General features: G+C 44.5%; 1 protein-coding gene across 4 annotated transcripts; it reads left to right on the top strand.

The window, feature by feature from the left end:
• The first annotated feature begins 26,783 nt into the window (after positions 1 to 26,783).
• LOC109643480 (thyroid hormone receptor alpha-B-like) lies at positions 26,784 to 137,404 on the top strand. 4 transcript variants are annotated; one of them, XM_069517408.1, is made up of 12 exons: positions 26,784 to 27,128; positions 42,932 to 43,013; positions 73,639 to 73,717; positions 84,194 to 84,305; positions 111,329 to 111,705; positions 119,863 to 119,924; positions 123,898 to 123,998; positions 124,951 to 125,098; positions 125,494 to 125,699; positions 133,215 to 133,361; positions 135,059 to 135,317; positions 136,025 to 137,404. In XM_069517408.1, exons 5-12 carry the CDS (start codon positions 111,650 to 111,652, stop codon positions 136,273 to 136,275), a joined length of 1,230 nt encoding a protein of 409 aa, XP_069373509.1. In that variant the 5' UTR covers positions 26,784 to 27,128; positions 42,932 to 43,013; positions 73,639 to 73,717; positions 84,194 to 84,305; positions 111,329 to 111,649; the 3' UTR covers positions 136,276 to 137,404. The 4 variants fall into 4 exon arrangements, with proteins under 4 accessions (XP_069373509.1, XP_069373508.1, XP_019964173.2 ...); XM_069517407.1 differs by having other exon boundaries at positions 26,988 to 27,128; positions 135,056 to 135,317; positions 136,025 to 136,412; XM_020108614.2 differs by lacking the exons at positions 26,784 to 27,128; positions 42,932 to 43,013; positions 73,639 to 73,717; positions 84,194 to 84,305; positions 111,329 to 111,705 and adding an exon at positions 116,456 to 116,814 and having other exon boundaries at positions 136,025 to 136,412.
• The last annotated feature ends 6,775 nt before the right edge of the window (positions 137,405 to 144,179 follow it).

Below are 144,179 nucleotides of genomic sequence, written 5' to 3'. Positions count from 1 at the left end.
GTCTGAGCAACTTTCTCCGAGCAGGAGATCGTTTTGATTATTCGTCGTCTCGTTTATCTCCCTCTGATCTTTTCCTTCGAACCCTGATCGTCAATTCAAAAATCCTTAAACCTGGAATTTGGGACTTTCATATTTAAGTGAACTTCCACTCAATTTAAAGTTCTCGCCAAACAAGTTCGCACGATTAAATTCGGCATATTGTTTGCGTTGCTGTGGAGTCGACGTGCTGGTGTGTAGCTAATGATGCATCAGACAGCACTGACTGGTTTACCAGAGTCCATGTCCCATCTGCTAACATGGAGGAGGCAGAGACCAGAGGACAATCAAGACGTTTTTTTAAATACGTCCTGTTTGATTTCCTGCTCACTCAAAGATGGACGATGTTGTAGAAACTAAAGAGTTTGATAATCACTGTAGGTTATATTTATTCCCTACACGTTAAGATCACCTTCAGGTAAACATCGTATTTATGATAAATGATAAATCTCTATTCACGCAGAGTAAAACGTTCCCGCTGCTAACAAGAACAAACCATCGGTTAGTTTGTCTGACTTCTGTTTCAGCCGTTGCTTTTATTTTATTAATTCAGTTTATATATATTGACCAGCGTGATGATGAATCACGACTTAAATATGACTTGGTCACTGGATGAACAATTCACCGGGCCGCAGTGGCTTATGGGAAACTCGAGGGCTCCGAAGGACGAGGTGTCCAAAGTTTTTTTTTTTTTTTCCCCGCTGCATTAAGTCGAGCATTTGCAGTGAGACTGGCCTTGTGCTGCTGCGATGGTGTGTTGGGTCTTAAAACGCAGACACGGAGCTCATCTGTGCTGCTGCACCAACAGCTGTTCACCCGTTCATTCAAAGAACACACATTTTAAACAGGTCATTTCATTTGATTCTGTATTTCACACAGTGTAATATTTGCTCCTTCCGTCATCTCAGAGATATGAAGATGAAGATCAGAGTTGTACCCATTGTCCTCCCCTTCACGTCCCCGGGGAAATGTGCTTTCACTGGGAACATTTGTTCCAGGAAAAGATTTTGTTACTTAAATAATTAAGTTGAATTTTTTTTGCCTCGCTCTGTGGAGCTGGTATTTAAATAGAAAATCTTGAATAGCGGCCGCCAAGTTACGATCAATACATCTTCAGTCAGATAATTATTTGAATTAGTGTAATTATACATGGCTGCAATTACCTCCAGGTTCTAAATGTCCTCTTGCTCAGTTTAATGCCCTGCTTCAGAAATACAGAGGCTTAAGTAAAACCGTGACAGCTCGTCAATACACTTCAGTTTCCTCTTATAATAATATCTTTGGGTCTAATGGAAAAAAAAAGAAGGAGCCGCAGTAAATCTGTGATCCAGATATCAGATTTTCACAGGTTTCTTGAGGACAGGAGAATTTTATTTTCTTTATAATGCCATTAACTTAAAGATTCTTTAATTTGGTTTATTCTGCTTTTTGCCTCTTTTTTTCTTGGCTTCTCTCCGGAGCCGTGGAGCTTCCCTCCACCAGTTTCCGTGGTTTTTCCATCCATTCGTTTTTTTGCGTAAACTTGCTTACAAACAATCAAATATATACGAAACTCTGTTTTCGACTCGTCGACCAAATGATGCCACTTCCTGTATCTGTCATTACAAATTAAAAGCCGTGCAGCTCTTGCAGCCTCAGGGTTGTAATCGTCTCTTGTACACTGTGTCCCTCATCCACGGATCCACCAACTAAAGTCTTTGCTGAGTCCATCCACTAGTTTTTGATCATCCAGAAACAAATGCAGTTTAATAAAAGGTGTAAATCGGTTTAGAAGAACATTGAAGTTCATCACGATGTGAATTAGCAGACGATGTTTCTCACTTTGTGTTTTTTTTTTTTTTCTACGTAAACACATCGTACCGTCGCGATGATTCGCAAATTATTGATGATCGTTGGCGAACAATAAAAATTCCACCTCATGTTTGTTCTGTCGGAGCCATTATCAGTGACCTTCAGCGGGTCTCAGCCTGAGTGGGCGGACATAAATGATGCACCACATAAGTACAGAGCCGCCGTCTAATCGATGCTCGCTCAGAATGCTGCACACATTGTTTGGCCGGAGGCTGCGGTTGTAAAACTGTTGAGGGATTTCCTTCACTTTAATGTGATGTAAGAAATGCATGAGAAGCGGATGCAGCGCATTTTGCCTCATTTAAATCAGTTGCCGTCAGAGGGATTCAAAAACAGCAGGTGAATCTACGACACTCTGTGATTTTTAGAATAATTCTCAAAGGTTAGAATTCTGCTTTGTTGTGAGTTAATCAAACGAGACTTTTCTTTAATGACGGAATCACATCGATCAGATATCGACTTCGAGATCTTTCGTCCAGTCCTTTAAGTTGTTTGCATTTTTATTGAAAATAACGTTGATGGATGTTTAATATTTAATATGAAGAAGAAGGAGGAGGGGGGGGGTAATGTAGCCGCCGGCCCCCGGAGACGGACCTTCCTTTCCTCTTCCTGTGCTGTGCTGAGTTTGCAGGATGTCCTCTTGCCACTTAGCCACTCAGTTACCACTAAACAGCTGTGAGGGCTCATTTCTTCAAACAGGACACATGCAAACACAGCGGTCAGCTCAGACACATGAACGTGGACGGACGGGAATTCAGAGGAGACACACTTTGAATTCAGCCACTTCAGGTTTGTTCTGCTCATCACGGGACAAAAAGCGTTAATGTTGCATTTAGAGCAGCAGACGAAAGTGAGACTGACGGCAAAGAAAGACGTCACGACTCACGCATCGCTCGTCAGGGACCTGCCTCCTCCTTGGGTTTTTTTTTTAGCGAAGCTTTAGTATTTATTCGTTATTATAGACCCCCCCCCCTATGTTTGGTTTATAGGCTCATAAAGAAGCATGTGAGTGGAAAGAAGTGAGAACAATAATAATAATGATACTGTGATATAAAAATAGACCTAAATTAATTTATTCCATGTGTCTTCTCGGAAGAATTCTGGCAAATGTAGTTTATGACTTCTGATCTGAAGCAAACTGTCGGAGTGATGGAGAAACATGTTCCGAGAAACGAGGTTGATTTTAATCAAAACTGAAAACCATGACTTTTATGGTTATTTTAACCACATTGGTGTTTTTTTTTTTTTAAATGCTCTGCTTCTTTCTGTTTTTTTCCCCCTGAGATCCGTCCTCTCGACACACACACACACACACACACACACACACACACACTGAATACCTGTAGACAGAAGCTGACCCTGATTTCTGACAGGGGGCACTTTGTGATATTGGGCAATAAAAAAAACGAGGCTTCTGTGTGGAACTGTGGATCAGCGGAGCTTTGATTTTCTCTCGTTGCCCTCTCTGGAATCATCTGTGGAGCCTGTAGTGCCAACAAAACCAATAAAAACCCGCTGGAAATACCAGCGTGGGCTTTGATCAGGAGAGAGGAGATATTGAAGACGGAGGACGAGGAGAATAACACCGGTTATAATGAATCGTCTTTCTTTTGGAGAGGAAGCTCTGGAGCTTAGGTGTGAAATGTCTTTGATTTTGGACCAGCTGGCATTTTCAGTTTTATAGATTTTTAGTTGGACGACATAACGAGGGAGATATTAATCAAGGATTCGTGGCCTTTCTGAAGACGCTTATTGTCTTTGTTTACTAAATGGCAGCAAAGACGTTTGGCACCAACACAAAGGAGGAAGAAGTTGTTTTGATCAGTGATGTGATGCAGGAGGAAACTTAAAACTCTGGAGGTGGTGAAGGACTTTTAATTAGAGGAATCGTGTTTCAGGTTTTTACATCCGCCCCGTTCTCATCTCATCTCATCTCATCTTCAGCTACAGAAACTACATGTGAGTGAAAAGACTCAAGGATGAAGTGTTTAGACTTCGGAGGTCAAACTTCAAAGGTGAAGGTCACTGTGACCTTGCAAATCCCTTTTCTGCCTCGTTAACTACTTAACTTCTTAAGAACACCTCGAGGAACTCCTTTCAAATGTTCTCTCACAGATCTGCTGTATGTAGAATGAAACCGCTCCGGTTGGTGCAGGCAAACAACTTCAGGATTGTAATTCTAGTTTTATCCTATTTTACTCTACGTCTCTTCTCTTCTTCGGACTTTTCTTTTACTCCTGTTAATAATCCTTTTGTTCTAGTTACAACGCTCTGTTACCTGACCGATATTCTTCTTCTAGTGCGCCACAGTCGTGGATTCTCTTTGAACGTGATTCCATTATTTCAGATTCAAAAAGCTGTGAACACTCTTTTTTTGAGCCCCGTTGCTTTTCAGACTTGCACAACACACGTGTCGAACGCAGCCAGCATCTGGTCTCATTTCGCTGTGTTTCATGCAAATCAGATGGACTGCGTTCAGGCTCATTTGCATGTAAAATATTCATAAATGTGCAACTAAATTGACAGTAATTTCCAGAAAATGTCTCTAATGAGAGAATCCTCTCATCCCTTCACCGTGCTCCTTTTTGTCTAACCTCCCTCTCGTCCTGTTTCTCTGTCTCTCTTACTCTGTGTCCTTTTAAGATGGTTTACACTTTGCGTTCATTAGCCACAGGCGTGTTCTCAGTCCTCCCTCTAATCACTTGCTGGACCTGCTCCAGAGCAATAGGCCTTCATGCTACCAACCTTTGAAAACGTCTGCATTGCAGGAGAGCCAGAGAGCTGCTGAGGGATAGAAATGTGTGTGTGTGTGGGGGGGGGGGGGGGGGGAGGGAGGGAGGTGCATTTACAGTATGTGTGAGCAGAGAAGAAAATCTCTTTTTTCCCTTTGGCAGACTGACATTTCATCGGTGTGATTGGAGAGAGGTGCATTGGCAAAGGTTAGGGCTGCACGCCAAGAATGGCCGCTTAGACGCTGTCGCTGTGCCAAGAGTCTGCAGTTGTGCCGGTAAAAGACACATCAGAGGCAGATGCAGCAAACTGTGTATGGTATATATATCAAACAGTATATAAGAAACAGTGAGACGTCCCCACTGAGGGTTCAGGCTTGAGCCCTAAATTGTAAAACATCTGCTCGGTTTTCAAAAGTCTTTCGAACATCATCAATCACCTCAGTGTTTTTGAGCAGGACGGCTTCATTAGGTTTAAATCATCTATTTGCATTAATGCGATGCCAAATAAATCACATTACACAAGTTGTATCCACCTCTACATAAGATTATCATCCAACAAAAATGTCAATATAAAGTTTCTATAGCCTTTCACAAATGCATGACATCAACTCAAGGGCTACAAATTATATCTGTCTATAGATAAATAGATAGATAGATTTTATGTGTCAGGCATGAAGGAGAATCTTTGACAGAGACACATAATCAGCACCTTCATGTGGATAAAAAGTGGATTCATGTTATTAAGGCAGAGACAGTTTAAATGTCACATCTCTTGAAGAACACAGTGGACGTCTGAAAGATCAATTAGAGTTAGTGAACGTTCAGGTGAAGGAAACAGGAGAGGGAGCTGTGTGTTGTGGATCAGTGGGTAAAAAGAGAGCAACGCTTCAGTGGGCATAAGGGGGTTAGATGTGCACAACAGGGTCCGACTGTATATCGCACTGTGCACAGATATGACCCGTTCACACACTGGGCCCTCTATCCGCTCTGAACTGCTGATCTCTTTCTTTTCTTGGGGTTGTGCACACCGAGGAAAGTCTTCAGGGGACAATCCAGTGTCAGCACATCTGAAAAACCGCACTGAACTATATATATATATAAATACATATATATATATATACACACATATACTGTGCTGTATGGATTGTCCTCAATTTCTAAGCAGGTTTTTACAAACCATACAAACTGTGATTTTATCAGAGCGGCAGCAATCCCATCTCCCGTCTGCTCCCTGCGGCTTCTTTCCTAACCTAAACACAACACTGTGCCAAGTGAGAGGTGAGAATCCTGAGCAGCTTCACGTTCAGTCGGGTCGGAGCCGCGTCGTCTCTCCGGGGGTCGAGTACATTTTGCGTTCGCCCGACTGCGAGCTTGTTTTTACCAGAAACGTTCGTCGGATGGTATATTTGATGATAATTAATGAAATCTCTGCTGGAAATCTCTGAGAGCTAAACAAGCGAACACTTCCCAAAAACAAAGACATTTGGTTTGGCAGCGGCACACATGACAAATGAGATCTCACATTCTTCCTGCTCGCATACCTCCATGGCTTCTCCTCCTCTGCTTTCAGAGTCTTGTTTTCTCAGGCTTGTGCAGGAATAAGAGACATCTGGGCAGAAGTGGGCGCGCGGCAAATCCAGCGCTGGAGCGGCAGAGGCCGTGTTTGTTTTGGCTTCAGGTTGTCGATGAGGTTTATGACAGCTGTGCTTCCAGTCATGCGACATGATAAGGCATCTTATGCGTTTAAGGCAACATCAATGGCAGACGACTTCACGACGGTGAGGAGGAGGAGGAGGAGGAGGAGGAGGAGGATGAATGGGCATGGTTCACTTTCACGCTCCGTCCTGAGTTTGAAGTGAGATTGCAGCTGTCATTGCATCACACTCCCCCCCCCCCCCTCACACCCAAGTTATCTTTTAATGCATTTTTACATTTATTTGACACAGATGGGAAATGGAGGAAGAAAGGGAAATGACATGAGATAACATTTCCCTGCCAGACTCCAGCCAGGGACACCGACACACGGACGAGTCCATCGTTTTTTGTCACTGTGCATCGTGCGATTTAAAACAGCACAAATAAACACGAGAGAAACATGTGAAAGTGAAAAAGCAGGAAATGAAAGGATTGAGTGAAATATACCAGTTTTTTTTTTTAACACCTGGGTGAATGCAAATACACATTTATAAATTCTCAACACATTATGCAGTACCTTTCACAAAGCATTGTGGGAAATAATAAGTGCACTATATAGGGTAAATAACATTTCACTAGACATTTGGGCAACACACATATCTAGTGATTAGTGAGTGAGTTTGAACAGAGCCTTGGTCACCCGCCATGTTTCTACAGTAGCCCGGAGCAGAAAACTCTCGCACCATATATCGTTATGGTAACTGACGTTGCGGATAATGTGCCGTGCCATGAACCATGCTGTTTCCACAAAGAGCTGTTCACCTGTTTATTTTAAAAGGTCAGTGAAGCTCGACTCACAGAACCTGAACTGGAGAATCAGTTCTCGTCAAAGACGTCACTTAACGTTGATGAGTCCCAGCCGCAGCCGCCGCAGAGCGCGATAAACACCGAGCTTCCTCGGGCCCTTGACAGAAGACGAGTGTGGAAGTGAGAAGATGAACGGTTCTTCAGATATGTGAGCCACAGACAGACGGAGATCTCTGGCATTAAATATGAGAACAAGTTTCCTTTCTTTAGAGCGAGGTCAGTTCATCCGAGTGGAATCGTGACAGTCATAGTGTGACTGCACCTGAAGAGCTGTTTTATCAGCTTCACATGTTTTATTAGCTGCTCAGTCAGGAGATGAGGGTTTATCACGTCCATCGTGAATGCACAGGTGTGACTCACATCCTCGTCTTCAGGACGATCTGCGGCTGAAACTGTTCCACGGAAAATAAGAGAGAAGTGTGCAGGTGGTCGGCCTCATTTATTAAGCCGTTAAAATTAAAACAAATCAAACGTGTGAATCATATCACACATCGATTGTCTGGCTTCACGTCTGTCTCGCCACTCTTCCAAAATGTTCGTCACGTTCTCCCGTGAAGTTTGTTTTTTATAAATCCCAACGTTTGTGTGAGAGGTGGCGTAAAAACGAACAAAATGGGTTCTGAAAGATGTGCAGGGTTATAAATGGGGCCCCAGGTGTAGGACCGGGGAAAACTCCTCGCCAGTGGTCAGCACTGATAGGTGCATAACAGCGGCGAGCACTGCTTTCAGCTCCAGAAAACACTTTTCAATCAAAGCCACTCCAGAATAAACGAACCCATCTCCCATCTCCTGGGCTCTTTTATGTCCGACTCTCAGGCCCCTCGGCAATCACCACGCCGGCGGATTTTCCATTTTCTCCAACACAAAGGCTCATTGAGGTCTCGATGTGAGTGATGGCCATCATGTGACACAGCAGCTTCATCATTTGTTCGAGGGAATCGAACCTTCTATATGAGAAAAGGGGTGTTTATGTCGTAGTGTTCATGTAACGGTGTTTACCTGTCTGTTTGTGGAGGGAGAGATAAAAAAAAAAAAAAAAAAAGAGATGCTGAGAGGACACAGCAGATGTTTCTGGAAGATTTCTGTTCTTCCCTCTGGTTAGATGATCATTTCATGGAAAGTAGTGGTGCGGGGGCTGAAGTGCGGGCTGCCCGTTAATCGCGAGGTTGGTTGAAGTGTCCTCGAGAAAACCGCTGAACCCGAAATAGCTCCCAGTGAATGTTTATGTGAAAATTGCGCGTCATTTGGATGAAAGCATCTTCTTGCACAAATGCAGCGTGATGTACCAGGATGGGGTTGGTTCCTCGTTCTGCGCGGCTCCTCGCTCCAGCACTCCGACCATGATGAGAGTCGATAACAAACGGGAATCAAGACAAAGCGTCCAGCAGCGTCACACTGACACTCAGCTGTCACTCAAATGTTTCATCCTGTTTTTATAACAAACTGAAACCAAACTGAACTTTAACAAAATGTATTCTCAGAACGCTTTTACTCAAACTATTTATCCATTGAATGAACCGACAACCTAACACTTAGTCAAGTACAGTAACGAGTGCAGGCCGAGCCGTCGTTTATGACCAGAAGTTCTTCAACGACTTTGCATAATGAGATCTTAAAGACAAACATCTTAAGATTACAAACGTCTTCCGCGCCGCAGCGAGCCCACCGGCCTGCGGAGCGTGAGCACGAGCGTCGGTGCAGCTTAGGACGAGAACCGGAGGATTTTTCTGATTCATTTCCCAGCTGCTGTGTACATGGAGGCAGGAAGTCTCTTTCTGAGGTCGTGCGCTCATATGCTTCTGCCTCGGCCATGAATATCGAGCAGGACTTAGGAGCCTCCTCGCTGCGGTAAATCCTCTGCACCTGCAGCGTCGGCCTCCACCCGGCTCCGATGAAGCAGCACTTTGATCCTCTGAGCCGTCAAATCAACGCAGCCGGCGCCCGGGTTTGTTTTTGTGCGTGTACCGGTGCGAGTACAACGATAATACAATCACATTTACTGCGGTCAACACTCAGCTCAGAGAGGTGTGGGATTACACACGTGTCGCAGAGCGCTGGGTTTATATACGAGGGTTTTAGTTTTGTGTGTTTATGGAGAAATCATAAGCTGGTGTGTTTCATGATTGTGACAAGTTTTTGTTCTTGACGTAAACTGGTGATAAAGACAACGTGACATCAAACTGAAGTGCACGGCAAATAACATTGTACAAGTTAAGGATAATATTTTCATGGAATTACAAGAATAAAGAAGTTGAATAATCTGCCTCGCGTGGGAACAACAAACAGACGAGTACGTTTGCACTCTCAGGTTTTTGGCCGCCATGATTTATTCAGATCGAATAACGATGTGGATAAAATGAACAGATTTTGACGAGTGATGTTCATTGAGCCAAATCAAAGTGAAGAAGATGTGACAGCTCCGATCTCGCTCCGGGGTTCAGGCTCAGTGTGATGGAAGCGTCGCGTCAACTGTGTCTAAAAAACTCTGAGCAGCTTCAGAGACGATACGAGGGAGGAGACGGATCCCGAAGAGAATTGTGCATGACGTCAAATTGTATTTGTGTGTTTTCGTCTGATTGTTTGTCGTGATTACACAAAAGTGATATCGGTCATTAAATTTGGATGTAGGTCGTTATCAGGGGGCGGATTCAGGAATTATTCATGTCCTTTTACAAGTACATGTTTTTACCTATTTCCCAGGAAACATTTCATGGATCTCCTGTGTCTTTTTTGAAACACGTGGTTTTTGTTTCCTCGTTGACCATTGAAAAAGCTGTTGCGTCTTCTTCCCATTGATTTAGCTCAGAGCCTTGTCATCATTAAATATCCGCCTGGGGGGGTTGGGTTGCCAAGATGGCTGCGGAGTGGTGAGGTTCGACTGTAACGACTTGGACTCAGTCAGTTGTCTCTGTCCGTTAATGTGTTCCAGCTCTCTGGCTCAGGACCAAACACCTGCAGAACTAATGACGCTCTCACCAAACTCAGCTGTTGTTTGCGTGCAGCGCTAATAAGCAAATGTTAGCGAGCTAATTTTTAATGGAGAACATGGGAAACATTACGCCTGTTAACCATGTTAGCACTGTTACTGTGAGACGCTCACTCACATGCTCGGTATTAGAAAGACTGAAAGAAAACGTTTGATGGTTTTATGTCAAACCACAATATTGTTAAAAAAGAGTCAATTGCAAGAAAAAGAGGAGGGTTCATGACAAGCAACTAGAAGTAGAGCGCAAACGTCCCCTCATGAAGCCACAATCTATATTCACTGGATCTGGAATATAATTTGGATCTGCACCAAAGTTCACACGCTCATATAAATCAGTCCCCCGAAACATACCTGATCTTTATTTCAAAACACATCCTGCATCGTTCCACCGAGGTTCCTGGGAATCTGTCGAGTAGTTTATTCCTGCAAAAAACAGACAAGACAGAAGTTTCTAAATCTCTGCATCAGTGTGGACAGGGTGGAAAACATGAACTCTAATCACGACAAAAGTCAAAATTGTAAATTCTGTGTTGCTCCTCGGAGCGTGGCTGTAAATGAATTTACTTTCTTTAGTACGTTCAGCACAGATAGTCTCAAGAAATCTCATTGTTGCCGTCTCTGTTCTCTGTTTCACACACACACACACACACACACTGGCATGATCCAAAAATATTCCGATTCAGCCTCACATCCATGCTCCGGGGCAGTATAGCTGGCATGTGTCAGAGGCAGGTTTTTTTTTTTTAAGACATACAGGCCTTGCAAGCGCTGCCAGGAGCCGGGGATTCAATGTGGGATCCTGACGCATTGCAGAGGGAAACCAACACATGCACACGGTGTAGATGCACGCAAATTACAAAGACACGCATCGTCCTGAATGTCTGTTATCATGCTCTATCCCCACACGTCACTCAAACGCGCGTGCGCTCAGCCCATGCATTAAATGGCGCCCTGCTTGGCAGAGGAAGAAAGGCGATAGCAGTGGGAATCTGGAGGCTGTACGTTCTATCAAACGGTAACATTAGTATGCAGAGGAGCCCAGAAGCCAAAACACAGGCACTCAAGACGCTTCTATAGCTGCTTGAAAAGGGATGAGGGCCACTCCAAGGTATGACGCCATGCAACCCCTCAGTGTCCTCCGGGCTAAAGAGGCAGTTCAGCACAGCTACGTGTTGTATTTTAAACATTTGAGGCGTTTTTATTTGTCGCAGTAACAAAGATTAAGCAGATTTACATTCTTAGCTTTAGTTCCATCTCGGCCTGTGGATACATCTGTTTGGGGTTTTTATTGACTTTAGGTGAAGAAAAATAATTTCTGCTGTCGAAAAACACTCGAGGCTCATTCACGCTCCACGTTGGATAAACGGAAACAGCCCGAGTCTTTACTCTGCGTCCGCTTCGTCTGAGCAAGTCTGCTGAAGGTTTACGGACGTAAGGATACGAAGAATGATTTTCAACAATGGCCTGCCCTCTAGTGGATGTGTTGCTTAACAATGGAAGTACGTGGGCAATATTTTTATATATTGAAAAGTATTTATTACAACAAAGATTGTAAAAACTTAATTTGTGTCAAAAATGTTTAATCCAATGCAGGGAAATCGAGCACAGTTCATCCCATTAAAACAATTATTTGATAATTAATGTGAAAACCTTTTTGGGTGAGACTGTCAGGGGGGTTACAAATGTTTTTAAAGCATAGAAATCAATTTGAAAAAGATTTGATTTCACCACTACTTTGTCGGGAAGGACAAGTCCCTGTAGAGACGTTTGACGTTAAGACCCGCGGATTGTTCAGAGTAACAGAGACTCTGTTTGTAGAAAAATACATTTTTCTTTTTAGTCATTCAACTCTTGTTTCTCGATATTTTGCACAGCACAAATCAAATTCCATTATCCTGCTGTGTGAAGCACAGGTTTCTGCAGCAGATAAAACCAAAACTATACATGCACGGTCAGACACAACATTTTCTTTGTACGTGTGATATTGGACGAACCGACCCTTGAAGCTGCAGCCACGTCTGCACGGTGAGACAGAGCGGAGGGATTTTGTTTCTGTGTATTTGTAACATTGCATGAACTGACGCTGTAAATCAGACGGCTAACACTCACAGACACACGGTGAGAAAATTGAACTGCGCTGACAATAAATAAAAACTACCTTCACAGTGGTTTTCCATTGAGGAGCAGAGACAAACTGTTGATGCCGTGGCTCTCACTCACACACACAATGACTCTGTTTTGCTTCAGTGTGGTTTTCCATGTTATTTTCTGTCTTCTGATCCCAAACACAAAAACACGGCCTGCAGTGTCTGTGATTGTGTTGTCGCTGTGTTCCCCCGCGATCTCTGCTGCCATGGACACATAAGCACATTGTGCACGGACACTGATGAGCACTATGGATGCCCCCTCACAGTATATGGCTCTCTCCTACAGAGACTGTGATTACAGCGGGCTGGAGGTGCAGCGTGCAGCGACATGTTCAGAGCTGGATCGCTAGATCCGCTGATTACAAAGCTCTGGTTCAAACAGGCTTTCTAATAGAAGAGAACTGAAATATTTGAACATTTAATTACCTCGGCAATACCAACAATCCAATACGAGATAGCAGTTTCAGTGCAACACGGGATCCCGGTGCTTCATTAAGTTTCTTGTGTTCCTTGTTTTCACACTTTTACCCGATGTCGGAATCATCTCAGGTGAAATACAGCAACACCTCTGACCGTCTTAATTTAGGCGTTATGTTGTTGAGTCAACTCCAGTCTGAGGTAGTTACTTCTTAAATGTAGGCCGAGGTTACGAGCTGCCAGACTGTGTTGCTACCAAAGTTAAGTGTAACGTTGTGGGCAGTTATTTCCGTACAGAGCTCAGGCACGTGTCTGTTTGTTTATTTGTTTGGAGGCAGGATTATGCAAAAATTACTGGAGAGATTTCCTCGCTGCTCGATGATATTTGATGCCTCTCGTGGGGCCGTTTTATTTGTGGGGAAAACAAGGTGTCTGCAACCGCAAAATACTCTTTGTGTATTCCTCAAATACTCTGTATCCACAGTCTCAGTCAACAGAGGAGAAGTCGTGTGGATCTCAACAGAGCGACAATCCATCAGAATCACTCAGCTCTCTGTGCCCACTCAGACATCAACTTTCACAAATAGACTTTCACACAACTTCTCCCTCTGTTCTTCCAATCTGTACTTTCTCACTCAGGTTACTTCGAACCCTTCCTTTATCCACTTTGTATGGAAGGATTCATTCTTCACCGTCTCTGCAGCTACTGCAAACAAAACTGCAAAAAGAAGGGTCATGCTATTATTCTGAAGTGTTTACTGTAACTCCAGCGTCGAACAAAAGGCTTCAGACCTTCTCCCGGCAGAACAGCTACATGTTCCCATTGTTATGTGTAAAGGTATTATCCAGTGATTACACTCTGAAACTCCGTCTTTGTGTGTCCGTGTGTTTGGACTCGCTCCTCAGTGGAATGAGGATAAATGATGGCTCAGCTATTACGGCTGTTATTTGTATGCATAGCTTCATGTGACTGCATCACTAAACGACGGGAGCCACCGATGCAGCAAAACAGAAATCAGAGCACAAAGTGTCCTGCTGGATTCTTGAAATTGTTGTTTCAGCCGTTCAATCAATGTGTCATTTCTCCTCTGTTAGACGGGGGATCTCGATTATAGACAAACCTGCTGAAATATTCTCTCCAGAGCTGCAATTCTATGCTACTGTTCAATTATGGTTCCATTACCAGCCTCGTATCATCACAGGAATTACTGTAACTGCACTCTCCGAGGTTATACAACCACGCTGCAGGAAACCTCAAACACTTTCCCTTTTGTCAAGTCTAATGCGGTGTAACTAGTGTGTGTTTTCTCTGGCAGTGTCACAGTCGAGGTGTTGAATAGTTTGCAAACAGAGTTATCACACTTAAAAATCGTTCGCCACAATAACAGGTTAGCGGTGAAACATTTTCTTATGTGAGTCGGTCGGGGTGGCACGGTCTGAAGTTACATTCAGAACGAACTTGAGCACAGATGGTAAATGAATCTACATATTATGGTAAATTCTGTTTCCTTCTCTTCATTGTCTGCAGACGTTGTTTTTCAAACGAAGCAGTGCACTCACATTTTCCAGAGGATTCGGAGGCTGAGGATGACGAAGCCTTGTGCAGTTTCCAACGGGGCGAGAATATACATGTGCGACAGATTTGCCTGAAGGGTCTCGTGCCGTTTAGGGAGAGAATGATGGAAAAACAGGTTATTTTCCGTATAGAACTCCTCACTTACAGTTGCTGCAATTTAGCTTCACATGCACGCTATCATATATCTATCAGACTAGCCTCTCACTCAGTCACTCGTTGAATCGGTGTGTGACCAAACATCAGTGTGTTTTATGTAAGATTTATATAAGTTTGACATCAAGGGATCTGTGCAAGAAGAATTCAGACATTAACTAACTGAATAATGTCTGGAAATCTGGGTGCAGACATTTTCCGAATTTTCGAACTGAACAAGAAATGTTCTGGGTCGGTCGTGTTCAGGTGAACGGTGGCGTCACAACAGCAGAAGAGAGGACATGACCTATAACTGCTGCTGCTTCCTCAGACCTTATCACCAAGAGTTCTCGAATCTCGTCGTCTTTCCAAGTTGACGTCTTCGTCAGCGTCCTCTATGCTTTTGTTTAAACAAATCAGTTCAAGCGTATACATCATAAGCTATTCCAAAGGTATTATTTTCTCTATATAAACTGTATACAGTCCACATCCCACTTCCTGCTCACATCGCCAGTTCCCTTCAGATTTCCCCTCGTCTCTCCACAGTAATGTAAAACACTGTGGGGGATATAACAGTAATCAGTATTCATGGAAACTGTTTGTGGACACTTTGGAAATGCTCTCACCACAGGAACTCCTAAAGATGCTGTAAATACGGCCGTTAACAATCCACTTACAGGAAGGATGAACGCACATTATTGCATCGCTTGTTTCCAGACGGAAACCTGAAGAACAGCACTCGACTCGCAGTGACATCAGGTCACAGGTGCACACACTAAAATACACATCACCTGGTTTCCTACGTGCAAATAATGTAGGAACTGAAAATTCACAAACGTAAACTAATTATATTTAATAATTGAGAGACTCTCTCCAGATATTCTCTCTTTTAATTGGTTATTTAAACCTGTAAGACATAATTGAAATCGAACACTGAAAACCTAAAGGTCAATGAGGAAATACATTATGCTAATGAGGGTCCTCACCCAGCGAGAAGTACAAGGTTTGCCAATTATATGTTAGAGATGTAGATGTGAAATTGAAGTGGTGCAAAGTCCTTTTCATTTTATTTTTATATTGTGCCAAATAACACCTTGGAATATAATAAAGAGAGTCCAAATAATAATAAACCAGATGGTGAACAGTGAAGAGACATAACTTTAGATTTAATATCATTTTAATCTGCATCAAGGTAGATATGGTCTTGACGTTGTGCGATTGACGATCGCTCTGTCTATCGTCGATCACTGACAGTCGTCGTCCGTCAACTCTTACACAGATGCAGGATTATGTTCGATGCCGAGAGCATTTTTATTTCCTCACCAGGCTCCTCCACTTTGTGTCTGCTCTTGTTTCACTCTGTATCCCCCGATGCTTCCCTCCTTACGTGTGTTGTCTCTTGTGCAGACACGTGACCTCGCCTCCGTGTGTTGACGCTGCTAACTGAAAACCTCTCTCTGAGCCTCCGTGCAAATCAGCCTGCCACTCAGAACCAAGTGGGTCAATCAAGGCTGAGACTGAGACCAGAGCCGAGTGTAAGAATCCATCGAATGTAAACATCGTGTGTGTGTGTGAGATGGAGAGACATCACATAGACTTGCATTCATTTCCTGGAGACTTACCCTAATCCTCAGTCTAACCTTAAACACTGATCCGAAAATCAGATTTCTCCCAAATGGGGGACACAGCTTTTTGACAAGCTGTCCCCAATTAACTGGTCCTCTGTCTGAATCCGTCTCCATACATGGTGTAGGACAGACATTCACACACTTTCTAAGATGGAGAAAGACAGAGAGCACATCAGTGGATATTCCTGCAGCGAGAGAATTCAGAGCGGAGCTGGCAGAAGTGTTTAAGAACCCATTACGTGGCAGCCATTAGAGCTCGGCTTCACATTTTTTAGACACAGCGAAGACGAGGTCTCCCCCATCAACCCTCACCCGCACCGTTCTCTCACCGTTAAACTGGCAAGCGCTGAATAAATGTTTACTCTCTCTACTGTACGTCTCCGGACCAGCTCCACCCAAACCGACAGCTTGACCACATCTCTAAATCCTGCGGTCCGACCGCTCTCGCATGTTTCCATATGTTCCCTGTACAAAATGGTGGAAAGGTAAACTCAATGGTCGAGCATGTTTCCCGGCCGCTGGGTGAACGTAAACACAAAGAACAACAGCAGACATGTGAGAACGAACTGATATTTTCATGTCACAGACGGATCCCACACGAGGAGACAAGGTTTCTCTGTAATCATCTGACACATGCTGTGAGGTTGCTGCTGCTGTGAGATGCAGGTGGATTGTTATTGTCCTCTGGTGAATGAAGCAGCTACAATAATGAGGATCGCACCTCAGAACTCATCACCCGCTGTTCTAATCACAAACGGTACCGCCGGGATTCCTCTTAAGCTTCACTTAGATATCGAAGCTAAGACTTTTCTCTGCAGAGCAACTTTCACTCGGGAGCTGAGGTCGAGCCTGTTGCTATGGGTGACATCATGTCTCGTGAATGACGTTATGTCCACACTGACCCTGATTGTTAAATCCTTCTATAATGCAAGTAATCTCCATATGTATTTTGTAATGTGCCTATTTCCAACTTATCCCATTTAGTTGAAACTTGGCAGGTTTGTTGCTGTGGGAAGTGCAGATATATGAATTTTGTGCTATTTGGAAATGTTGAATATTTTTTATCTTTTGCATAAACACGGCGAGGGCTGCGACTCATCTACGTAAAGCCGTGATTATGACAGCGGTGACGACAACTGATTTTCCAGTTCAGGAGAGTGCACTCAGAGAGCATGTCCCTCCGTCAAGGCTGACGCCGCTATCTCACCATGTTTCTGCCCCAAAGTTTAATGGGTTCCTCATTTGATCGTGCCCCAGCCCTCCAAAAGATTTCATGTTAATCGGTTCAGTAGTTTTTACGTAATCCCGCTGACAAACAAACAAACTCCGATCAAAACTACCATGGCGGAGGCAGCGTCAGGGCTCTGCAGACTGAAGCTACATCCAAACTACTTCTTATAAAATGCATCGCCGTTGCAAAGTTAACGGCCATCGTCCATTTCAGGTCTCCGAGGAAATGTAGCCTGAGTGTGACGTGTTCCCTCCGAGTCCTCAGCCGGTCGTTACGTGTAGAAGCTTGATAACTGCTGCTGAAGAAAACACATTTTCAAACCTTCGTATACAGAACTAGCACTTGACTAATTCAAATATTTATAAACGGAAAGGTGGAATAATAGATTACTTTAGATGGATTGAAATAGTAACCGTGTCTTGTTTCACACTGAAAATACAGAATGTTCACTTTCAGTTGACAAAGAAATGTCACCTTGAGATTCATTTAATTTCTCCTCTGTCGCTCTCTGATGTCTTTGTCAACGGCTGCTTCCGAGGTCAAGAGCAAACTCTCACACTCGAATTAAAAAAGACAACATGAGAGAAACATTTGATCTGATCTCGTGAAACCTCCTGAAAAGCCACTAAAACTCCGCATTGATCCGAGACTGTTTAATGAATCTCTAATCAAACTCATTCTGCAGGTTTGACGCGCATGAGTTGATTCTATTTATAGAAACACTTTTACTGGGTAATCCAGTGAGGGCCATTAAAGCATCATTCCCTTATTTTCTTCTTGCGGTCGGTGATTTGACTCATTGAAGTGTTGAGTGGGTCTGAAGAGGCCATTCACAGTCTGATGAATGCTTCTGGCAGACGGCCGGGTATTTCAAGGTGGCTTTGTAAGTTTGGAAAAGCTGCTTAATTGCGTGTTGTAGCAGAGTCTCACAAACCAGCGTCTCTTCTCTTGATCGATTGTTTTGATGTGTCGTGTTATTGATCGGATCATTTTTTTTAATTTCACCAACTGTGTGATGATATTTTTGCTACATTCGTGTACCGTCTTTATTTACAGCCTACGTTTGCTCCTGAGTTTTTGGAATCCATCTGCCTGTGTTTACAGGAAACTTTGAATCAGCCCCCCTCTGACAGTGTTGGGCGCTGGAGGGAGAAGATGATCGATTGTTTATTTAGAAACAGATATGAGCAACACAAAGCTCCATAGAATGTGTTTCTGATTCATTCGTGAGGGGCAGAGTTCGCAGGTTTATTTATCGCCACAAAATCTGCCTCGTTGAGTACACATATCTATTACGTTCCTGCAATGTGAGCAGTAAACTTCCGCCCCTCTAATTATATCGTAATTCAACACTACGTCCCACTGATATTCACCCTTGTTACCATGGATACAGAGCTTGGGTTGAACTCCCGTCATCGTCATGAGAGTGAAAAGTCAAAATTAACCTTAAATCTTGCGGGTGCACGCTCTGATCCGGTTTGACGAGGCACCGGAGTCAATGATCGGTAATCAAAGCACAAGCCGCCTCCATTCCTGCTCTTGACAGAATGAATGACGCTGCTTGTGACACCATTGTGTTCGTCCCGTCGACTTAATGCCTCTGGTTTTTATGCTCGTTTGCTCCTGTGTCATCTAGATTCAGACGCTGGCAGCTTTATCTTTGAAACATACCCATTAACCATTTTCTAAACTTCGCCACTGTCCGACCGCGTCACATCCCTTTGTGCCGCACTCCTGAGGAAGCTCATTCATGTTCATCATCACAGTGGGTCATTTGCATTTCAGGCCTATTTTTCATCACATCTATTTATCCTCCTCAAAAGGAGAGGCACTTTGATGTCCTTCAAATCTCATTACGGTCGGGGCTCAGCACCGGCAAATGCTGATTTCCTCTGGTTTTGCAGTGGCAGGAAGGAAATGAGGGAGGCAAAATCCCTGTGGAGCAAAATCCAAATGGATATGGCCGGTCATGAGAGGAACCCTTTGAAACGCACAGCGCCAAGTGTCTCATTCCATCATGGAGGCCGAGCTTGTTTTGAGCTGATTAGCAACACCCAGTGTGAGATGGAAATGTGGACGTTACCTAAAATCATCTACATGACACACGCAAACTCTGACGGACACACAAGAAGCATAATCTTCACATAATATCCCTGTTTCCTAGAGGAGGGAGCACCAAGCTGTGCAGCTGTGTAAACTGGACTCAATACTTCAACGTAGATAAAATAAATACTTTTGAGTTAACAATGAATCGGGTGACGGAGTGTGATGTGACGGGGTCGCTGGACGTAATACAAACCTAGTAATATCTAGAAAGCTGCTCTGAGGTCAAATGCAGTACATCCGTCAAGGCTAACTGTGTTAAAGCAGTGTTTCCCATCAATTATCTAGACTGTGGCGGGCCACTTCCTTCTAATTTGTCTCGCCATCGTTTCATAATGACCCAGAAAATGTTGACAATGCTACCATCCATAAGGTTTTTACCATCCATGCAGATAAAACACAGCATCCTTCCAGGTTTCGTGGTAATCCGTCCAGCAGTTTTAGCATAACCAGCTCCCAACGTAAGGTAATTACGTAAGCCACAAATAAATATTAGAAATAAATGTGAGGACACAAACTGTAGTATGTCCTATCCACTAACATGGAGGACTCAAGGTTTATTACCTGTACTGCAGCCAGCCACCAGGGGGCAATCAAGATGATTTAGCTTCACTTTTGTGGAGCCGTTATGTAGTTGATCTTTATTTAAAGTCTATGATACGAACTAACACGGAACATGTAGCTTTACACGTCATTCATCTTTGAGAGGGAGCGTTTCTGTCGGTGGTGATTTCCCATCATCCTTAATAAACAGCGAATAATGAATTCATGCAAAGTTACCTGGTGACGAGTCACATGACGGATGATACAAAACCAAAATAAAAATGCGTTGACATTTCACAAACCCTCACCTCATTTTGCATCTTCACCTGTTCGCACTGTGAGATCGCTGTCGAATTTTCACAAACCGGAGTGGCGTTGGAAAAGATTGCATCTGTGTGGGAGGAATGGGTCATTTCCACGCTGCGCTTTGAATGAAGCGCTACCTCTAAGTGTTATTAAGAGCAGAGCTTTTATAGGAACATTAGAGAGCGTTGGTGCCAGAAAAGATTGCTGGAAAATGGTCAATGTGGATGCAGAGGATCATACATTTGAGTTTGGCCTCTTATTTAAAGTAGGTTACTCAACCGAGCTGGTTAACAAAAGGCCATCGGGGCTGCAGGAGTTGCAGATATACTCAAGTCAAGGCTGCCTGATTCATAGCGCATTCGTTTAAAGTTTGAGTTTAAAAAGTTATCTGTCATCTGATCAAATCGTCACAAACAGAAACCTCAGCTCTTTTGCTTTTATTACTCTATTGAGGATGATTGTTAGATCCTCTCACTTATTGGAAAAGAGAAAAAACGGTACGTATGTTAAACCAAACATGGGGCAATGAAACGGTCTCATCGCGTCGAGCTGACCCAATCATGGAAATCCTATGTTGACCAGCTCGTCTCACTTCGGTTCGGCCTCCGCAGTCTGAGCGGTCCTCACAGGATGCTTAGATATAAATTGTATACCGCGTCTTCTGAAGCACACACACAAGTGCTCAAACGACTCTCGGGTACGTCTTTGACCTACGGGGAAAATGCAGCAAATCAATGTGTCATCGTGATTGACACACAAGCGGTGGTATTTATTTTGAAATGTACGACAATTTCAGATGAAAAACACTGACTTGGTCTGCAAAGACCTCTAGTGTGGAAACTGACAGACAGTCCTGGAGACGATGGGGAGCACTGGCGTGGAGAAAAGTGCCGAGGGATTGAGAAGAGAGTCTGAGGAAATACTGCCCGGAGCCTCCAGACGGGTCTGAAGAGGGGGTTGGGGTCAAATCTTTTTACACAACTAGTCTCAGTAAACTTTCTTTTTCTTTTCCCTCTGAGCCGTCGGTCGCTTGTCGAGAAGAAAGAATGTTCAGAATTTCTTTTCGACGTCAAAACATGAAACACTACAATGATAAAGGGAGAGCAGAGAAATAATAACTGATTCTTATCAGCGAGATGAAAATCCCACGGGGGCTGGTCAAAACAAACATTTCAGCAGAAAACGGCGCGGACGACAAAACGGTAATATTGTACAACTGAATGATGTTGGTGATACATTTATTACATAGCGACGTGCTGCACGAGGGACGACAGCGATATCTGCATGTAAGAGAAGGCGCGGAGGACGATTAAAGAAAAACAGCAATTGAAAATGAAAAGAAGGAAGAAGATGGACGTGTATAATGAGGATTTCTGGCCCTCCAGAGCTTGTCAGCAGCTTGTTGTGACTGGCACGGACGATAAATGCAGTTTTCCACTTAACAGCAGAGCAGAGTCGAGATTACAGGTGAAACCTTTTTATGAAACATCCCAAAATGAGAAGAAACAATGCACTTAAATAAAAATGCCGATAACTTGGATTATTAAACTAATTAGAGTGAATTGAATCGATAATTCTCAAAACACGAGATAAGCAGAAACAACAATTTCCCGAATCCCAGTTAGTTTGGCGGTCCATTAATAATGCATTGCCACGTAACCTTTAGCACAGTGATGTCTGTGCAAACCAGAGAGCAACACGTTAGCTTCAATCAACAGAGAACTTCATCACCGGCCAGGTTAGGTACTGGTGCCATTAAAGCGGAGGACAAGCTGCAGATGGAGTGATCCATTATTCAGAGCAGAGCCTCTCCACTATCAGGCCCTGACAGCCATTTGTTAGATTAACTCTCACTCGTTTGCATTTGAACAAAGGATGATTCATGCTGGAAAACCTATGGGCTAATTGGAAAGAGTTACATCTCAACCTATGCACGCAGAAGTCTTTAGGAGATTTAGGTAAAATGGCGTCTGCCGCGATGTTTATATTCAGAGAGGTTTAGCCTCTGCAGTGGGAGGATCCACTGGTAAATGTCACAGGTGCAGTCTGCCATTAAAATCAGGTTTCATTGTTGCACCAACATAAACAGCGCAAGGGTCAAGAACACAAGTGCGAATGAGCAGGAACTAAAGTCACATTGAGGGAAGAGGCTTTGTTTCTAATGGCTCCTCTGAAACACTTCTCTCAAAGGAAATCTCTCCTCGGAAAAAGAGGATTTGAGATTCAAGTACGTTTCTGTTTTCAAACATCTTGATGCTTTTCTTCATTTATATGTTTGGACTTCAGCATGAATATAAACCACAAGAGCCTTTTGAGTCTATTTACTCACTGAATTAATATTAGATTATTAAATTTAACTAAAGAAATGTAATAATAAACTAAGATGCAATGATAAACTAATATTTGATAGTTTGCCTGTGTTTAGCGTAATATTTGTGTAATCTTGGCAGAGATATGCTCTCTTCGAGTTGTTGCACATTTGTTCTGGGAAAATACTCGTCCCTGTTATTTACATTTTTATCTCATAAGCAATGAAACAGATGTTGTGTTTTCCCATTTTAAGACCAGAGCATTAGGAACTGCAAAAAAACCAAACTAATTTAGTATTTGCTTGATTAATAAATGTTACCACGCAAATACTTACAATTATTTTAAATGAACATAACTTCAGATATATTCACTCAGAGAACCTGCTCTGACACATCAGTTTCTTTACATTTACTCCAAGTGATGAACACTAGTCCTTAAATAATGAATAACTGCACTCTGGCATGTTGCTCTATTACATGCTCACTCGTGTGCATTAAAAGGATGCACATGGACTAATGAAAAATAAGTATAATCCCAGCTAATGATGCACGCCGCTGTGGATAAATGTACAAGAGTCTGTGTGCTAACAGGAGAACACGGGGCACTACAGTGCTATTATAGGATCAGAGCGGAGGGAAATCTGAGGGTTGATCCAGTTCATCACACACACACACAGACTGTTTCACTGTTTTTAATCCAATTCAAAAGTCCTGCTACCGAAGTGAAGCAAATCCTTTATGGCACTCGTAGTGTAAAGTACAAAAACATTGAAAAAAAGGAGGGTTAAAGCTGCAAATGCCAACGTTACCTTTCAATGTGGATACATAAGCAAAGACTGTGTTCAGGACATTTTGTAAACAGTGGACTTTGATTTTAAAGCGTCGCATTCGTGTGTGTGTGTGTGAGTCGGCCCCATGAATCCCACAGTCGCTGTTTTATTACCCGAGCAATACAAAGAGTTTATTTAAATGCATTTCTTCCTGAGGCTCATACATTACGAGTTACAGAAAAGTAAAGACCACGATGAGAGTTTACACATGCACACAGTTCAACGAGCACAAAGAGTTACAGCAATTTAATGCAAATAAATACTCCATGGTCACGAGGCTGAAAAACATATTCGCCGCATTATTTAATCGTCGCCGCTGCTTTAGTTCTAATCCCCTCTAACCTAGACTAAACCTTTTAACCAAATCAACAATTTGTGGCTTCACTGAATTGTGAACCCAAATCAAACCCTCAACAGCCCCTCAAGCTTGTCCATAATTTTCTGCAGTCTGTGGCGGGAATAGATTCATAAAGAAAGGCTATTATCCATCTGTCCATCCTTGCACTCGTTCACATATTCATCTATTCATTCTCTCGACCAGATGTCCTGTTCCACGGCAACTTCCTCCAGCTCCTTCACAGCCCGGTCTCTCTGCAGGGATAATGTTCACTTGGACGATGCGGCAGTTTACGACTTGAATCCAGTGCCAGCGATCGGAGCCAGCGTGGGAAGCAGAGCTACGTTTCTAAAAACGCAGCCAACAGTAAGGTTGGGTTGGTGGATGGGCGTGTAATTAATGATTGATTGGACACTGGAGCTTGGAGTTGGAACGATCTGTGTTTTTTTTCTTGGTGATATGCAACCTTGAAAATTATCTTGTCCCAACCATAAACTATAGGTTTGGATTTTGCGCCACGCAGCGGGGGAGGGGGGGGGGGCAGCAACGTCAGTGGGTTAGTTCACCACTTTGGTCCAGACTGAAATATTGCAACACGTATATTTGTATTGGCACAAAATTCTTTAAAGGTTTCCAGATGATGTATCCCTGTGACGTGGGCGGCACACGAAATATCTCAACAACCACAGGATGGATTAATTTGAAATTTGGTGCAAACATTCATGTTCCCCGTAGGTTGAATTGAAATAGTGTAAGAGAATCCCTGACGTGTGCAGTGGTTAGCACTGTCGCCTCACAGCCACATGGTTGTGGGTTCGATGGCTGAGTTTGCATGTTCTCCTGTGTCCACGTGGGTCTCCACCAGAAACTCCATTTGCCAAGACCAACATTGTGACCCAAAGAAGTCCAGTGTCGAATTCAGGTATATGAATAACGGCCTCTGCACGAGTTGTACGAGCAATCGACAAACTCAAAGTTTTCTCTTCGTTCTGTCGGCTACGTCCCTCTTGCCTGAATCCGTCCTGAAGTCTCCTCTGAAGATCTCTAATGTGTTCTTGCAGTCTGAAAAGCTGTAGGGAATCTGTCACTGGCATCGCTCAGACTCGTCACAGCAAACTGAGCCGGATGACATTTGCGCTCCAGACGCAATCCTGGAAATCACACTGGCGTGCAACAGGGACAGACACTAGCACGATCAAATGCAGTTATCTCATTAGCACGGGACGTCTCTGGATTTGTTTCTGATCAGGCTGTCGGCGAGCGGGGCTTCGTTCGGATGCTCTGTTACTTGAGGACGTCCTGGAAATGGAAGTGGAAATGAAACGACACCGGCGTGTAAACAACCATCAACTTCTCCAAGCCCCGAGCTGACGTGTGGACAAAAACACACACACTCCCGCAGACATCGATAATGATTTCAGAGAATCTTTCTTGTGTTTGCCACAGAGCACTTAAAATAAACCTTTATTCTGTTCCTCAGGCTCATCCACAGCTGCATTTGAAAAAACCCCAAAATGTAAATGTAACACACGCTGGGCGTTCAGGACTCGCACAGCGGGCGACTTCCTGCATATTTGTCTGCGGGATGAGTCGGACAGAAACATCTAGACAACAGTTGGGAGGCTGCAGTCGCCACTCGTTCACTCAGCGTTCCTCCCATCGAACTTTACTTCATTAAACCTGCAGTTTGTATCTGAAGTTGGACAATACTCGGATGTGAAGAGTGTGAATTTATGAAATAAAAACTTTGTTGACTTCGACACATGCTGACAGGTTGCGCGGCCACGCTGACGTCAGGTTCCTCGACGTGTTTGAAGCCGATGTCAGTTTGATCAAAGTGAATGGAACGTATTATGTCTCAGCCTTAAGAGAAACGTAAATATGATGATAAGGAAGAAAATCATCCACCATAGACGTGTTGGCAGCCATTAAAGAAGCAATGACGCACAGTAGAACAGGAAAACTCCAGAAAAGCTTATTCAAAATCAAACTATAGGATAAGTGGCACATATTTAATATAAAATATAAACTACCTAAATATCTTCGACTTCATTTTGAACAGAATAGTTTGTGGTTCTTAATATTCGGACACCAGCTAATGATTATTCTCATTCTCAATCTACAAGATGTCAGAAAACAGTGAATTTATAAATGTCTTCATAATGTTGAGTTCATTAAATAAGGAACAAACCAGGATCGTTTTCAGTGTCTAACTCATAAACTAATATATAGAAAGTAATTGACATGTTAAATGATATTGAATACAATTGTTAGTTGTACTTTGTGAGACCCCAGAAGTCTTTTTGTGGAGGTCAGTGTAAAACAAACGACCCTGAGTGAATTCACTGTGCGATCTTTTATGTGCAATGCTCTTCAGGAGGGCGATGAAGAGGAGGGTGTTGCTGGGCTCAGTGACGATGAAGATAAATAAGCACAGCAGAGGATGAAGATGAGGAAGGAGGAGAATGAGGAGGTGGAAGGAGAAGGATGAGGTTGATGAGAGGGAGGATGAAGATGAGGAGGGTGTTTCTGGGCTTGGTGATGATGAAGATAAATCAGGAAAGCAGAGGATGAGGAGGAAGGAGGTGGAAGAGGATGAGGAGGGTGTTGCTCGGCTCAGTGATGATGAAGATAAATCAGGACTGGGAGGATGAGGAGGAAGGAGGTGGAAGAAGATGAGGAGGAGGAAGAGGATGAGGAGGATGTTGCCCTGCTCAGTGATGAAGATCAATAGGACAGAAGAGGAGTATGAGGTTGATGAGGAGGAGGATGACGAGCAGGAGGTGGAGGAAGGAGGAGGAGGATGACGAAGAGGAGGAGGAGTTGCAGGGAGGATGAGGAACATGAGGAGGAGTTGGAGGGAGGGTGAGGAGGACCAGTGTGCAGCTCAGCCCCAGTGATAAGGACAAATAGGGACAGCAGAGGAGGAGTATGAGGAAGGATAAGGAGGTGATGAAGACGGGGACAGCATGGTGCTCCTCCTCACGCATGTGTGTGTACAGTGCTGTACAGTGGAGCTCCTGTAGAGAGCAGTAGATGGTTTGATTCCGTGTTACTGTACCGGAGGGAGGAGCGACCGTGTAGTATTTCTCTCCTGCTCCTTTCCCCCCTCGTCGGTGCAGCCCATACAAACGCCCGTGGACGGCAGCGAAACGGGGGAAAAAACAACCCGCTCGTCAGCCGCTTCGTCGGACGCAGGACGGAGGAGCCGAGCCGAGGAGGCAGCTGGTTTTTGTCGCTACGAGGCGCAGCAGCAGCTCGGCAGAGGACCGGGGAGGACAAGAGGACGCGGAGCCGCATCCAGCGCCGCTGCTGCCCGCTCCACTCGGGCAGGAACCGGCGGAGCCCCCCTCTGACTTTTCCACCCGCTTCCCCTCCGCCCGATGCCCCGACACCCCCCACGCCCCCCCACCCCCCACGACCCCGACTGGTGTCCGGCCGCGTGGGTGGGGAACCCCGTCGGTAAGTGCGTCTCTCCGGCTCCTCGGGAGCGTGGTGTGCGTGCAGTAGTTTGGCGGAGCCAGGCTCCAGTTGCCCGGGCTGGTTTGACAGATCAGCCGCGCCGCAACTATCCTGGAGCTCCCCGGGGGGGCTGATCGAGCCCCTGTGGCCGGTTGTGCCGCTGTGCCTGCTGGTGCGTGCCCGCTAACTCATCCGGATGTCAGCGTGCAGCAGTAATGGAGGCTTTTCCTTTTGATTTGCTGTGTTATGCTGGTGGTCCTACGAGCTGCACACAGGCCCACTACTTGGATGCATGCCTGCTGCACTCATGCATGCCCTCGTGCACGCACGCACACACACACATACGCACACACACACACACACACACACTGATAGGTAATCGATACGGATCATTGGATATAAAACACTCGTAATATTCCAGTAGGGAGCTCTGAGTGTGTGTGGCTCTGATGGTTGACTCACTTACTTAACCTTAATTCACCTTTCTCCTTTTTCCCCCTGCAAACACTGTAGAAGTGACTTAAATATGCACAAATATCCATTTTGCAATCACATTTTTTCTCATGCAAACAACATATATGAATATATATATATAAATATATATATCGAAGCATTAAGGTAAAGCTGTAGTGAAAAGTCCTCATAAACAACCTTGTAAACAAAATGCACATGCTCTTTTAGGCTCATTCATGCATCTCTGCAAATATCGAGGATCTGTGATGTGCACGTTATAGTTCATCTTTGTGATATATCGTGGCACGACCACTGTTTCTGACGTGATCGGAAAACTGCCAATATCACACCAGGCTGCGAATCCTCAAAGCTCAGGGAGGTGCCTTAGCATGAGTGTGTAGGGATTATAAAGGAAACAGCAATGTTGCCAAGGAACGGTTAAATAATCCAGGGCGTCGTGTCCCACAGACCCGAGCGACTGCTGAGAGGCAGCACTGACACTTTATCATTCACTCAGACCCGGAGAAGATCCCTGGGGGAAATAATCTCAGTGGATAATTGAGGCCGGCAGATCATGAATATAATACAGTGGCAGTTTGCTCAGTGCACTTGCAGCTGGTTTGTGTGTGTGAAAGCCTTCATCGCCACATTACTCTGCTGTAATAATGAAATCACTCATTGAGGCCACTCTGCTCTGAGCCTTTTCAGGGTCCTTTCTTTTTTTAAAGTCACGTTCATTTTCACACTAGTATCTTTGACCGCTGCTGATACAGAGTGACAGTCTAAGAGCTGGGTGCTCTTACAGTGGAATCCATCACGCTGGCAACAGAAGAATTTCCTCTGGCACACTGAAGCTTTTCCCATCAAGAGAAACTTTTCAACAGTTTGGACTTTTACACGTCTAAATAATTATCCTCTGGGTGTCGTTGTAAACTTTGCAAAGGTCACAGTGTCGCCACGTTATTTACAGTTATGATAAATATCTTTTTCTGTCCTCCTCACGTGGCTTCTAATAGAAATTGATCTTGAGTTTTAAAATGTGGTGGGATTTCTGTTTAGACTCAGAATATACATTTCACCTCTCAGGGCCTCTGCACGTTTGCATTAACTGGTGTTAATAAATGCTTCTGTCATTGTTATGCACGTCCATGTGCTGCTAAAACACACGACACAGTCTCGGCTAAGAAGCAGATTAATGTCAGGGCGGTGGGTGTAGCCCCAGATGCCCACCGTCATTAATCATTATCCATCAGTTTAAGTTGCAGCGTTCTCTCCCCGGGTTGATTATTAGCCTTGGAAAAATCCACAGTTCTCGTCTAAACATTTTCCTCTAAGGATGCAGCTAGAAACACACAGAGTGACGAGGCTTGACCCCCGCTGTGATGAGTCGTCCATCACAAACAACCATCGAACCGTGAGGCTTTGATCTGCTTTTGTTTTTCTTTAATTGTAAATAATTGTCTCGTTTATAGAATGAAAGCAAATAGGAAATATGAGCTTCGCTTCAGACGACGTGATGAAGTAGATTTGTGCATGAGAACACAGAAGTTGGATGAGTGTAGCCCCATATGACCTGGTTCTTCTCTTCTTCTCCTCTCTTGTCTCTTCTCTCCTCCTCTCTCCTCCTCTCCTCTCTCCCTGGGTTGGGGCTCCTTTAGGGGGCCAGAGGTGACCTTCTTCAGTCTCTCCCCTCAGTGAGCGGCCCCAGAGGGCCTCTCTTTTTGTGACCCTGTTTCTGTCTGTCTTTCTTCCTGGCCTCCTTGCTTGGCCCCACTACTCCCTCACCCCCTCGCCCCCTCACCCCCTCGCCCCCTCACCCCCTCACCCCCTCGCTCCCACCACCTCCCGTTCCCCGTGGTGGGGCAGCATGGCTGAATGCTTAGAAACATGGTGTTTCTACTTATATAACCTCGGCTGTGCAGCTGATGTCCTGGTCTGTATCTGCTGTATAATGATGTCAGAGCTGTCTAGAGAAGCAGAAGGCATGCTGGGTAGGCCAATATGTCAAGTGCTATTCCTGAACCGAGTGCGGTGAGCCCCAGATTTGCCTGCTACTTCCCTTGTTTTGTTTGGAATGAGACGATGGAAAACACGCTTTCTTTTTCTGTGTCAGTTGTAAAATGTGTAATTGATGCATCGCACTGTGAGGAGCAGTTAATGACCTGAGGAGGCAGCTTCGCAGTTCGTCCCAGTGTCAGTCTGAATACCTCACGACATCGCAGCCGTAATGCACTTGCGTGACTTCGGAGGCCGTTACAACCAGAGGTCAGCGAAGGTGGCGTGCAGTATTTGTAGCGTTAACATCTTTTTTCCTCCGTAGATGATGACAACAGGAGGACATGCGTGTTATTCCCCCCCCCCCTCGCCTTTACGTTCTGTTTGACCTCAGTTGACTGTTGCTCATCCTTTAGAAGTTGGGCCCCAAGGCGCTTCACCACGTTGTCTGTGTTTTCGTCTATGACTAATTAGATTATAGCACCCATATGCTATAGACTTGTAGGTTGGTTCATGGGATCTATTCAACCAGGGCGAGTGCAGCCAACCAGAAAATGTCATCACATCATCACGGGTTTGTGCTCTAGAACTAGGCTGATGGATTGTTTTAACCAACATACTGTATTTGGATGCATTATGTCAACAACGCCATCTTTTATCAAAAGAGCCCTTTCATGCAAATGTTTGAGATTTGAGCAAACACATCGTTGCCTCCACGCATGACGAGATCGCTCAGATGACTAACGAAACATCAGGCATCTTTGTGTGTGTGTGTGTGTGCCCGTACATCAGTGTGCGGGTGTCTAAGCACGCATGAAATCACCTGCTGATTTGCATGATCTGTGGATGAGCTGACTGTTGTCTGACTCTTGTTGCAGCGAAACTCTCCTGTAACGTGACACAGATGACATGCGCGGCCTCTTCCGCTGCCCCCGGTGCCGCGGCCCGTACTTGAACCGACACAGTCTCGCAGTGTATAAACCTATTAACAGGACATGGCCGACGTGTCCGGCTTAATCTGTCACAGACACTTCAACAGCCGTGTCAGCGACAGCCTATGTAAGCTTATCGTAGATATATATACGTGTCTGTGTCGGCACGGAGAAGTCAAACTGAGGAGCAACTACATTTTTACACTTTTTGAAAAAGGTCCTGCTTCGAGTGAATCTGTGTAACAAGTCTAAAAGCTCTCAAGAGTTGAAATCAACATTTTCATTTATTTCAACTTTACGATGGTGAATGTATATGTAAAGTTTTTACACTACTACTACACTCGGCCTGTAGTGTGACATACAACAGGACAAATATGTACATGTTCATTTAACACCTCTGGTTGCTCAACGTTTTTTTTTTAAGCGAGTCTGTCAAAAATGTTGTCAATTAATTTCTTATCTTTTTTCCCGCTGTAATTCAAAGCAGAGCTCAGACCACATGTGCGCTCACATGAAATCTATAGAGCTCAAGTTATTAGCGTCCTCAAATGTGGGCCAAGTCTGCTGATATATATCAGTAACAATAAAAAGTAATGTGGCTCCTCTGTCTTCTCCGCCATAAAGGAAATTCCTCACAGTTTCCTGCTGTAATATCTGGCACGCAGAGCGATTCAGACCTCATTAGCTGAGAGGAACTTTGCAGCGTGGCGTCGTAGCTGCAGGATCGTGTTCAGACACTCGTGAAGCTCCGCTGCTGATAAGCATGCCGTCATGGCGAACGCGACGAGAGATTATCAGCGCGCTCTCCGCCGCTCTGCACGCGGACCACTGGGGGTCCTGCAGTCTTCAAGATACTGTAACAACCCATCCCCCGACACACTCGCAGACACATGACATCAGATGTCAGGCAGCCGTTCCAAGTTTGTGGCTTTTCGTTCTTCTCACTGTTGTGTTTATTGGCCCCTCCCTCTTTCCTAATCTCTTCTATGTGTGGGCTTCATGCACATGGGTTTCAGACACACCCCTTTGTCTTGTTTTATTTCTGTGAGCTGTTGTTGCTCTCCGCTCGGCCAGCTTGTGCTTCATCCGCCTCCAAATTCGCCAGTGAAAATAATGACTTGTAAAATCGCCTTTATGGGCCAAAGAGAGTAGCGGAGATGTTTTACACAGCTGCTTTTCTCTCTTATTAACACCAGTCAGCTTGGCTCAGCCGGAGCACAACTGGAGCCACTCACAACTGGCTTTTCATCAACAGGAAGACTTGGCACCGAGGCCCGGGGAGGGTTATTTTTGCCGGGGTGAAGCGGGGCACTTTACGAGGAGGAGCCCGTTCCGACATTTGCTGGCACCGAGCTGCTCTCAGACGCTTTCTGTGAGAGTTCATGCAGTAGTATCAGAACTGAGTCACATTTGCAGACATGTTAAACAAGCACTTCCCAAAACAATAAAGTGACGCCTTTTTTTTTCTTCCTATCCTGTCGTAAACACTGAGGCGTTGTGGAGCACAGAGGGAGTCCCTTCATGTGGATCTGAGATTAAACTCCAGTTTTTGTTTCCCAGACAATCAAGTTTATAATCAGAGAGGAATTCAGGGTGTTAAAAAACAAGGGAACTGGAAAAAAACGGTTTTAAAAATAATAGCTCATTTACTCTGGCAAGTCTTGTTTTGTCAATGTGAGATTAGGACTTGTTACTGGGGTTACCTGCACTTAAAGTACATTAAAATATAACTACCGACTCGTTTATAAATATGTTGGTTTGTGGTTTTATGTATAAAATGTCATGAAGTTATAAAAAAAGTCATCATTTCCCAGAACCTCTGGCAGCATCATCACAAAAGTTCTGAACCTGTTCTGGGACGTGCTCGTTGTTCAAATTGCAACTTTATTTTAGTTCCGAAGCCGAGTTTTGGGAAATTCAGCAAAAAATGTAAGTTACACCTTTGGTGTCCCCTGGGAACATTTCTGTTGTGCGTGTGACTGGGTCTTTTTTAAAAAGTCTCAAATTCAATAATATGAAAAAAGTGTTTTTATATGTTAAACTGTTACTTAATAGATCTTAAAGTTTTTGTTTTGTTGCTCGTGCTGTGAACTCTCGGAGACACCGTGTAGGTGTAAATAATAAGAATAAAACCTCATGATAGAATTTTGGCCCAAGCCCAAGTCCCGCTCTATCTACTCCGCTCTACCAACAACTCTGTATATAGGTCAGCATTCCATTACTGTAGGAAAATAAGCCATGAGTACAGAATAGTTTGACCTGCTTTAATATCCCATAATGCCTTTCCTGTGCTGTTGCTGTAAATAAAACTAGGATTCATTTTTTTCCCTCCGCTGTTTGAATTAGAGGCCGGACAAATGTCTGGCTTAGTGAAAGAGAGACTGAAGTTTTATGGCTCACCGTTTTGTTATCTGTCACGCTTGAGGTAATTCGGATGGATCAGTTCCAACGCCTGACGGTTTGGCAAGCGTCTGCTAAACTCCGCCTCCTGATCAGTGCATTCTTTTTCTTATTGGGACTGAAGCTGAGGCCGCTGCTCATGCCAGACACCTCCAGTAGTTCTTCTGTGGATAATTACAAGATCAAAATAAAAGGACTTCTTGTAGCAGGAGTGGCTTTCGGAATAGAAACGTGCAGCTTTTCATTAGTGTTGAATTACAAGTGTTCGGGAGTGAATGAGACTCAGACCTCCTCTTTTAGTTGGACTCAACTTTCGGTCCGTGACACTTGTTATGTTGGTTCGGACTAAACTGAAAAGCCCAAAGTTCTGGACCAGACTTCTCATATATTCGTCCACTTTGTTCAGCTTTTAAATCTTCTATCAAACGATTTCTTTCTTCCGCAGACACACACACACACACACACACACACGTCTTTGTTGGATCCACCTGTCCTGCTGAAGTTTATTTTTACACATTTACACAAAGATCGTTAAAGCTCAGGGATTAAGCTTCAAAGTCTTGTTGTGGTTTTGATATGTTCGGTTTTGGCAAGCTGCCTCGTTCTTGCTGTTATTGCAATGCTCCTGTTAATCTAAAGCGAGCTGCTTACTCAGGTGAAGAACGCCCCGGAGCCCGGTCACATGTCTGGTCTCCACAGCGGTCAAGTCACAACCTTGTCTAATTTAGGGCAACAAGTGTGTGTGTGTGCGTGTGTGTGTGTGAGATGTTCCTCTGGCTGAAGAATTAGACTTTGGTTTATGTTATGACTGTCTGTGAGGTTAAAGGTCACTTCAGAGTTTAGTTTGGCTTCCTTCAAGTGTGACTGACAGTGACCCACTCTCCACTGGGCCCCTCCGTTCCTGCCCACCAAGCACTTTCCTGTTTGGGGAAACTTTTCTTTTTCTGACACCACATCCAAAACGCTCTGAAACTGCCGGGCATTCGCACCCCGACGACCGTTTTCCCTCCCTCCGATTATTCCTAAGTGCTCTGCAGACACTCGTGGAGTCAGGTCGGTGCAGTTGTTGAAGGACTCACACATGCAGTGCTGACGACGTCAGGTTGGTTGTCACCGTGCCATCCGAATAATGACAGCAGCGGAAATCGTCCGCCATTGTATCACAGCTGCGGGTGGGTGGGTTTGTGGAGGGGAGCAGGAAACACAAGTGAGTCACCTTTGTGAGGAATCTTCCTTTATTTCACGCCTCAGTGTGTCGCGGTTCATATCTCAAGTTCCTGCCTTTCCAGTTTTCTTGTAGTGACGGATGTAATTAAAGGATGATCTCAAAAAAAGATCAAAAAGATTACCAAGCATTGAAGATGGTGATAAACATAAATTTGAGCTTTTTAAATTGTGAATTTGAATATTTAGTTTTTATTAAGACTGTCCTGCAGCAAAATTATTGCTAAAACAGGACGATATTGATTTAAATTGATTTGATTAAAAACTGCTGCAGCGCAGAGCTCCGCCGTCTGACCTCACAGACGCACGCCCAACATTTGGGTCTCAGATGTGAGATATTGATGGTCGTCTTTATCGTATTAGACCGTTTGAGCGAATATCTTTGAAGTTTGGATCATTTGTGGAATAAAAAAGCAGTTTGAACATGTCAACTTGAAACGTCTGAAATCTTTGTGGGTGTTTTTCGGTGTTTTCTGACTTTTTATGGAAAAACTGAGCAACCGCTGAAGCAAATACTAAAAAGCTGCAACTGCAAGCATATGATAAGAACACATTTTATGGAATGTGATGGTTTTTCCAACCTTAAAGCTGCTTATTACTGAAAGAAATGTGTGTAATTCAAATGTCCATGGTTATTCTTTTCATCACACTTGTTGAAATCATTATCATTGTGGTGTCGCAGGGATACTTTAATGAGTTTCCGGGTGATTCGTGTCAAAGGTGAGTTCTTGGTTGTTGGAAAAGGAAATTTGTTCGGCTCAAGGTGTGACACTAGCAAATAATCATGTTCTGGCACTCTGCCCTTTACAGCAGAAGAAATAATCAAACATAATCAAACCCTCATTGTCCTGAAAGCTGTGGCCCAGGGGCTGTGTGCTGCTCCTGAACACTCTGTGATTAAACCTTTAAAAGTTGAAGTACTAGTTTAGGGAGCGATGTGAGACATGTAAACAGTCATTACTGTAACTCTGTACGATCACCTTATCCTGCACACGGCCCAGATATCACTGAACGCCTCATTAATCGAGGGATTTGCTCTGAAGTTTTATCTGAGCGTGCTTTTCACCTTATTTGGAAGATCTCCAGCGATGTTTTAGGAGTGCAAAGAGCGGATGATGGCAGGTGCTGCGGAGCCAGGGAGAGCGTTTCATCTCTACCTGTTAGAGCTGCGAGCCAAGCGGAGGCATGGAGCGCGACACACTGGGCGGTCCACACTGCCAACTTTATGCCAAGTGCAGTGAGGCTGTGTGTGTGTGTACGAGGATTGAAAGACTTGCTGATCTGGCAGTCGTGCATGTTCCTCATCTGAGCTCCCTCGACTGCATCTATCAACTAAACTGGCTCACAGTAGTGCACTGAAGTAAAACTTGCATGTGGTGGCATGTGGCAGAACCTGCGGCGCACGTTGATGCTGACACTGTGCCTGCACGTGTGTCCAGTGCGGAGGCCTGCTTCATGTTTCTCTCGACACATATACCTGGCTCAGATAGCTGGAAACTCAATCGGCAAAGAGTCAGAAAGGTCACTCTGCGATTTCTGTCCTGCAGAGGCTCCGGCCTGGCAGCACTGGACACTGAACTCCTGGGAGGTCACATGCAAGCTGTGCACAATTGAGTTATATGACATGCATGCATCTTACAACACGTATGTACAAACATGCAGTCACACCAGCAGAGGCGGATCTAACAGCACATTCACGGCGACGTGACTCATGCAGGCAGTTATTTTTTGTTGAGATGTTATCACTCAGACTTTCTGCAGATCACAGTGCTGTGAAGAACACATGTTGCATTAGATAGTCGTTTGTTGTGCGTTACTGTACATGGGGAGATACACAAAGGCATTTACAGTTCATTCCTCATGCAGCCGACTCCCTGTTTGTACAGCTCTGTCCAAACTGTTTAATGCGGTGCCCAACAAACACTGTGTGACTTTGTTTAATGCAAGAAGACACAGAGTGGAGGAGGAATCTACCACCGAGCCTCTATGACTTCCTGTATCATAACAATTGTTTGTTAAGTTTGTGATTCATCCCAGTAGAACGCTTTGACGTTGTTTTAATAATGATCAGCGAGCCACTGTACTTTTTGTCTGTTTCCAAATCCAAGTATTGCATTTTTTTTTGCAACGTTCTGTCAGATTCTCGAGTTCAAAGAGCTCAGGTGCAGCTGCGTATTTCTGTCAGAACACCAGGAATATGACTGTGTTTTACTGAGGTGTGGAAACGAACGGCCAAAACAACCAAATTGGCCTCTGGAGCGTTCTGGACGGACGCCCAGCGTGACTGACGAGGGTGACAAGCTGGCCGGGGCCCCGAGAAGAGGCTCCAACTGCTGCTTGTGTTCTCTCTGTCGTGTCCCTGACCCTTGTCCAGGTTGGACGGGCACCAGCTGCTCCCCGGAGAGAGCTCCCTCTACTTTCACATCTGGAGTCCACTTCTCTGCCAACGCAGGCAGCACTGACCCTGCTGACCTGGTGTGTGTGTGTGTGTGTGTGTGTGAAAGAGAGACAGAGCTATAAACAGACATTAGAGGGAGGAATTAGTATGAAGAGAGAGATGGTACAGGGATCGTGTGTTGGACTATGAGTTAATGTATTCTCTGTGTGTGCGTGGGTTCCATGTTAAAGTACAATGTTTACAGTCCACTGCTTTCCCTTGTGTGTGTGTGTGTGTGTGTGTGTTTAACGTGCTAAGCACAAGTGTGTCTGCGGACCCTTATATGACGCAGGGGGATTAGCTGACCGAAGGTGACCCCTGGACTCCTCCAGCCTCCGCCTGCAGGAGTCCTGCCTCTTGTTTTTTTCCACACATTGTCACTTAAGCCACTGTTCAACCAGACTGCAGCAGCTACTGTACATTCGTTCAAAGAACCGTACCGGATGTTTCGCATGGATTAGCCCAAATGATGTATCTTCAGCATTCCCGTTGATCAGTTCCTGAAGCGCACCATATGTTTTAGATTGATTTTCCCACCTTTTAGTTTCCTGGGTTTCCTTAAATATTCATTTTGCTATTAAAGGGCCAGCTCATCCAAAAGAAAAAACAAGATATCATGTGTTCTAGCTAATAACCTATAGTGTTGTACGTCCTTCTATAATCTAAGAGAGTCCTGATGTCAAACCTGATATTAGTCATTGCTTTTTCTCACCTGATGCACGATTAAATAAAAATGAATTAAGAGAAGAACCAGACGACCCACACCAACCAAGATGGCAGCTACTTTTGTGAGAGTCCGATCATGCAAAAGCTCATATATTGCCAAGAATTTAGTAATGAGTATGTAGTTCATACATACACGTGTTACATATGCAAGAACCACACTGAGCGCAACATATTCTTAATTAGACCGACAGAAAGCCAGATTATTAAATGAAATCAAAACAGAAATATGCAGAAGTGCTATCAGGGGAAATATCTCCTGATTAATGTACGTAATTATACATTTGTGTATCTATCATCGCGCCTTAATACGACTCGATGTGATCCTTCAGAAATGCAATGAGTCAATGTTTCTGCCTCGGTTGCGTTAAATGATTTTGTTGTCGGAGACGAGCACCAGTGTATTTCCAGCGAGTGTATAATTGATTATTGAATTGTTTCCATTGGAACACCGGCTTCTCATTATACATCCTGATGAACACATACAGTGCATGTGCCTGCCTCACATAGGGAATACACACACACACACACACACACACACACACACACGTTTCCATGAAAGCCGACAAAGAGAATACGAAGCTGCCGCCAGTTCAAGCGTGGTCTGTCTTCACGTTCCAGTTGTTGCGATGCCATACTGTGGATGAGGTTGGCATATGCGGACGTGTGTTTGAGTGTGTAGGTTTGGGGACTGGCACAGAAACGCACAACTCGCTGCAGCAGTGCCAGTGATTCTGAGTCATCGAGCTTTTTTACCGTAGATTAGAGGAAGGAAGGAAATTGGGTCAGACATCTGAGAGCCAGGCATTCCTGTTTCTGCGATGGGTGTCAAGACATTATCCAATTCTACGTCCTTTTCTACCACTTTTTTTTATTTTTTTCTTGCGTTCTCTTCCCCTCGTGCATGTTTTTTTTTAACTCCCCACTTTCGCTGGTCAAAGAGAGGAGGGAGTTATTGTGCTTGGCATGGCGGCGGAGGACGGGCTTCAATTTGGACACAGCCCAGCTGATCAATCTCCACATTGGCTCAGTTACAGCACAGAGAGTGTGTGTGTGTGTGTGCGTGTGTGTGTGTGTGTGTGTGTGTGTGTGTGTGTGTGTGTGTGTGTTTAACAGCTAAGCTTTTAAACTATGCAAACCAGCAGATTGTTATAAAAGTGAAGCACACTGGATTGATCCTGTGTGGAAATAACTTTTTCTATACACTGAGCCGTGGAGGAACAATGAATTGGATTAGAGCTGGAATGAGCATTGATGGGGAAACATGCCGCACTCATCTGCTGCAAAGTCACAATATGTGGAATTAAGTCTGTTCTCCGAGCGTCAGTCTGGACTCGAGCGTCAGCTGAACGTCTGAAATGTGGCGTCCTCCCAGCGGCACGTCTGACATGACTGTGTCCGGGTAGATAGTAAGCTGATTTGGAAAGGAGCTCTCTCTCTCTCACACACGGAGATGAACACACACATGCACTCTGATTTATATTTAAGCAACTCCGGGTGATTTGCATAATATGCAAACAGATGGATGTGATTCAGTGAGCGGTTTGGCAGAGTGTGAGCGAGCCTGCAACACTTGCTGTTGGAGGTCTGTCTCTGGCACCGAGAGCCCTCCGCTCACTTCTGTTTGGGAGTCCTGTTAGTAGCAGGCGGGGTCCCCTCACAAGTTAATCACCATTAAACCCCCCCATGGGAAAAACCATTCCTTTTATTTAGAGAGCGGGAAGAAAAGTAGAACAACCCTGGTCATGTAGACTTTTGACGTAGGGATGATTATTATTATAAATCAGTTTGGCAGCTAAATATCTAAAAATAGGAGAAAAAAAAAAACTTCCTGTGTTAAGTTCCCACAGCCCTGTGGGTTAACAATTCAAAAGTTATGGAAAAAACATATAAAAAGTAGAATTAAAGATGAGACAGTTTAAAACAGAATCAGGAAACTCGACCTCCTCGTAAATATGTGTTCCTCTCTGGGTTCAGAATGAAAGAGGATGAATGTCGAGCAGACTAACTGGCTCATATAAAAACCGTATTAGCCTGAATGAAGGCCAATCTTAGTTTTAAAGATTTAATGGCAGTAAGATAAACAGTGTTAGAGGTGAACAAGGAATTCATTTCAAGATTCCAGAGTCCCATCGTTCCAGCAAGTTTAGCGGAAATCCGTTCAGTGAGTCCTTGTGTTAACCTGCAAGCAAAAACTAAACAAATGAAATAACCCTCTCGATGCAGGAAACAGATATTTATCTTGTGTGTTTTGTTTTTTTCCCCTTGAACCTACTCGTTTCCACCAGTCATTATGCTAAGCTAGGCTAATTGCGTCACAGCTCCAGATCCACACACACACACACACACACAGTGAGAGTGTGGTCTCGATTTTGAAAAACATTGAGAAAAAGAAAATCGTGTCGTATCACGGATGGTTTGCAGGCTTCAATTAGCTTGGTTAGCAGATTGCCTCTAAAAAGGCCGTGGTAGGAAAACGGGCAGACGTTTTGATCGGTATCTTCCTCGGAACAAAACCAGTGTTGAGGTTGAGTTCCCTGAATGTTGCATGATTCCTTTAGGAAAGTTCCTCAGCGAGTCAAACAGAAGCCTCATTCAAAGAGAACATGTGTTGATGTAAGGAAGTAAAAGTCAGAACTACCTTTTCAAAAGTGCAGAAAGAGTCATTGTATGCGTGGTCAGGCGAATTCAATAATCCGTTATGAGCCTGGGATGAAACCACGTCTTGTTTTTCCCTTTGATATTCAGGATGCGGTCATGGGGTGAAGGAACAACTTATATACTTTAATGCCTATAAAAGCCACTAGTAGGACCCATACCTTAATCTGCTGCGGCCATCTGCTGAACCGTGAAATCACTGGTGGTGAGGCGGCGTGTTGTTGTGCCCTGAAGTATATCACAAGACCACAACTCGTGTGTAGGCATGTTATGTTGTCGTGGTTCAGCCTCTCTCCTCCATGGTTGTCAAGAGTGAAGAGGAGAGGGAGGATTGAGGATGGGTCATTTTTCTAATTTCACATTTTGTCTACGTATAACAAGACGACCAATCCAGCCAGGTCTCGGTTCCAAGGGGCGGGCAGTTCAACAAAATCAGTAATTATCGTAATGTGATTTTCATCAACAACGATATAACAGCATATGTTTATAGTACACATGCGTTGTGCAGGTAAACCTCAACCTTCACTCAGGTGAAGAAATGAATCTTTAAACTTGTAAGGAACAATAATATGACATTCTCCTTGAGAATTGTTTATTTTGATAAAAATAAAAAAAAAAGCTGCAGCCCTTATTCGATTCTCAGGAGGTTTCAGTTCTGGTGCTGCGGTCGTCTAATTATTGATGTTCCGAGATAGAGTAAAGAAGATAAACGTTATTTTCCAGTTTGCAGATTCTAACGTGAACCTCATTCATTCACTCTGGTGCACACGTACTGTACCGGAGCGGGTAAATGGGTTTGAGTGCTGTCAGGTTTGACCCTGCCTCTCTGGCCCCTCTTATCTGTTCAGCCTGTACTGATGCATATTTATCCCTCATTGAGTGGCTGAGAGCTGGCTTAGCATATGGATTAGCCAGAGAATCAGATGCGTGGCCACACTGAATCTCCGTTGCTGCGACTGAGAACAAGTGGGTGGGGCTGCGTGAAGAAAGATTCACCTCAGACTGGAGTTGTCGAACGGCTCAACGGCGCTCGGGAATAATTCTCCAAAATAAAGCCGTCCTTTAAGAAACCTTACAGATGATGTTACCGGAGTAGATTATAAACTATTTGTCTTAATCCTCTGACGTCTTGTGTGCGTTGTTCATATCATATTCAGTTAACAACACATACATTTGTCTTTTCTCGTCTGTACAAAGTGGGACCATGTTTTTGCAGATTTAATTTACAGCAGCAGCCTTTTTCCTTTTTTCATGATTCTTTAGTCATGTGTTGTGCAGCAGATAATAAAGCCTCTGTGAGTTTGGGGTTTGCTTTGAGCACTCAACTGTACTTTAGTGGCTTTTTCATCCGTAGACTCTCCCCACACTGTTCGGCATCACTGCTGCGTAGGTGGCGAAAGAGGTTGGTGGTGTTTTGAGCCTCTTCTGGGCACCGGGCTGCAGCTTCATTTGCAAAATACATTACTTGTAGGTTGGGGCGCCTTGTTTTGTCTGAGCACAACAGAGTTGCCCTGCTCTGCATCACATTTGTTTTTCATGCAGATCCCCTGCAGCAATGTTAAAATAATAAAACATATACAGTGTAATTATGCTGTAGTTAGAAACATCTGTCTCTTCTGTGTGTTTCTCCAAAAGAACTGGGAAGAAGAAGAATAATAATAGAGACATAGCACAAGTCTAAGGTGAACTGCATTTAGCAGCTTTAAAGGTACTCTCTTAAAAACCTTAGATGGTATTTAAGACTTCAGAGTCTTATAAATGCCAAGAACTTTAGTGTAAAATTCTGACAATGCACTGACCTGCACGGCTCCTATCTTCGTGGCTTTGATTGTGAGACGCCGGCAGTTGTGAGACAAAATCTGATAGCGAAAGGCCACCGATTCTGTTTCATGCTTCTTTTTGATAACGCCGCCAACAGCAAGCCGTCGCGTCCGTGTGCATCCAAGAACTATTTCATTATTTTCTCAATGAACGATAGGAGTGGCCTCATGTCACGTCCTGCTGCTTCTTGGCTGAATGTCATCAGATAATTATACAACCTGTAAAAAAAGAGTGATCAAGCCTGCCAGAGACTGAAGCAATCATCCCGTAATGACAATGTGTGAGTGTGTGTTTGTCTGCCATGACCGGAGGTGTTATGTTTTCAGGTTGTCTGTTTGGCACAAACGTCCGCAAGGATGAACAGATTTATAATTTTAAGGTCAAAGGTTAAGGCCGCTCTTCTGTCACACGACACATCTTTGACCATAACTCTTGAATTTTACTCGAGTAAAATCATTAAATATCCAAAAGGTCAAATGTCAAAGGTACTGCACCATTATAAAAACACAAATACACTTTTCTGACCTGTATTGAACCCGACATGCACGACACATTCACTTCTGCTGCCAGGATCGTGCTACTTTGAGTTTAAGTGATCATGATATTTGTCTTGGCTAACCCATGTGGTTAATGTTGCCTCAAGCCTTTATTTTATGATCGTAGTAAAGAGCACGCCTGGCAGCATGGAGAGTTAAGCAGCTGAGGAGGTGATGGAGGGATTACCTGCAGCACATTCCTCAACAGATACTGGGGACGACCGGCCTTTTGAAACAGGGTTCATACTACAAACTCGCTGTGATTCCTTTGGCCAGTCTAAGCCTTAAGTTAGACACTTCATTTGGCTGAAGGATTAGACAACTAAGCCTTTTAGTGGTAAGCTGGTCACATGAAAATATAACAGCGGTTTGTATAGACAAGAAAACCTTGCACCTCCTTCGGGGGATTTTCCTCTGTTCAACTCCCAAGACTCCTCCCATGTCATCCCTGCATGCATCAGTGGCTATGTGGATTTCCTTTTGCTGGAGCTGTGGCTATCTGTAGGATTTGGGCTAACTCCCGTCTCCCAGGATCGCTCTGTAAGAGCTTTTAACTCCTGGTAGTGTTGTTCCCTTGTTGGCAGAGATATGAAGGAATCACAGATTTGTCTTTTCTGTTTGCAGAGTTCCCTCTGACCTATATGCTGGGATGAGAGCTGGGATCAAAAGTACAGAAGCACTGAAGTGAAGACACCTGACCACCAAGGTAAGACGTGTTTTCACAGCTCTGTGTGCGGAGGCTGGACGTGTGTCTCAGTATTCCTGTTTCTGCAGACACAAGCAGCATCAATGGGATGTACGAGTTACAATGATACCTCGGTAGTGTTACCATGTCAGAAGACTGGTTGGTTTTATTTTTCTGTGCTAGGACACCGTATCTCGTTTCCACAGGTGCAGATATCAGATTTTGTTTTTTTGGGAGGGGGGGGGGGTGCGGGGGCAGTATGTATAGTGAATATGAGCTGTGTGGCACATACTGTACATACAGCTCACTCTTCACTGTCAGCTTCCCACACTTTTTTTCCCTGTCAGGACTCTACAGTCAATTAGAGAATGATCAAAAAATGGATTAGCGCAGCATCCAAAGAGGCTGCAGCTTTTTTTTTTTTTAATTTTTTTTGACTTTGTTCTTGCTGAGACACAGAGCGAACCCTTTCTCCCTCTGCCGCCTGAGGGTTAGGGTGGCATGACCACGATTATCCCACGAGTCTTCAAATACAGATAATAAAATAAATCACACCTTGAATATACTGTAAATCATTTTTATCACGTTACGTGGATAAACACGGACACATCACTGCACTTTATTTGACTGAAGAAATTACTGAACGCTGACAAACAGTAAATGGACACACTGGAATTAGCTTTGGTATTGCAACGGGTTCACCGAGCCGGTTATTCTTTACGTCTACTGGCAGCGGGCCCAGTGTATGACACACAGTTTACAGACCCCCGGGTTGCACCAGTCAGCAGTCCGCTCCAGTCCATATAGGCTCAAAGTCCTTTAAGGCAAGTTCTGGCACTTGGCAGCCATCTCGGCAAAAACCCGGGGCAGTTATTTCTGGCTATCAAGACCATGCCCTCATCTAAATGACTGAGGGGGGAGCCAGAATAATGTTTAATCTCTTTACTTCTACTACACAGGTGCACGGATGTCATGGCACCAACATCTTACTTCTTCTCCATCCTCAGTCGGCCGTTCTCATCTCCGCAGAGCACGCGAACAAATCCCATGTCAGGAGATGTTGAAATCCGACTGAACAGGAACAATCTTATACTTTGATATGCTTCCTGCTTCGGCTGTTTTATTGTAGATGATCGGCGTTTTGGGAAAGAAGGGGATACACCTGCCGTCTTTATAGACTTTTCTGTTGAGGATTCTTTTAGTTTTTCTAGTGTTGAACTTGCACTTTTCCCTGTTGCTGTCTTCAGTCGAACATGCTCTTTCTGTCTGACAGGTCACACCTTCGCTTTGCACCAGTTTGTATGTTCATTGGTGACCCCCTCTCATATTGCCTTTCCATGATCCCTGTGTACACTGACATGTACATATGCTGCAGCTCAAGTTCAGCTGCATTTTCAAATATCACAACCCTTTGGAAACACAACCCTGTCATATTGCAATAACTAGAAATACTAAATTTAGCTCAACACTAATGTTAATGCTTGGAAAAGCAAATTCTTTCCTCTGCGTTTGGGCCTCTCGTTCACATGCAAACAGCCTTTTATTTAAAAACCTTGTTCCCGATGTTCTTCTCTGGTATTTGAAGTATGTATCGATAATATTCTTTCTGTGATAAGTGATGATTGTCTCGCGAGGAAAAGAAAATGGAACACTCACAGTTTACCTCTAATTGCGTTGTCAGAGTAAAACCACTATCTTGCAGGGAGACGGTTTTTATTTTGACCTCTGGTGTCTGAAGTCTCCGCACTCGCCTGTGAGCAAATGTTCGTTGGTGTTGTGTCGGAGATATGTGTAGCTTTTGTTTCTGTAAATATTTACATGTAAGCTCAACTAGTCCTAAAACTTCCTCGTACATCTCAAGCCTGCAGTAAGCTCGATCAATGGACACTTGTTTGACGCTCAGGAAAAAAAGAAAAGTCTGGAATAGGATCCAAAGTAGAACCTTGCTCCAGTTAAAGTTGCTGAACAATTAGCATTGAGCCTTTGTGAGCAAGGAGCAAGTGCTTGATGAAGTGACCATTGTCAGAGGGACGGCAGGAGAGCTGCACATATCCTGCCCTCGTGCTTCTCAGGGGGCAGAGAGAAGAAGAAGCTGAGCCCCTCCCTGCCCATCTGTCATGGCCATCAGGGGAATCACTTTCTCGCCCTGGCACACACTCTCACAAACACAGACGAGCACAATCCATCCCCCCGCCCCCACCCTGGGCAACCATTCACGACAGCGAATACAAACACGCGCACACATAATCAAATGGACAAACATGTACAAACATCCACATGCGCACAGCCGCAGATGGATACAAACACTCACTGTCTCACACGTCCAAATTTATACACAGATAATCTCCGAGCTGCGCTGACATTTATCTCCAGCCAGGGAGCACCGGGGATCTGACAAAAACAGCAGGATAGGCAAACTGTGCGGAGGCTCAGAGCCAGCAGTCAAATTACTTTTATTTTCTGACGGGTCGACTCGCCACCTGGCCGGGTAATCCCAGCGCACGCTTTTGGACAGCTCTCGTACTAAACCTCTGTTTCAATTTGAGGGAATTGAATTCCTGGTGCGGCCATTCAACCCCTGCCCGGCTCTCACTGGAAGGAGTCGGCTCTACGGCCCTTAATTCTGTGCAGAAAAGAGACACAATGACATTTAAACTGAGACCGTTATAGTCAGAGGGATGTGTGCACAAGCTGCCGCTGCATTACTGTTGTCTTCTTTTCTATTTGAGATATCCAAACAAGCGTTTTTCTGGATAAACAAAAAGCAAACTTGATAACCTGCCTTGAGGCTCTTGAATGAATAGACAGGATATAGACGTGGTAATTTGGTTTTATTCTGCAGAGAAGCCAGGGATTAATTTAGAAAGACAATTAGCAAGCGTGCTGCTAGACGATATTTCCTGGAACAGAGGAAACAATAAGTGAATAATGACGCTGACTAATGCCAGGGTGATTTAGTTTGTGTTTGTGCAGCTGAGTGTGTTGTTGTGTTATGATGCTTTACCTGGCTTCGGCCGTGGAGGCGCAATGTGAGCGTTTCTCTTTGTTATGAAAGGCGAGTGCTCACCGCCTTGTGCCGCACGCTTTGTTATTGTCGTGCAGGATAAACAAGGTGCAGCTGTAATGTTAGGTTGCAGCTTTGCAGAGATAGAGTGGGTGGTATTTTTATGAAACCGTGCGGTTTCTTGGACAGTTCTCTCATTGACTAAAAGGAAGTGGTTTCTGCCTCCTCTCTGCAAAGCACAAAATGTTCCTCTTTTGCAGCTTTCGCCTGATAGGCTTTTATTTCATTCATTCTTGTGTTATCATGTCAGCGCCTGTGTTGAGAGTGTTTGGGGTCAGACTGGAGGCCCAAGTGTAAAAGTGCAAACCACAGTCGGCAGAGAGTAGAACATGTTTGTGTTGTAATGTTGAGTAATATTGTTGCTGGTTGTGGTTGATCACCTCTCGGAGCTGGGTTTCACTTTGGCCCTCAGTCCTGCAGAGAACAAAGGTGAACCGCAGGTCTTTATGGCGGCTCCAAAGGTTGAGCATGTTAGCAATTGACTTTTTTTAAATCACATTTCTATTCCTTGTAGATTGAGGGCGGCTCAGTGGTACAGTGGGTAGCACAGCTCTGGTAATGAGGGTCCCGGTTTGGACCCCGGGGTCTTTCTGTGTAGTTGTGTTCTGTCCTTTTTCTGAGATTTGGGGGTAGATTAATTGCAGACATAGAAGTGAATGTGTGTTTAATGCTGTTCTGGTTGGCACGCCTCTCATCCAATGACAGCTGGGATTGGCTGAAGCCCCTCAGTGACCCTCGAAATATAAGCGGTGTAGATAAATTGATGGATGGATATGTAGACTGAGCCAGTCTTCCCTTAAAAGGTGCCAGTTGAGATGCTTCTGGCATTTTATCAAGTGTCCCTCTTGTGCGCCTTCTGCTGGAGGTTTTCCCGGGCATGCCCAACTGGGAGGAGACACCAGGGTAGACCCAGACCTCGCTGGATGGATTACATGTCCCATCTGGTCTGGGAACACCTCAGGTGGAGCTGGGAAGCCGAGCAAAGGAGGACAGAGATGACTGGAACGCCCTGGTTGGCCTGCTGCTGCCGGGACCCGACCCTGGATAAGTGGACTGATGGACTGATGGACATGTAGATTGATCTTTGAGCATCCACACATTACGTTGGTTATTGCCACAGATAACATGGGCTCTGCTATATTAGGGAATTCATTGGAATGGTGTAGTTGTGATGTAGGACAGCATTCCCCAACACCGCCTACTGGCGCTGTGCGTCCTGTGCCTTGTTAATGCCGTTGGGTTTGTTGGGCTACGGTAACTTCTGTTTGGGTTCATCAGCCGCCCTGTTACCAGAATCAGTTCTTCAACCCCTCCCCCAGGCAAATATATACCCCGCGGAGTTTCTCATAAACAAACAGATGTGTTTACATTCAGTGTTTCTCATCAGAACACGTTTCCTTGAGGCCTTTGGGAAGCTGATATTCAGATGTATTAAAAGCTTCTTCCTCTTCTTTGACTTTTTGCTTTTGCATAGCTTCTTTTTTTTTGGCCTGTGATCAGTTGGTTCGTGAAATAGCATGAAACTGGAGCCAGGAATGTGTATGGACATTAATCTGCCGATATTTTGTTGGTTAATCCTTTTTTTAAAAAATCTCCCTGGAATATAAAGCAGAGGGTTATATAGATCAGTTTGTCCATCCTTCCATCTGCAATCATTTTGTTTCTGAACGCAAAATCTATCATGGACATTTTTATGAAACCTCAAATTTATGTTCAACAACTAGTGAAGTGCTGTTTTATATTTAGGGTTTCATGAAATGTAATATTTGTATTTTCATTGCAACGACATATATATATATGCAGGGATTTACTTGTTTTCACTGACACTGTACACATCTCTCAGTTTAAAAGATTCACGCGTTGAACCTTCAAGCAAACCGTCGAAGGCGGACGGCCATAATACGAGAGCATGTTTTCTTTTAAGACTGACATTTATTTTAAATCTTCAGCCGCTCAAAGGACAGGCGGCACCGGCTTCACTGCCACTCTATACTGACTTTCCTCTTTGAAAGTGTATTTCTCATGCTGGGAGAGCACTCTCTTTCATCGCTCAGATGTTACTGTGGGTTTCAGGCCATGACGGAAGGGAAAGCATCAGATTTGACGTATTGATTAGAGCGTGTGTCGTGATGACAGCTTGAAATGTTTGCTTTTCCCCTGGAAATCTTTCAGGGCCCTTTGGCTCCTGCTTGGTAACCTGTGATCACAGCTCGGGCCGAAGTTTTCATCCGTGTTGCATGTCACTGAAGTTCTTCATCAGGGCTTCTGAATCTCTGGCCGCTGCAGCAGCTCCTGTCAGACGGCCAACTGCATATCATGGTGCGAAACAGATATGATTGTATCAACCGCTCTCCAGTTGCAGATTAACAAAGAACGACTTCTTTGAGGGAACCAGACTGGACGCCTTGTTCTGAGTTTACAAGTTTCACTGTGAGCACTGCAGTGACAAACACACTGACAGGAATACCAATATTTAAAGCTTTGACATTTCAATACAGTAGATCTACAACACTGTCGGTCTGTATGAAGATCCAGTGCTCAGTACGTAACACTCTTATCCTCATAGCTGTTTAGCAGAAGGTTTAAGGGACAGTTGTGACTGTAACACAAAGATGTTACCTGTCCGCTATCTGCCGCAGCACGTAGAGACTTTATTGGCAGTAAGTTTGTTGCATAACGCACCAATTTCTCATCAAACGCCATGATAAGACTTCAGATATACATGTTAATGAAACAGGTTATACAACTGCACATGGGAACGGCGTGTGTGCTAATCACATCATGACCAACTGTCATGGGCAGCGACTGCAGCTGAATACGTCAGACGAAAATCCATTTAGCTCTTCAACACTTAATGCTCATGTGCTGATATTTCTGTTTATGATAATCCAGCTAATTTTGAGTAATGGTATCAAAACAGCTCGTTACACATTTGCCACTGTTGCCTCATGTCTGTCTTAGTAATGAAATAATGAAAACTAAGGTTAAATGTTTAATTTGTAAGTACAGTAGGTAAAGTAATGAATGAACCGTTAACTTAAACCTGCAACAATGAATCAAGGACTTAATCAATCGGTGCCAACTTTATATTTAAAAAATGGCTCCAACTGGATTTGTCCTTGGGTTTACAAAACCTGTGAAGGACATTTCTTTCTATCTTTTTCTAATCATTTTATAGATGAAAAAACTTTCCACAGATTGGTCGAGTTAGTACGTACAGTATTCATCCTGCCATTGTTGTCTTATGTCTGCTGTGTTCGTGTCCATCTGTTAATCGTGCACCATACATCATGAAGCAGTTCAAGGAGTTCTCAAACATAGACAACAATCTAGGTCCTTTGACGCCGCGCTGAATCTCCAAAACAATCCATATGTTCTTTCTATGATCTGACATCAACGGGACGTCAGTGTTTTGCAAAACTCTTACGAACGACCGTGACAGTCGTGCGAGCGTTTCCTGATCTGCAGTTGAAGATTGCTGGCAAGATAGAGAACATCATGGTCTTTGTGTTTATTGAATTATTGAAAAACTATTTCAATAAATTCACCGACAAAGACATCTTGAGTTACAAAAGAGGAGGAGTCATAACAAGGCACGGTTTACTAACACTGCGCTTCGGAAAAATACACAATGCATCTTGAGATAATGAAAATTTAAACATAGAAGCAAACAGAGATAATAAAACATACCTTGTGCACAGAGATCTCTGGCGTCTTTGTCTGGCTCTGAAGTATTTCAACACGTTTTTCTGCTTGGGACGGCCTCCCTGGGTTTCTGATTATAATAATTATGGGGTTTGTGCTTCCAACAGTCACCGAGTTATTCTGACACTTTATTTCTGACTCATCTTTAGATGCTGGATTCTTAAAGGGATCAATGCGTGCGTAAGATAGAAAAGGGTCAAACAAACAAGGATGTTCTTTCTACCCTTTCCAGGATTGGAAAATCTAAACTGTTGACAGATATGGTGTGTGCTGTAGCGGGTCATTTCACTGGTCGGTCATGTGAGCCCCCCCCCCGATTAATCTCTCCTTGTCTCTGCAAGATTTAATGCTAAATGCTTTAAAGTGGTCCCACCTCAGGAAGTCACGCTGATCTGCTGTTAGGATATAAAGTGATTTGTGTTTGTTTCCCACAGCTGTCAACTCTCAACGTGCATAAGTTCGTCTAACACATACAAGGCCCCACTGTATTTTTGCCAGCATTACAATTTGCCCCTCTTTCTCTCGCCGTGTGCCTCCTCCTACCCCCCCACCCCTCTGCTTAATCTTTCCCCGAGGCGGTGTCAGTTGAGGCTCAGAACAGGTGCAGCAGGGAGTGATAAGAACACACAACGTTCCTGCTCGCACAGTTGGCCCCGCCACATTTATGTATGTAATATACAGTTCAGTCTGCCACCATTCACATGCGAAGGGAAAAAAGGTTACTCAACTCCACCAGATGCCTCTTCATAAATACTGCCCTGGCTGGTTTTGCTCTCGCCTCCTGTCAGGGTTCAGCTGTATAGGATTATAGATAAAGATAACATGTATGGAACAGACTAAGACCTCACAGTGTCTTTCACCTCGCGCTAAGGACAAAAAAAGCGGAGCGTCTGCTGGTTTGCAAGTTTAATGAGTTACACATCAGCCCGGATAAGTAGCGCTGTACAGTATAGCTTGTTTGAAGAGAAAGTGGGTCATTCGGTTGCACATGCATTGAGGGAGCACAAGTTAGGAGCAGTGTGTACGTATCTGTGGTGACAATCTGATAGTGTGAACTCTGCTGAGTGGTAATCTCGACCGAGGGGAATGGGTTTAAAGGGTCGGTGTTAATTTCAAAGCTCCCTTCTGCCCAAGAAAGGCTGTCTTTGTGGTCACGGGCACCTCGCTGAGACTCGATAACAAAAGCCAGCGTATCTGCATCCAGCATGTTTATTACATTCAATCTGCTGTAAACACAGGCACAGAGCAAGAGGATACAGAAAACATTTCCATAATCAAGACCAGACCACTTCTCCTCCTGGAGGGGGCAACGAGGAGAAACATGGGGGGAATGAACAGAAAATGTTGAGGGGGGGAGAAAGAGGGCAGGAATGGACAGAGAGTGGTGGGCAGTTTAGAGAAGGGCATTCCAGCTCTTTTGTTGTTTGGCCACAAGTATTCCAGTCTTGCCTGCTCGCTCCTACTCCTCTGCCACACAATTGAAGTGAACTTTGGAGGACTCCAATAAAGGCGGAGAGGAGTGAGGAGTATTAAATGCCTGGGGTTATAGGAAGGCTGGCTCAGTCATACACTGGACGCTCTTTCAGCTCTCCACGTGGTCTGAACCTCGGCTAATTCCGCTCAGCGCAGTCTGGTTTGAGTTTTACGCAGGCATGTGGAATAGTTTCAGGGAGTTTCTGTCCCTTTACATGCGCGCTATTAAAGACAGACGAGGGAAGAAGCGATTCATTTAAAACAGGGCTGAAGATATAAATGTGCACGCATAAACCACCTCCCCCCACTCGCACAGCTGAATGTGTGCACAAACATGTACAGTATTTTTGAACTCATTCCAGCAGGTAGAGATGGGATGGGCGCAGGAATGCATCAGTCTTCTTTTTGAACCATATTTGGATGAGATCCAGATCAGCGAGCCGTGATCTACACCTTCTCATTAAAGATGTAATTCTGTAAGCTGGTGGGCTGGTTTCAACATGCTACGACTACTTAAAGCCGTACCGGGACTTTTTTTCCTCCTTGCAGACCTGTGAGAGGTCGTGTGTTCAGCTTGGTCGCTGGATGGACGTTAATTGAGCATAAGCTTTAATCTTTGCCGGCATGAGGGATGTCATTAATAATTTCCGAGCGGTGCAGGAGGCCAGAGGTATGACTCATTTTATCTGGCATATTAGTCTCAAATAACTGGAGTGCTCTCATTCTCTTCCCAGTTTTATTTACCTCGATTACATAAATGGCCCACGTGCCTTTTGGCAAAGCACCTCGTGTGTGAAAGCTCAGCCAAGTCTGTCAAGGTGAGTTAAGCCGAAATTGTGCCAGTGTGGTTGGACACACCTCTTGTGTGTACCTGTGTGTGTGTCTGTGTGTGTGTTTTCAAGTGCTGCTAGAAACGGTGTTTGACCGTTGGTCAGAGAGGCCTGACAGACATATTTATCTTTCCCCTGAATTTCAATGCTGGTTGAACCTAATGCACTCAAACAGCTAAATATACATTAAATAAAATGACTGTAATGTTGTTATTAGCCAGAAATATAAAAGTCAATGCACATTATGCCGTGTTCTTGGAAAATCTGCAGCCTCAAACTTGACCTTTAACCCCTCTGCACGCTGCCTCAGTCTGAGCAGTGCTGCTGAGGTCATATCAAGTTCTTATGACCTCCCTCTGACAGCTCCTCGTCTTTATGCTTCCAGGAGGCGGAACAGTCGTAGTAAATAATCTAAATTTAATGTTGAAACAAATCCTGCAGCCTCTTCATACTCGTACAACACGTAATACGTAAAACACTTCAGCCTTGGATTGAAATGAAACTCCACCATTATATCCGTGGACATTGAGTGGCTCAGGTGGTAGAGTGGGTTGGCTATTTATGGTTTAAGGTTGGGTTTGAGCCCTGGCTCCTCCTGCTTGACACATTTTAAAGTGTAGTCGAGGAACCTGCAAATATGAATCCTTACATACATACACGCATGTGGGGCAATAAGGTAAGCTGCCTGGGAACCAAAGTTGTGTCTTGGCTGCAGTCAATGTTTTTTTTAAGTTAAAGAATAATGATTTTTATTTCTCATTTATTTTAGCTTGTGTTGTGGAAAATTGTCCGTGTTGTTTTTTTAAATGGTTTGTTTTGTCAAGTTAACAATATCTAATGCTGACAATGTTGACTGTCACATAGATGAACTGAAACTAGGAAATATTGACCTGGAACAAGTGAACTTGACCTAAAGAATATATCAACTCATTACTTCAACTTAAATAGTGTAGTATAATTAATCAGGGTTATAATTTATTATACTACACTATTTAAGTTGAAGTGAATTATAATTATAACCCTATATAACCCTAGTGGCTTTAAGTCTGTGCTATGTTGTTGTTTGTTTATACATTTGCTGAACGTTTTCCTTGAATATCATATAAGCAGTGATGTATTCTAACCACAAGTCTTGAAGTGAATGTTTGTGTGTCTATTTCTACCCCATCTTTATTTGTGTGGCATAAATATGTATTTGTGTCCTTGTGTGGTGTTTGTCACATCTGATTGTGTCTGTATCTGTGTCTATGCGTGCATGTCCTAGGCTGCAGGAGTCCATTTAAGTACAGTATATGTTTGTATATGTGTTGCTGCATGTCACTCCTCCCGTCTGGATGAACGCTCCCTGCCCCCCCCTGCATATGGCAGTGGGAGACGAATGCAGAGGCATGCCTGGGGATGTGGTCAGGAGAGGCCTGTGTTTTATGGAACATACTGTACTGAGCCGCGCCACTGCAGTAAAGGTGCTATAAATAGAAGGTGCTGATAAAGAGGAAGAAAAAAAAAGGGGGACTCGGTGTGAAACAGACTCACCAAGCCTCTTTAGAACACTGAATGATCACTGCAAGTCCAGGCTGAGTGAAAACCAAACACCGAGGAACATAGGAACTTAGAGCCACGGACAGAATTAATACCACAACTTCTCTCCGATTTACTTTTTGGATTTATGTGTTTACGTTGAGGGTTTGGGTTTCAGGACTCTATGTATTTATGATTTTCATTGGGGAAGTAACTCACCGTCATATAGGTTGACTGTGCTGACACCACCATGGAGGTCTGTCAGAGACTCTTGTGTGTGCAAATACGGCAGACGTTCATCATGGTGTCTAGAGGAACATGTTGAAGAATGTTTGTGTAACATGCGTTAGTGTTGAAACATGTAAAAGGGATGATGAGGTTGGGTTCTTCTTAAATCCATGTGATTGCAGCGCAGCGTAACTCTCCAGGCTTCGAGTTTGGACACGACCCGACATGGACCTTTGAAAAACCAACTCAAACCCATCAGGCATTAAAAGACAGGGCTGTTACCGAAGCAGGCTTCTGTGATCACACCTCCCCGTCGAGATCTTTTCATATCCAGATAACGAACATAAATGTTCTCCATTCTTTCGTCGTCATAAGTTTCAATGCTAGACGTTATCTTGTTCTATTTTTGCAGTGATGTGGGCTTTTGAGGGCGTTTTTAAGGGTTGGGGTTATAGAAAATATAAAGCCCTGATCTGAAGACGTTCTGACCTGTTTCAAACCGGACTGCAGATGAATTAAAACCTGATTTAAAACGTGGGTCTGACTCTGAATAGACTCAAACATCAACACCGGTAGCAGCTCCTTCAATTAACGAGCAGCAGTGCTTGAAAAGAGCGGACGTTTTCTTTTTTCTGCACTTCTCTCTTCACACCCTGACTCTCACTTCAATAATCTCTTCTGATAAATGATAGTGAATAATATGAAGCGACACACCCAGTGATTAGGACTAGATTAGTCACTGGGGCTCAACTCTGGCTCCTGCTACAAGAGACTGTCCCGATCTCTAGGAACAGAAAGGCTCATTAGGACTCATGCAATCTCAAGAACTGCCAGTTAGTTAATGCTGAACATCCATCCATCAGTTATCTAAACGACCCCAACTGGCAAAAAGAGACCCACAACCATTCACACCTATGGGCCATCAGGGAGAAGCTGACATACCTGGAGGAGACTCATGTTGACTTGAGGAGAACAAGCAACCTCCACAAAGAAAACCCAGAATCCACTTGCCGTAACAGTATTAATCACTTCAACCCCCTGTCGCCCCAAATGCAAGTTACAATACAATCCTGTATCCTGAATCGTTCAGCAGGGCTGGTGTTCTGGTGGTTGAGCATGAGAAATGAGAGGAGTCCTAACCCCGGTGGAAGGTGACTCATTCTCAGGAGGAGTTTTGTTAGTTCTCAAACAAATTGTTCGCCCTCTGAACCAATAGGTCATGATGAGGATTACACTGATGAATGAAGGCAGGGAGCCTTGTTTGCTTAGCCTAAGATAAAGGTGAAATGCATATAGATGGAAGAAAAGACTTGTATCCCTCCAGCTAGTAGCTGGTAGACCTACAGCGTCGCTATTGTTTAAGCATTAAAGAGATTTAAGTCTTCATGTCTTAAAGAAATACTTGAATGGGTGCCTACAAGGTATTAATGAATGTCTATAAAAGGTACATCAATTTGAGAAAACATGAATAAAAACAAGGTTTTTCTTCTTCGAAATATCTGATCCAGACATTTGTGCATGAAATTCTATCGTGAGCATCTTTCCCCGGTGCATCAGTCTCAGTCCCGGTTCCTCAGATTTAGTGAAGCGCCGTAGATGTTTGATTTTCCCAGAAGCTTGAAGCGGCTGAAACCTCAGCTGACACCTCGTCCTCCTAAACGACACAGTAACACACTTTATAACCTTCGGTGGTTTTTCTTTTCCGTCTCTTGACTTTCGTTTCACTCTGCTTTCACTCTCCTTGACCCTGATCTGCCCTCCTCTGTTTTTATTCTACCTTGTGTCATAGCTGCAAAAACAATCCCTCGAATACACTCGATCCCTTTATATCGACATGCAGTGATGCACACGAGCACATATGCACATGTGATTCTCTGGATATCTGTCTGGCACCCTGCACACACTGCACCCCCAATGTTCCTATTTGGAATTCCCCCATTTCCCAGAGTCTTGTTTCTCCAGCATGCCTTCGCTATTTCTCCCCTTCTCTCTCTCTTTCTCCAACACACACACACACAAAAACACACACTCGGTTATTTTATATTCACCACATTCCGCTTTTTCCTCTCTTCTCCTCCTCCTCCTCTTTTTCTTTCTTCATACACCAGTTCTGGGCTTGGTTTTATGGCCGGCCCCCTGCTTACTGTGTTCCTTCAGGAATTTTGGCCCGTGTTCAAAAATCCTAAATCAACTACAGACTGTTACAGCGCCCTGGGCCCCTTCGCTCCGCGTCTGTCACCCCACATGTTGACCCCAGGGAGTGTTTGTGTGTGTGTGCAGAAAGAGGGCTGACAGTCAGACCTCTGACAACCTGTCCCAGGACGTTTCTGCTGACTGTTGGATCGCTTTCGCCTCCTGTCTCCCCCCTCCTCCCTCTCTGTCGCTTCTTTCCTTTCTTTTGCTTCAAGTTTGCTTCATTTCATCATTACCCGATAAATTGACCAGCGGCGTTTAACTCACCTCCGTGACACACATCGCTCTCACTCTCCTTCAGGGACACCAACGTTTGCAGCCCCGAGTTTAAATGTCTTCATCTCTTGCACATATTGGGTGAGTTCATCGGTTTATCGCGAGTTACATATTTATTATCAAAACGACCCACACAAGAATATTAAAGTATAGCAATTAAATTAAAGCTTGTCCTTGACCCAATGGATACATTCAGGAAAGGAAATTAAAAAGATGAAGATTAAGGTAAAATCCTGCTGTTGTCTCTGAAACCTCAGACATATCCGTCGTCTTGCAGAAGAGGTAAAGTGTGCCAAAATTTCCCAAACTCATGAATTATCAAGCGTATTCTTTGTGTAAACTAGTTTCAGCCTCGCTGTAATTTGGGGCTATACATCATTTTGCTTTTAATCTAAGTAAGACTCTTTAATATTCAGGAGGTTGTGAGGCCTCAGAAAGAGCTCGCACAAGTTTCTTGTAGTGTTTATGTTTACACGTGCGTCACTTTGCGTTTGGCAGCCTAGTTCTAGCTTTGACTCTTTTCTAGTTTTGTCTTTTCTTCCAGAGTTTACCCCCACTCTGCTTTTCCTTTTGGAGCAAAGAAAAGAGAACAGAAAAAACCCCCCAAAAAAAACAAAGTCAAGTGGAAAAAAATTTGTTCTACAGATGTCGTCTGTCTTGGAGCCAAAGGCTTAGTTGGATCTAGGATTGCTTTCTCTTCCTATCCTTCCTGTCCTCAGCTGAGTCTGCCTCCTTCTACCTCTGCATGACCCTTCTGTCTCATTTTCCCCTCTGTTTTTTCACATCAAGTTTGTCTGGCCTGTACACGCTTATTAACAATTGGCTTTAATTGTTTTTATTGCACTGGCGTTGTGCGATGCTAAGATGTGCTCAGCCCCCTTCACTGGTCCCTGTGCTGTGCTTTTGTGTGGTTTTATTTACACAAAACTTAGCATGTGGAGAGCTGCTCAAGACGGCATTCAAGTGTTTTGGTGCATGTGTGAGCGCTCGGATGACAAGGCTGCTGCACATTAGTCCAGTGATTTACTGAGTCCGTCTGTGGCGCCATCCTTAACCCCCTTCTGCCCGGACTCGTCGAGCAGCCCACTACAGCGAGCATCTTTGGTCGTCCATTGTATTTGGTCTGGTTCAGATTTACAGTTTGGTGGCTCCTCTGAGGGCGGAGAACACATGTGCCGAGCGGATGTGTTGTCTTGCCTGTTTGCAGTCCAGCCAGCTCCCTCACATCTCGCCAGTTCTCTCTGTCATGTTCAAAACTGGAACCTGATATTATTCATGCGCGTTGCATCGCTGCAGAATGGCACCGTGCATGTTAACACTTAGTCCAATCCTGGCAAATTCTGTTCAGAGTCACGTTTCAAAACGACTCAGCAGAGCGCATACAGCCACCGACGACCAACAGTCCCCTTATGAAACCACATTTAAATTCACGAGGTTCCAGATTTTTAGGTGGATCTGCGCCGAATTCATAAATAGCAGTTCCTTAAACATGTAATATCTGGAAACTTCATTGGGTTGTGCCTCAGCCCTCGACAAAAGTTCATGGGTGTGTGTGTGTGTGTGTGTCTCTTAACAAGCTCTCTGTCAGTGCTCATCCTCTGTTACACTGATACTGGTTTCTGCTCTCAGCTGGTAAACCTGTACTAATCCATCTGTCCGTCATCTCCCTCTGTCCCCTGCTCCCAGTGGATGTAAATGAAAGTGTGTTCATTCAGTCTGAGTTTATCGGAAGCCAAACACAGTTAAACGACCTCCTCTCACTCGTTTGGAAATCAAACTTAACTATTACTTCTCATTTTTCAAACTTATCCAGAATTGTTTTATCAAACAATGAGATGAAGAGTCTAGAGTTCAGTTCCCTGAAGAGCTGCTGGTAGCTGTGTTTTGTTTGTGGGCATCACACACAAAGCTCGTCTGTTTCACATCTCCAAATTATGCAGCTATTCAAATAGCTCTGGTGTTGTGCTCATTGACGACTGTTTCCCCAGTTACAGAAACAATTGACAAATCAGAGCTTTGTAGGTGGGATTGAGAATGGCAGACATCATCGTCCTACATAACCAGCTACGTAATCTACATTGATGAAAAATGGCGACCACAGACTCAGTCAAGTGTGGATCACTCGGTACTCATATAGGGTAAAAGAAAAAATATAATTCCATCTCCCAAACAGAAAAAACCCGGATTCTTACATATCGTGCTTGATCAAACTAACAGACCCATTCATCAATCCATTCTATTTTTCATACCACTTATCCTTTCAGGGTCGCAGTGGAGCCGGAGCCAGTTTCAGCGGACCTTGGGCAAGTTGTCCGCATATTGCAGGGCCAACTTATCCGAATCACACCAAGTACCCAGAAAAAGCTTTTTTGGTAGTTTTTCCTCACTCTTGTTGAGGGTTAAGGGCAGAGGATCTCACACCTTGTTAAAGATCCATGATACAAATTGTGATTTGTGATTGATTGATTGAGTATTCGTAGGATCAGTTGGCTTTTAGCAGGCGATCAGCTAACATTGGCCTCAGATGCCTATCTACGTTCTTCAAATTAGAACCTGGCATTGAGGTAAAAATCTTAAAGAAACACGACTCAACTAAACTAGCAGCTTCAAAATGAGTTTGATGGTTCACTGACTTGGAATAAGAGAACGGTGCTGACTGATAGCTACTGACTACGCAGTCAGAGCTCCACTCAACACGTTGATAGACTGTGACTCAGTAAAAGTCACAGAGTGAAGCTTTAATACTGTTTATATGTTTGATTGCCATGAAAATCGTAGAGTTATCTCCTACTGGTGAGTAATACTGTTAAAATAATGTTGTCAATGGATTCATCACATGCTATTAATTAGCTAATGATAAATCAGGGCTAAAACAACACATAAGAAACCCCCTGACATAAAAACATGATGTCAGACTTAATGAATAATGTCAACGGCCTCTTGCACCACAGTACATGTTGTTGCATCACGCAGTTTTTCCACATCCTTACAGTTTAGCTGAAACACATTAAACCAACCCCCACACAATGTTCTCCAGGCCTGTTTGGTTGTTGACATATGTCTTTGAATAACTGGCTGTATTTTAACATGTCAGATTCTCTGGCAGATATAACAGACCTGAGTCGCTTCAGCGTTCTACAGCTGGCAGCTGCTCTGTATAGTTATTTCATATCTTCAAATGAGTAGATCAGCTCTTTGATCTGCCAGTCGACAATTTTTCATGAACCATTATCAGATGTCGATGCCACAAGCAGACTCACACACGAGCAGAGCGAAAGCAGCAGGGCTTCCTGATCTAAGTAGAAAGAAAGAAAGAAAAAAACAAAAAAACACCATCAGTCTCTCACTGTATCTGAATTTTTTCCACTTTATCACAGATTTGACGACACGTCACATGGTGTAAGTGTCACATCTCCAGTTCTCCGAGCACAAAAGACGAGCGTACAGTTACTCCATAAGGAGCTTGTCTCTGTTAGGGATACCTGATCCAGCTAAAACATCGTAGCTCATATGTTGAGCCATCAATTATGTAGCATGGCATCACATTTTCTGTAAAGGGGGTGGGGGGGGGGGGGTCCATGGTGGTTGGAGATAGTTATCACCCTGTGTGCCAGGTTAGCTGGAAGCAGCGGGTTGTTTTTACACCTTTCTAACAACACATGGGCGGATTATGGGCGGATTACTGTGGAGGGTGATTGACATTCGGAGCTGATTGGTCAAAGGTCAACAAAAATATAAGATATATTCCTCTGGAAACCGATTCCAATACCTCGACTTGGCATATCGGTCGATACAGAGTACTGATCGTCCATCAGTTATATAACAACTCATATAACGCATGAGAACTAAATCAAGAAGGAGCCTAGATGACAGATTTCACAAATCTTCTGCTGTTTCAAGAGAAGAAACTTGTCCGGAGATAGACTGAATGACAGCTCATGGGTAAATGCTTTGGTTTTGAAATTGACTTGAGGATGCTGCTTAAGTGTGAACTACACATGACGCCACACGGAATCTGTGCCACAACTGGCAGCGCCGTTGTTACTCTGGCTTTAAAAAGGAACATGGCATATGTACACAATCAGAGAATTTGGCAGAGCGGTCGGTCGGAGTGCGAGGCTGCCAGGACTGACGCTTTTTCCTGCTGCCTGTCAGACGTCGGCCTGTTCCCCCGCCAGGCCTCTACTCCAATGTCCAATGTTGTTGTGCTTATCTGGCGAGGAGAGGAGGGGAGGAAGGGAGGAGGGGAGGAGGGGAGGGAGGTGGGAATTGGCTTGAACTTATGACAAAGTCAAAGCCAGTCCAGATCAGCTGGGAAACTTTGGCTGCTGTGTGTTCATCAAGCTGCAGCTAAGCTCCTGAATGTCTGTCGGCTGACAGGGATATCGGAAGCTAGTGTACTTACTACAGTTTATTTACTGTACTGTGTTTGTTTTGATTCCTGACAACTTGTACACGAAATTAAATCGTGCCTTTTTTGGGAACGTGACAGGGAATACTTACTAATCTTAGTGATTGTGTCTCCTATTGTCAACAGCCTGTGATTCACAAAGTTCTTAAGTCGGCCTATTTCAACTTATTTATTGCACATTCCTGAGCCGCTAATTTGTTAGAACAACATATAGCGTCAGAGTTTCCCAGAGGATTAGATTCTGTCTGTGGTGGCAGCAGGGGAGGGGGGGGGTGGTGGTGGACTCAGGTCAGCTCAGGTCGGTGAGGGCTTATTATTGTGAGAGGCCAGGGAGGCCAGTTACAGCACACGCACACAGCATGTTCTCATGTGTGTACGTTCTGCCTGCCCGTCACAGAAACATCACAGCTGAGGTTTTTACCGTCCTCAGCAGGAGGGCAGAACTTGGCGTAGCAGTTTGCACTTGATGTAATTTTTGATGGTCGACCGTGCACCATATGTGGCGGGATTTCTCCTGGTGGCTAATCGGCCTATGACAAACAGGGCGAGAGAGAGGGAGAGAGAGAGAGGTAACAGAGCGAAAGACGACATGAGAGATCCAGAATAAAAAAATAACAAAAAAGATTTTGTGTATAACCAGAATAGTAGCTCACATACAGAGCAGCCCATGTTTTCTCCTCGATAGAGCGACTCTGTTCTGGAGTCTGTGTTTGTGTTGACTTGTGCAGCGTGTTGTTAGCCCCAGGAGGAGCGCTGCCCTGACCTCACCCACACATGAGGAGGTGCTGAAGGACACGGGCAAAGGTCAGCGACTGCACGCTTCAACAGGAATTATGTCACAGAGAAAACTACCCACGAAACCCGCGTCCATCCTTCCATCTCCTTTCATAGCCAGAATCATTAGTCGAAGATTTGACTGACCTCAGGTTAGACTGCATCGAGCGGCTTGCCCATCTCGCAGAATGGTTTATGGATAGACGGCGACCTCAGCACTGAAAGAGGACGGAGAATAGGAAGTCATGTGGCGTCAGGCTGGGTAATAATTTTCCTGCTGCAGCTGGCATCCATAACATCCTGCCTCCCCTTCAGACGTCCCCTCAAACACCTTGTGTCGCTCTGCACTTGGCAAGCGACTGGCTTACATTCAACAACAGGGGTGTTTGTGATTATAATCTCACATCAAAATCTGCATCTGTTCTGTTTAAACTCTAGAATATGATAATAAATCCTACCTTTCACCTTGAACCATGAAAACTGCTGAAGCTCTGAAAACTTAATTTGACACACTTGCGTTTGAAGCCTCGTATTAACGTCAGCTGAAACCCGTCACTTACACAAACAGGGTTTTTTGTGACCAGTGTGGACATAAGGTATAATTAAAGCAGTTCAGTCTTTCCGTCTCTTTTTCCTGTGATTTTCTGATGCATTAGTCGGGAGGTCAGGAGCAAAATGTTCATGGCAAGAACAGTGGGGTTCTGTCACTTTAATCATCCTTCGGAGTATCTCCTAACGCCACCTATTTCATATTGTCAGACAAATTAAAAGGTCACTGCGGCCTGTAACGCCATCTGGTCGGCTGTCAGCTCTAACATAGACCGGTGTCTGTGGCTCCGCTTGATGAAGTTCTCTCCGTGTCCGTGGTTTAGATCCACCGGTGTCACCTCTCAAACGGGGACAATGCACTCACACAGCAGAGTTCACAGACGAATAGGCAGCAAGGTCGACAGCCTTCTCCTGCGTCTGAGAGGGAGGAGAGAGCTGTTCCGTGTCTGGGGCTGTGGCAGAGTGCTGTGTCATGGCTGAGGACATAACGTTCTGCACATTATAGATTCTGTACCGTGCACTGCAGGGTAGCAATAAAGCTGGAGCCGGGGCTAAGACAAATATGGGAGTGACTGAGCTAAGTCTTGCTACAGAAATCAGCTTTTAACTTGACAATGAATTGAATCATATCATAAAGCACAGTGGTACTTTTTATAGGCCGGGGGGGGGGTGCACTGTATGAGGTGTGATATATGGAGTGGGACAGTGTTTCAACACGTATGCAGAGCGGTAACGCTCACAAGGTGGAACGACACAATTAAACAGAGATTCATTTTCTGTCCGTCTCATATAGACTCTTGGCCAATCGATACTCTGGTTTTTATGTACAGAGTTATGGGCCACAATTAATCTTTTTTATTCTCAATTATTGATTATTTACTTATTGTTGGATGTAGAAAATATCCAGAGCTCATTGTGATGTATTTAAATCGTTTGTCTTGTCCAGAAATATTAAATGGTGCAGACACAGTGACTGCAGTTGGATTGTTTTATAGGTGGCTTTGTATCTCCTTGTGTCTCCAGTGCGGACCTGCTGTTACAGCTCTGTGTCTATGTGACAGTGACTGGTGCCTGCGGCACAGCAATGAAGATACCACGTCCCAGAAGTACATTATAATGCAGCTTCTCTCTGCACCTTCAGCTCAGAGAGATGCTGTGAAACCAGATCTTCCACATGCTGCTGCAGAAATAAGGGCATCAATCAAAATCTCTTTCACACTAATGATAATGTAGACTCACTCGGTGGAGGTGTGCGCTCTGCTGAGTGCCATTCTGGTTTAGATGTAGGAGGTAAATTACTCAAACATAATTTCTGTTTTCAGAAGGCTTATATTTTAGCAGCAGAAGTAGTTTGACACTTTGGAACACATGTTTATTTGGTTTCTTTACAATATGGGTATATATATATATATATATATATATATATATAAATAGTTTGCAAGATAATGTGTATCGGCAGGACCTCGGCTCCATCCCCCGATCGTTACTTCCAGGCTCTGCCTCCAAATGACATTTTCAGCACAAAATGGCAGCATTCATATCTGAGGTCATCTGTTATGGGCGAAGAATAAATAATGATTTATGATTCACAGTTTGTCTTTTTCAGAGCAGCGTGTTAGTTATTTTCTTGCTGAAAAAAGAATATTGGTTTAATTGGGGTTTAGATTCCTAGTTCTGTCGTATCGTGTTTTTTTAAAAACTCTTAAATAATCTGTTGGAATACAAAGCTCACATCATATGCTGTGAAACGAAGTCTGTGTGAGGCTTTTCTGGCAACATGTCGATCATTGTGCACTTTTGTTGACCTTTCTGTTCGAAAGTACATGCGTGGGTATCATTTGATCGTTGATGATACAGATACTGTTGAGAGTGTAAAATAAATTTCAATTGAACAATAACACGATGTTTGAATACGAGCTTTGTTTCCGTGCAGAAGAAGCAGGTGGATGTGTTTCAAGTTGTAGTGTGTTTGTCATTGTTTATGAGAGTGCGCTGGGGTTGGGACAAATAATCAATATGGCAATATACAGTCAGTGGCTTGTTCTCCGTCCCTGTGTTCTCCTGCCACACTGAAGGTGATGTCTTCTCGTGCGAGACGCTTTCAACTCATCGCTGTTCTTTTCCCGGCAGGTAAACATTTCGCTGTTTACCGACTGTTTGTTTGGTTGTTGGTGCAGATGTGTCACTATTTCTCTGTGGGTTTTGAGTCTGTGTGTATTCTGGATTATTGTTTCATCTCAGCTGCAACGTTGTACAAGTAGGAACAATGTCGAGATCTGGTCTCGTAAGTGTAACCGGTTGCTGAGTTGACATCATTTTGCTGATTTAACGGTATGGTTCATATTTTCAGCTTCACACATACTGTACACTGCACAGGCATCTGTTGCTGTGCTGTGATTCTGTCTTGGTAGTGTTTTTATGAGGTGTCTGTTTAATCCCCTGTCATAGCAGTAGAATGCATGCCTATTTTTCCCAGGTGGAGACGACTTCACCTTGATTAGTTGTGTGACAGCCTTCACTGTCATAGCGACTGCACGTCGAGCGGTGTGTGAATCTGTGCACTTGCCTGAAGCTCTTTGTCATTTGTTTGTGCATTGTGGAGGAGGAAAGTTTTAATTTAAAAACAAAATACGAGCCTGGGTGGTAAAAACGGTTGCAGATGGGCGAGAGAGTGATGACGGATACAGTCATAGATAATCGACCCAGAGCGACATGTGGCATCATGTGGGAAGTCACATGGTTTGCTGGTTTGATGTTCCCAACCACTAACTCCTAAATGTGTCTTATTGTGCTATAAAACCTAGTTTTAATGGGGAGCAGATAAATGGGCTGAATGTGTATATGTGTGCAAAATTGGAAACTAAATTCCTCTGGTTTATTTGTGGACATGCATATGATCGCTGCAAGGATTTTTTTTTTTTCTTCCTTGTCGAGGATGATAACGCATCTATTTAAATCGTTGCGTTCTGTTTCGCAAAATTAGTTGGTAAAGTTTTAAATGTTAAAGTCATCATGTGGCATCAGACAGCTCCTTGTGTTTCACGGATCCTCGTCACATATGTTTTGAAGGCACTAACTGAGGAACGCTGCGCAGCCACGGCCCCTGCAGTGTGCTGGGTTATGTTAATAACATGGCAGCACAAAGGAACTGTCTGCTTTAATTATGGAAGAGTGTTGGCCTCATGGCTCCTGCTCCCCTTTCTGTTTCTTTGATATCCCTTCCTCTTCTTCCACCCAGTTCCTTCCCTTTTTCACTGCTTCCCTAATGTTGGCCCTTTGATTTCCCCTCCCCTGCTCTGCGAGGAGAGGTGGACTAATCCTCTGAATCAAATGTGTCACCTACTCTAAGCAGGAATGAATAGGCCCTAGATTACCACTGGACACTAATCGCATTTAGCCTCCACGATGATAGCTTCTGTTCTGGGCTGGGCTCTGCGGCCGGGGTGATTTAATGCATGTCTTGTGCTTTGGTGGGGCCCAGCTGTTGTTGTGCACCTGTTGAGCTTCTTCCTTCCTTTTCCTCCCGAGATTCTGCAAAGAGAAGCTTATTGTTGGGGCATAAACAAATGTATGATTTGCACAGATGGGAAGGAGTCTGCTTTTAAACACATATATAATGGGCCAGTGTTGCTCACTGTACTTACAACTGCAGCCTAAGAAAAGCCTATAGGTCAATGTCAATTGCACATATAGAAATGTAAAGGCCATTTAATGCAGCTGAACATCTAGGGTTCACTACTTAACACCCTCTATCTTTAATCCAAACAGAAATCAGAGAGCAGAAGCTGTAGCGGATAATGTGTCGCACTATTTCCTTGACCTTTACTTGTTAGAGTATCATGAAACTGGAAGGATGTGGTGTGAGTCAGGGAACAAGCCACTGAATTTGAGTGCAGATCTGAATTAGAGGGCGGATCCAGTAGTTTTAAATAAGATTCTTGAACATTATGGGATTTATTGACGTTTTTACCAATTTCTAAGGGAACAATTCATGGATTTAAAATGAAAACAATAAGAAATATAGTGTGTAGAATTTGTTGTGGCCAAATTTACTTGAAGACGCAATCTCCACCTCGCAGTCTCTGGCTCCCGATGACACCACCAGTGATATCTTAGCGTCATTGTAGTACAACAGAAGGAACACGAGAGACGCGTAGTCCATCTTTAGAAACAGTCTACGGTCCGACATGACGAACTGTAATGGCCCAAGCCAGTATGTGATGGTTATTAAGGTTGAGGAACAGAGGAGGAACAGATCTGCTGGAGTTTCTTGGCTGAAACATAATTAAAAATGTTTCAAAGATGATAATTACGTGGATCGACAACACATTTGGGACGTTCATTAACGTAATGGACTCATTATCTGCAGGGCCCGGTGGTCGTAAGTCCGTCTTTTGTGCCTGTCCAGCGTTCTTTATGCTTAATGAGATTTGAATGCGGATGTTCGTGGATTTTTTGACGCTGGAGTCACTTCCCAGAATGAATGAATGAATGAATGAATGAATCCTGTCCTGTTTACAGAGCATGGCTCAAGAAAGCAAAAAATGGAAACGACTGCTCATTCTCTTTAATCTAGAGAAACCCAGAATGTCTGCACTTACATTAGCAAGTTAATTTATATATATATATACGTATTACATTGATTTAATTTGTCCCAGTTGGCATCGAAAAACAAGGTAAAAAGATATAATTTACAACCTGTCTCTCTTTGTCTTATTCCCATATACACGTTTGTATTCCACAGCTTCCTCGCCCCGTCCTCGTCCTCATCCTCTCTGTTTTTCTCCTCACATTCTTCATGCAAAGTGTCTAAGAGGAAATCTATCTGCAGCTCTACCAACAGTAAATTTTCATTTTGACAAGCCCTGTTGCATTGTCTTCTCCTTGTTTGCCATGACCTTCTCACCCCCCCCCCCCCCCCTTCTTTCTGTCGCCTTGAACCATCCAGCTGTTAAGCGTCTCATCAACGGGGCCTTGTGTTCCTCGATCTCTCAGTCTCGGTGTCTGTCTGTCTTCGTCATCTCCCTCCGTACTGCTGTCCTCCCTCTCATCTTTCTTAGCTCATCTTCCTCAGAGCGCTGAGCGTTTTATGGCCGCTCATATCGTGAATCCCGTCTTTCACTCGGACGAAACGACCACCCTTGGAGTGACAGCGTGAACGTGTTGCTGCCCCACCCCCTCTCCTCTGCCTTCCCGTCACTTCTCCTTAGTAGATAGATAGAGATGGCCCCGGGACATTCGCTGTAGTTTAGTGTTTGGCCATGCACAGCCATGTATGTGTGAATAACTGGTTTTATCCACAGTTACATTCACTGCACATGTTTTAAGAATTGCTTCCTGATGTTTTGAGCTACATCTCAAGCTTTATAGGCTGGTTGAAGAATGCATTCAAACCCAGAACATGTTTTGTTTTGAGCCATGTGAAACGGCTAAAATACATCGATGTCCCTGACTCACATCACTTCCAGATGGGCAGTACAGATTTCCCGTAAGCAATGTTTACGTGCACATTGCGATGCATTTTTAGGACGATGATGATGATCCCTCTGCTGACGCACATCAGGAACCGCAGACATACGACATGATATTCATTCCAGAGGGACTCACCTCACTTGAGGTATCCCCGACTCAAACCAAGGCAGAGAGGTCCAGTTTAACCCGACACACAGGAAATTAGATTTTACACAATCAGCCTGTTTGGTAATAACTTCCCCCGACGAGGGCATATTTAGAAATTAGATCACAACGTTGCTTTTGATCTTGAGGGATCCACAGCCTCCTATTAGTTAAATGATTTGCTTGATTCTCAATTGCGATGTGGCATGTTTATGTACATTCAGTTAATTCTCATTTTCTACTCCGTGGACATAATTTGCCCTTCTAACTAAGCTCAGTCTGATCTGTAATTCATTCAGTGATTAGCTGTTAGCTGTGTTAGCTCTAGCTCAGCCGTGGTGCTGTGGTGGGCATGGTTGGGTTGTGGCAGCAGGTTTTGTTTCTTGTCTGAGAAACATCTTTGAGTGGTTTAACGCTCTGTCCACAATAATGCAGATATTTAGCCAAACAAAATTCTCGCCCGCATGCAAACTGTTTTTCAAGTCCGAGGTTTTGTTCCCGACGACTTTGTGTGTTTCCACGTGTAACAGAGCGGGAAAAGAGACCATCAGAGAAACCAGCAAGCCTTAATTTATAAGGATAAATTAAAGCGAGCCGTAACTTATCCCGGCGCTCAGTGAATGTGGCAGTTTGTCTCGTCGCTCTGATGCAGACGCTCTCTTGCCGGTTTGCACCCCCTCAGGCTGCTGCTTGTGAATTGCTGCAGTTGTTTGAAAGTGTTTTTCCTTAATGCAACTGGTTTGTTTACGCTCTTCTTCCCAAAAAAAAGAATGAGCTTCGGATATTAAATCTATTTTACTGCTTGTTTTTTAATAAGTCAGATGGATCAATGTTGAGTGTCACGGGAGGAGGCGCTAGTGTGAAGATGGTGATGAGGAGGATTAGAGATAGAAGTGCTGCTCAGGATAAGAGCCCTGTTTTCACGTGAACTCAGCAAAGCCATTGACAAGGGATCAGCTTTGGACCAGGCCACAAGAAGTTCCATGATGCAATGTGCTAATGCAAAGAAGATGCGTGGGATCTTTAAATTACAGGGGTTCCCTCCAACCAACCGCCGTAATTTGCGCCTTTGCATGTTTAAATGATGTTTTGCACCCCCACATCTATCGCTGCGGAAGACTCGCCGTGTTTAGCCTCGCATGCCTCGGTCGGCATCATCAGAAGATTGTTTCCCCCGAAGGCAGAACAGCAAGGCAGGATCTGATCTTTTCCACCCACCATCACTCATAGTCCTGACAGGCCAGTGAATTCCCCACACCCCTCCCAGCCTGAAGTTCAAAGCATCACATTTGCCACCAGAGAGGGGCCGTACTGGTGATCTTGGCGCCCATGGACAGAATTTTCCCTCAAGATGTTTTGGGACGGATGTCGCATGAAGTGGGACGACTTTATCTGCTTCTGTTTTAGGACTTGCTCAAGTGGTGAGATCTTATTGGTGATTCTCCACTCTCAGATAATGATTGTTAGTGTTGCATAGTTCAGCACATACTCTCTCCGGTGTTTAAATGACATCCCATAACTCCTGTCTATGGGAACTTCTCGTCAGACGTCGTAAAAAGTATTTGCAAGGCAGATTTTACAGTCTCCCGTTGCAACTGTAAACACATGGTGGTGATTGTCGGACTTGGAGGGCAGGACTGGTCACATCAGACAGTCAATGTTTGATGGATCTTATCAGAGTCTAGTTTAACTGGAGAACTTTCTCCTCTTCCCTTGTCTTAAGTAGAATGGTACAAACAGAGAGAGCATAACTCCTCCAAGGCCCAACAGCCCCCTTATGAAATCACTTGTAAATTCACTAGATCCTCATTTTATTTTGGTCTGCACCAAACCGCACACACTCATAAATATCAGTCCCTTCTAACATGACTGGAAACAGCAAAAATGCAAAAAGGGAGAAAAGTGTGAAAAACTTCCCGGATCTGCCTCCTGACAAATCTGCTTTGGCTCTTCCCTGACCCATGACATTAATTACGACTTATTTCCATCAGTGTGTTCTCTTGTGTGATCAGGATTTACTGACTTCACCTTGTTGACAGTTAATAGGAAGTCACCCGTGTGATCTCGGTCTGTTGTTGCTTTATTGTTGATGCGTTGGCAGATCCTGAACTTAAATGATGACGTGTTTGTTTGTTTGTTTGTTTGTTCAAGTCTGGTTTTAAAAGTCAAGATTCAGGTCGGACCAAAAAGTAAATCCATCATAGAGTTGTTTACTGCGTGTACTGTATGACCCTTGTCTCAGATTGGCATAGGTCATGTGGTTTAGACCCCGATCATATACTGGGGAACATTGCTCACATTGCAGCAGGATCAGCTTAGATACATTATATATTGTCCAGTCGGTATAAATAGTATAAGTATGTCAGCTTACTAAACACTGCATAGGTCATTTCCCATCATGCATCTTTCATTAGAGCTTATATCACATGGTATCAAATGTTTGATCCCAATAACCCCCCCCCAACTTTCCTATTAATATACAGTAATACCAGCTGATTAGAAATCTCACTCAAAGGCCGTGAGGGAGCCGCCGATCGCCGCCACGCTGTCTCCTGCCTTCGATTGTGATGATCCAATTTTAACATCTGATAGTTTGATCAGTGCATGAAATCTAATTGTGAAACATCTTAATATATATTTAAATTAACAGCAGTGAGCTCATGCATCAAATAGATATACAAGTATAATTGTTATAAATTAGTATAGTGAGTATAGTATTACCTCATTTGCCACTCGACCCGTACATCACTGGATTGTTGCAATAGTTTTCTGAAGCTGAGAAGATATTAACAGGTTTTTCTTCTCGCTCAAAGTGAAACGGGAAAAACAGAATAATATTCTCGTATCTGATGAGTCAATTGACCTTTATGCGAAAAACGAACATTATTCAGCCGGTTCTGAGCTGCACAATAGTCGTTACATTTGTGTAGTTCAGCCTTTCCCCAACAATTCCGAGTAAACGGCGACAGGAGGATTCACGTTGGGCTTTGACAGCTCGGTGCTGGTTAACCACCTGTCAGATTTGTGCCTTGAAAATCAACACACCACGGGGGCTCCGAATTTCTTTCTCGCTCACAAACCTTTTTTTTTCCTCCCCTCCGTTCACAGCACTTAAATTATATTATTAGTTAGTTTTAGGCCCAGCAGGAGGGCGTCATACGACTGCTCCTTCTTTGAGCTTCCTTATTGTTTGCCCGGTTCCCCTCGCAGTGAGCTACCTCTCTCTCTCTTTGTGCCCTGTCTCTTTTGCCCACACAGGCCTGCAGAGGAAGAGCCCTCCAGCTAATTCAAGACTTGCCAGTGGAATTTCACTGAGACAAAGGGAGCTATTCATGGCAGCAGGATGGTGAAAAGGCCCTGCTGGCAGCAGTAATAGCATTGCTCGGAGGAGTTAGCAAAATGAAGAGACTTCACTTTGAAGCTCGTCCTCTTCCAAAGACGCTCGACCCTGAGCAATGCTGCTCCGTCGTCACGGCCCCCTCCCGTCGCCTCGGGTTTGTCCTTATGTTTCCAGTGTAGGTGGATAGATGGGAGTCGGCCCCTGTCACAGACTGTCAGCACAGGGGCTAAATACTTGACCCTCCAATCTTGGAGCGTGTTGTCCTCAGTCAGTGGATCTGGTGCCTTTGTGGCACATGTGACCTTCAACGCACTTTTTCATTTCAGTCATACCCTGCACAGTTGTTCGCAGCCCAGATTTCCCTTGTTACCACTCAGTGTCTGACCTTTGGCCTCATCAATTAGCTGAATAAGTCGAGTTTAGAGCATCTTGCTCTTCCTTGCCGTTCGCCCACCCATCCTACCATCCTCTCTCCAGTATTTCTACAGGGAAACATGTTCTTGATATTCAGGAAGAGGGGGAGTCCTCTTCACATATAAACACATGTAAACACAAAGGATACTCGTGGTGTCTTAACTGAGCCTCCAACTTCTCCGTAAAGAACTCTGACCGTCAGATACAGTTTCATACTGAATCAAAACATTTCTTCTTATGATAATGTTAGCGATGTCTGCCCTCGCTCTGTTTCTGCATTGTAAAGCTGCGTGCAGTGCCATTTCCAACATGCTCGCTTGTACACTGGCACGATTAAGGTATCGTCGGTGCAAGCTGTCGAACTTTATAGTTTCAGCTGCAGTTGCGTACAAGTGGCCCTGCCACAGAATTCTAACCACAACGTGTGGAAGTCGTCAGCTGGAGTTTGCCCAGTTGACAGCTCCTGAAGACGCTTATTGTGTGACCCGGAGTTCACCTTTTGTTCATGAACTTTTGAAATGGAAACAGAATTTTCAAATTTCCCAAAGCTGTTAACTGCGTCATTTGGACTTCCTGAGCAAGGAAGGTCTGTCTTTGAATAAGTGAGCAATTAGGTAACTGAAATGAAAAAGACGGTCATCATGGTGATGCACAATCATATTAAAGTCCAAGGTTTCTATAAATCAGCCTCTCTCTGCGATTTTGCAGCAGTGAAATGACCTAATACAGTCCCAGATGTTAAAATGATTGGTTTATTTTATCTCACTGTATAAATCAGCAAATGGACCAACGCTGTTATTCTCACATAGGGTACATTTCCAAATATCAGCCTTTACTTGAGCACATACACATTGTTAGAAATCACATGTGGCCACATCTAGAAAAACAGACGAGTGTCTGCACGTGCACGTGGTCCAGCAGACCTGTGAAGACATTAACGGCTTCCTCTTTCCTCTCCCGGCTCCAAAACACTTCACTTTAGTTGCTTTTCTTTCCTTCCTCTTTTTCTGACTCTCTCACATTTTCTGGATATTGTCTCATTAAATCTCCCTCTCCCTCTCTCTCTCTCTCTCTCTCTCTCTCTCCCTCTCCCGTTTCTGTTGTGTCTTGAGCAGCTGTCTGTTGTGGTCAGCGTGCCCACCAGTGCTCCCGGGCTCTGCCGTCTGTGTGGACTTTTTTAAGGAGAGACAAAAACCATAATGAATTGTAGCACGGGCAAATTGCTTACGAAAGCGGAGATTTTGTCATTAGCGTGCCGTTTGCTAATTTATTCATTCGGGAGCTGTACTCTTTACACAGATGGAGATGTCAACCTAGAATAACAACGATATTCATGTGATTTCCACGGCAGAATTTATATGTAATCTCCTGCAAGACTCCACCCCCTGCTGCATTCTTCATATGTGAAAGGGTCAAAGTCCGGAGAAAGTCCAGACAGACCCTGCCACCGGCCGCTGTTATATACCAAGTTTCTAAAATATTCCTATTTGTGTGAGAAATTGAAAATAAGGGATTATACTGGAATGGCTAAAGAAAGTACTTCATAATAATATTTCTTCATTTATGTTGAAATTTGCCAATTTAGCACAGAAGCATTAGCTTCTAATGTGAGTTGGTGGGTTGGTAAACGTGAAACAAGCATGTGTAAGCGTGCATGCTAATGCGTTAAGGTCTCTGACATTAGAACGAGTATAGCGAGCCGTGTCCCTGCACCGATCATTACATGACTGTGACAGAGGCCCACAGATAAATGTTTGGCCTTCATGTGTGTCTGTGAGGTAAACAAACCAAGGCTCCTGAGGACAAAGCCATACTTTCACATGAAGAGGGAGGTGGAGAGAGAGAGAGAAGCGAGGGAAGAAAAGGACGGAGAGGAGATATGAATAGAACGGCAGAGGGGAAAATGTAAAACGGAGGAAAGGGTGACAAGTAATGAACAGTTAATCGAGGAAGGAACAAAAGCAAGGTCTTCAAAGTAGGTGAAAGTAAAGCGAGGATGAGAGAGAGCAGAGTTGAAAGTGAAGAAAGTCAACAGAAGCGAGGCCGAGGGAGAAAACGAGGAGAAGAAAAGCACGAGGACTGAGGGCAGAGGGGGTTTCAGTGGGAGGATGGGCGGGTGTCCTCGCTGGCCTTTGTACTGTATGGCCTTGTTTGTTTTCTATATGCTATTTCCCTCCCTTTCCTCCTCCCCTTGCCTTCCACCCTCTGTCTCGGCTGCTCACCCACCCTAACAATCCTCTTTTTATTTCTTACAGGGCGGAGACGAGGCGGACCACACAACACAGGAGGCCTGGGGAAATCATTAACCACACACAAACACATTCAATATGACTGGTAGGTTATGTTCTGCCCGTCTGCCCGTGTGTTTAGTACATTATGTTTATTATGTGTGCCTACATGGCACAGACCCAGCGAGCGGCTGGTTTGGAGTGGCTGTTGTTTGTGTAATGATTCATCATCCTTATCTCGTGTGATGTCTCCGTCCCCTAATTGTGCACAGCGATCTGTCACATGTGCAGCGCGCTCATGTGCTCGCTCTTGCTGCATGGGGCCCATGCTCCTCCTGCAATTACCGCTCTGTAGTTCATAACCAGGAAGTGCGAGCGACTCCCACTGAGGAGTCTCTGGAGGTACTACAAGGGTGTAATTTCAAATGGGAACGGGGGAGTGTTGCCCATTTTTTTACCGAAATCCTATTTTGAAAACGTTTAACTCGTTTAACCCTATTTACACCGTGAAAAACACTAAGAACACAGTTTGACTGCAGTCCAGCTGTCACATTCTAATTTGAGACGCTCGACTTCATAAAAATATTGACATGCTTTGCTAATCTGGGTCACGCTGAGTTACTACCTTGTGTTCACAGCAAAGTTAAGCTTTGTGAGTGAGCGCGGTCGCTTAGTTGACCTTTTTTTTTTTTTTTGCCCTCTGCTCTGCCTGTCAGGCTTAATTCAGTATTTTTGTGTAAGTTTGTTTACTTTCCAACATTTTGTTGAGCATTTCATGTCGATAAAAGTAGAGAGATGACAGGAAATGAGAGGAAATGACAATAACAGCCTGTGGCCAGACTTGGATCAGCTTGAATCAGCGCCTCAAAGCAGCCATAGAGCTAGCGAGCGAGTTTCAGCTCTTTTAAACTTTCCGGTTTTGGTTCAGTCTCGATGCTTGTAGTGATTTTGGCAGCAGGTTTGTTTTCAGTAAAAAAAACAAAAAAACGACTGTTCGTCACTTGTTTCAGAAAGCAGAAGGCACAGAAACGGCATAGTTCAGCATTTAGCAGCTAAAAGCAGAACTTCTATTTTAAGTTTTGGACCTAAATTCACCAGGTGTCCAGAAATATGACCCCAAAATGGAAGACATGAAAGCAAACACATTTAAATAGTCACATACATCTGGATCATTCAGTCCTGAATGTCACCTGGTCATAGACGACAGCACTCCACTTGTACCTGGTTGTTTTCTCTGCATCATTTCTTGAGAAAACCACAAACATTTGATCTGTTAATGTTAATGAAAGTAAAAAAAAAAAAAAAAAAAAGATCCTGGATCTGCCTCGTTTATCGTGTTATCTCGAAAAACAGGTTCCTCCTTGGGCCACACCCCCGCCTTCGTACCAAGTTTGAATAAAATTGGTGCGGCAGTTTTTGCATCATCAAACAAACAGACAAAGGCCGCCTTCTCCTTGGCGGAGGTGATGAAAGTAAAGAAGGATATGTAAAGAAGCAGTTGTTCGATGGTTGTTTGCCGTGTCAACTGAAAAGAGGATGATATGTCACAACTTGTTCCAGAGGCTTTTGGTTTGGTTAGAAATGCAAACACAGCTAATCACCACTAATGCATGTTAGGAAAACTCTTTTGTTTGACTCACAGGATGGATCTTGATATTTATTTTAATATATAATGTGTTGTTTATGAGGTTAATGTTAATGTATGTAAATTAAATGTATGTCTGGTCAATCCCCTCAGACTTCAGGCCCGTCTCAAACCAAACCCTCGTGCTGTACATGTCTATTTCCCTCCCTCCCACTGCAGCTGCATGTAAACCGGCTGCACAGCAAGAGACACAGCAGGAATGTTAAGCAGAGTAATTGATCACTGTGAGTTTTTGATTTGTCAGAGGGATGAGAGGTCGGAGCTTGTTTTTTAAAACGCGAACCTCTGATTTATTTGACAGTTGTTTTGACCATGGTCTCTGTCAGATACTGTAATTACTTTACCTCTAATGAGCGCGTTCCTTATTCATCTCAGTCAACTCAGCGGCTCAGCACATAACAAAGTGAACACAGTGCATTCAAGTTTTCATTATTCAGAAACACTGCTCGACGTGATCAGAATTCCAGAGGGAAGTTACGTGTTTTATTTTGTAATTTATTCAAGGTAAGTTCCAACTTTGTGTTTAATCTTGTGGCAGTTGCTTATTCATTTAGTGCCGATGAAGCCACATGCCTGCAGCATGTAGTCAACACGAGGCCTTCGGGGCCTCTCGTTTGTTATGATATACTGTGAGGTTTAATGTTTATTAATGACAAAACTGGTTAAGTAAGAGGTTTTTCTCCGCGGAAATTCTGAAAGGCAGGAAATTGAAATAACCATGGAATGAAGTAGCCATATGTCGATTGAATTTAAAGATTTTATTTCCAAGGCTCTCCACAAAATATGTAAAACAATCCTCTCCTCTCTCCTCTCTCCTTTCTCCTCTCTCCTCCCCTCACACAGCTGGAGAGACTGGGGAAGTGCATAATTGAGGTTTAATCCTGCTCTAAGTCCCTGCAGCATTAGGGAAACAGCAGAGGCAGATAATGCATAGCAGCTCGGGCTGAGTGAGAGGGAATAACCCCCAGAGTTGTTTGGACAGATGTTTGTCGAGAAAGGCTTTAATGGTACGGAGCTCGGAGCCGACCAAAGGGGACTGGTGTCAGTCACAGGCGGCGCTGCGTGTGGGAATTGGACGCAGGTGATGTTAAACTGATCCTGCGTAAATGCTGCAGTCACCACGAGAGCTCGATCCACTTTGCTGGAGCGCTGAGGGAAGTGATCTCCCCATCGATCCACGTATCAACACCGCTCATCCTTTACGTGAGAGATGAGGTGTCGTTCTCAGTCGCTGCTCGTAAAACGCGTGTTGCCATGGCGATCAAAGCAACATCAGGTTTGTGTTTGCTCGAGCAGATTGGGGAATGTGCGTAGTGAAAACGTGCATTTTGTCGGACCATTATCAAGGCAGTGTTTATAAGAAGAATCGCCAAACCTCCGCCAAGGCCCGACGGTCAGGTTAAATTGAAACAAGGCTCAAAGCAACGGCCACGTTATGTTTCTTAGCGACACTCTGGTGGTAGTTAAAGGTTTTTAATCTTTAATTGAAAAAGCCTTTACCCCTGTGAACACACGTTCAAATCCAACAGATCAATTTCTTACTTGCACGAAAACGCACACACCCCTCGATACCAACCCTGTTAATCCGGACCTGCACCAGAATTCAGACCCGTGTCACATCCTTCCATCAGGTTTCATGTTAATCCGTCCTGTAGTTGTTTGTTTTAATTCTGCTGACAGTCAAAACAGCGGAGATGAAAACACTGGCAGGGGTCAAAATGCAGCACAGGTTTTTGTGATTTCACAGCAGACGAATCTGCTTCATGAAGTAAACACTCAACGTTATTCTGAGTGATTACTCTGCACGCCATGCAAAGCAACAGTGCTAAAACAAAAGTTACAGTGAAAGCAATTGAGCTGCAATTTTCTCATCCTCCCATAACTGTGAGAACAGTGGAACAGTGTTCGGCTGCTCTCCAAAATGTCTGTTTACATCTCACTGTCCACAATCAGCTGACTGAGTCACTGCAGTGAGTAGGTTCTTCTCTCTCTCTTTCTCTCTCTCTCTCTCTGTGTTTCTCTCCGTCTCTGACTCATTATTTTCCTCTGACAGTTAAAAGTTTTCTCTCTTTTTGTGCTCATCATCTGGAACAGCTGTAATTCTTGGCCGTTTGACAGATTCTCTCCTTGTTTTTCACAGTCGGACTGGCCATCGCGACAAATCCCAGCGGGCTCCTGTATTTGTGAGCCGGTGGACTGTAAAGAAAGAAAAAATCCATAAAGTTCTTTCCGACCCCGTCAGTCGCTTTGCTGACCCTCTCTGTGCGCCCGTCCTCCTGCAATAGAGCAAACAGGAACCTTCAAACTCATTTTACATGAGCCTGAAGTTCTCCTGCAGGTTAAAGAAAACTCTTTGAAGGCTGATTAACACGGAAACACTCCTCAGATGAGCAACATTAAAAAGAATATTTTGAGCTGGTAACTAAATGTTAATGAAAACGTAGAGACACATGTTTGGGACATGTCTATGTCCTGAGATTTAATTTATATATATGAAAAAGTTAAGTCTAATCAAAGGTGGGTGGCTCCTCCGCCACTTGCGACAGCTTGTGAGTGTGAATCTGGAAAGCTGCGCTCGTTTTCAAATCTATGCTGAAACTAAAAACCCGAAACTACCAATTCACTCATAGACGTCCCCCATCCTGTCCTGTCCCTCTATGTCCTCAGACATGTCTGCTTCACACACACACACACACACACACTTTTGAAACTGAGATGTCGTATGAAGCAGAGGCCTCTCGTCTGTGTCGGCGTTTCAAACGGCTCAGGGCGGCCGCGGTCTTGGTCGTCAGGAAACCTCTAATGCATGTGACACGAACGTGTGTGTGCTGCTGCTGGAGTCGTCACTCATAGCTGGACAACCCGGATAACTTAGCCGCAGCACGCTAATTACAGTGTGTGTGTGTGTGTGACAACGAGAGAGATGAGGGGGGTGGGGGTGGGGGGGTTTCCAGACACTTCGGCCTAAACTTATGGGTGAAGTTTCACTTTAAGGCTACAACAACCCACAATGCAACGCTCTGTGAAAGACCTTAAAAGTGAGTCTGTCCATTCAGGAAGAACATCTGCTGTAATAAATTAACATATAATTGTACAGTTGTGAAATATAACACAACCCCCATTTTAAAATGTGTCAGACAAAAAAAGTTTTATATTGAGGCCAAAACATTCCCCCCCCACCCCACCCCACCCCCCACTGGACGTTATCGCCGTGCTCCCCGGTTGGACGGAGGCCAGGACGTGAGCGCTTTCGTCAGCGGGGAAAGAAAAACTGGTGGAGTCAGTGGAACTGAGGGTAGCTGGGATATTATAGAAGGTGTGTTTATCCCCCAGGAAGTGAGTCTTTCAACGCGGGGATGGGGTGTGTGCAGACGTTAGGCTCACACTTAAAGGTTCAAGGGTTGATGTGCATGTGTGTGTGTCGGTGTGTATGTATGTGTGTGTGTGTGTGTGTGTGTGTGTGTGTGTGTGTCTGTTCGTGTCGTTGTGTGTGAGGTGGGGTGTTAGGCGGGGGAGCAGGCGAGGAGGTGGGATCAGTCTCCCATCACTGGGCTACAGGCAAGCGTTCTTAACACCTCATAAATCTCACCTGGTGCTACAGGACTGCTGCTGACATAGCTGCTGCAGCGCACACACACACACACACACACACACACACACACACACACACACACACACACACACACACACACACACTCACATGTGTGTAGTAAATGTGTTACATGCACCTTTTTAGTGGGTGCATGTAATATGCTGCCATGTGTATATATAGTTTGTTTAATTGCACACACGTAGTAAAGTAAGAGCCTGTGAGGCAGCCATGTCACCAGCAGCAGTGAAATTGGAAAAATAAAGTGATGTAGAATCTGTCTGTCAGCGACTGTGTGGGAACAGAACGCCTCTCATTGAACGTTTTTTTTTTCTGTTCGAACAAACACAAACACCGTCTTTCTGACAACGTGTTTTTCGGAGCATTACATCTCATCCGTCCACTGCTCCGACAACACAACAGGGTAGAGTCGATCACGACGAGACTGTAGATGCAAACCGCTGAATGAATCTGCCACTCGGTGGCTGGAGGAAAACGAATCCCTCCTCACGTCACGATACATTTTCATTATCCACGCGAACACGATATCTCACGCACAAACCGAGTAGTGGTAGTTATTCGGTTGTTGTTTCGGAAACGTTAGGTGTCAGCAACTCTCCCGACCGAGTCTTAAAAAATACTCTTGTGGATTTTTAATATCACGGCTGCTGAGAAAGTGTTTTAATTGACATTAGTGACACTGAGCCAGATGGTGATGCATCTAAAAAAACAGGGGAGAGTCTCAAGCTTATTAGTGACGTGGAGTTCTAGCAATTAAATAATTGTGTAATTCTTTTTTTGTCTCAACAGTGGAAGATTATTTCCGACCTGTTTGGTTGTGGAGCTTTTTATAAAAACACTTTCCGTTTAAATAAAAAAGGAGGGAAATGACTCTTCTTTACACATTTTCTCATCCACTAAAAAAAGCCAGATGTGTTGTCACTGACAATGAGGCCAATTACCCAAATCACCCCCGCAGATGTGCGGTGAATCACGGGAATAACTGCAGTGAGAAAACAGCTATTACTGCCACGGGACATCAGGGCGCTTGGTTTGTTATCTCTGCTGTAGTTTAGGACGTGTGCACTCAGTGAACTGTGCCGTATAGAAGGATGGCAGTATACAGCCGAGCCCATTATATATATATATTCCCTCGTCTTATGTACTTTCTGTCTGCAGCTGCACAGGTGCCTTCATGCACGTGTTCACGTATACAGGCCGTGGACTCCTGTGACCTGACGTGTTCTTTGTGCCTCGGTGTGTTTGTGATAATTACAGTACCCTACCCATTGTTGCCACAGGGGCTTCTACAGGGTTTCCTTAAAGGAACCAGGAGGTTTCTACTTTGTATAAGAACTAAACATGTCCCCAGTTGAGCTGTAAAACACGCTGACTAATGTGCACAAACACACAAACCTTAATGGCCCCACGGCCGAACTCTGAGGAACTTGTTTTTGATAAGTCTGTGTTCAAGATCAAGTCCATCTGACTGAGGCATCATGGGAACCGTCAGACATTCTAACAATTTTCCAGCTCAGCTCAGACAGAGAAGCTGTTTGTTCACTCTGTGTGTGTGTGTGTGTGTGTGTGTGAGTCTATATGTTGCTGCTCGTCACGCTCGTTCACTGCAGACATGTTGAGATGACGGCACACGGTGCTGCCGCCGCTCACCGTCGTCTTTTTCACGTGACGGTGCAGAACACACACACGCCTGCGAAGGTTTGCACAGTAACGGCAAGCAAGAGCCAGCGGCCACACACACACACACACACACACACACACACACACACACTCAGATATAGATTCAGGAATAAACATTCACATAAACTAATAATAGTTTTAATGTTTCTCTGATTTGAGTGATGGTTTTTCAAATCAATAATTTTGTGGCTTGAAAATATTAGGGCTTCAACGAGCGCTTGTATCGATTCGTATTATTCGTATCCATCAAATTAATGGTCTCAATAACAAAAACATACATTTCCTGGTTCGTGTTTCCTGGTTTCATTCTTTTTTTCTCGTGAAACACTGTGTTCATCCATAGCAGCGAAAAGTCTGAAGGTGTTTTACAAGCCAATAATTGTGATAATAAAGAAATATATAAGTAACACATCTTTAAACTAAATGCCTCATAAAACTAAAGTGTAGCTTTAAACACACACATCCATTTATATATATATATATATATATATATATAAATATATATAGACACAGCCTACAGTCTGTGTGTTTAACCCATCGCTCCTGCAGCCCTGCAACAACCACAGATTCAGACGATGATCGTGGCTTCATCATCCTCAATGTGTCTTTGCTTTTTCTCTGTCGGAGCATTATCAGCTGAACCAACTCGCTGTCCGATGCCATCCTGTCCACAGCTCATTGATCACTGGCTCCCCCCCCCACCGCTCAGGGGCCATTTGCTAGCGGCTCAGAGGGGATTGGTTTCCTGGCAAACAAGAGTGAGTCTGGCCAGGGATAGAGTGTGTCCTGTGTGGCCCGGCATGTGCGCTCACGGCGACTCAAGCGAGCAATGTTTTAGTTTAACGAGAGATCGAATACATTAGCGCAGAAAATATACAGCGCCGACCCCGCAGCTGACCGCCGCACTTCATAGCTGCTGCTGTTTCTGAGTGAGCGCGGTTATTCGCGGCTGTCACACACAAGCGAGGCCCTATTTTGTGGTGGTTGAAGAGCAGACTCATTCATTTGCCCTGTGACACTTTGATTTGTATTTGGGGGACGTCAGCTCCCCCAGAACTGTCCCTTCTTCATGCAGGCTTTTTCATCGTCTCTATTCCTAGAGCTTGTTAGCATTAATGAGCTGTTATGTAGCACTGGTGCCTGGCATCGTGTCAATATACAGTATAAATGTGCACTGAGGCTAAAGGTCCCAGGTTTTATGTGCTCGTTTCCTGCTCTGCTGCTGAAAGCTGTGCAGGAGTGTTGCACGATTTCATCCACAATTAAAAGATTCAAGGAAAAATCTGAAGTTATCAATAAAATCTTTTGTACGGCTTCATCATTTGGTCCTGGAGAACAGAAACGACGTTTGTGTTTATGTGGGGAAGTGACATCCGATCACAAGTGGTCACTGGAGACGCATTCAGGACACATTGTGATGTCAAGCGTAAACAGACGATGGGATCTCTCCGGGCGAACGTTTAGACACCGGGTCTGAAGCGACCCTCGTGAGTGTTTCCATCAGCAGGACGGTTTTTGTTTTCGTGTCCCTCATTGTTACAGTTCGGCTCAATCATTGAAGTTTTGTTTTATTTTCGGACGCCAGTGGGGTTTTTATAAGCAGAGCCTGACTGATGTGGATTTTTAGGGAGATTCCAACACAGATATTCGGTATTAAATCATTTCCAATCCCGATTAAATAAGAAAAACACAATTGAATAAAAAGAAAACATAAGTGCACATCTTATCTGCATCGGTGGATAAATGACTGTAATTTTCTTTTTGCTGGTAAACATTTGTGAAGAGCACGCGATCGGGTCTCTGCCTCTAATTGGACAAAATTCGCGCGACTCTAATTTCAGGAATCCGTAAAACTGCTGAGGTTTTGTCCGGTTTTTCATCCGCGCTGTTCGAGGACTCGCTGCCAGAGTCCTCGTGGATAATTTATCGTGCGGTAATTATTGTTTGTTTTGTCTTGCTCTTCCTCACAAAAACACCCATTGAGGTCAGAGTCTCGGGCCCTCTTCAGAAATCTCACTCTTTTGAGCGCATTCACATCAGATAATGAACTAGAACAAATAAGCCTCCCCCGCTCGCTCTCCCGCTGCGCTGGTGTCAAGTGTGATGACTCGTCCACATCCTCTCGCCGCTTATCTTTTGGCTCGTCTCGCTCCTCCTCACTCGCCCACCATCATCTCACTCACTCCTCAAACAGAAACAGTGATGCTGTTCAGCGAGAGGAACCAAAAGAGTGCCTGTCTGCATCACGTGTGTGTGTGTGTGTGTGTTACATTACACAGCTCCCCAGTACGTCAGAATGTAAATATTCACACACTGTATTTTATCCCGAAATGGCATCTGCATTTTCAGGGACAAATATTGTGTTTCACAGCATCAGGGCTGACAGCACAGAGGAATCTTTGTGTTGCTGCCAAATCATGTTGCACTTCTTCCTCCTCCTATTCGACCTGGGAGCAAAGTTCTTTTTTCAGACTTGTCAACTTATATTTTTTTTTTTCCGCTGCATTAACAGTATTTCATCTGGTTTCAGCCGCCGGTGACGTCATCGGAGCTCATACAGAGAGCGGCTCTTTGCTGCAACACGTGAACACAAATGGCAGCCCTGGCCATTGTCCCATCAATCAGCTCGTAAATGTCATTACGGGAGGATGTGGGACGTGGCGGCTTCGGGACAGAAACACGTCGAGAGGACTTTTATCCTGCACAGTGGGACGCAGCGCGGGGCAGAACTTCACTTTTATATAAGTTAGAGTCTGTGTTTTTTAACTGGCAGCTGGGGGCTTGTTTGGTTTGACAGGCGAGCGTCTGGTCAGTCCTCCACACAACGGATGTATTGATTATACACATTTTATATTTGTCCTTTCTTTAACTGGTGATTATTTCAAATTTAGTCAATAACACAAACAAAAATCAAATCGAGTGACGACTCAACTCTTGGTATTCTTTATTTAAATTTAAATTAAAAACCTTAAAACTTGTTTTAAATGCAAACTGTGTGAAACCACTGACTTGCATTGCAGTTGTAGTTTTTAAGATTAGCGATCCGTGCTCCGTGGAGGCTCCTGCAGAGCTGAACAGCACATTTCACTCACCTGAATTATGCACATGCACAGACACATTCATAAAAACCACATTTAAACCAAATACCTAATGAAGTGGATTATTGGAGCCCACCCACAGCATGAGCCACCGTCTCTCTGTTTGATCAGATAATTACCACCATTATACACACACACACACAAACACACACTTCTCCAGAGACTGGTTTTAAGCAGTGAGCTGCCCCCCCCCTCCCCCATCCCTCTCCTCCTCCTCCTCACCACTCCTCTTCCTCTCCTCCTCCTCCTCCTCCTCCTCTCTGTATCCCTGGCCTTGTGAGTTATAGAAATAAAACAAGGTCTTGGAACTAAGATCTCCACTTCCTCCCGTCGTATGAACATGAAGCAGCTTCTTCATCGTAACGTCCATCAGGAACAAACATCAGAGTAATAAGAGCTTCAGAATGTGACAGAGTTTTCTTTGGCGTGAACTTTGGTGTATGACCTATACTGCCACCAGGTGGCGATCAAGATGTTTTGGCTTTGTTTAAACGAATCCTGCCGTCATGTGCGTCTGCGTCACAATAACAACGGGTTCTGTTCTTGCAGAGTGATCGCAGCGTTGGAGGGAGACGGCCATTTTGACTCAGCTTCGTTCGTACAGACCTGATGAGAGACGCTAACGTCGTCTACAGTTCGACAGTGACTCCGTCCAGACCAGGTAATTTTCAAGTTTGACATTTTTGCCTCTATAGTTAAAGTATGTGGACAACTACAGCACGTGTTTGCATTTCATTTGGTTCAGACGTCTTTGCTCAGGATCTTTAGTCGTAGCTTTATCTTTTCATTACCGCCGTCATCACGACATTAGCATGTGGATGTTAGCAATAATCTAAAGACAAAGCGAGCTGCTTCAAAGATTAGGCTTTAAGATTTTCTTCACCCTCTTCTGTCGTCATTTTAACGTCCTCCCCACCCATCTCCTTTAAATTACCGTCTCTCTCTTTCACCTTCTCCTTTTCCCCTTTCTCCATTAAACTTTTTATGTTTCCCGTCCATCTGCCCTTTCTTTTTTTTTTTTTCCTGCCCTCCTATCTGTCTCCGTCTCTCCTTCATTTCTCCTCTGCAGCGTTGCAGACACAACCAGACTCGTTTGCTCTCTTGTTAATTGCCATAATCGATGATGGCCCTTCCCCGTGCTACCCACAATGCTGCTTTCTGCTGTGCTACCACCTACACGCTCTCCCCCCTCTCTCTCCCTCTCGCCACCTTATGGAGCGGTTCCTGCTCGGAAAGATTAGGATCATTACCTGGCAGCGCATCCAGGACTTCTGCTCAGTGCATTATAGCCTTAAACTTTACCCTATATCACGTTACCCTGAAGCACAAAGACAACAAACAACCTGAGCTAATAGCAGCTCCTCTGGCTGTCGGATTCGTTACCATAAGGAGTTGAATTATAATCGCAAAGTGCCAAGAAACACATTTAATACCTTTTTATAATCTTTAATGCCTGGTTTTCTTGAGGCAGGTCCATTTATTCTGTATACGCTTCATTCATTTTTGTTGGATTTAAGTCCAAGGTTTTCTGGAGCTCCATGGTTGTCCATCAGACAGGCAGAGCTGGAATTCCCCCAAAGCGAGCCATGTGCTATTTTAGCCTTGTGTTTATTCATCTTGTAAAAGTGCAGTTTTACATTTCTTTAATTTAATTTCGGCCTTTATGACAGAGATCCAAGCAGAATGAGCTGGATCACGTTCCCCCGACCGCACCGCAAGGTTTCTACTGTTAGCAGATCATTAGAAAATATTTCTTTTACTATCTCCCCCTCCTTTTGTGTCCGCAGGCGTTTCACTGTCATTCAATCTCGCGTCCACAGTCATACGCGGTGTGTAGATGGAAAGCTCTTATAGGTGGTCTGAGAATTGGCTAAGTGTGCGGTTTAAAGGACCGGCTCTTGGAAAAGCCACAGGGCTGGAAAAACCACTTTGGCCGAGAGGAATGAGCTCAGGTTTTTTATTTCCCGCTGCTTACTTCCAGAGGAACTGTACATCATTGGTCCTTTTCTCCGAGGTGGCTGTCACCTCACCCCACGTCACCTCAAGGTGCTCTGCTGAGGGCCTATCGCTGAAATACCAGCGGAGTGAAAGCACAGCGTGGAGGTGTGAGCGGTGTGTTTTGACAGAGACAGTCACTCCTGGCAGTCGTCCTCTGCAGCACTGTCCAGGTCTGACGTTCGCTAATGCGCTGACTCTCCCACTAGTGCAGCTGTGTGTGTGTGTGTGTGTGTGTGTGTGTGTTTTTCTTAATGTGCATGGGAGGATTTGGGATTTGTGTGTGTGTGTGTGTGTGTAGATGGGTGTGCAGTCACTAAACAGAGATGCAAACCTCTAATTGCCTAGTCACTAAGGCCAGGAACTAATGCCAGCAACCACGGTAAGCGCTTCAGAGTGGGTGTGTCGGGGGTATGTACTACTTTGGACCAATCGGCTCGCAGCTCTGTCAGGAAGTTGTGGTTTGAACACATGGTGCTGCGGCAACGAGGGAACTGAGAGGATAACGAAAAAGGGAAAAGAGGGAGCTGCTCAGAGCCGGAGTGCAGCCTCTGCATTTTGTTTCACACTGTTCTACTATTGTGTTTATTAACAGATGCAGTTACATCATATCAGTGGGTGTGAGACATATTTAAAAGTTTGAGTGTAGAAACGCAACGATGCAAAAATGAATATAGATGCACATGTAAATGTATCTGCGTGGGCTGACTGTGAGAGTTGTAGAATCACATTACACACACACACACACACACACACACTCCGCAGTGGAAGCTAATGGACCTGCACAGTCTAAAGGCGTTTTCCTTACACATGCAAACGCCCACAAAAGGCATCAGAAGCCACTCGGCGTACTCGGTCATCCTGAGAGAAGATTGAATGACATAAGCCTTAATCTCTCCAGCTCAAATCGCGCCGCACCGTTACCGCAGGTGCTGCACGGGCCCGTGCGTGTGCATGGCGAGGTAGCGGCGTCACAAAAGAATTACAAAACAGCAGCATTAGCGAGGAAGCTCAGACATTGTCAGGAGGGTAAAGTGATATATGGGTCATCGGTTTGAGTTTCGAGGAAATTTCGCACAAAAAATGAAGGAAATATGTCGCGTCCCCTCGGGGGGGAAACCGACACCTCCGAGCACCACCTCTGAAATGAACACCGGCTCCTGGAGAAGCTTAACACATGAACCCAGGTTGGATTTATAAGTGAAGATCCTCCGCCATGTTATGACAAAAATACTGTAAGACAGTAATTATATAGTATCTGTTACCTCTTTGTCTTACGGCCAAATGCTGCTTCCGCCACTTGTTCTGTTTAAGACTTCAGACTAAGCTGAAATCTAAACTCTTCTCACTGGCGACATCATGTTCTTCCCTCGAGTGAGGACGTTGTAAATCGATGCTCTGGACATATGCTCTTCCTGTCTTTGTTAAATGTGTCTTCATAGTGTCTCGTCTCTATAAAAGCATGTGCATTTACCTCCGCTGTAAGTTCCCTCTGGAGAGCAGGAGCTGAATAACATTGCAAGGTTACCGTCAGAGCATTTTTCTTACTATTCTGTGCACATCGACTTTCTGTTCTCATTACAGCTCTACATACATTAGCTTAATAAACATTGCAGAAAGCGTGTGGCCTATCCCCTTCTAACTGTCAGGCCTGTCAGTGTTGTATTAATTTGGTTACTGTATTAATCAGTCACACCTTTTCCTTGTAATGAGGTGTGTAATTTGCTGCGGTCGTGTACTGAGAAATGTGGGTAAAGAAACAGAGATGGATAGGATTAGAGGACAAAAGAATGAAAAGCAGAGCAGGCTCCTTCCCCCTGCAGAGAGAAAGGGCATTTTATTAAATCAGATCTTCAGTTTATGCTCTGTGTGCAGGCACAAAGACTGGTTTTCCCTCGGGACGCTTACTGCCTGGCATTTCCTGCTCTGGGATGGCCCTGTCCAGATTAGAGGAAATTGATTTAATGGCTTTAGTTTAATGGCTGAAAAGGCTGCATCCACTGTGGATGCTTTCTTGTTTTCTCTTTCTTTAGCTTTGTCTCTGTTGTTCTCGCTTTTTCCTTTCTCATCCCGCTAATGTTTGCGCATAGTTTTCCGTTATTTGTCCTTGCATTAGGCATCGGTGTTTTTGTGTGTGTGTAGGCATGTGTGGATGCTTCGGGGAGACGCCGCTCGAGGAGACAGTGTAGCTGGCAGGTCTGTTGGTTTAATAAAGAGGCAGAAGTGGGATCAATGTCTGTGGTAAACCAGCTCCTACAGCCCGGGGCCCAGCAGGGTGTTCAATTAACTGCAGCCGGTACACACAGTCATCAGCGGGGTGTCCCTGCTCGCCATCGCTGCTGCTCAATGCACATGTAGGAACTTTTGAGATACGTGAGAGTAACGCCGCGTGGCAGCGCACGGCAGAAAAATCAGCGATGCTTGACCAGTTTCCGACATAAACTCAAGTTCACGTGCTCCAATTTCCAGTATCAGGCGTAATCCAGAGAGAATGGTGCTCACGCTGTTCTGTTGTGGTTCCGGAGGGGGTCAGCCAGAATACACATCCTTACCTTCACTTGTGAGGGTGTCAACACCCCGCGGAGCCTCAGCGACTCCAGAGCCTCCGGAGAAAATCCTCAGAGTGAAAGGAAAAAAACGCCACCGGGGAAAATTTGTGCACAAAAAACAAATGTCCAGCGTTCATTCATGAAGCTGCAGGAGCCAAGTCAAAGTTACAATAAAAAGACATGTAATATTTTACAATTGAAAACTTTTTCTATCAGCTTTAATTATTTAGTGTATTTAATTCTCATCTCACTGGTTCAAAGTTGGAAAAGTTTACGTCACATATTTGAGTCAGGATTTAACAATATCCGAAATACAAATAGAGTAAACTAGAAGATATCATCCTACATGTTATTCATACTGCATATATTATGCAAATATAAATATACGTTCATAGCTATTTACACGTTATTTAAGTGTCACGCAGGTGCCACGAAGTTACGCAACAAAAGACGCAGCGCCAGCTTCTAGACTGGCAAAATAAAGAAGATGAAATCAGAGCGTTAAATTGGATTTAACTGGATTTAAGTTGAGTGGAGCCGATAGCTGATGCAGAGTCAGACCCGGGAGTGAATGCTGATCGTTAGTGGGTTTCATAACCAGTGGTAGATAGAACCAGTCAACCAGTCACACCTACGAGCAATGTGGAGAGGGCTGCTGGGAGGAAGGACCTGGAGAAAGAAATTCAACATGTGCAGATGAACAACTCACTGACATGTCATCCAGTGATCAGTGTTTATTCTTGGGCATCCTGCTGGGTGTCACACAAACATGTAAACAGAGAACGTCACCACCGCGCTGTAATAAACAGCTGATTGATAATAATATTTAAAAAAAACCACACAGATGAGCTCATATTCATTTTCCCATGTGACCTGACAGATGTTCACCAGGAATGGATTTCTGGGATGGAACCCATTCAGAGTGCAATTAATTACACCACAGCGACACGAGCCTATTCCCCAAAACAGTCCGTACGACAGTTAATAAAGATAACCCTGGGGTTTTGACTAATGAGCAAAGTAATTATATAGCCACATACAATGTGATTAGCTGCAGCGCTCAGAGGTCAGTGCGAGGACACACACACACACACACACACACACACACGTGTTCCCTGCACCGGTGCTGAGGGGCAGTTAACGAAGGGAAGCAGGATGGCTCCAGTCCCCTAAGGTCCCATGTTATTTTAATGTTTCCCATCTGACGTCGGCCATGCATGTCTCGCTCTGTTGGTTAGCAGGAGAGAGAAGCCGGGGTAGCCAGGCTGTCTGCGGGGTTACCTCGCATGATGGTGCATGTTGTGTGTGAGAGCGACGGACGAGGGGAGGCAGCGTGCTATCTGGGTTATCCGTGTAGAGGGATGTTTAGTGGCAGAGAGTCCTCGAGGGCCCTGATTATGAGTCACCGCCGAACAAATCCTTCCCTTGTTTTCTGGGTTTTATGCTGAGATGAATAATTATCACTGCTGGGTGATAATTCGTGGAAACAGTGATGCTCTTCTTCATCATACACAACTTGGAAAAGTGTAATTTTAATGCTTTGTCAGTTATGTGGGTATTTTTAAGTTGGTCAGCTCTTGTTTTGAAAAAAACGCAAACCAACGAACGCCCTAAAATATTCTTTGTTTAAAGGATTACAGGGTGTTCACAGGATTTTGGCATCGCTGCTCTTCATACAGGTATTTCAGCGGAGCAGTTTCCGACGTGCCGCTGTTTGCTAGTTTGTACCGAGTCACAGTTTACTGACTTCCCAGTTAAAGCCCTGGATTAACACTGGTAATGGGTTATGGTTCGTTGCTTATCCAGCAGAGGCACCAAGAGGGCACTGGCATCATTATATCAGCTTCACAAATAATGCATACATGTTCAAACGCTCGGTAAATAACGTCCCCATGGGGGTGCGGCATTCAAAGCGCCGGCTGCAACTTCAATGAGATCAAACGCCACACGTTTGTTTTATAGTCCAATTACACAGCAAAGATAAACTCTCCCGCAAAAACTTCCCACATGCCCTAAAAAACACGCATACGGTTACAAACAAAACTATTGCCAATCGTGTTGATTTATAATCTGAGTGCCGGCTGCCAATTCAAGTACTGTATTTCAATCTGGAAGTGAAATACGTCATGTTTCTCCCGGCAATTCATTAATAATTTGATTTCAACGAACTCTTTCTCTATCATTTATTCACTGCAGCACCGCACATCCAGGGAGACTTTAATATTTTACTCTTTCACGAGGAGTCTCGGGATGTAAAATAGGACTTGTGCAAACATTAAAGAGAATGTTTTTAGAACAAAAAAATGGTTGAGTTAGGCGAAGGCCTGAGTACTTGCTCAAACAATCCTTAGTTATTCATATTTGCTTTAGGCAATGTAAAGTCTAACTCCACCTAAACCTTTACGTTCTCTCTAATCTGAAGCTCCGCGCTCACACTGTTTGTTTTTATTTCATCTAGGTCGCCCCCCTTTATAACGTTCCTCTCGGTTTATTCACTATCGGCACAGTTGGAGATATCGCAACTTGTTCTCTGACCCGGAAGCTGTTTGAGTTGATTCGTGTTTGTACTGTACAAAGAAACAAAATCAACATCCACAGGGTTGAAAATAGAAAAAAGCATACGAAGCTCTAATTTGAACTTGTTTCATATTCATTACTCTGTACTCATTTTGGATATTTTCATATTTTGCAAAACCCACAGGAATAAACGTCTCCGCTAATAGAAAAAAGATGTTTCCGCACAGATATAATTGAAGTCTATTGTAGGATTTCCTTTGTGTGTCAGAACATTTCCAGCTCAGAGTGACATTAAATCTACTATTTCAAACATTGCAGTTAATAAAACATCCAGTCACATGCAAATCAAAGTGACGGGGAGCAGCAGAAAGACCCAGGGAGGAGGTTATTTCCATCAGGAAGGAAATGACAGAAATGTTAAACACTGCTCGCTGCCAATATATATCTGTATTGACATTAAAACGTAGGCATCCAGCGTGTTCGAGTTGGCACAGAGACAAGCTTTGTCTCGTCGCTCCTCTAGACTAAATATTGACTTGGCACAGGTTTGAGATGACGTCTCACTGCTGGTCTTACACACTGTTCCAGGATTCAGTCGTCAGAAAGCATTCTCTGCTCAGCAGGCACTTCACTGGAAGACAAAACGAACTCGGCCGGAGCCGAGAGGTGTCACACTTCACAACGGCTACCTGATACCTGACGGCATCCGTCAGAATCACCGCCCGTGCTTTCTCCAAACATCTCCAGAGCCTGTGTGGCGTTTCACCGCGTGCCGTGGTAGTTTGGAGTGTTTGTGTTGCAATTCACGTCAGGAATTAAATCTCTGCGCTGACGCTCGACCCCTGTGGAAAAGAGAAAAAAAATAAACCACCTTCTGTTGTTCACCCCGCGGCTCTCGCTGTCACATTTTCACCAAACACCTTTGCTCACTGACATCAAATGGCGAGCGCATTGCCTCTTGGCTGCGTCTCACACACACAGGCTCCCACCACCGCACCTCTGTGCAGAGCCAAACATTCGAGCGGCGCAGGACCCTGCGAGCTGTGATATTTTATTCAGCAGAAAATGCCTGGTTTGAATTCCCAATCCTCTTAAGCGCGGATATTGCCACAGTGGGTAGCTCCTGCCTCTCGGCCGCCACGCAGAGGCATCTCACTGTGCACGGCTCGCACTGAAACACAGGATTGGGACGCCGTCATCGTGATAGCACTTCATTCTGAGTGCTCACTTCACTTCGCTGGCCCTCTGCTCTGCCAATTACTACAGTCGACATCAGACCAGAGCTTTGAAACCCGAGCAGTTCAGAGATTGTGTCCCGACGCTGTGGATGCAAGATAAACGTCAGAGGATTTATGGTGATTAAGTTCCACACATCCGCAACACATCACTGCTGCCTCACTCTCTTCCAGGTTTATATCAGTCACGACTCACGACAAGCGGCGAGGGCAAAACATAGCCAACGCAGTTACACCTCGTCCATCGACGTCCAAGAAAACAAAATCCCTGCTCTTGTTGCAAATATCCGTGTCACCTTAGCCGCAGGGTCATTTGTGATGCTCCCTCCAGCGAGCCGCGAAACAAGACTTTTGACTTCTGCTGCTTTGCACCGTCGGTGGAAACGTCAGGGTGTTAATGTGGCTCGATGTAGGACTGTCATGGTGCTGAGCCTGAAGGCAAAGCTCTCAATTTCCCGCTCACTTTATGTTCCATCCCACACCTGTCATCCTGAGGTTTGGTCGGTGATGGAAAGAGAAAGATTGCGGATACAAACGACTGTCGCACACGGGGCGGCGTGGAATCCGACCGATTCAGGGTCGAACCGCCGGGTCGGTGTCTCTGAAAGGACAATATCTTCCAGATGCCTCCCGCTGTTTTCAGTCACGCCCAGCTGGGACGGGCCCAGAGGGCGCGGGAGCGTGGTTATTTCCTCCCTGACCAGGGAATACCTCAGGATCGTCCTGGAAGAGCTGCAGGAAGTGGCCGTGGATAATCATGTCTGGGCTACTTTGCATAGCCGACTGCCGCCATGACCTGAATCTGGATAAGCAGCAGGAAATGGTCAGATGGATAAACGGATGAATTTCAAACACGTGAAAACAGAAATGATAAAAGTGAAACAATTAAATCGATAAAAAATTATGAGAATGGAATAAATACTTTAATTTAGGACATAACCGTATGAATTATACTTTGATTTGAGTTTTATTAGATTTAATATATGTGATCCATGTATACAAGACTTTAGCTACTGCTACTTCAAGGTTGTTATCCTTTACTTCATCCATATTCATTGAGTACTGCATATTCAGCAGTAAATGTACTTGGAAATGTAAAACTATATCGTATCTCATTATCTTTCATTGAGTTTTATGACGATCACGTTCATTATTTGTTTTTTAAAATCTAAACATGGATGTTTGCATGTTTTCTTTTCGTCAGGGTTAAATAAAGTTATAAACAGGACGAACACTTGAAGCCGCAGGGAGAGATGCATGGTGGAAGAAGGGTGATGTTGTTTGACATACTCTGCCTCGTCAGCAGATTCACGCTCCGTCATAAGACCTCAGTGGAGTAAATGAATTATACTTCATGTGTAATTGACCTAATAACCTCTCACGGCACCAGTTTTCTGCACATGCAGGAGCATCAGGAGCATCAGGAACATCTCCGGGGCCCGATATGCTCTGCGTGGTCTCCCTCTGTCACCTGATGAAATCTGATGCGGATCCAAGCATATGGACTAAATAGAGGGTGTGTTATAGATTATATTATACATGTGATTTGTCCTCGAGCACTTTTCTGCGTGTCTTGTTTCCTTTTCTCACCATTTGGGAGGAGAATCTGTAACATGACACAACATAGAGACAGTTAATATGTTCTCTGAAAGAAAAGTTGGGAAAAATACTCGCACCCGCCCTGGATTTATCTCAGTTTATTACCAATGAAAAGGATGAATGCTCATTACGTAATCCAGGAAAGATCGCACGTGAAAGGTGGAAGGGCGCCTGCCAGTCAATCACATTATTAATGGCTCCGCACCGACCTGTGGATCTCACCGATATTAGCTCTGCTGGCATGTTAACATCAATCGACCGCCCATTAGTCTAATGATAGGTCACATTAGCTGCAGGCAGCTGGCACAGTTGTGATAAGGCGGCTGGAGCTGCCTGTTTGTCTGCGAGTGCAGCTGTTAGTGGAGGGCCGCAGCATAATGTGCTCTTTCAGCGGCCGCATCTCAGCGGTTGCAGGGACGGCATTGTCTCCAACAACAGGCATCAGATCACTTGTACTTCTGTTTACTTTGTTCGCTCAACGGTTTTCTTTTTTTTTTTTTTTTGACATGTCCATTAACAGGAGCTGTGGTTACAGAGGTTGAAGAGTAAAGAAACGTTCCCTCTACTGGAAAAAAAAAAAAGAGTCTATATTTGCATAACAAACAAAGAGACAATTCCAAGGGCTTTAAATGAGGCTAAAATATATAAAGGGCAGTCATCTTTACTGGATTTGAGTGTTTATGATGAATATTGCATTATTTCCCTGAATATCTGTACATACCCTGAGGCGAGAATGTATTTAGAAATGTGTAAAAAAAAAAATCAGAGTTCAATTGGTTCTTCGGTTATCCACATCTCGTCCTTCCAGCAAATTCCAGGGTTATCCGTCCAGTCGATTTTTTTTTTTTTAATTTATTGTAAAGCTAATAACTCACAAACACAAATGAAGGATACTCCATGGTGCGGGTAATAAAAGTGAGAAGTCAGGAGCCTATAGGGGTCAAGACTCGGCTCCGCTCAGGTGCTTTTGTTGTGAGCCATTTCCCCGGCAATCTCTTTTAATGCTTGACATAAAATTCCCCAGGAAATAACTTCCTACGGTTCAGAATATGATCGTCGACAATAGAAAAAACACATTAAACAAACAGCCTCCGGCCTCAGACCCCCGCGGGTCACCGGGGCCTCGTGAAAACTCCTCCGATGAAGCAGCTCCTCCGGTTCCACTGTGTTTGTGCTTCGCCAGCGGTTCAGTGTTTGCCCCTCCCCTCTCATACACACGCACACGTGTCGCCTCCTCACAACATACATCAGGTGACTGTGTCAGACCGAATGACCCAGAATGCCTCATTGTTCCTGGTCTGCGTGGCAGTTACAGATGTATATCATGAAGTCTGGAGATGTCGCTGAGCGTACCCTGACCTCTACTCACGCTGTGTCCTCCTCCTCCTCCTCTCACAATCTCTCCTCTTATCCCCCCACCCCCCACCCCACCCCTCCTCCCTCTATCACCCTCTCTTATCTCTGCGTCTCGATTGGATGCTGAGCCGGCAGTAGCGTCAGTCGGGCTCATGATATAATATTCGCTGCCTCTCCCTCTGCAGCAATGAGCTCGATTTCAGAGTTTGTTGCGGGAAAATCTCCAATCCAACACAACTCTGCTTAAGTACAACAAATCCTACACGCACAGCTGTAGCTTAGTGGCCCCACGGCAACGTATCATCCCCCATCATATCTCTGTCTGTGATCCTGACTCCACAGTCACATCTAGACTGCAGATCCCAGGAGCCCTGCGTTCCACCGCCGGTCTTAATGGAGCCGGGCAGAGCTTATTCACTATTTATGTCACTTGGGCTTTAATACAATAATCGCCTTCTTTTGAACTTTATTCCCACTTGAACCATTTCAGTGAAACAAAGCCACTTTTTATATCTCAGGTTTTTAAGTCTTCGTGTCGGCCCTGGTGCTGTTGGCTCAGTCCCACTTGACTAATGAGACCTGAAGGAGAAGCTGCCGGCTGTGCACTAGATGTTGGATCTGCCATCACACACTCTGTGGCCTAGAATAGCTCCAGGTACAGAAGCTAATTAACGGTCTTTGAGTCGCGAGAGATTGTTTGTCTCAAATTGATAAATGAAGATATTAATTCAACAAAAGCCACACGTGTGAATACGAAGGCAGAAATCCACTCCGTGTTTTCGGAATCGTTTTGTTTGGGGTATGTTTGTAATTCGTGGCATGTTATTTAAATGCGTTCGAGTGTTTTTCCTCCGTTGCTTCCTTGTCCTCCGTCTCTGAACGGTGACTCCTCGTTTAATTGTACAAAACACTGACGCTGATTTTCAATCGATCGTCAAATTCAAGGATCTCAAGTGTTGTGAAGAAACTTTCCTTCTGTTGATGTCATTCACTAATATAATAATATGTTTATGATGGTTTGTTTGTCAAACGTATTTCGAGGCTTAACCACAGCTGTGCACACACCCGTAAGAGTTGTACCTTTTTTATTTCTTGTGTACTAATACTACTACTACTACTACTACTACAGTTTGTGTCTCTGAAAGATGTAACGGCGCCGAAAAGGTGTGAAATTTGGCGCGTCAACCCCGGGGTGTCATGTTTACATCACTGCCAACTGGAGCTACTAGCCAGGAGCCATTTCACTTTATAAAGTTGGGGAGGACGAGGAAGGAGGGAGACACATGCACTAACATGTACACACACACACACACACACAGAGAGAGAGTTAGTGTTATTCTCTGCTCAGGATGCCGTCACTCCTCTATATCTCTAGATAGAAAACAGTTGTCAGCTTTTTAAAACCTCTTGGATATACAGTGTTTAAATATAACTCAAACCTCTCATATAAACTTGATATGAACTTGCAGGACTGGATTTTATGACAGGAGTGTAAAAAGGTGGTCTTAAATTATACGAAGAGAAAAAGCTGCATGTGAACTTGTGACGTTCAGGTTCTTTCTTTTTTTGCCAATATTCTTTTAAACTTCAAACTAAACCACCATCTCCCACGACTGTTTTTTTAAGATAGAGATAATATGAACCCATGTGGATGAACTATTATTATTATTTAATTGAGGCAGTTTCTGGGGTGATGTGACAGACAGCTTCCCCTATTGTTCATATATGTGTGTACGCCTGCATGCACCCACATACTGTATATCAAACAAGTACAGATCATGCTGTGAAGTCAACCGTGCAGGCATTCTATCTCTGTCGTCTTTGTTTATCCGCAGCAGCCACCCTCCCCTCTCTCTTCCTTACTTAGCTGTCCTCTTTTGTCTCTACCTTCTCTTTGATTCCGGAGGAGCTCGGGGTTGAGAGCACGCAGGGGTCAGCGGGCCAAATTGGCGCGGCGCTGAATAGCTATTTTGTATGAGGGTGAAATAGAGTGCGTGAGTGCGTCTGCTGCTTCTTCTTCGGCAGCCTCACACACATCCCGCGGCCCAACGGTGAACTTAAGCACACACCGAAACACCCTGACCTTTTTCAGAGTGCATGCATCCATACGGTACGTGTGGGCAGGATTCTTCATGTGTGTTATTTTGTGTCGACGCCGGCACAATTCAATGCACGTACGTGAGGAATGTTTGCGAAGGTATGTTTTTGTATGTCGGGCTATATTGAACGCAGACTCCGTGAGGTGTGGCAGAGCCTCGTCGCCGTCTGTGCCACATAACGGCTGTTGTGTATCTGGTCCAACAGGACGGTCCTGCTGCAGTTCATTCTCATCTTTGTCCCAGTCAAAGAGAATATATGCAGCGCTGGCTGTGCCCTGAGGGGAATTATACTGCCCAGACGAGAACTGACTCACGCTCATCATGTTCCATTTGTCCAAGAAGCTTTTCATCTCCTGAACAGGTTAATTAACAAGAGCTGCTTTATTTCCAGTTTTTCATGAATCTCCAGACTCTGTTAATTATATATATATATATAAATCATATTTTATATATATAATTACACCTTTCCATGTCATATTAATCCACCTTTATGTCCAGTAGCCGGAGCCGTTCTGTGATTTTAACTAAACAACTAACAATGACGTCAGATCCTAAACACAATGTCCGATCAGTCCATTTAAAGTCTGTTACCGATCTTCAGTTGCCCAACCTTTGCTGGCATTTGTCACCACAACCTAAAGGTCATTCCAGACCATGAATAACAGTGAAACCCCTGAGTGTACGATTACACTGTGCTGTGTTATGGATATGATTCTTTATCCTTTTAAAAGTTTAATAATCCTCAGCAAGATGTAATTAAAAGCCAACAAGCACACTACAAGAATTTCATGTAATATATATGCTGCAGAACTATTTTATTTGCTTTGAATATGAGTTTGATTATATTCTATGAGGGTTTTGCATAAATTTACCATAGTGTGATATATTGGAAAATATTTTGACGATGATTTCAATCACATTTTTCAGTCCTAACGGAGAAACAAGCAGAGCGGAGAAAGAGAAAGCACAGAGGGATTATACAAGTATTAGCTGTTATTTTCTGTAATATAGAACGACTTATTTCATGTTTGTGGATCAATTACACTTAGTTTCACATTCTGGCTTCAATGCTCCCTTACAGTGTGATCTGACAAATAAAATAACCCACCTGCGGGTGAAGCTGATTGTGTTTTTTTTTTTCTAAACGCTGCCTGTAAAGAAAAGAACCGTCGAATGTGAAGCTGTTAAAAGCTGGAGCTGCCCGAGGCTCGAGGACGATCCTGCAGATCGAAGCCTTGCCGCATTAAAGTAGAGAATAGAATGATTTATCTGGAGCTTAACGTCCAGACTCTGTCTTTTTATAAATCCTGCAGTGAATGACATTTTGTCCTGCGCCCGTATGTATTTTGTCTGCACACTTAATTCCTCTTCAAAAGCTGGAACGGCACCTGCACGGAGTCAAGTGTTTGTCTGTCTCCACCTGAAGGACTTTTAAGGGACCAGCGGGGACAATGAGAGCCGACAAGGCCGATAACCACTCATTGACTTCTTTGTTAAAGTCCTCAACCACTCCAGAAAATATAAGTGTGCTTATCGTTGCTTCGGCTGGATGTTTGACCTTTGCTGCTCAGAACGATGCCCGTGCAGACATGAGGAGGAATTTGTTTTTCTCTCCACATAAAAAAAAAACAAAACTTCAGTTTGACAAATGCACAGAAAAGGACAGGCTTGTTTTTTTGGAGGTTTTAATGTGATGAGATTAACAAAGTGTTCCGCTTAGTTTGTACTGTCTCTGTTTGTTGTAGTTGTTTCTCCATGATGCAGACATTAGCAGTGAGTGGTTCTGGGATTGGGACTTTCCTTCGTCTCTGTCGTACTTGACGTGAATCTTAAATTTCCACCAACCACATGGTTCAAAGTAGGTTTTGTAGAACGACTCTCTAAGAACCCACAGCTGGATGTTTGTATATCCTAAAACAAGCCTGGAGGAGATTTTTAACTAGAGCGGTATAATTGAGTTTGTACTCTACATAATCCAAATCCACATACAGCGCACAATGTGCATTGTAATTGTTCTGTGAACATGAAGTAGTCAAACAAACATGGTTCACTGTACATATACGACACCAACCCCAGATCCCCTGTCATATAAAGTAGCCCCCAACATGTATTTTCTTAAACCTACCCGATCATTACGCAGATTCCAGTCCAGCAAAGCAGAAACACAAAGCGGAGGTGGCGGTGATGAGCTGCTGACAGCTCGCCCTGCCCTTTGCCTCTCCTCCTCCCGGCTAAGGATGGAGTGGGGCTGGGTGTGTTCAACGGTTCCCACATTCTACACTTTACTTTACATACACACACTTTGTTCAGTGTCGTCATTGGAGGCGTATGTCTGCACTTTTAATTGGAAAAAATAATAGGTGTGAGAATGAATGTTGTTAAAAAAACGGTTATTGAGTTAATTAGTTTTACGTGAGACGTTCTGTTTGGGTCTAAAATTCCCTGTGAGTAGAAACAGCTTTTATATGTCGGGCATCAAACACCAACGTAACAACAGGAAGTGGAAGTTAGTTCTAAAAACCCTCCAACAGCGATTCTTTGTTGTTTGTATATTTACTGAGAGTGTTTTGTGAAAACCAAGCAGATTGTTAACATCATAGATTTGAAGGTATTTACAGTATCTCTGTATTACCTGACTCCTTGGAATATATTATATGTGTGTATATGACTTTGTGCGTGCAACATGGCCGCACCTGTATCTCAGATATTTCAGCTTTGTTTGTGTTCCACATGAGGAAGCCGTCCATCTTTATATAAGGTCCATGGTTTGTACCCTACACCTCAAAGAATGGTGTTTCATTAAGCTGTGAGTGTGACTGCAGTGTGGGAGTGGGGAGCATCTGGTAGACTCACTCCTGAGGTGTGTAGGTCTGAACACGCACTCTGAAGCTGCCGCCCTGCTCCCTCTGTCTCTCCTCCACCATTCCACTGAAGATTCAAAGCGTAGAAATCGTCCTGACTTCCAACGTCAGACACATTTCAGCATCCTAACACACGTGCACATGCACCACCTGCACACGCTACGTATACAGAAACGCCACATGGACACAGTTTTCCTCAAGTTCTTTTGGCAAATACACGCTGGCAAACTCTGGATGAACTCCTACGCAAAAAGAAAAACATCTCTTATGCACATATATAATACCGTGTCTGGCTTAGGCCTGAATCTATACGTACTCTGTGTGTGTGTGGGTGTGTGTGTCTGTGTGTGTGTAACATCCATGAAAAGAAAACATGGAAAAGATGAAATGATTGAGTAACTGTTTTATTTTATTCCTCGGGGATGTTTGCAATGAAAACTCCAAACTTTCCGCGCTGACAGCCTCGGTTCTGGCCGCATTCTTCAGCGGCCTCGTCGTCCGCTCTTGTTTTCCTCGCTCCACCATTTTGCTCTGTTTCTTATCATCGTCTTACATTGAGGAGCTGAAAGCGTTCTGACAATGTTGAGAGAAGTGAAGCTCTAAACAACGAGCTGTGTGTGTGTGTGTGTGTGTGTAGTAGTAGCTTGCCTATATTGCACATCTGCATCTTGTGTGTGTCTGTTGTGTATGAAGAAGCTGATCACATCTTGCATTGGACCACACAGGCGCTGGAGTAGGAGCCGGTGGGAATCAGGGGCCCCTGGCCCTCGGTTCCCCAACCCGGCTCTGTGCCAAGAAAATCACCTTCCAGCCTGTTGGCTCCACCTCTTGGCGCCCGCCAACTTCTCCTCCTCCTTTACCACCTTCTCCTCTTTCACATATTCTGCTGTGTTCCAGTCAGGGAAAGATGGAGATCATAGTGTGAGGGGGTGTAGCTGGGGCCCGGGGGCCCACGGGCCTCACCAGGCCATGTAGGCTTCATTTCACCCTTTGTGTGTGTGTGTGTGTGTGTGTGTGTGTGTGTGTGTGTTTTATTGCTCATTACAGAGGTGTCTGAGATGTGGACATGAATGGAAAAGCTTGAGGGGGTGGAGAAAGGTGACACACGGCGTGGAGTGTGTGTTTGCGTGTGCAGGTTTGAGCACACCTGTTACTTAAATACGTCTGTGAAGTACAAACACTGTTAAAGGAACAGTTCCTGCCAGGTCTGCAAGGAAATCGTGTAATGAGTCACATTAGAATTAAAGTTGATTCACAGTTTCCCCAAAAGACGGATTCTGTACATTGGTTTCATATTTTTCCTCCTTGCTGAACGACCGTGTCGACAGAATGGAAGGAATAGAAATGTGTTTTTCGATCACACGATTCCTGTGTTGGATCTGCAAACAGCCACAGCCTCATATGGACTCCCCTGCTTATATAGTATCTGTACATCTGCCCTCTATGAACTCAGAGAGGAGGTTGGCATGCACACGTCTTGAGTAACTGACTAAAGCAGCTCACTCCTCTTTAGGATGAGCTGCGTTCGCGCTGCAGCCGAGATCTCAAATAGGGTCAGGACGGCCTCAGTGTCGTCCTCAGTGACATCTTATACACGCGGCGATGTGAGGCCGTCGTGCGTGCACGTGTGCGTTGCTTGTTTTTCTCCTGCCAGTCGTTACATTTGGGCCTCGACCAAGAACCAGTGCATGTTTACTGACCCAATTACCAGACTGCTGCACCTCACAGGACCCACCTGCACACAGTGTCACCGGCAGCAGCACCTGCAGGAGTCTGCGTGAGTCAGTAAAAGAAGGAGCTGAGAGCTGTTTTCTCAATGCTTCTCTCCCCCCAAACGTAAACCCATCCCAATTTGTTGAGGCTTTGCTGTTTTGCTTGATATTTATATCATTTTATTTTGTGCCCTTGTTTATACGCCTGACACGAGTCTGGTTTGTTTTATTTGAGCTGCGGCTGGTGCCTGGATCCCGGCCCTGTTTGTAAAGAAGCCCAGTGCAGCATGGTGCACTCACTGACACACACACACACACACACACACACACACACACACACACACACACACACACACACACACACACAAACACACACACAATACTCACTGGCTCGTGTATTGCAACACTACATGCACATAATTGCTTTTGTTTCACAACCACTGTGGGAGACAGGCATCTGTGAATCCATGTGTTTTTGAATGTGATTTTTATATGAAACAAACAAGTCTCTCTCTCTCTCTCTCTCTCTCTCTCTCTCCCTCTCTATATATTAATAAACTGAAGAGCTTGTAAAGTGATAAGTTTATTCAGACACAGGACACAACACGCTGTGTCAGAGTAAAACAAGAAGAATCCTGAATACATTTAATTAAATGCACTTATATTACAGAAAATGTACTTATATAATATTTCATATATTTTACATTACTTTAAAACATATTCTGGTTTTTCCCAGTACGTGTTTGGTAGGAAGAAAAAAAAAACAGTAGTAAACATGTATTTATAGTTTATAGTGTTTTGATAAACCTGTCCTCGCTCTGACCCGGGGGTTCCCCCCCCCCCCGTTGCTCCATCACTAATCTTAGAAAAGGAGGAGACCTGTCCCAGGGCTGTTGTCATGGCAACGCCACCTGTGTGGGGGGGCGCACCAGAGAGATGAAGCGAAAGGAAACGGGAGGCAGAGCAGAGCGACGGCCCAGATTGCTGGCACAGCCGGACAAAGTTATCCATGCAGTCAGTGTGTGTGTTTGTGTGTGTGTGTGTGTGTGCGTTTGCATGCTTTGCGTATAAAGAATCTCCGGCTGGCATTCGAATCAATCACAGTTTTGGCTGAAATTAATGTTTTTTTCTCTTCCCTCATTAGGAATAGTTTCCTTTTTGCTCTTTAAATAGACTGTTTTGTTAAAGAGGCTCATTTCCATCAAACCACAGATAAAGCGTTGCCTCACACACACGGTGACTGTGAAACTCAGTGTTATAGACCATTGAACGACCTCCACATATTTAACCTCAGAAGCAATCAGCGGCTCTGGGAGAATCTCATTCTCATCCATGCTGTCTTGTTACAAAGACACATTTTCATTAGCGGTGAGGAAATTAACAAAGTGTAGATAAGTGGACATCTCCGGGAAAATAAGCACACACACACACACACACACACACACACACACACACATTGAGCCTCCATTTTCACCGAGAGAGCAGTTTTCCTTAAGGTGGTCTGAGTGGGGGGTGGGGGGGGGGGGTGGGGGGGTGTAAAGAAGGAGAAACAGCTGAATGTTTTTTTTGAGTGTGGAGGGGGGAAGAGTGTAGGAAGTGACACGTCGAGCCGAACAAAATGCAACGATTTGCGGATAGTTTGATCCCCGAGGGGAGAGAGAGAGAGCAAAAAAAAAAAAGTGCAGCCTCTGGAAGTGTCGGGGCTCTGCAGTGCTCACGGGCCCACCTTCAGAAGGAGGGAGGAGAAAAAAAAAAAAAAAAAGGAGAAGTGAGCTGGATTTGTTTTCCAAATGCAGTCACATACTTGGCAGCACCTTAACTCGTCCTGGCCAAAGGAGGGTGGGAAGAGGAGGGATTAGCGAGGTAGAGAGACAGACGAGGGGCGGAGGGAGAGAAAGTGCAGATTGTTTTTCTTTTTTCTTTTTTTTTCAGCTTTCTTTTTTGGCTCGCTGCCTAGTTCATTATAGGTTAATATGTAATATGCATCTATAGATGTACTTTAATCTTTGGCCCACCTCTAAGCAGACGTGTTTTTATCTTTTTTCCATGTACATAGGTCTTGTAAAAGTACATATACTTTGTCTGGCATGGCCCCCTCTGACCAAATGTACCGCTTCGTGTTGACTCTTACACAAACCGGTCACAGGATGTCCGTGGATGTCCCTGCGAGAATAGACGCAGCGTACGCTCAGCTTTCTCCATCACCACCGTTTACAAACAGAATTCGATGCTGCTGCTCTTGGAGTTGGATGATTACACGTTTTTAAAAAAAAACACTTTCTGACACTTTAAGATGCACAAAGAGAAAGAAGAAGAAGAAATCAACACACTAATAGAGCTAAAAAAAAAAAAAAGATTAAACCTGATTTCATGATGCTTCTCGTTAACGTGCACACGTTGATTGCCACAGTGGAGCGACATGAATGAGAGACTTTGTAACATGGGTGGGGGGGGGGGGGGGGTTGGCAGATCGTTAGAGAGCTGTGCCCTGCGAGCATGCAGATGTCTTGTGTAAATGTATGTCTTCAATTGCTCATCCGTCCCAGTGCCAGGCGCCAGCCGGCTCTGCCTTGCTGTGCCACTGGCCTTCCCTTTGCACTTCCCCCCTGACAGCTACTGGCGGTGACTGCCGAGGTGCCACCGAGGAGCCGAGGAGAAACCCCTTGACTCTCTCTGCGTCTCGGTGGTGCTTGGTGGTTGCACGGGGCAGTTTTTTTTTTTTTTTGGTTTAGCCTCAGCTCCTGTCCGCTTGTTTGAACTAGCGCTGCTCGTCTCTGCAGCTTCGCAACAACATCGCTGTCCTGTTTTCATCTCCGTCCACCTCTTGGGGTTTGGTGCAATCTTAGCTGGACTATGAGACAACGGACCCCCTGGACAGAGACTCTTAAAACAACCCGTCCCCTCTCACATGAGAGGAAGACACCCAGACTTAAAGAGATTTAAAACAACTGCGAGCGTGTCGCTTGTTGTTGTGTGTCTCTGAAATCGTTTAGTGGCCGTGTTGCTTCTCATTGTGTTCATTTGTGCGTCTCTTTGAAGTTGCACTTTTGCAGGATCAAAACTAACTGAGCTGTGAAAGAGGTTCAGCTTTCCCAGGGTTTTTTTTGTTTTTTTTTGTTTAAAGCCCTATCATGGCCATTATCATCATTAGGTCTTGAAAGTGACTCGCAGACAGCCAGCGAGCGAGCGAGGTGAAGACAGCCGGAGGACTGGTGAAAAATGTGTGGAAAACTCAAGCAAAACTATGGGACGGAAAGATAAACGAGACGAGGACAGACGTTAGATGAGAGGCGCAGATAAGGAAGAGTAATTGAAAAAAAAGATAATAAAACAAAACGGCGACAAAAACATACATTGGAATCTAAACGTCTGAGATCAGTTTCCCATAAGGAAATTATATACATACGCTAAATGCTCACTTTCCCGAAAGTGCTGTCAGACTTCTGAATTCCACTGTACATAAATTGCCACGTGGCCATGTGCCCAGTATGTCCTATGTGTCCTTGGCAAGTGCAGACGTATCTATATGTAAGCCCAAACATGCAAACAGTATAAGAAACATATTGTTACCAGCAGAGTCAGGGTAGGACACTGTGTTCCCATTTTCAGCAAGTCAGCAGTGAGGGATTTGGAGTGTGTACTATATAAAGGCTTATATACACAGTGAGATGTGGGCTCTTTAAAAAATGTGTTGCAGTAACAAACACCCTGATCTTAATACACCGGTCAAAGGAATCCGTCAAAACTTAAAGCAACTGTTGTTTGCTTGTTCAACATCTCACGGAGTGAGGGCTGCTGATCGGGGCTTGAAAGCTCAGTGTCAAAGTAGGTCAAAGTTCAGACGGTTTGAAACCAGAGATTCGTGCCGTGCCTGTTTTTTTGTTTGAACAGCCTCTGGCATCGAGCGCGACGAGCTGATGCGGTCAGGTGTCACCGTGATAAATAAATTGATGTGTGCGGTTTCTGATTAGTTGTGTTTATTGCTCTTCGTCGCCACATGTGCAAGTTAAACATTAACGTCGTTGTAAACGTGGGACTCTGCGTTTGTTCGCACTCGCGACCTCGAGGTCATGTTTGCGAAGGCGTCTGCACAGGTAGCGCTTAGTTACTTTGCCGTGACCTTTTCATAATCCTTTAACACTAATTAGCCCGGCGAGTGAGCGAGCGGAGACGTAGCGTGAAACATGATCTCTTTGCCTTTGACGGCTCGCGAGCCTGCAGCACTAAAGCCCACCTGCCCCCCTCTACACCTCCATTTCCTCCATGACCAGACTGCACACGGCACATCAACAACTCGGGCCTGTCCCGCTCCGTTACTTAACCACTAATTGCTCCAGCCACCTTTTGGGAGTGGGGGTTACTGACCCCGACGTTTTCATGCCACGGCGTTCATGGTGTGAATGTTAACAAGGGCTGAAATGTTCTCACTGCTGTCGAGCATGTACGCAACATCTTCACAGACGCCACCACTCTACCTGCTGCGGCCGAAAAACCCCCTCCTGCGCTCACGGGGGAAGATGGTTCTGTAATTGTTGTGTGGTTATTTTAAGGCTCATTCTAAATTTAAATTAAAAGTCTTTGACGCTAACACAGAAGTATGTGTATGTGTCAGCGAATTAAGCAAATGACACATCTGAGCGCATCTGTAATCTGCTGCACGTCGGAACACGCCTGCAGCTGCAAGAAGCACAGTTTTCACAGGTAGACTGTTGGATTATCTTGTCGACCGGGAGCTTAAAGTCAACGATTCACATATTTGGTCCGAGAGCCGTGTTTTTTTTTCCAGTTCTTTCACTGGAGTCAGGCTCTGAAACGCTTAGTAAAGAAAGTTAAAGGACTCTTATTCCGCTCATATTCAAATTGACTTGTCCGCTCTTGCTTTACTTTGGTCGGGGGGCGTGTCACACCATTCCATGGGCGGGTTTTATGCGAATGTGGTGCCCTGCGGTGGTGATGATGTAGTTCGGTCGGATCGATGACGAGTTGTTTCAAGAGCTTCGGTGTTTTCTGTGGCGGAGAGGAGCTTTTTTTTTAACTTTTACAAATAAAAAAAAAACCTTTACGTGTGTAGTCTGAACTACGCTGGTTAAGTAATTTAAAGATTTTCTTGAGGTCGATGTATTGCTGTCCCTCCATGTTGTATCGTGATAAGAGATTGTACGAGATATTACGTATACCTTTCCTTACAGCTCATCAACGGCACTTTCGGGTTTCGTCTTAAGTTTCCAAGTTGTAACTTAAAGTCCAGTGTGACTTGAAGGCTGTAACATTTATACGGTGAGGCTCCTTTGAGCTGCTTCACTGGAGCGGATGTTAGACAATAGCAACTTAAATCCGCCCTTCGTCGAAGTTCTTTATCCTCCTTTATCCTCGCTGCTCTCTGCGGAATCGGCGCCGCAGCTCGCAAAAAACTATCAAAGTGTTTCTGTGCAGAGACAAAGATCCTAAATATGGTTTCCAGTGCCCTGGTTCTTTAATAACAACAACAACAACCTAAACATCCTTGAAGTTAATGATTTCTTCGCGCTGTAGAACTACATTTCACATCACTGCCCTGCTTGTTACTGAAGGATTCATCCACCTCTCTTTTTTTTTTTTTCTTCTCTCTGCTCTCTTTCTGATGAACAGAGGGACATCGATCTCTTTGGCCTGGAACAGAGGAGAGAGAGAGAGTAGGTCATGTTTAATTAATTCTGAGCTTCTCCAGGCATCAACATGCACTCACTAGTTATTCTTTTGATGCATTTTAAAGTCTGTATTTCAGAGCCTGCAATTAAAGGTGAACCCTGCTTGAGGGAAAATGCCAGGTTTTTTTATTTTTTTTTATTTTTTGTAGGCCCAATTAAAATTTTGCAGGCTGCACTGGAAGGGAGGAAAATCAAGGTGCATGTGGCTGAGCCGTGTGAGTTGTGGCATGTGTGGGTGTGTGCGCTCGACAAACGTGGAGTTATTGTCAAACATCTGAGAGCGTTTGAGAGCGAGACATTTATTTTCACAGGAGATATCACACTTGCAACCTCTAATTAGATTTATGATCGGTCATAAAAACGTCTTTAATTATAATGACTCTGTATGAAGATAGACGATGCTTCCTCTTTCTGTAAAAACATCAACAAAAGTGGAGCCAAAGTAGCCCGAGATACCGACGCTGCCATCTTGTGCCAGTGACATCATTTGGAGTCTGCGTGGTAACGATCGAGGTCTCGCTTATACCCCCCCCCCGACCAATCACAAATCAATCTCAGCTGTCAATCATGACACCTCACCCCATTTTTACAGCATGGAATAAGTAATAAAATAATAAAACTTAATTATATAAACATACATATACATCTTTATGTAAAGTCTGTAGTAGAAAAAACGCAGCGGCGACAAACTCCCTGCGGAACATCTGGAACTTTTATCTCAACTTTTCGTAATCAAAATAAATCTTTATCCCAAACTCTAACTTTTAACCATGAATAAATATTACTATATAAATTCGGACTGTGGAGAAGTTTGAGAACAGTTTATGGAGATTTAAATAATCCTAATGAGGAAACAATAAACCCTATAGCGCCACCTTGCAGGTTTGAAGCAGACTTGCGTATATATACATTTTTTTCCTACGGTTTTCTCCACACACAATGATCTGCACCATGAGCTGGGTAATAACATTTTATTGCTCATTAACGTGCCTCGACCATAAAGGGTTGTATAATAAATCAGTAACTGATCCGTGCACGATTGCAGGCGTGTATGTACATATGTACATTTGTCCCTTAAACCAGCTCCACACCCAACTTTGACGATACGTCCTGTTCTTTTCCTGTTATTTGTCTTCGTCCCCTGATAAGTGCGTTTATTTTGTCCTAATTCCAACAGACGCCTAAGACAAGTTTTCTTTTCCCCCCTTTCATCAGCTTTACCTCCATACATCTCTCCAGAACATAATGTATTATATTATCTCGTACTCTTTCATTCCTTCTTTCCTACCCACTTTATTCTTATCTCCGAATTTCCCACCGTCTTTCCTCAAGCATGCTATGTGCTCTTTTCCGGCCCCACACCACTTGACAAATTGACCCTGGATATAGGGGATATTAGTGTAAGCATAACTTTCTGGGTGGGAGCAAGAGCGAAGGAGCACATACAAGGACACAGTAGTTAAGATGAAGGATGGCAGCTATACGGCGTGCAGGGAGGGGGGATCTTTCAAAGACAAGAGTGTTAACATTATCCAAGTGTTATTTATGCTTGCAACTCATCCAGGTTAGCATGTTCCGAGCTGTAAAGACACTTGGGATTGTCTTCCTCCATCACTGTGAGCTCGTCAACAAAAACTAGACACTGGACGCTTTGGCGTCTTTTACTTCTAACCAAACAATAATAATCTTTTTGTCCATTTGTCTTGGAAAGCAAGACATTTCAAATCCGCTTTTCTTTTTTCGACAATCGCCATGATGCACGACATCTCCGTGCACCTTGACCGTGATCTGACACACTCTGGAGGGACCACCCTGGACGACGTGTTCGTTTGCTGTTTTATGTTTTTTTGTTGGGTTTTTTTTTTTTCCTGCAGAAAAATTTAATTTGGCCACATGAGGCCTGGAGGTCTGAAGTCGCCCGGCCCTGTCATAAAGAGACGTCTTAAATTACTAATGGTTCACAAGCAAGGCCATAAGTTCGGCCACACTTGTTGAATTTCCATGTTGTTCCAGACATTTGTTCATTTACTTTACTGCTGGAGTTGGAATTACCGAACAACAGCCCTCTTTCCTGTTCTCTCTGTCACAGTGTGATAAACAACTAATTGTGCTGCAAACACAAACAACAACAGAGAGGCTAGTGCCACTCCAACAGTCAATGTGACGGAGACATGGAATCGCCCTCTGGGGCTCAGAGTGTGTCATCCCGCACCCGTCCAGGGTCAAATCTGCCTGATCTCTTTCATAACGATGAATGGAGTCTCTCAGTGTGTGTGTGTGTGTGTGTGTGTGTGTGTGTGAATGTGCTTAAGGGCATACTTGAAGAATAGTGTTTGATGTGTTGTATGGGTTTTAATTAAGCTTCTTTTCATTAGAAACAAATAAATGGGAATAAGCTCGCACTCACCCTCTGTGTTAATGTTTCAGATGCAATTAGCTGATCAAAATAGAGAAAATTGGTGTCAGCAGTAATTTAAAAGTGCTTAATTCACCGGAACATTCAATGCTTCCACACCACATCCTTCCAGAAAGTTTCTGGATAATACATCCAGTCGTTTTTTTGCTTAATCCTGCAAACTAACAAACTAACGCAGAATAAAACACAAGCTCTTTAGCGGAGGTGAAATGTAACTGGTGCCTTTGCCACCTCGTGTGATTTGTTTTCCTATAAATACTTGAAAATAAACAATCATTGTTGTTTTCTGAGATGCCTTCAGTGTTTGGGATTGGGAATGACCATGCATGGAGGTGTTTAAATATTCCTTTTGCCTGCAGAGGAAGGCTGTTTTGAATATTGCTTATAATTGCTCTATTAGGAGCAATAGCAATAATAATATCAGTCACGTCTAAGGCTATTGTTGTGCCCTGTATCCCACTGTTCCGGATTAGAAAGTCATTGAACCAGGGATTAGTGGAGGAAAGAATAAAGCCTCCTTTGGACAACAGAGGAGGGAGGCAGGGGCTAATGGATCAAGACCTCCTGAGCACTTCCACACATACACACTAGCACACTTCCTCCTTCACGTAGAGTCAGCTGCTCATCCTAAAGCTACTTAACCCTGTGCATGAGCTGACATCCAGTAAGCAGTTTTCCACGAACGATCCAGTTGTAGCAGCCACAGTTGAGGGCCGGAGAGATTCCCATTTGACCTCTAGGCCCCCGCGTCCCGTCTTAACTTGGTGTGTGACTTGTAAGAATCCCGTTGCCGCCAGCTGCATGAGGAAAAGCCTACGTTTCACATGACTGAGGGTCACGTAATGTTAGGTGGAATGTGAGACTCGCTCGCATGGGAGATTTAGAGGAGTTGACAGCATGACGCGGCATAGACACAACATGTGGTCAACGTTTATCGAAGGGCTCATTTGGTCACTTGCATGGAAAGATATTCTGGTGGAACACCTTATTTAAGACTAATTGAATGATCTCTGGCACAAAAACCTGATGCTTCGGGGATTCGGGACGTCTTGTTGAGGGGAATTTTGGGCTTGGGTTGGGTTTGGGTTTCGTGGTTTTGCCATGGACTGTGTTTCAAAATGTCTCGCTTTCTCTCTTACGGTGCCGTCTGTATCTATGCATGTGTTGTAAGTTGCTGATTATAAAGCAACTGGGTTTCACGTTGGGTTTCGGTCTCAAATTCAAAGTTACAAGTCGATTCCAAAGGATCAGGTTATTCAGATGGGTTACTGGCACGGACTGAGTGTAGCATAAAGCACAGACTGTATTTAAAGAAGAACAACACGTCTCCACTTTCTCCGAGCTAGACACAAACGCTGAAATCTTTGGAAAATGCCATAATTTCGGAGCTGGTGGAGATGGATGCACGGAGTTAAGGTCTGTGTCTGAAAGTCCCGTCCTACAGCGAGCGACCAGGCGCTGATCGAGGTGCTGTGGCGTCACGTCACTGTCATGTCGTCCATCTTTATTCGCAGTCTATTGGTATAAAGCCTTGGCTGACCCTCTCATAGAATCCATCACTTTGGCCATAGCTTATTGTACATGGAATTAAATCTCTGCTCCACCGGTTCATTATCTCCGCTGCACAGACACTGATCTGCCTCTTTGTTCTCCTCCAGACTGGATCCCGCTCCACCCTCCGTATCCCTGAGACCGACATCCACCTCCAGCCCCCCCGGCCCCAGGGCCCGTCGCTCTGCCCCATCAGAACCTCCAGCGTCTGACGTATCTTGCAGATTCACACCGAGCCACAAAACACCAGCCTCAAAGGGGGTCGGCTCCTTCTGGAGACCCCCCGTCCTCCCTCCCAAGCCCCCAGGGACGGGACCCTGTCATGTTTCGCTGACTGACCCCTCCCAACCGGCGAATGACAAGCGTGCATCCGAGGGTGGGGCTTGCCTCAGTCTCTCATAATTGGCTGCTGGATGGAATTAAGGTGAATGGAACACATGCCCAAGGAGCAGGACTCTAACCCATCAGAGGGAGAAGAGAAAAGGTGAGTTGAACATTCCAGGTCTTGAACATTTTGAGCATTCTTATGTTTTCAGCTTGGCTCTCGTGTCGGTCAGGGTAATATGAAAAGATCTACCGTATAAGTCCAACCAATCCATCGTGGAGTCCGTTACCTTGTCTCCCCCAAAGTAAACTCCTCTGTGAGATGAAGCAGGTCTGGCCTTCTGTGGTTGTGTAACGCTGTTATGTATAGAAGAGGTTTCCTGAGGACACCCAATATTTTTCAGTCCCTCCTTTATCATCTAAATCTTTCTCATGGTACTCACTGTTTTTACATCTCCGGACTCAGACAAGTTAAACAACGTATCGGTCTTTCTTTCTATTTTTCTCTTTTCCTCTCGTCTGAATTGTTTGCAGAGAACTTAGGCGACATCTGACCTCGGTGGCGCTCCTCCCCTTACTCCTTAATTTCTTGAAAAGCAGGGGCAGTGGGGCTGGCCCAAACACAAACAAACACGGGACCGTTCGAGCCCCTTCTCATTAATGAAAACATAATATTAGTGAAATGGGGCCTCTCTCGTTGGGCCGCTGTAAGAGGAAGGGGCCTTCTTTGTGAGAGAGAGGCCTCTGGGTAAAAGAAAGGGGTTATCAGTCAATATCAGTCTGCGATGGCTTTGAGAGAGGATTTCGGGTCATTTACAAAATGCTTTGACGATTTTACGATATTATTTCATTTAAATTAAAAAGATAAACTTCGACTCAGTCTGGGAACGACGGCAGGTATGTTTAAAGTTTAAGTGTGGGTCCGCTGTGTGTCCTCGCCCCGGGGTGTGTTGACTTTACCACTTTCGGGCTAAGAAGTAAGTGGATAAGAGGGAACACGTGAAGGCAGCACCAGACACAGACCATTAACCTGCTCAGCGCTGAATATTTTCTTAAATTGATGTAAAGCTAACAATGATAATTTGAGTTTGTGCTTTTATTACCACGTGGAGGGCGGGAGACGCCGGCCGCCTGGAATGCAGCATCAGATTCCCCTCCACTGTGTCTCCATGTGCAGAATTACAAGCCTGTGTTAAGAAAGTCAATCCGGAGCCTTGATAGATTCCTCAGCTAACATGGACACCTGTCAGGAGATTAACAGCTCTGCTGCTGGGCGACAGGGACAGTTGCTGCAGTCATGGATGTGGGAATGAATACTCTGGCCTTTCTCTTTCATTCGACATGTTCGAGAGCAAGCATTCCTTGTCTCTCTGCTTATGTTCCGACACCTGCACCGAGTGCTGGCTTCGGCGCTTTGCACCTCAGGGATAATTAAAGGCACAAAGTGCAGAGCTTCCGGGGCTTCGCACTGGAGAGTTAGCTACTTAAGAGCGGATCTCGGTGGTGTGCGCGGCACGACGCTGGATTTAGTTTCATCTGCATGTTGTCGGCCTCCTGTTTGGAACGTTTGACTCTTTGAAGCGATGCCATGGTTACAAGTATGCCGACAGACATTAAGTCACCGTACCTATGGCTTGAAGATTGTTTGGTATGTGCTCGAAATGTCTTTTGTGTTTCACGTACACAGTGATGGCAGAAGTAAACACATACTTGTCGCTCCTGTCTGTTTCATCTTGACAAATTTGTGACGCCGTCTTACATCAGCACCGATAGATACTGTATACGACAACAGTGTAATTAAAATTAAACCAATGAGCCTGTTTTCCAAATGCGATGCATTCGTCCCTGACCCATAATGCATCCTTCCACCAAGTTTCATGGAAATCCGTGTTGTTGTTTTTGTTTAATCTCGCTTATAAACAAACAAACAAACATCAAATGGACAGAGCTGAAAACTTCTTCGGGGGGAGGTAAATAATTTAAGTGCTCGATGACATCACAGCCAAGTTTGGTGCTACTTTGTAAAACTTTTGTGTTTTTGACTTAATGTCTCATTAGGATGCATAAAGATGTCGTTGGTTGAATATGTAGCTGCAACATTTCTGCTTGCATCACTTCTCCTAACATGTCACTGCAGCTGATGCAATGCTGTTTGCATTGTGTTGCATTAACAGTGAAAAGGCTTGCACCATAGTGTTGTGTATGTGTGTGTGTGTGTGTCTGTGTGTGTGTCTGTGTGTGTGGTTTGATGTCTGTTGCCGATGTGCTTCATGGGGCCAGTTTTAATCCTCCAGTCATCTGGGGGCCTCCAGTCAAACAGCAGATCACAGTGCTCGGCTAATTGTTTGTTCAATGCGTCTCAGGCTGCATTCCTCTCGATGCTATAAAGAGAAACAGTGATAATGACATAATGACTTACTTGGCAAGACAGACGGACTCACTCAGGTGTCTCAAATGCAGCATTTACATGTAGATGTTATTAGAGCAGAAGCGGAGGGGTGTGTTACAATCTGTGGCATTTGTCTGTCGTCTGTCGGGCGGTTTTAATCCAATTTGGATTAAACTTGGCACGTTGGTTGAGAGCATACCTCCGCCAAGGCCCAACAGTCCTCTTAAATTCAATCAGGCTAATTGCACACACTCGTACTAGTTCCTGTCAGAATTTGTTCATCGTGATCCACGAATCATTCGCTGAGAAATCAGTGAAAACGTCTCTTTCAATGTTAAAGAAAGTAAAACAAAAATCTTGAATCTCCGTCCAGTAGTTTTTGCATAATCCTGCTGACAGACAAACAAATGCATTAATACACATATACCTGCAACATAAACATTTAATCTCACAAGCTCATTGCACAGTGGTTGTATCTATGTATCTTTATTTTGCTGGCCACTGATAATATCATCGGTTTGCCGTTACACATACTGAATATTTGAGACTTGCAGTGCATCTGTAGCATCTCTCCGAGCGCATCGTTAGGCAGAGAAACGGAGCTCATCTGAATTTCATATTTACCGCATGTATGAAGTGTTTCGCAGCAGGAGACGGGTGATAATAACTCTGCATCCTTCATGTCAGGGAACACGCTAAACATCTCTGTGCAGCCAGAGGGAGGACGATCAATCTACCGAGCACACGTTCACACGTGTAGAGAGAAACCAGGATCTTCTTAATATACAAAGAAAACATTTGCATCTTGACACGCCGGCGGAGAGTCCGACCCTTTTCCAGCCATGTACTGTAAAGCGTGTTATTATTGCGTTTCCTTAACCTCCTGTGACATAAAGGTCAGGTCTCCCTGTGTTATCTTCCCCACTGACTTTAATCTCAACCACAGCCCGGCCTCTGTGGGTCGATCAGACTCTCTCCTCCGCCACGCTCCAGTACAGTGTGTCTGTGGTGCAGCTGAAAAACGTAAACAAGGCTCCGCGGCCGGGACGAGGATTTCCTGTCACGCGCAGGTTAAAGTCATTGTTGTTTTCTCTCTTGCTGTGAACAAGTCGGCCTTTAAAAAGCTTCTGTGTCGAATAGAATTGAAGTTACTGAGTGTGCGTGTATTTCTACAAGATAATTAATATGAACATCTCAGCAGTTCTCATACAGAGTCACACGCAAAATACAAAAGCATGTGAAATGAATCTGAATTTATAACCCCTCTCATTATTAGAGCAGAGGCTCGGGGTCCTGAAGGTTAGAGCAAGACTCAGGAATTGAGTATAAGTCAATGCACAGGAAGTATCAAGCTGTATATATTTGAGGATTTAGCTCCGAGTTTATTATTGGTTGCATGTGGTTTACAGTGCACTTGTGTGTTTGGACAGAGGGAGTTGTCTTGCTTTCACTCGGAGGCTTTGCTATATCCCCTTCGAGCTCTGTCTGTAATTTACACAGTGGCCGAACACATGAGGGAACAAAGTGTCCATTAGTGCTGCATGTAAAGGACGGACGGACCGAGCTGTAGCTGCTGACGGCAGCGTATATGCTGAACAATAGGCTCCTTTGCTGCTCTGAACATAGGACAAGGGGCTTTCAGTCAGACACTGTTATAGATATAATTATCTGGACTATTCTGAGCGTCTTTGTGTTGTTCCGTCTTTTTACCGAGCGTCTGCTTCAAAGCAGGTGCTTCTCAGTCTCATATATTTGAGAGTTAGTTCAACAAAAAAAAAAAAATACATAAAACACATTATCTCACTTCTGTCTCGTGGTGCCTGGCCGTGCACATAGTTTGGGTTATATTTGTCCAAGTTTTGAAACATCTATCGCTGAGATTTCTGCTTCTATCCCAACACAAAGGAGGTGACTGGAAATCTTATCCGGGCCGCGCTCTCGCGGTAATGAAAAATGACATGTAGAAAGTGTAACAGCAACATGTTTTCCCAGATACAGTGGATAGTGCACAGAGCTCCCTGTCAGCAGGTTTTATCAGCTCTGTTTCTGCAGCAGGAAGAAGGGCCTCTGAAAACTGAGAGTAAACAAGATATTGTTTCCGGGAATTCAACATTTCTGTGTATTTAAAGTATATGTATGATGTTTTTTTTTTACAGTTATATAGTTTTGTTAAGTTCTGCAAAGTTAAGAAGTCTCTGCATTCATTCCTCCAACCGTCTAAACAGTGTTATTGAGTTTTGACGTGCGGGTCATGCTTGTGACCTCTGTGAGACCCCACCAGCATTTGTTCCCCTCAGAGTCTCACGTGGCTCTGCAGCGATTCTGGGGGTTTTAGAAAGGAAAGCCCCCCCCCCATTTAAAAAGTGCCCTCCAGCAGAAGTGCCTGCCTCAAACAGCTGAGCTCCCACCCACCCGCTTCTTTAAGCATTTTTCACAATCATGACCTGGGTGGAGTCAGACCTGCAGGTGAACTTGCACTTTAAGGACATGTAGTTCTCACCCGGGAATTGATCGCTGTCTTGTGCAATTAGCCTTAATGAAACCTGCAGTGTCACTGAAAACAGCGGGGTCTCACGAGAACGCTCTGCGACCTGACAGCTCAGCAATTACCTGCGAGACGCTCGCTGCCAAAGGCACAGGTGGAGAAAATTGGCTGCGCTCCAATCGGGGTAGACTGGGTGGAACTTGCAGCAGAGCAGGAACATCATGCTTATTGGAGGAAGAGTGCGTCGGCAGGGTAAACATAGCTGTGGCTCGACTCGTGGAGACTTCAGGGCGTAGGAGAGTGACACTGAGTCTGTGCAGCAGCTACATCTGCGAATTCAACTCCGTCTGCTCCTCTGCTATGCATGTTTTACAGTCCCACCAGTACATCATCAGGTCAGCACTATAAGTCTTTATTTTCATGTCATCTTTTTGGCTCATGTCGTCGATTCCTCCGCTCTGTATTTGTTTTGGGCTGTGCAACACGTGCTGAGTCGAACAACATGTGTACAAACTCTGCACGGCGATTGGGCCACAGGAATTGAAGCGTCAAGTGAAGATTTGAATTTGTGTGTCGGAGAGAGCTTGCAGAGAGAGTACAGTACGTGCATATGTGTGTGTGTGGGGGGGGGGGGGTTGGATCAGGTTTCTGTGAGACACAGTGTTCGGATCTGTGCATATTTAGAGATGTGTTGCAATCTGTATTCCATCAGAGCTGGAAATTGAAAAGCTCTGTGGTATTCCTGCGCTGCACACGGCGTCATGCCCCAACCTGCAAAAACTCTCATTCCATCAAAAAATACTCAATTATGCATGATGTTTTCATCTCGAGACAGGAGCACTTGTATTTGCGCTAAATGGCCACATGTTCACCGGCTGTTTGATACAGTCTGAAGCCCTGTCAGGCTGCTCGGTCTTTGCATAAGCAAACTTTGTTGGGATTTTGTTTTGCAGCAGTGCTTCAAACCCTCGTGTTGGACAAGAAGTTGATTAATATTTCAGGTGCAGCCTCTTAGTGAAAATCTAAAAGACAGTCTGTCACACTGAGCTCTTTTTGTGCATGTCATGTTTTTCTGTGGTTTGTTTCCTGCTTTGCTTTCTTCCTGAGGCCACTTGACACTGCTTCTCTCTAACTTCACACCGAGAGGTGAAATGCACTTCCCCTGTAACGCCGAGTTCTTCCTCTAGCTGCAAAGCTGCTAATATATTTTCCTCAGCGGATCGATCAGATCTGAGATAGAGCTGGAGCTTATTAAGGGAGCTGCTGCTTTTTATTATGTTTTCATTATAGTATCACTGCTGTGCCAGTGCTCTCACTGTTGTGCCATCATATCTGTATTGTGTGCTTGAAAACAGAACGCTGCACGGCTGCGATAAGGGAAAACAAAGAGTTCTAACGTGTGGCAGGTTGTCGCATGTTGTAATGTGAAGGACCTGGTTTAGTTATCGCAGGATTGTTGGAGACCAGAATAAAGAGTGTGGTTTTTTTCCTGTATTGCTAATGTTTCCATTTATAACAACCTGCTGCTGCATGGCTGCGCTCAACTGTCACATAGCTGACAGATTGATGATCGTCGCCTGCAGCACCCGTATGGTGCCAGCTGACAGAGGGAGAGACGTTTCCCTCTGAGTGGCAGTGAGAACTCCACCTTATCATTCTGCTGCTCTGACAGACGTTGATAATTTCTTCTTTGTGCAGCAAGTGAATGGAAATCACCGTCCATGTTCAGAGACTTGGTGAAGTGTGCACCTCGCGACATTCGATGTGAACGTGTGCCAGGAAGAGTGGCTTCACAGGTTAGATTCCCGCCACCTTGAGCTGTCACGCCAAGTCGACGTTCTCGTCCATTCTCCTCCGACAGCCCAGCAGTACAGGAACACAATGTCCAGATGAGTCAAGATGCTCGTTCTGTGAGACTGAACAGACACAACAATCATGATGCGTCAAGCTTAAACTCAATAAGAGCTTACTTTAATGTCCCACTAATCCGCCTGATGTACTCTGAAAAGGGCAAAGGGAACCGTAACTGAGAACAAGACAATGGTGTAATTAAAGCCAAGATGAAATGTGACAGGCAGTTTGAGTTGGTATTTAAACTCAATTACAGCAGCTCCGGATCTTAAGCAGCAGTTTGATCGTCACGGGGGGAAACTGTTTGCTGGAGTAGAGAAAATAACAACACGCTGACTTATAAAATAAGTACGAAACATTTTGGGTCTTTTCTATGACAGGAAATGTGCCTTGTTAACATTTTGAATAATTGTCCGACGGGACACGAACAACACGTGTCCTTTTCCCCCCCCGATCGTTCCAGCGCAACATCTGGATCTAAATGTGCAAGACGGACGTGTTCTGGGTGTTTAAGCTTTATTTCTGGATAGTGGGAGGAAGTAGAGATGCGTAGTCCATCTTTATTTTAAATCCAAGGGAGATGCTGTATATTGTCTTTACATTTGATTTCCTATAAACTAAATGTTCAAACACTTACGTTGTACATATGTAGGCCAAACCCTCACACACCGCCCTCCGAGGGCTTTATGTATGAGACATACGACCCCCTCCATCTCAGGACACTTCAGGAAGACGCCAGAGGAGGGATCCTTCCTCCTGATAACAACAAACACACTGTAACACAACTCTATCGCAGAGCAACTGTAAACCGTGGAACTGTGTGCGCTGCGTCCTCACAGAGTGGGACCTTGTTTTATTAATGATGCTAATGGAGTCCTGTTCGCTCTCCTGGAGCTGGCGGTGTGGGAGGAGAGCCTCGGGTGATCAGCAGCGTCTGAGAGCCCAGAGCCGGACTCTTGGGATTCTGAACACATCCAACACTGACACGGAGAGATCTCTCTACCTCCCTCCTCCCAAACTCCCTCACTCCTCAACTTAACTCTCTCCCTCCTCCATCTCTGCTCGTTCATAATTCCCCTCAGAGCCGCCGGTTCCCATCTGTGCTTTACATGTCTTTCCCATGTGTCAGTGCGGCTGCAGGTGTCTGCCAGTACTTGTTGAGATTGCACGCTGCTTTGCATTTGCTTGTTTCGTGTCAGAGCGGCCGCGCTGCGACTTGTTTTGCGTGTTTTTATTTTGCTGCTGTTCGGAGTCGATTCGCGAGCGTCGTTGGGAACAGAGCGTGCCAAACTGCATTTGGCATCGTAGTAAGAAAAGCTCCCTTCTGCTTTCACACAGTGTTTATGACAGAAACCTTGGTTACTCCGTTACTCCTCTGTTTGAAATGAATGCAGAACATCTAAATGGAGCACCAGATGCTTGGCCCTGCACCGGTAGAGGAAACACTGACGGACTGAAAATGGGTTTTATATACCTTAATGTGTTTTTCTTTGCTGGGTTAACAAGTCCAGATACTCTATGATGTAGTATATGTATTTATATGTATTTATTTCAAGGACTTTCACTGATTTGTGCCTTTGCTTCTCTCTCAGGTGGCTCAATGGCCCGAAAAGGAAGAGGAAGAACAGCCAATGTTCGGTGAAGAGTATGACTGGTGAGTAAGGTGATGGATGGTGTTTTAATCGGTGCACTCTCTGCCAGTTGGCAGCTCGGAGACAACAAACTTCCACCGTCTTGAGTGTGAATTAAGTCTGAATTCTTTAGAAGAGGAAACCCTCTCCAAGTTTCATTTTGGAAAATCCCTTCGCCTGAATTTAGTTTGCGGAGGTTTGATATAATTTTGGAGTCTCTGCGTTGTTTTGGAAGAGAGAGAGGAAGAGCTGTCAGGCTTCACGCAGAGTTAATGCAGCAGCTGAGCGACTGAAACAGATGCTGGTGGAGCGTGATTCACTGCTGCCTCGTGCACATTGTGCTTTTGTCACCGAGAGAGAGAGAGAAAAAGTGAAACATCTGTCATCAATGAACGAAAGACTGCCGCTCTACCTGCTTTCTTGTCGGTCGGAGCCCATTGTCTGAGTGACGGCTCCGTTCTCCCCCCAGGAGCTGAGAGAGAGAGATATTGACAGTGATGTTGTAGGAGGAGTACAGGATTGTAGGAGTACAGGATTCTTCATTTGGCATTTATAAAACACACCTCGCCCGGTCTCTCCTCTCCACATGTTCGCCCCCAGCGTCTCTGGATCACTGCTGGAACCTTGTACCTTATTCCGCCTGCCATGCTCCATTTGAACTGGGAAAGTATGACGGTATATCAGCCTGAGGCGCGCGTAGCGGCCTGAGATTGAGTTGCACACACACACCGAGACGATGTCGACGTTGGATGCTTCACGGTGTTTGTCTGTGTTTCAACCAGCTGTACCGAGACGCCGCAACCATAATATTTAAGAAGTGAAATGTTGATGTAGCAAGTGAGTAAATTCTCTGGTTCAAACATCTGGTGTTTCCCTCAGGAGATGACGGAGACAAAGCTGTGAATCTCACAATAAGACTCATCAGGTGGACACAGACACAGCTCTAGATGAATGTTCATGTTCCTCCGACGGCCGCTGAACGACTGGTTTCTGTCATTTGAGTTTAGAAGGTGATAATGCGTCCACGCTGCCTGCGTTGGTTTCATCTGTTAAACACTCGATTCCAGCCACTCTCAAACTAAACAAGCAAAATAAGCAACAGGAAGACGACATCTAAGACTTTGGGGATGTTCTGATGAGCGTCTTTACAAACTCAACCATCGAATCAGCAGATGAATTGATGATGCAAATACTCGCAGCTTTTATTTTGCCCCTGTGTGTGTTTCGGGCTTCTTACTGCAAGTGTGAACAATGTTTGGATTTTAAATAAAAACCTGATAGACCCACAGTCTATCTGTGTGCCAGTCAGAGAAGGGCCAATAAACACAGCAGCAGTGGGCACACTGGATTTTATTGAGCAGCTGTTGTTTCAACTGCACCTCCGCTCTTCAGTGTTTACGCTCTCAAATGTCAATCTCACGAGTGCTGTTGTCGCGTGAGGACCTCGGAGAAACAATCCCGTGGAGCTCAGATCCACATCCCCCCCCCCCCCCCCCGCTCCGCACGCTTCAACACAAAGAAACAGCTCAGGATCTCACCGCTCGAAACCTCGTGGAGACAAAATATTAGTCTTGACTGAGCCACGCTGCAAAAAATCTCTTCCCCCTTCTAGGGGTGGGGGGTTTGTTGGTGGAGGTGTGTAGCTGCAGGGCCTGTTGTAGGAGGGACGGGGGCGGGGGGGGGGGCGGGGGGGAGCTGCAGCAGTATTGATTTTGGGCTTGGCTTCCAAACACAGCCGCAGCAGACTGACTCGAGGATCCAGTTGCTGCTTCTGCTTTGCTCTGCCAACACACTGGAGCTGACGTTTTTCCTATATGATCCCTCTCTGATGTCCTTGTTATCTTTCATGTGGCCTGTTTGTCTTCTCCTTCCTCTCAGCCCCTCTTCTCCGCCTCTTCTCCTCCCCCACTTAGTGTTCCTTTTTTATTTTCTTGTCATCTTCTGGCTGCAATGTGTTGTTTTTATTTTTTTATTCCTCTCTGAAGGATTGAGGCTCAGACTCAAGCTTTTACTTTTTTTCTCTTCATGTAGTTTTTAATTCATTCTGATCCCAAATGTTTTTGTCTCATTAACAGAAGGAAACTTTTTAACAATATATAAAAAAAAAAAAACAGGCGCCGTCCTCCAATCAACAGGTTGACGTGTCATTATGACGCAGACACACACACACTTATGACGCTTTAACGCTTGCTCTCGTCTCTTTGTCTCCTTTCTTCTCTTAGTGCACAGACACTCACGCATGCAATTTTACATGTCATGAAAACATCACATGAGGAGTACGTGTGTAATGAGACCATCTGCCTTTGGCTCTCTGTGTGTGTCTGTGCGTGTGCGTGCGCATGTGTGTGTTTATTTGCAACTTGCAGTGTACCATCTCCTCCCTCTCCCACTTTCGTAGCCATATATCTTATGAGATGGTTTGAAATCTGCTATTTCCTGTCTGTGCTCACGCCCTCAGTCTCACTGGTCTTGCAGGCAATATGGAAAAAGAACATACTGTCCTATTCCCAAGTTAAAACACAGAGACGACTGCAGAGAGCAGAGGAGACTGTGAGAGAGAGAGAAGCACCCAGACACGGCAAATGAAGATCTGACGTCACTTTACATGATATATTGTAAATTTAGTTAAAATATGAGCCAAATTCTAATAAGATTAAAGCCTCCACTCCTTCACTGATCCCAGGACGTAGACACATAACCAGAGTGGTTCGCACGCTTTTTCGTCAAAATTCAAAATAAATGTCTGACACAAGTCAAAGTTTTACAGACTTTTCTAATGTGATTAACCTTTTACAGCACAGGAACCAGGAAAAAACATCAAACGCTTAACTTTCGCTGTCCACTTTTAGTCAATCTATTAAAAGACATGTCCGTCAATTAGACAGTAATTAGAGAGTGGTGGATGTCCTGACGTTCAGCTTCTTGGCAGTCGTCAAATTTCCATTACCTCGAGATGCTGCTTCGTTTACATTGGGATCGACCGGTCTGCTTTTCAAAGACGCCATGCGCTGTGGTTTTCAGTGGTCGTGTTTGGAAGCAGAGCCTTTGTGTGGCTGTGGTAGAATTTACAAGATGTGTGTTGAAGACGCTATATGGGCCTTTAAAGGGTACCCTGTAGAATTTACTAGTAAACAAACTATAGTTATGTTTAAATTTAGTGTTTCTCACCAGAGACAAATTATGTGTATTTCTGTATTTTTCAGCCTCGTAAACCGACGGAGCAGCTTTGTCTCTTAAACCAAACCAGAGAGCGCCTGAAAACTTAAAATAAGATGCCGATAAAGTCAAAAAATAAAGTGGGATTTGAACCCCAGCCTCCTGAGTGAACGCCCTGTGTATGACCCGCTCGTGCACCACCACCTGCTCTGCATGCAGACTTTGACACCACCTCACCCGACTTCCCACAGGCTTTCTGCCAGAAAAGCTTTCTCGCTGAAGGCCTCGGAGGCAAAACTTCTCCCATGTGCGAGACACAAACAAAAAGCTTCTCCAGGCCGAGCCTGCGTTCTTACGTCAGAGGTCTCGCACACTCTAGGTTAAGCTGGGAGCTTCTCTCTCCGCCAAGAAAATTAATATAATCACGTCGGACATCTGAGACTGACCAGAGAGCGGTTTTTTTTTTTAATTCATCAGTTGGAAAGTGAGATAGAAAAGCTCGCTCGTGATGTCAGCTTTTAATGTGTTTTTTATTGAACAGAGGTGGAACGGTACCGGGAAGTTTTTCCATAGTTTTGGTAAATCAGCAGAAGTGGTTCCGTCTCCAAGCTGCTGTGCGGAGGAGACGAGTAGAAAGCATGTGCGGCGGTGGAGCGCATTAACTCGGCCCTGTGGCCCTGGGTAGTAATGAAATCTGACATCCTGAAGTTGCAGCATGAGAGTGATATGATTCTACTGTTGTGCAATAGTATGATGGACGCAGGAGGCTAAAATATATCTATCTCTAATGTCATTACTCTGTCTGACTCTATTTTTTTTCCTGTTTTATCTGTGTGCCAGGGTACATCCCCAGTTACCTCGAAAAGGATGAGCCATGTGTGGTGTGTGGCGACAAGGCCACAGGTTACCACTACCGCTGCATTACATGCGAGGGCTGCAAGGTAAGCCCACTCACACAGAACGCAATATACGTGTATGTCTGCCGTGAACCCTCTGAGGACATCTCCTCCTCCTGCACACGCAGCCCCATATCTGGCCATGTGCTCCTCCACACGCACCTTCAATTCAGCCCATACATTCACACCAGCACATACCAGAGTCATAGATCATCACGCCTCATGTGCAGCTGCAGAAAGATGATATATGAAGATATTTGCTTTAAACCCGAGTCTGTCACGACGGCTCTCAGCCCGGTATCATGTGTCAGTCAGGTGTATGAGCCGTCTGCTTGTCTTAGTTCTGCTGTTTGTTCATGAATCACAGTATATTTCACACCTGCATCATTTAGTCTGAGCTAAAATAACACATATAACAGGAAACGAAGCCTCTACATTATTTTATATTCCACATCCTTTCTATCCACTCAGTGAGCGGTGTTGAATTTGATGTGATGGTTTTGTCAGCATCCTGAAAGACGAGTGTGGGTGTGTGTGTGCAGTTGAATGCGCAGGTACATTCTCTCAGATATGTTTAATCTAATAATACACTCACAACACCGAGGCTTATTTTATCGATGCTGTTGTACAGATGTTTCCGTTCACTTCCACTTCTACTAATGATTTTATTTGGATGTTAGCATTTGCATAGATTTGGAAGGAAGTCAGACAAGCAGCAAATTAGATTAAAATTCTAGATCTTCCTAATTAATTTAATCACAGAGAGATAAATGAGCAGTAATGGAAGTTAAAATGTCTCTCCACCTTTCAAACTGTAAAAGCAGCGATGCGGTTGTGTCAGACTCGCGTTTATTCCTCCTCTTCTGTCTCTTCTCTTTGTTTTCCTCCCTGATACTTTTGTTCATCCCTCGTCGCGCTAACTCGTAATCACTCTCTCGCTTACTAATCTCGCCCCTTTACCCTCCATAAAACCTCCCTCACTGCTCTCTGCCTGCAGGGTTTCTTCCGAAGGACCATTCAAAAGAACCTCCACCCCAGCTACTCCTGCAAGTACGACTGCTGCTGCATCATCGACAAGATCACCCGCAACCAGTGTCAGCTCTGTCGCTTCAAGAAATGTATCGCAGTGGGCATGGCCATGGACTGTGAGTGTTGTGCACATACATACACGTGGAATATCGAGACACACACAGAGAGAGACGAAGAGAAAGAAAGCACAGAGGACATTAATGCACCTTCAGATGGATCCAATGCAATTTGTAGTTTCATGTTTGAGAAGTTGGTGATGAATTAAAAATGACTCGCTTCATATTATAGATGTGCTCTGACACAAAGTGGAGATAAAGTAAAAATGCAGGGGAGAGAAAAGATGCGGCGTCTCTTTATAGAAATTATATAGACGCTGCAACTTCAGGCATCATGCGAACTAATTGCATACCTCTTTTCTTGCTCTCTTTTCTTTGGCACTCTCTCTTTCTCTGTGGCTCTTTGTCCTCCTCCTCCTCCTCCTCCTCTTCTGCCTCCCTCCGTCTCCTCCCAGTGGTGCTGGACGACTCAAAGCGGGTAGCGAAGCGGCGTCTGATCGAGGAGAACAGGGAGCGACGCAAAAAGGAGGAAATAGTGAAAACCCTCCAGAACCGTCCAGAGCCCACCGGGGCTGAGTGGGAGCTGATCCGCATGGTGACGGAGGCCCATCGACACACTAACGCTCAGGGCGCACAGTGGAAACAGAAGCGCAAATTCCTGGTAAGAAGCCGTGAGAGGGAGGCGATGTGATGTGAAAGTGAAAACCAGCCACCCGATTGGGAATTTCACGGAAATTGTTTTTTTTTTTTGCGTAATCCGGCCAAGTAACAAACAAATAAACGCAGAGGAAAATAGAACCTCCCTGGCGGAGGCAGAAAATCAGACTGGACGCTAAAAATGTTTATTACTGAAAATCAAGGAAACATTTCCACAACTGAATTTCACACATGCAGAATCATTTCACACTAAACTGCTGCAGCTCCGCAGATTCTAACCACATCACAACCAAACAACAGGACAATATGGATTATGTTCTCACGCTAACGTCAGAAATGATAGGGGTTCATTCTATGAGTCTCTTTCCTCACATGACTCACTGTCACAGAAGCTCCTTATGACTCTATCGCTCCGTGCTCTCTGCCGACTGTTTCCCTCTTCCCTTTTTTTCTTCTCCACAGTTCTCTTCAGCATTTTGGGGGGTTTATTCATCCTAATCCTTCTGGGCTCCTCACCAGACCTAATTCCCTTCATAGTTTTCATTCACACCCCAAGTCTTTCCTTTTTGCTTTAATCTCTTTCCCGTCTTCACTTCTGTGTTTCCTCTCTCTCTCTGTTCCTCAGCGTCCTACCCTTACTTTCCCCTCTGTTATGCCCGTCTGTTTTCTGTGAGCTCCCAGCTTATCTCAGCCAAGGCAAATCCTCAGTCATGAACGCTCATCTGCAAGTTGGCGGCGAGGTTGGCAGGCGGAGACTCTCTCTCTCTCTCTCTCTCTGTAACTGTCTTCCTGCTGCGCCGGAGCTCAGATTTATCCAGGGCAGCCGTGTCAGGGCGTCCCTGCCTAGTATCAGTCTTCCCCTTTCCCACACAAACACAGACCTCATGTTTTTGGATGAGCTGAGATGCTAACACTTTCCACGTTACCGTCACAGCAGCACAGAACCGAAGCTAGAAACAATCTCCATCCAAAAACCTGTGATTTTGTAGATGGGTTGTTTTGCGATGAGGGAAATGAGCGGTGTTCACATGAAGAGGGGTTGAAAGCACTTTTCGAGCAGGGGGTTGCTATGCAACAAGAAGGATGTGGCCGGGTGTGATGGGAAGCGGGCCATGTGGGGATTACGTAGGTGAGGAGGTGTGAAGCACAGAGGAAGAACTTACTGCATTAGAAGCAAAAGACACAATCGAAACCCAGTTTTTATTTTGTGTTTTTTTGTTGCTGCACTGAGGCGAGTTCAGGTCCAGGTATTTGTATCAGGACTTAGGTGAAGGATAAAGGCCTTAAGTGAGAAGAGGAAGGTTTTAGTTTGAGAAACATACGTTTTTATAAACACTACGAAGTGGCAGAAAGCATGTTAGAGCAGAGCTTGCAAAAAACGGTGCTGTCAAATACTGTTTATTTTATCCCTGAGCTTTCTTTCACCAGGAGGCTCCCCGGGGAAAAAGGGGGAGACTTTTTTTTTTTTCACTATAATTTATTTTACAAGTAAAACACTGAATTCTATTTTTACTCCTCCTGCGATAAAACATCCAAAAACAAAACTCTTGTCAAATGGGGGATGTTGAGTTCTAATTCACACAGGCTTCACAAATTCATCAATTTAAAATGATGACAATAATTTAATAATAAAATAATTTGGCACGATACTTTCTGGGACAAGATATCACCAACATTGTGTTTTCATGACAGACCTTGATATCAGGGGTTTCCTTGCACAGTTAACACATTTAGTTCTCTGAGAATTTCTTTCCTATCCAAGCAAAGCAGGTGTTGTACAATGAAATATCCTGAAATGAAACATCTGCCTCGGCCGGTTGGATTGTAATGGTGTGGTCAGACATATCATTTTGTTCAGAGAACATGGCGCAGTAGCAGCGGAGGTCGAGCAGGAACACGGAGGCAGCAGCGGGTGGTTTGCAGCCACTGATTCAGTCTCCGCAGCTCAGGCGGCAGAAAGCAACAAGAGGATGGAGGAGAAGGGAAATCACAAAGCTACAGAAGAGAGAGAGAGAGATGAAAAGAAAGGGCAGAAAGGAAAAAGAGGGAGAGGGAGCAAACGGAATGATGCAGTGGTGTTCAGGCAACACAGAAAGAGCTCTCGTTTTATATTTCGAGACGCTGGTGAGAATAAGACGGAGGTGACGGAGAATACGTGAAGGTGTTAAGATGAGTTTTAAGTTTGGATTTCCAGAGTCAAACAGTCTTCTCTCAGTAGGGAGGTTATTCCAGAAGATGGGGCCCAATAAGATGAGGCCCTTCAGCTGTGGGGACAGACGAGAGCCCTGCTCTCTGAGAACACAGAGCGTGTGACGGAGTGAAAGGTTTCAGGAGATCAGACAGGTATGAGAGGGGCTAACCCATTTGTCCCCTGTGTCATTAAAAGCATCTTAAAGTCTGATCTGACATGGATACGGAGCCAATGAAGGGAATGTGCTCAGATTTTCTGGATCTGGTTCAAATCGCAGCTGCATTTCAAGACTTTCAGAATTTAGCAGGAGAGAAAACTAAATACTGCGATGATCGATTTTCCATTAAACAACTGCAGGAATAAGATGCACAGAAATATCTGAATTTAAGATATCGTGACGCACACGAACAGATGTGTACAGTATCATCAGCATGGAAGTAAAAAATGATTTTGGTCCATGGCTGCAAATAAATCAGCCAAGACAGACGTGTGACACAAAAAGGAAAAGGGCGAGTTTATATGTTATTGGAGTCACACTCTCTTCTTTCATTTAAGAAGGACTTAAACCAGCTGTGGGTCAGAGAGTCTGCTCTGATCTAAGGAATCAAAAGAAGCTCTGCGATCGAGCGAGAGGAACGAATGGCTCCAGAGGCCGTAGACACTGAACCCTGAATATCTGAAATTACACGCTAAGCCCAGCAGGATGAGCCAATTCATCCCGATGGGGATTGCTGCTGTAAAACGGCAGCAGTGACTCCGAAACCATCCTGCGCCGCATTTTAGGTCACAAATGATGACGGAGCACTGATTAAGCTCAGTGGCAGGTGGAGCCAGAGACCGCTGTCGTCCAGAGGAGAGAAGCAGCAGGTCGAGTTCAACATCTCGATGAGTGGTACCTGTGCATCAGGCTTTTAGATTGGAACCATATATATATAATAACTACCTCCAGCAGAGTGAACATTGATGGACGAGCAATGAATAAAGAACAATAATAATCGATTAGAACCAAGATGAGTGCTTCATAAATGATTAAAAAGAGATTTATTTTTCAGGTTTATATTTTCATTGCAAACGTCTCCTATCATAAAATAACAGTACACTGAAAATCTCCTGCTCTGTTCCTCGTAAAAGGCAACAGCTGCAGTGAATCCTAAGCAACAACCCTCTTGATGATGCCAAAGGATGGAATTATTTTACGTGTGTGTCATTATGCGTATTGACGCACTTATTTGTGTTTGTAGGAAAATGTGGAACAGTTGAAAAACAGTTCTGTGAGGTCTCACACTAGAGATACAGCTTCAGGTCCATGAAGCCAAAACCAACAATCCCAGCTCGTAGAAGAAAAACGGCATAAAAATGACAAAAGACAAGTGAAAGAGGCTCCTCAAAGGGAAAATAATTGATTTTTTTTTAATAGTCCCTACTATCGTTTTAGGAAAGGTCAATCCACACTTAATGCTCCAGTCTTTGTATTTCATAGTCCGGGCCAAGTGAAGCATAAACCCGACTGGCAGCCATTCAAATCACACAAATCTCCAATTTTCAATAGGTCGTGAACTTGTGAGCTTCATCTGCGGTCTTAGCGAAACCAACCAAAGAGGGACAAGCTGAGCTCGGCTTAAAGTGCTACTCAGAAGGTGAATTACGCTAAAACTTTATAATCAGAAACAACTTTGATTCAGTTCACAGAGAACGCAGACACTCAAAAAAAAAACCATACATTTTTTAAATGCAACCCTGCAGATCTATGCTCATGAGGCGTTCACGCTCCAGAGTATTTGAACTCATCATTACCAGCTGATCTGAGCTGGGTTTAGTCATTAAAAATCTCGGGCCCTTGTGCAAAACCTACTGAGTTATTAGTATTGATCAACAATTCCTTCAATCCTCTTGACATCTCCTTAAAGTATTTATGAAGTATGTAAGTTATGGGACAATAAAAATCTTTTCTCACACTAACAGCTGTTATGGAGCAGTTTCTCCCTGTGATCTCAGTACGTACACGCAGTACGATGATTACATTAAAATGTCTTTTATTCACATAAAGCAAAACCCAACTGACTGAAAAAAAACACTAAAACAGAAACAACCTTGATCCGGTGCAGCGGGAACACTGACTGTTCCGAGTTGGACGTAAAAACATAAAAAAACATAAAGTTTGATCTACAAAGCTGCAGATTTGCACTCGTGAGGCGTTCACTGTGCTATTATTATCGATCACCGACTCCATTAATCCTCTTGATATCCCTTTAAAGTACACATACAAGTTATGAGCCTGTAGAAAATCCTTACGTTTCGATGTCATGGACAGAAACAGCCGCTATGACTCAGTGTCTCTGTGACCGCTCGGTGATATTTTCTTCTAAAAGTGACGTAAAAACCAAACACACAATGCGATTAGCTTTATTAAGTTAGAATATATCTTAATCACATAAAGTACGACCCAGACGCACGGTTCGCACAACCGTGACGGGTCGATCCATTTTGATCAGGCAGATTGAAACATACGGCACATGGACCATATATGGTCGTCATCTCTCTTCCACCGCCACCGCCACCGCTCGGCTGGAGCAAACTTTCCAGAACTAATCCATTCCGATAAAAGGTCAACAGTTGGAGCTCACCACATAACTGATGAGGCTGCAGTAAAATGTGTTTTTCCTCATTTTCTCCCCTCGGTGTAGAGATTGCTAATTCCCCAAGTGTTCTATGTCAAAGTCCAAAATACCGTGTGGCTCTTCTGGGACGATTCTCAGGCTGTTTCTTTTGTCTCCACGTGCCAGCCTGTCCAGCAGCAGAGACTTAATCGCTCTGCAGCTCTGCCGGTGGAGCCCAGCGTTTCCCTCGCAGCCTCCCAGATGGCCGTGCAGTTAAAAAACAGGACGTTGGAAGCTCCAGGAAAATCACATGAATCCACCAGAAGGTGCATGTGAAGCTCCACAAGCCTCAGATGAGGAGAACGTCCACAGATAAAACCCATGTTCGGCACTAACGCACTTTTAACTGGTCTGCGAAGGTGTCACAGAGTGTCACACTGAGGACAGATGGTTGAAGGATCTTTCATTAAAACGAGTTAAGCAACTTTGATGGTTGTGAAGAATGAAATGAGTGAAGCTGAACTGTAGATCAGTTAAAAACACTGAGAAGTTTTTAAAAACCAGAGTTTATCTCCAATATTCAGCAGGAAACTTTAAAATAACATGAATTATAAACCGCAGCTCCTGTGGTTCAGGACGCTTGGGATCATGGGTAATATCCTCCTTTCATTTGAGTTTCAGTAACACTTCATCGCTTGGATACTGAGCCCAGTGAATCCCCATGTGTGGCTGCAGGGGGCGCTGTTACATAGTGTTGCTTTAAAGTGCTGCTTCAACAAATTTTCAAAAATCTTTTTTTTTTTTTTTTTTTATCTCGTGAATTTCATGGTGTCCAGATTGTTTTTTGTTTCATGTGCAATATCTGCCACGGAGATTTCTGCAGCCGCCGGACAGCAGTGGAGTTGATGCCACTTAAAAATTAGGATTTAATAAAATGAAACAGCAACATCTGTTTCCAGAATCAGTGTCATCGTGAATCCGGACTCCTCACTGTGCACGGTTCTCTCTCCGCTGGAGAGAGAGTCAGAGTTACTGGAAAAAGAAGCCGCTTGTTCGCTTCTTTCACCACTTTACCTACGAGACAGAAATTTTATTACATCGTGAACTCTGCACAAATAAAACCAGGGCTCTCTCCCTGGCTGAATGCCACTGGAGGTAACTCAGATAATGTGTTAAAGACTCCTTCTCCCTTCCCTTCATCGGTGCCAGTTACGGCTCATGAACCTGCAACTGTCTTCGTCTCGTGGTTTGTGTCTCAGCGTCTCCGCTCCACTTGAGAACGTGGCAGGATTTCAGCAGCTCTGAACCTCAGCTGCTCTTTCTGTCTCTCTGCGGCCGACTGTTTTCTCAGCACTGAAATTAAAGAAGCCACTGACCTCCACCAGTGAAACCGATGTTGTGTTTGGCTGAAGTCGCCGTCCATCAGAGTCATTATCACAATTATTTCAAATGTCCATAATCGCTCAGCTCTGTGCATCACAGCAGAGAACTGGAGGAGTTGATTGGCAGTTCCTAGTGTGAGGTGATTATTCTTAGACTTTTATCTCGTACCATTTTTTTTGTTGAAGCCCAGCCTGAATAAATGACTCCGGCCTTGACACACGCTTTATTCAGCCGAGCGTGAAACTAAATTTTTCATAGTCACTCCGGTCTCGATTCACACAACTCTGTAAACATATTTATTACTGATTCGTAGTCCTCTTAAGTAAGCACTATCAGTCTGGTGACATGTCCCATTCCTTTCACACAGCACAATCTGCCGTCTTTATCTGATAAATTGGTTTTAATTTGTCTCCCAAGGCAAGTGAGCGCTCTGTAAAAGGGAGCAGAAAGGCTATAAACTCATTTAAAACTGTTGTTTCCTCTACTTTACTTTACTCTGAGCCCCACACCACTCTTATCGATTTCTCTCTAATCTTATTTTATTCCTTTATGCGCTTCATTTCCAAGGACACACCCATACCCTCGACTGCAGCTTGTGCTAACGTGCTCCGTTGTTCCAACTTTGTTCTTTTCTTTCGTCTCAGCTTCGAATAGCGGTTTTTCATTTTTCCAGTTTTATAGAAATTTAAAGAAATTCATGTCCAATGAATAACCCTAGATACAGTTTATTATCTAAAGGAGGAAGAGAGAGAGAGGCTGTCAGGGGTTCGTCTTACAGCAGGACGATGATTGAAGATGCTCCTGCGTATCGTTGCCTGAGGGGAACTTGTTTAAGTGGAGCATCGTCCTTAAAATGACTAATTCCCAGCAAAAGCTCGCATGACGTAGTTGTTTCCTGTAACGGAGAGAATTTTGAAAAAGATAACGGGCCAGATGACCCCGGTCCACAGCCCGCGAGGGGATGTTTGGCTGTTTTCACATTGGCTGCCGTAGATTGTATAATGTATAAAAACTGTCTAACACTGTCCAGAAATGAAACCAAAATATCCCAGTTACAAACTCAGCCATCTTGTGCATTTGGAGCCAGAGTGCTCGGTGATCAGCTGTGTGTGTGTGTGTGTGTGTGTGTGTGTGTGTGTGTGTGTGTGTGTGTGTGTGTGTGTGTGTGTGTGTGTGTGTGTTTTTAACTTAAAATACTCATCGCTCATGTATGTTTTTAGTTTTTGGACAAAAGTGGAGCTCCGTGGCTCAGAGGAATAAGACACATCAGGATTTGTCTACACAGACTCTCGTTTCTAATTTTCCACTGTGATCTAATCCGGCCTCTCGTGTTTATTTTCCCACGCAGCCAGACAAAATCGGCCAGTCCCCGGTCGCCCCCACGTCAGACGGAGACAAGGTGGACCTGGAGGCCTTCAGCGAGTTCACCAAGATCATCACTCCTGCCATCACCCGCGTCGTCGACTTTGCCAAAAAACTGCCCATGTTCTCTGAGGTGAGCGGCGTTCAGTGCTCGTACAGAACCGCAGCACGCAGTGTGTTTCAGGGGGTCAGTGTGTTTCAGGGGGTCAGTGTGTTTCAGGGGGTCAGTGTGTTTCAGGGGGTCAGTGTGTTTCAGGGGGTCAGTGTGTTTCAGGGGGTCAGTGTGTCTCGTGCGATTAGTAATTTCTCGGTTTGAGAGAGACCACAGCGGCGTGTGCGCTACGTGAGTTATGACCAGTACTTAACTTAACCGTGCACTGGAGGCATCGTGTCAGCAGTGTTGTTGGTCTTGACAGTCGGGGAGGAACTCCTGCTCCTGTTTGCTTTGCCTTTACCAGCAACATGTAATTATATTTCTTCTCCCTGCTGCTTATTATGAGAACTTGTCTGATTGGACAATTATCAGGGAACGAAGAGTTATTGTCTACAGTGTGTGTGTGTGTGTGGGGGGGGGGATTACAGGATCGGAGAAGTTGTAGCTGTAATTCATCACCGTTTGCAGATTGTGACCGTAGACGTCTGTACTTTTGCAATCTGCATATTTTAAAGTAAACGTAATTCAGGTTGTTCTGTTGCTGTAAAGAATCTCACACTGATGATGGATGCTACTGTTCAAATCAGAGTGTAAACCATAATAAATTCCTCCTTTTGCTGCTGGATAATTTATTAATCTTAGAAATCGAGGAACTCAACGGTCGCAGATAAGGATAAAGTGTTAGTATTCCAGACACTGAAGAAGATAATCAGTCACCCGGTTTAATGTTATCTTTTATTCAAAATATAATAAATTACATTATGAAAGACGCCTTTTTAATCTGATGAACGAGGTTTAGGGAGAGAACCTGTAACACGCACTCTGCTCGATGCCGCTGCAGTGAATTACTGATAAGAATGCACAGAAACAAAGGCGCCACTCATCAAGCCACTAAAAATTAATCTGTTGCTTTTTTTTTTTTTTTTTCCCCGCAAATTGATGCAGCAGTAATTGCATGATAAGCATTAACATTAAGCGTGCCCTCCAGGTACAAATTTACAAGACAAATAAAGCCAGTGAATGCCAATTAATCTGCTCAGTAGTCAAGAGCAGCGGAATAAGAAACAAGCTTACATTAAGGTGAGATTTAATTCAGCACGCCAGAAGATTTAATCAGATTCAACCCACAGTTTCTAATATCCATGTAAATCAGGGTGTATTAGTCCAAAACTCTGTTCATCATCAGGGGAAAAAAGAAAAACCCGTCTGACTCCTTTCACCCCGGCTTCATGTTTCTTCTCACTTCTTCTTTACTGTACGGCTGCTTTTCTTGCTCACGTATTTTTTTTGTCTGAGACTAATTCTGATTTATTACAACTTAACGGCAAATGCAGCTCGATGTATTCCAGTAAACCCGCGCAGTCAGGTGATCAGTCAGACGGGCTGTAATAAACCAGAATCATCCTGGAAGGTCGGATGTCGAGAGCTGCTTCTGATGCCGATATTTTTCAAACTGTGCAATAACTGGCTGACGGAATGAGTGGCTTCCATCCAAATGCATCAGTGCCCATGTTGTAATGTTATCTCTACGGAGGACTGGGTCATGCACTCAGTTCTTTCATTTCCGGTTCTATTTTCCTGCAAAGGCATTGTGTGCGATGTTTTATGTTGAATCACGGTCGATGCAGTTTGATGATCGCATGTTAACGTAGTTGAATTACCGTCTCGTCCAGCAGCTGCCTTGTGAAGACCAGATCATCCTGTTGAAGGGCTGCTGCATGGAGATCATGTCGCTGCGAGCTGCCATGCGCTACGACCCGGAAAGCGAGACGCTGACGCTGAGCGGGGAGATGGCTGTGAAGCGGGAACAGCTGAAGAACGGCGGCTTGGGTGTGGTTTCGGACGCCATCTTCGACTTGGGAAAGAGCCTGGCTCAGTTCAACCTGGACGACACGGAGGTGGCGCTGTTGCAGGCCGTGCTGCTCATGAGCTCAGGTTGTTATTGACTTAGGAAATTCATGACTCTGCATCTTCGGCTCGCCGGCGCCTTCGCTCTGCATTGGCTGCTAATAACATTGGAAGTGCAGGAGTATGAGACTAATGTAATGTAAATGTAAATTTCAGTCTGCTGTGCCCTTGGAGACACAATTTCACGACACTTAATAATTCCGAGTGATTACCCACTGCTACTCACAGAACGTGTATTGTAGCCTATTGTGAATCAAAATGTAATAATGGTCTGAAGACAAAAGTGCACGTACTAAAGGAGGAAATCTCATCCTTCACATTATTAAAAAGCCTCAGCTCTTAGATAATTAGAGTCAAAACTCTGACGTTGGGACTTTTTGGACTGAGAGTCACGTGATTTGCTCCTGGATCTGAGTTAACGCAATGAATGCAAATAGAAAACATGTTTAATCTGAGCTGAGGTGAAGCAGTGTGATAATTCTCAGGGTGAACATTCCACAGGATGCTGACAAATATAAAATCTGAGAAATCATCTCAATAATTTTATACTATTCAAGTGTTAAATTCTCTCCCTCCCTCCTCAGTTGCTCCACCTCTTCTCTTGGTCTCTGCTCATTCTCCATTTCCTCCTCATTACCCTCCACTTCCTCTCTCTCATCTCTCCCTCTTTCCTCTCTGCCTCCCTCCTCTCCTCTGCACCACCGCGCTCACCCAATCCTCTGCTTCCCCCGCAGACCGCTCCGGCCTGACCTGCATGGACAAGATCGAGAAGTGCCAGGAGACTTACCTGCTGGCGTTTGAGCACTACATCAACTACCGCAAGCACAACATTCCCCACTTCTGGCCGAAGCTCCTGATGAAGGTGACAGACCTGCGGATGATCGGGGCGTGCCACGCCAGCCGCTTCCTTCACATGAAGGTGGAGTGTCCCAACGAACTCTTCCCTCCGCTCTTCCTGGAGGTCTTCGAGGACCAGGAGGTGTGAAACACAGTTGCCACCGTGCAAAGGGAAGAGGAAGTCGGGGCAAAATGGGAGATGGGAAGGGTCGTCTGTCGTTTTTTAAAAGGGGAAGGATGGAGAGAGAGAGAGCCCTCTCGGCAGGAATCTGAATTTCTCCAACATCACATTTACACTATGTGATTTTAAAAACTGGAAACAATGGAAACAGAAACAACACACCAGCATCAGGAGAGTCAAGCAAACAAAGGATTTTGTTTTTTGAACACCCTCTCCTCCACCTCTTTCCCCTCCTTTTACTTACCCCTGTTTTAAAATCCGTGTGGGGGCCCTTCTGTCTGAGCATGATGTCTTATCTAGCAAGAGTTGTAGCCATTTGCCAAGACACACACAGAGATATACTAAACACATGCGCACGAAATTACACACACACACACACACACACACACACACACACACACACACACACACAGCCGCAGCCTGTTCCACCTCAGTTCCTCAGAGCAGCGCTCTTTGCAGGGGTCCGTTCCCCCTCTCTGGTTTTTTGTAATGGTCACAGATTTACACGTCTCGAAGCCTGTGTCTCCAGCTTCAACACTGGCCAGCACCTCTCAGTATTATTTATGAAAAAGTGTTAAGGTTGTAATAATAAGAAAAAAAACATGGTCAGATATTAGCACTCACACTTGCAGGCACACACACACACACACACATAAACACACACAATCAGCAAACACTGCACATTGAAATTTCAGTAGATGCTTGATGATCCTGGTGTATATCGGCTGTAGTAAAGCTACCGGATCTTTTTGTCAATTCCTCAAATCAATCTGAGCCGTAACAGCTGTTTTTGGAGCTACTTCTTCTAGATCCCACTGAAACCGGTGCTATATTTATATAAGGCTACTCCAGTTTTATGAAAATGTGTTGTCTACCTTTGAAAAACGTGCAGACCATGGCTCCATATCTACCTTCATTTGTGTCATTGGACCGGCTCCTGTGACATACAGCACACACACACACACACACACACACACACACACACACACACACACGAGCAGACTTGCCTAGTCACTGCCCGCGCTGCGTATGCCAGCAGCCCAGCATCTTATGAATCACAATTAAGCCCTTCTCTCTCCAAGGAGTTACTGCATTGAGGGAAAGAAAAGAAAGGAGCAAAGAAAGAGGAGGAAGAGAGACACTTGGAAGCTGGAGAGGAGGGAGGAGCAGGGTTTTAATAGCTGGACTGTAGATTCAGAGCCAGGGGTCAGAAGTAAATCTCCCAGACGCAGCCTCCAAGGAGGTTTTGAATAGCAGCAACCACCAGCAGGACGGCAAAGCTCAACTTATACACACACACACAATTTCTCTCTCTCTCTTCCTCTCTCTCTCTTTCTCTCTCTCTCTCTCACACACTCACACAAACACATGTACATAAGAACAGACAACATCACCTCAGAGTAACGTGAATGCCTCATTTTACTGTATGCACTGCGCGGCAGTGTCGATATATACACAGCCCTAACCTGCAGGGTTTGTACCGAGTCCTCTCCTCACGGACTCAGCTCAGTGTGGCCCCTCCAGGCTTCCATACACATTTGCCTTTTTTTACCATGGGCGTCACTGAGAGCAGGCAAATGCCAAGAAGGCTACCATTTACCTCAATGTGGACACACCCCCCCAGGCTGGTGCAGCAATACTGCCCCTGTGGTTTCAGGCACTACCTCACCTCTGTGGACACAGGGCAGCTGCCCACAGCCTACACACAGACATAACCCATTCAAGTTGGCGCATGTGTAGATTTAACACACAGATGTGCAGGATCTTTGTGTAGGTGCACACTTGTAGTCATGGAGAGACAAAACACTCACAGCGTATACACACACACCCTCAGTGCTATCACTTGGTTGAAATGAAATACCACTGAAGACAGGAGGGCCAGCCCATCCCCCTGGGAGGGTTTACCGACTCCAGGGATTGGTACCCATTTCACCCGGGTTATCGCGTTTTTGTTATATGGGACCAAGTGTCATCCTTTGAGATTTGGATTTTACTCATTTTTTATAACGTACAGAAGCGACGAAGGACAGTGTGGACGTGAAGCCCAGCTGACACCCATCTAAGTGGAAAGAAGATGACAGAGTAACGGAAAACCAGTGGTGGTCACGTCCGTTGAATTAGCATGCATAGAAAGGGCAGTTGCTGTCTGCAACATGGCGATCTTCCAAATTATACTTATGATGATTGCTGCCATCGGATCAGGATGAATATTTTCGTGGGAATAAACTTGCTCTCGTGCATGGACAGTGCATTTGACGTAAAAAAAGACGGGATGTTCTCAACAGAGACGAAGCCTCTTCAGAAGACACTCGACAGCTCTTTTAGTCCCATGCACTTTACCAATGCTCACAAGTGAAACAGAAATACCTTGTGACTTCTATCCGTGGCAGATATCATAGTGTATTAGCCAAATGACCATCGGAGAATGTCCATTTGATTTTACAAGCCCACTCTGTTCATTCCAATTCTGGGGCCAAGCCAAAATCTAACTGGGTTTACCACTCTTGAAAGAAGAGAACGAAAGAAGAGAGAGACTAAAGAAGATCTATTTTATATTCAGTACCAAGCAGTAGTTCATACTGGGCACTTGTACAGGACGGGTAAACGTGCGACCCTCAGAAGTACCTAAGCAGAGGAACGTGTAGCAGGAATCATGGGTAATCGTCACAGATGGCCAAGCCTAACTGCTCCACCTGTCTGGAGCAGTGCTGGTAGGAGATGGAGCAGGACCTTCGGGGCGCGATGGCAGAATAATCCCCTCCTCAAGCACTTCACCTCTTCCAGAGAGCCACCACCTGCCCTGTCCCACCACCCCACCTTACTCTTAGCCCACGATAGAGCTCTCTCTGGAGCATAGCTCGGATTGAATTGCACCCCACCGTTATAACAGCCCCCACCTAGCCAGGCTGGTGGGAGTTTTTGCACTACTGCAGCGGTCCTCCCCGTTACCCCGCTTAAAGTTTAACCATTGTCCCTCGTTGGGTTACGCATTAGTGACCCCAAATGGGTTTTCTGACCTACTCTGTGTAACAGAGGTTGGCAGTTGCATGGGCTCAGTCCCAAACCTGTCTTGTTGTCAGTATTAGACCAACAGCACATAACCCTCACCCCTTACCCAACCAGGGATGGAGAGAGATCCCTGTGTAGAAGAGTAAGGAGGGCTGTGTAGCACTTAGTTCGCTGTAGTACCCACCCGTCCTGCAGCAGTCAGCCCGGTGACTTCTCACAATTCGGAGCCCTCCTTCAAACAGCCTCCTTTTTCCCTCGTAATTCTCTCTCCTCTCCCTTCTCCTCTTCCCTAAGCACCCTAGCTATCCTTACCCACTCACCGCTGGGTGGGTCGTCCCAGTTCGGGCCCAGAATCATCGACACCAAATTGGGATCCTGGCCTCTCCCTTGTGAGACAAGGCTGGCCATAACTGCCCTTTAGAGCGGCGCCACCGAATGAATGTGAACGGCAAAGCAGCAGCAAACAGGAACGAGAGACTCGAGAATGTGAGGATGTGAGAGAAGAAGAAAGAAAAGTAAAAACGTGGGACAGGAAACAAAACGCTGAGGGCGTCGACCCTCACTGCCATCACTGACATGAGTGAGAGAGGGCGATGTGGCCGGCTGTAGAGACAATGCTATCGAACACTTGGAGCGAAGGGGAGGCGGCGATGCAGGAATACGTACGGTCTCCCCTTCGGTTCAGCCCCCACATTAGCCCTCGCTCCTATGCCAGCTGACCACGCCAAATGCCCCCCCCCCCTCCCCTCAGCTCCCTCAAAAAAGGATAACCTCCAACGTTCTCACGGCGAGGATCAGGAAGAGATCCATTCCAGGGATGCAGGTTTGGAATTCCAACACATCTTTGAAAAAGAACTGAGGAAAAAAGAAAAAAAAACTATGACATCCTTTCTTCTTGTGAGCTGACTGGGTATGTGTGTGTGACAGTAGGGGTTATAATGCTGCTTTACATTCTGAATCTGATTTAGATAAAGAAGAAAAAATATATGAAATGATTATAAATCCATAAAACAAAATGAAAAGAGATGACTTTAAAAAAAAAAAAAAAAAAAAAAAGACTCCTGAATAAAATTATTGGAGATTTTTTTCATTTTTTTATCATTTTCTTATTTTTCTGTTGGTTTTTTGACGCTTAAACTGCTCTGTGTAAAAGAGGAAAAAAAAAAAACAGCTGTAGTCACTTTTTGACCATGCGTGCAGTGTAACATAGAAAATATGTCACTTCTTTTTCACATCTATAGTTTGTGTTGATAAGCCAACTGATCTGTTTGTCTGTGTGTCTGTCCAGTTGTCCGTCCCCTCTTATCAGGAGGAATTTACAACCAACAAAAACAGGAATTTCTTTTTTTATATGTTTGTTTTTTTTTTTTATGATATACAACTTTGGAGATAAAAAAAAAAAAAAAAAACACAAACAGGAAAAATAATGCAACAGAAACTGAAAATACAAAAAAAAAAAAACCAGAAAAAAAAACAAACACAATCTTGTCATACCTCACTCAACACAAAACTCAAAGGATCTTGGGAGGAGTCATATTTTGCAGGCACATGTGAAAGTTCAGCGATGCATATATAGATTTAAAAAAAAAAAAAAATTGTATATGTTAAAGATAATATGTGCTTGTGTGTACGCATCAGTAAAAGTTGCAAAAAGGACTCGTCCCTCAGGCTCCGGCGCCCTCTATCTTATTGATTTGGTTCTGCGACGACGGGAGACGCAACGTCAAACGGGAGGGAAATGTTGTGAGACCTTAAAGAGATCGTCAGCTGATGCGAGCGCTTCTCCAGCCGGAAGGCACAGTCTACAGACAGTTAACTTAAAATGTGAATGGCCCAGAGACTGAGGGACGGAGACTTTTGTAATGGCTGAGTGTTTTATGGTATTGAATGTAGCTGACAGGAGGGGGCTGGACCTGAGCCCGGCACCCACAACCTAACTTCCACACACCAGCAGAAAGAATAGTGGTGTCACACAGAGGTTACAAACAACCAACGAAACTGAGAATATATATTGCCCGCCTGCAAGGTGCAATACTATGTTATGTATTTTTGTATGTTTTCTGTTCTGTTTTTTTACTTTCATTTTGCATTTAATTGTTTGGAACCATAACCAAGGATGTAAATACGAAAAACACACGACACTCGAGATTCTATCGCAAAAGGAAATTTAACCGGCCCCATCCCACTGTCATGTAAGAGATGAAAAAAAAAGCAAAGTAATGTGTAATGCTTCTTACATTTGTATGTGTGCACTCTCTCACATGCATGCAGATCCATATTCAGAAGTGCTCCATGATATTAATCATTAACCCTGTGCCTCCTCTTGTTTGCAGAGAGATATTTGTATCCCTCATATTCTCACGACATGACACGCTAGACATGAATGCCTGTAGTTGTGTGTGTGTTCACCTATGGAATCAGATTCTTCCAAACTACTCACGTGGGTGTAGCCAGCGGCCACATTGGCTGAAAGGTCAGGAAGGCAGTGAGGTTTATTTGTTTTTGGAGATATGAATAGAACACGCGCGGGTTCATACTTGGCGTGAATGTGAGCTAACATGGCTGCTGCACACCCACAGCGTAGTTGGAAAAGTCCCAATTGGATTTCCTCCATTTGTCCACAAGCCCACAGCCTCCAAGAAGCCGGCCTTAAAAAAATCCCACACGCTCAGCTTTCAAAATAAAGAAGTTTAGAAAACCTGCACCAGTTAACAACTGGGTGAACTAGTAAAGGCCCAGTTTACCACCGCTGGTGACGCCTCTCCGGCCCTGAGGGTGGCGCTAATGCACCTGAATGTGGTTAATGAAGTGACTACCCTTTAGCAAACGTTACAGATTCACCTTTCAGAGAAACGGCTGCATTTTTATTCTCATCTTTCTTAGTTGCGTTTACACCTCGTAACCTATCCAAGTGTAAATGGGGCCTTCACCACATCTGGTTTTCAATGCTCACTAGTCAAACTAGTAATTTTGTCCAGAAAACCGAGATAACAACTAGCATGGCGTGTTTTTTTTCCCCGGCTGGCTTCGTGGAGCCTTTAAACTCATCCCTCCATAGATACGATGATCCTGGTCTATTCTCGCATGTTGACACATTGGACAACGGTGGAGATTGTCTGTGATGTTTTTTTGGTTTTGTGGTTGTGTTTGGTCCCCTCCATGCCAAATGTAGTTTGTGAAAACATGCAAGTAGCAAGATGTCTATGCAATTCCCCTCTGACTCCCTCCAAAGCACCGGCTCAGTGCGACAACAAGGAGCCGGCTTTTGCTTGTGTAATTAGATTCGGCCCGGCTTGGAATTCCAGAGGTTCTTTGCTTGACCTAATGACCCTTGCTACTTCGTGTGGGCGGGGGTCCGGACTGCCCGGGGCGAGCTGGCCCGGAGCCCAGCTGACTGGCTGGTCCTCGGGGTCGGTATCTCTTTACGGTCGTCCCGGTCCAAGAGAACAAGTAGGGGGGGGGGGGGGGGGGGGTCTGGGAATGTTGTGGAGAATAAGGATTCTATGAGATGTGCTGTTTTTTGTAAACTGCTCAGAAAGTGGTGTGTGTGTGTGTGTGTGTGTACACGTATACGTGTGTGTTGTTGAGAAGTTTGGGTTCTACTCACGTCTCACTTGTCGGCGCGCTCTCATCGCTGGGTGCTCTAAATTGAATCCTTCTGCAATATGTGTGTGAAGCTTTAATTTTTTTAACCTGCGACCAATTAAATGTTAAAGGTGGCGGGTTGATGTTCTTCAGTTCGTAGCAAAAGCAAGTTTACTCAATCTATCGCTTCTGCTTTTCACCCGAGTTTCAATCACAAATCTCCCAAAAAATAAAAAGTCTCCGTTGGCCCACTGGAGACGAACGTGTTCAACCCGCTGCCCATCACTTGTACGTAAGCACTTAACTAGAAAGCACTTTGAACGCCCCGACCCACGATACGTGGAAGAATCTTTGGTGATGATAATTGCGAAAAGAGAAAAAACTTAAATTGCACCCGATCCAGATGCCTTTTGCACCAGTTTTCTAAATCAGTTTAACCCGAGGAGGAACAGTTGCAGCCTTTAAGCAGCGACAATTAACGACTAATTATGAAGTTTACATTTATTTTTTAACGAAGTGCAATAAGTGACTGAGTGAACCCTTTGGCGAATTTCTCGTCTCATTAGATTTTTATATATTTGTGAGGAAATGCTAATAACAATAATAATAATAATAATCTCACGATTGCTTTTAAATGCACCCACCCATGAGAGCGCTGCACTCCACACACACACACATGCACACACCACTTTTTGTGACTGGGTAAAGGAAGCTATTGAAGGATTCTCTCAGGTAAAAGAACATTTTCTAATAAATGATGATGAACCTTAGATGAAAAACCATTGTTAGCTCTTTTTTTTTTAATCCTCTTCTCAATTCACAATCAGCAATGTTCCTTTTTTTCTGTGCCGTAATAAGCCTAGACCTCCAGGTGTCGACCCTCAGTCGACCTCATCCTTAAAGAACTAAGCCCTCATTGCTTTCTCGACCTGACATGAAAACGTGTGGACGTGGGAGAGTGACGTGTCTGTCTGTGATCTGTGTTTGTTTGGGTTTAGTGCTGCACGGTGTGGAAGCCCATTACTGCCTAAAAGAAAAGAAATGAATAAATCACCAGAATAAAAACTACCCACAGTAAATTAATTACCCCGTAATTTTTACTCATTATCTTGAAATGATGACTTGCTGTTGAATTTTTGACACCATCATTTTAACATTGTTGTGATAAGGAAATTTGATTTAAAAGGTTGATCTTATTACTAAGAGTCTAATTTGATCTACCATCACTTTATTTATCGAAAACGTGACTTAGTTTGTCAAATGTTAGATTATTTTCT

The sequence above is a fragment of the Paralichthys olivaceus genome, chromosome 21 (genome assembly GCF_024713975.1).
Source record: "Paralichthys olivaceus isolate ysfri-2021 chromosome 21, ASM2471397v2, whole genome shotgun sequence".
Taxonomy (NCBI): domain Eukaryota; kingdom Metazoa; phylum Chordata; class Actinopteri; order Pleuronectiformes; family Paralichthyidae; genus Paralichthys; species Paralichthys olivaceus.
Note: the sequence above shows the minus strand (reverse complement) of the source record. Positions and strands in the feature narration are given on the sequence as shown.

Bases quoted from the DNA above. Each gene is read 5' to 3' on its own strand.
- LOC109643480 (XM_020108613.2), top strand. From the start codon at position 116,471: ATGAAACCTGCAGTGTCACTGAAAACAGCGGGGTCTCACGAGAACGCT. The intron at 119,925-123,897 runs GTGAGTAAGGTG...TCTGTGTGCCAG, and splicing joins TTCGGTGAAGAGTATGACTG to GGTACATCCCCAGTTACCTC. The intron at 125,099-125,493 runs GTGAGTGTTGTG...GTCTCCTCCCAG, and splicing joins AGTGGGCATGGCCATGGACT to TGGTGCTGGACGACTCAAAG.